The 143,078-nt window shown below is 36.0% G+C and overlaps 11 protein-coding genes, 2 long non-coding RNA genes, 1 other non-coding gene and 3 pseudogenes across 42 annotated transcripts; 9 read left to right on the top strand and 8 right to left on the bottom strand.

Moving 5' to 3' along the window:
- Positions 1-3,747: 3,747 nt before the first annotated feature.
- LOC147482495 (uncharacterized) lies at positions 3,748-5,380 on the top strand. The gene is made up of 3 exons (XR_015205566.1): positions 3,748-4,138; positions 4,234-4,286; positions 4,890-5,380. It is a non-coding gene; the product is annotated as an uncharacterized LOC147482495 (long non-coding RNA).
- A 16,227-nt stretch (positions 5,381-21,607) lies between these two features.
- On the top strand, positions 21,608-33,479 carry LOC147482494 (uncharacterized). The gene is made up of 19 exons (XM_086576459.1): positions 21,608-21,739; positions 21,838-23,584; positions 23,679-23,750; positions 23,841-24,042; positions 24,136-24,244; positions 25,418-25,507; positions 25,608-25,689; positions 25,775-25,834; positions 25,915-25,967; positions 26,049-26,215; positions 28,428-28,638; positions 28,838-28,895; positions 29,002-29,058; positions 29,144-29,377; positions 30,131-30,195; positions 30,321-30,377; positions 30,463-30,556; positions 32,810-32,950; positions 33,041-33,479. The coding sequence occupies exons 2-19, from the start codon at positions 21,854-21,856 to the stop codon at positions 33,149-33,151; spliced, it is 3,594 nt and encodes a 1,197-aa protein (XP_086432585.1). The 5' UTR covers positions 21,608-21,739; positions 21,838-21,853; the 3' UTR covers positions 33,152-33,479.
- Positions 33,480-44,002: 10,523 nt separating this feature from the next.
- Positions 44,003-46,332, top strand: LOC147482493 (putative pectinesterase 14). Its single transcript, XM_086581271.1, has 5 exons — positions 44,003-44,523; positions 44,731-44,902; positions 45,011-45,217; positions 45,699-45,949; positions 46,050-46,332. The coding sequence occupies exons 1-5, from the start codon at positions 44,075-44,077 to the stop codon at positions 46,222-46,224; spliced, it is 1,254 nt and encodes a 417-aa protein (XP_086437397.1). The 5' UTR covers positions 44,003-44,074; the 3' UTR covers positions 46,225-46,332.
- A 474-nt stretch (positions 46,333-46,806) lies between these two features.
- Positions 46,807-49,297, bottom strand: LOC147482492 (extra-large guanine nucleotide-binding protein 3-like; annotated as a pseudogene).
- A 291-nt stretch (positions 49,298-49,588) lies between these two features.
- On the bottom strand, positions 49,589-52,814 carry LOC147482491 (disease resistance protein SUMM2-like). Its single transcript, XM_086581269.1, has 2 exons — positions 51,313-52,814; positions 49,589-51,213 (listed from the first exon to the last, which is right to left on the bottom strand). The coding sequence occupies exons 1-2, from the start codon at positions 52,004-52,006 to the stop codon at positions 49,664-49,666; spliced, it is 2,244 nt and encodes a 747-aa protein (XP_086437395.1). The 5' UTR covers positions 52,007-52,814; the 3' UTR covers positions 49,589-49,663.
- ACD1 (Pheophorbide a oxygenase family protein with Rieske 2Fe-2S domain-containing protein) lies at positions 52,770-61,055 on the top strand. The gene is made up of 7 exons (XM_086581270.1): positions 52,770-53,203; positions 53,277-53,512; positions 53,582-53,708; positions 54,475-54,611; positions 55,219-55,378; positions 60,293-60,574; positions 60,644-61,055. The coding sequence occupies exons 1-7, from the start codon at positions 52,820-52,822 to the stop codon at positions 60,896-60,898; spliced, it is 1,581 nt and encodes a 526-aa protein (XP_086437396.1). The 5' UTR covers positions 52,770-52,819; the 3' UTR covers positions 60,899-61,055.
- Positions 61,056-61,375: 320 nt separating this feature from the next.
- Positions 61,376-65,999, top strand: LOC147482489 (putative protein phosphatase 2C 47). The gene is made up of 5 exons (XM_086581272.1): positions 61,376-61,594; positions 61,787-61,961; positions 62,087-62,278; positions 64,763-64,968; positions 65,218-65,999. Exons 2-5 carry the CDS (start codon positions 61,830-61,832, stop codon positions 65,771-65,773), a joined length of 1,086 nt encoding a protein of 361 aa, XP_086437398.1. The 5' UTR covers positions 61,376-61,594; positions 61,787-61,829; the 3' UTR covers positions 65,774-65,999.
- Positions 66,000-69,544: 3,545 nt separating this feature from the next.
- On the top strand, positions 69,545-73,991 carry LOC147482488 (pentatricopeptide repeat-containing protein At2g13600-like). 9 transcript variants are annotated; one of them, XM_086579899.1, is made up of 4 exons: positions 69,545-71,543; positions 71,637-71,755; positions 71,978-72,089; positions 73,367-73,991. In XM_086579899.1, exon 1 carries the CDS (start codon positions 69,574-69,576, stop codon positions 71,227-71,229), a length of 1,656 nt encoding a protein of 551 aa, XP_086436025.1. In that variant the 5' UTR covers positions 69,545-69,573; the 3' UTR covers positions 71,230-71,543; positions 71,637-71,755; positions 71,978-72,089; positions 73,367-73,991. The 9 variants fall into 9 exon arrangements, with proteins under 9 accessions (XP_086436025.1, XP_086436023.1, XP_086436018.1 ...); XM_086579897.1 differs by adding an exon at positions 72,584-72,676 and having other exon boundaries at positions 69,545-71,755; XM_086579892.1 differs by having other exon boundaries at positions 71,978-73,991.
- A 322-nt stretch (positions 73,992-74,313) lies between these two features.
- On the top strand, positions 74,314-75,230 carry LOC147482487 (uncharacterized). The gene has a single exon (XM_086579900.1). The coding sequence runs from the start codon at positions 74,434-74,436 to the stop codon at positions 74,992-74,994; it is 561 nt and encodes a 186-aa protein (XP_086436026.1). The 5' UTR covers positions 74,314-74,433; the 3' UTR covers positions 74,995-75,230.
- A 2,696-nt stretch (positions 75,231-77,926) lies between these two features.
- Positions 77,927-87,436, bottom strand: LOC147482485 (uncharacterized). 13 transcript variants are annotated; one of them, XR_015206328.1, is made up of 5 exons: positions 87,058-87,428; positions 80,990-81,797; positions 79,465-79,507; positions 78,622-78,767; positions 77,927-78,543 (listed from the first exon to the last, which is right to left on the bottom strand). XR_015206328.1 is itself a non-coding variant. In XM_086580859.1 (4 exons), the coding sequence occupies exons 1-4, from the start codon at positions 87,078-87,080 to the stop codon at positions 78,450-78,452; spliced, it is 306 nt and encodes a 101-aa protein (XP_086436985.1). In that variant the 5' UTR covers positions 87,081-87,420; the 3' UTR covers positions 77,927-78,449. The 13 variants fall into 13 exon arrangements, 1 of the variants encoding a protein (XP_086436985.1); XR_015206323.1 differs by having other exon boundaries at positions 78,622-78,847; positions 87,058-87,422; XR_015206321.1 differs by having other exon boundaries at positions 77,927-78,847; positions 79,661-81,797; positions 87,058-87,436.
- Positions 83,040-87,051, bottom strand: LOC147482486 (histone H2B.11-like). Its single transcript, XM_086580854.1, has one exon. It carries the CDS (start codon positions 83,784-83,786, stop codon positions 83,199-83,201), a length of 588 nt encoding a protein of 195 aa, XP_086436980.1. The 5' UTR covers positions 83,787-87,051; the 3' UTR covers positions 83,040-83,198.
- Positions 87,437-87,521: 85 nt separating the features above from the next.
- LOC147482484 (receptor-like protein EIX2) lies at positions 87,522-89,752 on the top strand (annotated as a pseudogene).
- A 501-nt stretch (positions 89,753-90,253) lies between these two features.
- On the bottom strand, positions 90,254-93,509 carry LOC147482483 (histone H2B.9-like). Of its 4 annotated transcripts, none has more exons than XM_086580856.1 (4): positions 93,286-93,509; positions 91,596-91,831; positions 91,395-91,497; positions 90,254-90,863 (listed from the first exon to the last, which is right to left on the bottom strand). In XM_086580856.1, the coding sequence occupies exons 3-4, from the start codon at positions 91,414-91,416 to the stop codon at positions 90,394-90,396; spliced, it is 492 nt and encodes a 163-aa protein (XP_086436982.1). In that variant the 5' UTR covers positions 91,417-91,497; positions 91,596-91,831; positions 93,286-93,509; the 3' UTR covers positions 90,254-90,393. The 4 variants fall into 4 exon arrangements, with proteins under 4 accessions (XP_086436982.1, XP_086436983.1, XP_086436984.1 ...); XM_086580857.1 differs by having other exon boundaries at positions 90,254-91,320; positions 93,286-93,500; XM_086580858.1 differs by having other exon boundaries at positions 90,254-91,265; positions 93,286-93,500.
- An 8,987-nt stretch (positions 93,510-102,496) lies between these two features.
- LOC147482481 (uncharacterized) lies at positions 102,497-109,995 on the bottom strand (annotated as a pseudogene). The gene is made up of 11 exons (XR_015205114.1): positions 109,822-109,995; positions 109,539-109,644; positions 108,812-108,873; positions 107,326-107,409; positions 106,557-106,808; positions 106,386-106,462; positions 105,399-105,489; positions 104,667-104,749; positions 103,630-103,701; positions 102,940-103,065; positions 102,497-102,732 (listed from the first exon to the last, which is right to left on the bottom strand). The product of XR_015205114.1 is annotated as an uncharacterized LOC147482481 (transcript).
- Positions 108,531-108,629, bottom strand: LOC147482482 (U6 spliceosomal RNA). Its single transcript, XR_015207110.1, has one exon. It is a non-coding gene; the product is annotated as a U6 spliceosomal RNA (small nuclear RNA).
- Positions 109,996-112,992: 2,997 nt separating the features above from the next.
- On the top strand, positions 112,993-124,927 carry LOC147482480 (protein BTR1-like). 2 transcript variants are annotated; one of them, XM_086576615.1, is made up of 8 exons: positions 112,993-113,247; positions 113,326-113,567; positions 113,664-113,770; positions 118,001-118,194; positions 123,564-123,664; positions 124,116-124,211; positions 124,365-124,426; positions 124,508-124,927. In XM_086576615.1, the coding sequence occupies exons 1-8, from the start codon at positions 113,109-113,111 to the stop codon at positions 124,605-124,607; spliced, it is 1,041 nt and encodes a 346-aa protein (XP_086432741.1). In that variant the 5' UTR covers positions 112,993-113,108; the 3' UTR covers positions 124,608-124,927. The 2 variants fall into 2 exon arrangements, with proteins under 2 accessions (XP_086432741.1, XP_086432742.1); XM_086576616.1 differs by having other exon boundaries at positions 113,032-113,247; positions 113,329-113,567.
- Positions 124,928-128,911: 3,984 nt separating this feature from the next.
- LOC147482479 (uncharacterized) lies at positions 128,912-136,345 on the bottom strand. 4 transcript variants are annotated; one of them, XR_015206639.1, is made up of 6 exons: positions 134,969-136,345; positions 134,537-134,703; positions 133,557-133,669; positions 132,572-133,481; positions 130,196-130,311; positions 128,912-129,835 (listed from the first exon to the last, which is right to left on the bottom strand). It is a non-coding gene; the product is annotated as an uncharacterized LOC147482479 (long non-coding RNA). The 4 variants fall into 4 exon arrangements; XR_015206638.1 differs by having other exon boundaries at positions 132,572-133,458; XR_015206636.1 differs by having other exon boundaries at positions 132,572-133,669.
- Between the last annotated feature and the right edge of the window lie 6,733 nt (positions 136,346-143,078).

Raw genomic sequence — 143,078 nt, 5'->3', positions numbered from 1 at the left:
CTCAAATTTAATCCATAGATTCTTGATATCCAGTTAAATGACATATACAAATTTTAGGCAGATCCAATGGTGGGTTGTCTGTCAAGGCACGGATTAACAAGGTTGTTAGAATTAGCTCAAGTTTAAAATAGATATAGTTGGGTGGTTACATGATGGCATTAGATGGTCGAGTGGTTATTATACTTTTCGATATATTCTTACTATCGTGAAAATATTGGTGTGGAATGAAAATATATCTATATGTTTTATTTTATCGTGATTATTAAAATATTTGGAGAATTGGTTAAGAGTTACGTAAAGGCTTGATTCTAATCTTAAAAGATTGGATAACGTAGGCAGCCTTATGTAGTGTCTGATCACTATATCTATAATATATATATTAGTTTGTGTGATAACTATGTGATTGTGTTAGAAATCTTGTTGTTTTGATACTACATAAATATATATGTGTGAGATAGAAGTTGTATATGAATATAGACTTTAGTATATGTAGATCTGTTTTGGACATTAGTGTGTGTGGACTTGAATTTGGGTTAATGAACTATTTGTTTACAATATGGTATATATGAGTGTGGTTATGTAAATTGTATTTGTTTGATTATAAGTCCGTTTATATTCAATGATGCTTAAGTGCTTGATTTGCCTTGACGAAAATGACTCTCTACATGTGTGGTCCTTTTTTGACATGAGTAATGCTAGTATAATTATAAGTGATAATAATGTTTTAATGTGTCGCCCACATCTTTAGAACTCTCCATGCCTCAGGATTTGGTAATGAGATATTATGACTTGTGATGTCATGTGATAGATGGGTATTCATTGAATGTGCCATGAATGACCCGGGTATTCATTGAATGTGTCATGAATGACCCAATAGTTTGGACGGCCCTAGAGAGGAACTAAGGTATTCGCCTTGCGGGTTGGTCGTATTCCTTGAATGTACGGGAATGTAGGTTTGGGTATTCCTTGAATGTGGCGGGAATGACTCAGGGCATTCATTGAATGTGCCATGAATGGCCCGTTAGTGTTATGATGGGTATTCCTTGAATGTGGCAGGAATGACCCAAGGTATTCATTGAATGTGTCATGAATGACCTGATATTTTGTTATGCCCAAAGGAGGCTTTGTGATTATGTGTATGGAAAGCCCAGAGATGGCTGTGACTCACAAGTTACGAGTTTACAAGATGAAAATATGTTTCCTGGAGGCGATATCCCGCTTGGGACATATGTCTTGTAGTGGTACTCGGTGTGAGTGAGGCACATGGATATGTGTGATTTGGCAAATGTGTGTAGTGCAAATCGTGGAGTAGGATCTAAAGGTTGGGCTGTGTCTTTGAAAAAAGTGAGTCAACAAGATAATTAATAAGCAAAGTAAAAATATTGATTTTTCGTGTGATGGAGTTATTGCATATGATGTATATGTTTTCTTATGAGAGATATATACGTGGTTTGTATGAGTTGATACCCACACGGGATGAATCATGAATGTACTCCTTGGGTGTGATATTTTCTCCGTTCTCATAAGTAGACGAGTGGTTTTTAAGTAAAAATATATGAAGTGTGTGATATTATGGATGTGAAGTGGTGACTGTGAATAATATTAGTAAATGATTGTGATTTCTATGTGACTGCAAAATGACTATAACGTGATATATTATTCCGAAAATATTAATGAATTGTGATAGTCTGAGATCTATGGTTATGCACGTAGAAGCTTTATGATGTAATGATGTCATATGAATGACTACCCTTGATATAGGTATTATGATAAGTGGTATTCCTCGAATATGCGGGACGAACTAGGTTATATCAATTAGACTTAAATGTCTTAAATGAGATTTGGTTATGAATGGAAATTTGACTGGTTGAGATAAAACATTTTATTGTGATGTCTAACTCTGTTTTGCAGGAGGGTAGGATCGATTAATCTTTTCTGTAGGGACGTAAATATCCTACCCTAAGACGACGTGTTGGCTTAAAGGTAAGGTATACCAAACTCATATTTAATTAGGTTATCATATGTGCATTTAATAAGTGGAATGTAAATGGTATTTATGTTGTGAGTTATTTTGGAAAGTGGGAATGATGAGTACTGTTATATGAGATTCTTGGAATTTGTATATTGGGGTGAAATCTTACTTGGGAAGAAACTACGCCGTTTTGGAAAACGGAACTATATTGTCTTCAAGTTGAAATGGTTGGTAATGTTATATTTATTAATTTAAAAGACTTTTATATATATTTTGTTGTTAGTCTACTCATACCAGCAAATTCAATTTGCTGACCCATGTTTGCTTTGTTTTGCAACGTGGGTGTGTTCTTGGGAACATAGATGGTGGAGTGCAGTGGATAAGGACACGTGGTTTGGAGTTGCTCTTGGAATCTTCTGGTTTAAGATTTTCTGAAGGGTACGGTTTTGTTTTGAGACAGATGTAATAGAGTTGGTTAGTTTCTTTGTAGTTTAATAATGTGATTTAAAGATTGTTCCTTTTAGGTTACTTTTTATTTCAGTTTTGTATATATCGTGTTTGATAACAGGGTTTTGGGTTTTGTTTCACCCCGGGTTTCCAGATAATTGAATATAATTGTTTTAAATATTGTCTGGAAATTTGGGGTGTGACAAAGGGGGTCCTTGATATATGCATGAAAATTATCAGGATGCCATTGCTATTTGTAGGTGGGCAGGTCCTCCGAGCCTATTCATTACTTTCACTTGCAACCGAAATTGACCTGAAATAAAAGAAGTGCTAGAAAAATCTGGTCAAAAGGCAGCAAATAGACTGGATACCATTCCTGGTTTTTCAAGATGAAACTTGATAAACTTATGAAAGATTTACGACATGGCAGACGATTTGGTCATGTAAATGCGGTAATCGTATTTATGTTTAAACAGATATTTTGTTTCACAAATGCTTAAAAAAATATTTGCACTTCATTAACATGTCTTTATTATATATTTTGTAGTGGCATACACAATAGAATTTCAAAAGAGGGACTTTCTGCTATTTTACTGTTCTTACATTCAGCTGATAAGTCAGCAATCATTTCAGATGTGGATAACATAATCTCAGAAGAACTGCCAGATAAGATGAATGATCCAATTGGATATGAGCGTGTAGTGCAGTTCCTAATTAATGGACCGTGTGGCCAATTAAGAAAAGATGCACACTGCACGAATACTGGGAAATGTTATAGGAAGTTGTGTTTAGGCCTTCAAGGGGTTCGATTGAGCTATGTAGGCTCTTATTAACCACACCCCAATTGTATGAGAGAAGTGGTTTAATCATTCATAAATCATAACTATAAAGATGTGCTAATGTCAAACCAGATTATATGCTCTCCAATAGATTTCGTTTCTCACCAACGTGCAGAGCATGTGTATTTGGCTAGTATATATAAAGGAAGGATCCGTTTACCATGGTTGTGGAGGTAATCTTCATGGTTTGTTGGATATATCCACAAAAATTAGGTTCTAGTTCGTCTTGTGGGTGAAGTTGTGGGTCATGGTATAAACCATGGTATATATATATGATTTAAAAATGATTTAAATTTTGATTTAAAAATGATTTAAAAATTGTCAAACGAGTTGTATTTTTGTAGAGATGTTTTTTATGGTTAGTAGATCATATGCACAAAAGATTAGGTTTTAAATCATTTTGTAGGTGAAGTTATGGTTGTTTTAGATTTGGTCATTATTTAAAGTCATTCTAGGAGCCGCGCTATATATATATATATATATATATATATATATATATATATATATATATATATACGGTTTGTCTAGAGTGTCACTCTAATATTGCCACTCTTATCTTACACTTCTCTTCAACCGTCCGATCTCACTTCAAGATCTCATGATCTAACACTCCAAATTTCAACCAACAAAGTGGGGGTAAAAATGTCTTTTCCTTCTCATCTTCTCAAAAACAAAAGAAAAAAAACCAGATCTACAAATATAAATCAGTTCCTTAAGCTTTCCACCCCGGAATTGTTATTAAGGTTTGGTCGTGGATTTGTTTAGTACCGGTTATTAATCTTTGGTGTTGTGGTGGTATTCAAGCAAGAATACATATCTTGCTTTGTCAGATTTGATTTCCATCTCGTGCGACTCTTCTTTTGCTGCATGCCTTCACTGGGTATGTGAACTTACTGGTCTAATTCACCACATCTAATTTAAGAAATGTTTTCCGTTTATGTTGTTAGGTTCTAAAAAGGTTATTTTTTGTTGCAGCGGTATATTTGGTGGCTCAGTATGCTCGCTATGAAATCAAAAGGATGGAAGCGGTACTGATACTTCCTTTTTCTGATAGCATTTCATATATCTTTAACTTATATTAAACTGAACCTTATTCGTAATAAAATTAAACCAGTAATATTCTTTTTTGTTTTAAGAATGAAAATTTGCTTATGAAGTGGATGTGATTGCTGTTTCGCCCTTTCTCTTTCTTTGCTTACTGTATTCTTTGGAAGATCCAAATGCAATATGACTAGAAGCAACAACTAACCTATCCAATATCCTTGAATACTCGACACCACCCCTATTTGTATTAGCTTTAGAGTCGTTTTAACTGCTTTAACTGTGCAGCTACTCTTATGCTTAGCAGTTCAAGGAGCTAAATGTGTTTAATTAGGTGTTGGTGCAAGTCCAGTGAATGAGTGGGCAGCAAACCTGTCTATCCATGGCAATAATTTGATTATTAAATGAGAGGGTTATGATATATGTCCACTGTTATGGTCTTATGAATTGTCCATGAGCTTCAGTATGTGTGATCTTTACCCATACAATTTTTTTTTTTTTTTTTAAATCCCTTCAAAATTTATTCCTCAAGAAATTTTCTAGTTCTTAACCTTTCATATTTTGACAAACTTCCTACTTTTACTTGACAGGAAGCAGGGGTTAAAAAAAAGCAAGCTGAAGAAGTAGAAAAGGCTTGTTTTGGAAGAAGAAAAGAGGAAGTATGATCCTGAGCTATTGGAGGTAAAGGTTAGACTAGACGCATTAGAGGAGGCTGTCAAAGGCATTGCTGTTTAACCTAAGAAACCGTCTGCTTCGGAGTTAACCAAAGACCAAGAAAATACAGAGAAAGAGAATCTTCAAACCGTCACGTCAAAGTTTGAAAGTAAATCACAAGACAGCACTACTGTGGCAAGTGATCGTTGCCGTGATCTGAATTCAGGATCATCAAAACCTGATCCAAGCCAGAAACGAGTGACTGGGCCAAATCCAGCTATCAATGATCAAATAGACCTGCAAAAGGGAAAGTCTTAAAGCTGACCCTAGAAGTTGGAGAAGTGCATGTGTATGTTTGCATTGATGATCCTCTTGGTTTTCTTATCTACCTGTGTGGACTACTCCTCGCCATGATACCAATAGGCTTCCCTGTTCTCAAGGCTTTAATTTATCTTTTGAATGTTTGGTTTATATATACAAAAACATTTAGTTCACATTGGATTGTGTAGTTAAGTGTAGTAACATTATTACCATTGCTTGATTTAACCTTGTATGCTGAGCTGTCTTCCAGGTTACAGTTGCTTCTGAAAATCACTGTTATAGCTCAAAGTCCAAATCGTCCCGAGTCTCAACTCAAGTAGATTGAGAGTGGTATAGGTTTTCTCTCAATCAAAGATTTTCTCAACTGTCATTAGACATTAGAGTGTAAAATTACCTTTTTATAATTGGACATAAAGACAGTCTCAGCCTGGAAGACTGGCCGAATTGATGATCCGGCTTTAAGGTTTCGTTGATAATTCATCATCAGTTATTAGATAATATAAATTACAAGGTACGAGAGAAGGACAGTCTTGATTTAAGATGAACAAGTATTAGAACGGTTCTAACAACATTTCTACATAGATAAATAGATTGGTGCACAACGCATAAGCAACTGACTGACTGCTATTTTGGATTTATTCTTGGTCTGGAACAAGTTCCTTTGCTCTATAGGTGAAAATGATCCTAGGAAGACCATTATGGTTTTATGGCCTAAAACCTTTTGAGTTATGGTCTTAGTCTTGATGTTTCGGGTAAAGGGGGGAGAAGAATCTCATTATTTGAATCTCATTATTTTCTAGACAAGAAATGGATTGAATAGACGAACTTCAAAACTTTTTTTCGCAAACTGTAAGTATCCATCCAAGGCAGTAACCAGGGCAAAATCTATTGTGGAGAAGTTGTATGCAGGAGTTGAATACCCTTTTCTCCCTGAGACAGTAGAAACTGCGTGTTTGGTTATCGTGGCTTAGATCAGTAGCAATCATGAGCAGAGGAACTCTTGGTGAACGATAGTGCAGGATATCAGTATACATAGTCCTCCATGACCAACAAACTGCACCAAACCATATAAAATCCTTCTGCAAACTCAGCTTCTCTGCAAATATAGATACAACATGATCTGGAAAATCTAACCAATCAACCTGGTGTCTATCAGAAGGATTAGGGATATAGGGGAAGATACTAATCTGTCTTCTATCCTTCTTTTTGTCTTCTAATAAAGTAACATCCTCAACATAAACACCAAAACCAAGTCCAACCAGAACTCAGAGTACTGGCGTTTTGCTTTTTTGCTGAATATCTGAATAATTCATTTTCCTTCTGAAAATTTTCTGAAAATTGAGAAGTTACATTTCTTGGAAGAGAGAAAGAAAGAAATTTATTCCATTACACATAAATAGAAACAGAAATATTCATATTTCCTTGGCTATGTTTTCTCATGAAAGTCATTGTGCTCTATCTAAAATATCCATAAACAACAAGAGTTTCTCCAGATATATCCGAGTGCAACCTGTCTAGTTGAAGTACTTTCTGTTCCAAATTCTCTAATGTTAATCTATCATTGCTTTCATCCCAAAATGGCAATACCTCTACTACTACTTTCTGCAACAAGCCATTCTCGAGACCCTCCTTGAGAAGCTCTTTTAAATCTCCTCGTCCACTATGCAAGTCCAACAAAACATTGCACAAACCCCTTTTCCCGCAATAATCCAATATCGTGTTCAAATGCATCTGATCCAAGACCACACAAAGCAAGATATGTATTCTTGCTTGAATACCACCACAACACCAAAGATTAATAACCGGTACTAAACAAATCCACGACCAAACCTTAATAACAATTCCGGGGTGGAAAGCTTAAGGAACTGATTTATATTTGTAGATTTGGTTTTTTTTTCTTTTGTTTTTGAGAAGATGAGAAGGAAAAGACATTTTTACCCCCACTTTGTTGGTTGAAATTTGGAGCGTTAGATCATGAGATCTTGAAGTGAGATCGGACGGTTGAAGAGAAGTGTAAGATAAGAGTGGCAATATTAGAGTGGTACTCTAGACAAACTTTCACCTATAAGAGCATTTGCAATGCAGGTGATAGTTTTCACCCCCTCTATCACCGCCACCTCCTCACTTTTCACCCCCTCTATCACCAACCCGGTGATAAACAAGGTGAAGCTGTGCAATGCAAAGGTGATAAAAAACATCTCGGGACGGGGGATGTTAGATTCCGGCCGTCTGAGTTTTTTTATACGAGAGGCGAATGTAACATCCCCGTCGATATTTTATAACGGAGGCGGGATGTAACATCCCGTCGATGGCTCAATACCAACAGCTTGAAGCAGGCTCCATTTTCACTTCATTTTCACCAAAATTCGATTTTGTAGCCTCCATTAACAACCTTTGAACACAAATTTCCATTCATAATGACTTCTCCACCCCCAACCCATCCCCACCAACCTCACCACATGAAGAGCATTCCGATGGTTTGGAAATGTCAAAATTTCAAAAAAAGGGGCAAAAGGATCGTCGTCGAGAACGCGTAATGTGGGCGAGGAGGACCTAAATTGAACTTGGGTTTAATTTTCCAATCAGCGTTATGAAATCGATGACCACCCACCATTAAGCGTCAACATCGGTCCGATTACGTAGCAAATCGAGTGGCGGAATCTCAAGTTTAAGTTTTTGATTTTTTTTATGTTAATTATTATTATTTATGTTAGTTTATATCAAGTTTGTTGTTGTTTGAATTTGTCGCATTATTATTTTAGTTTGAATTTGTATTAGTTTATATTAGTTTATTTTAGTTTGAAATTTGTCGTATTATTTTAGTTTGAATTTGTATTAGTTTATATTAGTTTATTTTAGTTTGAATTTGTCATATTATTTTAGTTTGAATTTGTATTAGTTTATATTAGTTTATTTTAGTTTGAATTTGTCGTATTATTTTAGTTTGAATTTGTATTAGTTTATATTAGTTTATTTTAGTTTGAATTTGTAATTATTATTTTAGTTTGAATTTGTATTAGTTTATATTAGTTTATTTTAGTTTGAATTTGTCGTATTATTTTAGTTTGAATTTGTATTAGTTTATATTAGTTTATTTTAGTTTGAATTATATCGTATTGCGTGTTTGTTGAATGTAGGAAGTACACTTATGGAAAGTGCGTTATGCACTTTCAAATGTTGTGTCGTGGTGGCGTTGTATGAAATCAAAAACGGATCCTAATTTTGTCACGGTTACCGATATTATATCCGCCACACCATTTGGGAGTTTTTTGAATTCTAATTTGGGACAAAATGATCAGGCGTTGTTGTTTGGGATAGTTGAGCGGTGGTGGCCAACTACCCACACATTTCATTTCCCATGGGGTGAGCTTGGGATTACCCCTCTTGATTTCACAATGCTCACGGGTATCCCAATTGGTTATGGAGATGCCGTTCCTTTTGATGAAACTTTAGAGGTTTTTACTACGGCGATGAGTTTCTTTGAAGGTTTTGATTTGGTTGAAGATGATGAGCAAGGCGAGTTTTGAGATTATCGGCCGAAAGCGGTTTAAGGGAGGAGCTATAAATATGAGTTGGTTTACTTGAGATATTTGAATAGACTCAAGGAGAAGCCGAAAAGACTATCATATTGGTGAGGAGTCGATCCACGAGTATGTACGCGTGCCTTCCTCTTCTACTTTGTTGGTGCGGTATTATTTGGATATCCGATAGTTATTTACGATCGGGTGGATGGCACTGTCTCGGGCGTAGAGAGGATGTGGGATTATGATAGGGTCAATCCATCTTGGCATACCTTTACTACCGGGCTAGACCTCATGATTGAGACGACCTAAAGCCTAAAGGCAATTTTGTGCGGCTTTGTTTAGATTATACCGGTAAGTCTTATTTATTAAGTTATTGTTTCATTTCATTTATTTATCTAATTATTAATGTTGACATGTTTATATATATATTGATATTGTATTTTATCTATTGATGACATGATATTGGTGGTAATGCGAGCATTTTCGGTGTGATGCATCCCGTGTTGAAGAGGTTGGAAGAGGATGAGACTCATGACCTAATTCCAATGATTCAAGCATGGGGGCTTCATCGTAGGCGAGGGGTATGGGGACCTATCACATAATATTCATAACACTCGTCCGCCAGATTGAGCTTTTAGGAGCTAGTCGAATTGAGTGGCAACCCCGGGCCGAGTCCTTCATCTTTCGGACCCTTTACGCGGATATTCCGGATGTTCCGAGAGCGGTGAGTACAAGTAGACTATCATATATGTGTCATAGAGCAAGGTTTCTTTTCACCGGCTTAATGATACTTATAGGGTCGACCTTTGATGGTACCTTGGGGACGGATGTTGGCGGCAAGTATCCGGAGAGATTGTTATACCTTACCCACCACCTATGGATATGATGACCTCGATATTCTTCTGGCCGTTCTTTCACACTATAGAGCAAACCCAAATGAGTGGCGGACGACATCGGCTTTCGGTTTTACGGCGACTATGACTTATATTGGAAGAGGGTTGGTCGAGGTCTCTTTGCTAGGTGCGTTATACCGGGGCACCAATTTTGAAGGGTTACCGGAGCATTGAGGCCCGACATTCATTTCCCGGGAGGAGTGGAGTTGCCACGATCCACGTGGGGTGTTTCATGATATTCGGATGTCGCAAAGAACTCCACAGATATTTGATGATGATGACCTTTGGCATTGGAGCATGATTACTTCGGGGGCAAGATATGAGAATACCTATTCCACGGTAGATGCCGCAGATGGTAGCAGATTTGTCGAAGATGATTCGGCGGTTAGCCGAGGTTAGTATGATTTGAATTTATTTATGATTTGTTATTATTAGTATTCACTATAACCCCTAACTTGCATTTGTTTTGTTAAACGGGGATGAAGTAAGGTCGAGCTCCTTAACTACTCTCTCCGGTTATGCCATGCGTGAGTCCTTCATGGAGTCCTCTCGTCGTAGTTTTGAGTGCTTACAAGAAGAACGTGAATCGAACTTTGCAGCCCGTGAGACGTGTGCAAGAGTTGGAGAATCTTTGGAAGTGGAGTACCTCAAGCTCAAGCTCAACCCAGAGAGGACAACGACGTGGGGAGAGCTCTTCGACCGAGCCTTCTCGTAGGGGGAGGAGGTCTCAGTAGATATTTTTTTGTAGTTTGTAATAACTGTGCGCCATTACTTGTCTTATGGCGTTTGGGATTGTTGTTTGTAATGAATTTTTGATTAGCAGGTTTTTCTTTGATGATTTTTGGATATGAATATGTCATTAAACAAAGGAGGTTATGTCCAATTTTTTTTAGAAATTATAAGTTAGTTTTTTTACCGAGTTTCTGTGTTAGACTTGGGTGTTGTTCATGATTGTTGTTTGTCTTATTTATTATTTTCAAAGTATATTAGCAGGTTTTTGATATGAATATGTCAATAAAACAAATGAGGTTATGGCCAAAAAAAATTAAAAATTTATAAGTTCGTATGTTTCCAAAAATGGAACATTCGTTTCGCTCGTTTCACATTCGTTTCACTCGTTTCATATTTGTTTCACTCATTTCCTGTTTTGTTGAAACGAAAATTTTAGTTTGGAATATCACTCATTTTTGCACAAGGTGAAGTTCGACTGTGTTCGGACAGAATAGTGTATGGGGATGCGAGAGACGGAATGTAACATCCCGTCGGGTTTTTTGACCGAGACGGAATGTAACATCCCGCCCACGGTTTTTAAGCCCTCCTCCCTGCACATTTTACTATTCCAAATAATGCAATTTTATGGAGGAATTATTGAGGGTACATTTGGATAGACATTTGGATACAATGTGTTGTCACTTGGAGAGTGAACAAAAATCTAATAAAATGTGTTGTCAATTGGTAAGTGGACCAAAATCAAGTATCACATGTGACCTTATCATATGTGACCTTACCTTTCATATTTCGTTTTACTCTTCTTTCTTTTAGATCAAACAAACAACACAGCCATCTTCTTCCCCACAACCAAGCTAAAAATAGGAAAAATGTCTAGAGAAGAAAGAATTGCATATAACCAAAGGTTATGGGGAGGATCTAGTAGTAATAGTTCGTCTTCTGGTTTCACCGGGTCGTCTTCTGGTACTTCTGCTGAAGATGACTACATGGAAAGAGTAAGAGATGAGCATAATGATATGATGAGGCGAAGGAGGAGGAGGAGGTTGCAGTTATTATCCACTGCTGGGGCATTAATGACTCAAGCAGCCATTGAAATTGAAGATGTGGATACGCATAAACGCGGTGGATCCGCGGAAGCGGCGGAGAGTACACGTTTAGAGATGGTGGTGATTTCAAGAAACAAAAGATAATGAGGGATTACTTCACAACACCTTGTAGGTGGCCTCCTCATAAGTTTAGACGAAGGTACGGGGATGACAAGAGAGCTTTTATGTATATGTTGCATCTTTGTTACATCATTCGACGATTACTTTAAAGACAAGGTGGATGGATTGATTGGCAAGCAATTTCACGGATTACAAAAGGGACTAGCTGCGGTTGCACAATTAGCAACCGGTAGTTCTTCCGATTCAACGGATGAGTATTTACAAATTGGAGATTCCACAAAGCAAATGTATCTATGAAGCGTTGGTGCAAGGCAATTATCACGGGCGTTTGAGGAAGAGTACTTGAGGCGACCAAGTGAGGCGCGCATTAATCGCTAGGATATTAGCTGAAAATGCGGCAAGGGGTTTTCCAGGAATGCTTGGATCAATCGATTGTATGCACTGGGTGTGGAAGAATTGCCCAAGTGGATGGGCTGGAACACATGTAGGGTACAAGAAGGAACCAACTTTGATACTTGAAGCCGTTGCAGACAAACATTGTTGGATCCGCATTGCTTCTTCGCCTACCGTGTTCGTGATAATGACATTAACGTGCTTCATCGTTCTCATGTTTTGAATCATTATAGCAAGGTGAGGCTCCTGGCTGTTGCATTTAATGTGAATGGTAATGACTATGATATGGGATATTATCTTGCTGATGGTATTTACCCAAAATGGGGCACATTTGTTCAAGCCATTCGTTATCCAAGAAATGAGCATGAAAAGATCTTTACTCAACGCCAAGAAGCCGCAAGAAAGGATGTTGAAAGGACGTTTGGAGTTTTGCGTGCACGATGGCATATTGTTAAGGCTTCCGCGCGTTGTCATAGTGTTGTTGTTCTTGGAGATATAATGAAGGCATGCATTATAATGCATAATATGATTGTTGAGAATGAGCGTGAAAGTGGAGTTTGGAATTGGAAAGGTCGAGGAAAGAAACAATACCTGCGCGCTCTTCGGGGAAGATGATGGTTTTCATTTTGTCTATCGATGATTGAAGCAAGAAATAAGATCGTAAATGAAGTTACACATACTAATCTTCAAAAGGACTTAGTTGAACATGTTTTTAATTGACCTGGCATTGAAGAAACAAGCAGATCCGGTACCAATTTATGATCCAAATTGGTCGGATCCGGATGAGGAGAGAAGGAGGCTTAAATTTAAAATGGAAATGAAAATGTATTTCCTATGTATTTCCTAACGTGAACTATTAAGTTCCAACGTATTTCCTATGTATTTCCTAATGTATTTCCTATGTATTTCCTATGTATTTCCTATGTAGTTCCTAATGTATTTCCTATGTAGTTCCTATGTATTTCCTAATGTATTTCCTATGTATTTCCTAATGTATTTCCTATGTAGTTCCAACGTATTTCCTATGTATTTCCTAATGTATTTCCTATGTAGTTCCAACGTATTTAATCAGTTGTATTTTAATGAACTATATTACAATGTATTTTAATTTTATTGGTAATTGTATTTCTATGAAAATAATTATATTGGATGAGAACATACATAGTGCATTAATTAAAAAAAAAAAAAAAACAGTTAGATAAAAATACATAGTTCATTAATTAAAAATACAATGAAATTAAAATACATAGTGCATTAATTAAAAAGACAGTGAAATTAAAATACATAGTGCATTAATTAAAATACATAGTGCTTTAATTAAAATAAAATACTAAATAATTAAAATACATAAGCTTAGTTAGAGCTAGAACCACCTCTAGCCCTTCCCCATTCAGCACGTATTTCAGCTTGTTGTTGCTCGATTATAAAAGCGGTATCGGGATGGAGGACACTTGTATCGGTCGCCAAAATCTTAGCTTCATATTGCATCTTTTTGAAGCCGATTTTTTTTCCAATTGAACCTGATTTTTTTTCTGCTTGAATCGATTTTTTTTCTTCTCTTGCCATCACAGTTCTTTGACCATATGCAAGTTCCCTTTCCCTAAGTTCTAAGCATTTCTGTGTTTCATTTGCATCCTGTGAAAATGTATCCTCTAAACGTGTAAAGTAACCCTCCAACATACCAATTGATTTTTCTTGGTTCCTTTTGGACTTGGCTTTCTTCGATCCAAGAGGACGCTCCATTTCTTTTTGGACGCTCTATTTCTTGAGAACCCTCCAATTCAACTCCACCAATACTTGGTGAATTAGAAGTTGAATCTTCACCATCATTTTTGCGACCTTTTCCCTTTGTGGGGCGGCTTGACCTTGCCTCAAAAACGCGTTACTCCACTTTGGATTATCCTTGAGTATAACGTAACAATGATCAAGTGAAAAAGCCGATTTTTCTTGTAGTTGGTGCGTCATCCTTGCCTCGGACAACTAAAAAAAAAATGATGGTAATTAGACTAAAATAATCACTAGGACTAAGATAATTAAACTGCAATAATAATTAGACTAAGATAATAATTAGACTAAGACTAAAATGGAAATAATAAATACACTAAGATAATTAGGCGAAGACGGAAATAATTAGACTAAGACTAAGATAATTAATAAATTCCAAATTGACAACGTTGTAATTACCGGCTTTGTATTGTTGTACCACTTGCATGTCGAGCCTCCACCGCATTCACAATTGCAACAAATTTGTTCATCATTTTTGAAATATATTTCCACCTTCCGCTAATTGAATGGAGACCTATCCGACCCACGTGCTTGATTGAACTCGTTTGTTACACGATTCCAAAATCCTTTTGCATTTTGGAAAGCACCAACAATAGAGTCTTCACTAATTTTATCCAAGCAAGACATAGAGCTTGATCATCGGACATGCTAAAGTGAGCTCTCGCTTTTGCTTGAGTGCTACCACTTGCTTGAGATGCTTGAGTTGATGCCATTTGATATTTGGTTTTTTAAGAACTGATTTTAAAGAAGAAGAAATATGAAGTTCGATTGTTGGAAGTGTGAGTTGAAATGAAACAAATGTTGTATATATACCAAAGTTTTTATTTTGACCGTTTTTGACCGTTCGACTTTTTGACCGTTGGTAAACTAGCCGTTAGGACTCGGACGGGATGTTGGATTCCGATCGGTGATTTTTGTAATCCGGGCGAATCCAACATCCCGTCCGGTTAACAAGTCAGTTGAAAAACTTCGGTGGAAGGTTTCACCTCGTTTTGAACTGGGGAAAGTTATCACCTTCATTATCACCCTGCATTGCACAGCAGTTTTGGACCCAAGTAGGTGATAGTTTTCACTACCCCCTCTCTATCACCTGCATTGCAAATGCTCTAAAGAAAACTCCCCAAGTAACAGTAGTGTTTCCACCGACTGGATTTTTTTCTTCCAATTTTGCCCTCACTCATATTTTCTATTTACAATGCTCTAATATGATTTTATTTGTAATTTGTTATATTGATCTTACTACAAGAGTCTTTCATGAAAAATGTGAGGAACTAAAGAAAGATTTGTTCAATAAGGGTGTCCTCGGAAAGGTTGTCGCCCACGTACACGTCATCGAGTTCCAAAAACGTAGTTTGCCACACGTTCATATGCTTTTGATTTTGGATGAGGATGACAAGCTTAACAACCCGGATGATTATGACAGAGTTGTTAGAGCAGAAATTCCTGATCCAAACAATGAACCTGATTTATACAACATTGTCATGAGACATATGATTCATAGTCCATGTGGAAAGATGAAACCCCCCAGATTCCATCTGCATGAAAAATGGAAGGTGCAAACGAAATTTTCCAAAGGAATTTGCCCCAATAACCGTCCAGGGCAATGACTCTTATGCTATTTACCAGAGGCGTGATAATGGTAAAAGAATTATGCTAAATGATAATATCCCCATTGATAATTAATGGGTTGTACCTTACAACCCATGGCTGTTGAGGAAATACGATTGTCATATCAACGTCGAAGTTTGCTCCTCCATCAAGTCGGTGAAGTATTTGTACAAATATGTATACAAAGGTCTGGACCGTGTATCAATGGAAGTCAGTTCAAAGGTGTGTAAATGTAATATTCAACTCTAATTGGATTGGTCAACAATTGTGGCTGGGCTTATGTTGAAATTCGATGGGTTTTTGCTACTGGGCTTCGGTTGCAATTTGGTTGGGCTTATTTTGAGTGGGCTTCGGTTGTAATTTTTTAAAAAATGAACCTCACCATATAGACTGGCCTTTTGTTGGGCTTGCTTTCGTGGCTTGATTAATTAGACAACTCTCAATTTAATTTAACGCTCTTAGAGTGTGCCCAAAATACTAGTATATCTTTAATCTTTAATATATAGTAAATTGTGGGGGTTGAGTAACAGTGTTTTGGTGTACGTCTCAGAGGCAATTTGGTAATTTTCATTTTAATTTTCTTTTTGAAGGGTAAAATAGTAATTTAACGTTTATAATTTTTAAAAAACTCAGTGGAGCCCACGTGAGTACCACGTTCACAGTGGCTAGTATATGAGGATTGCTAGCGTCCTACCTTTTAAAGGGGTAGGACCATCCTAACCCACATACAGACAACAGAAATGACCTATACACTTATTGAACAAGTTACACTCTCAAACCATATTAGAAACAATAAATCAGTGAGTTAACTCGTCTTCTTCTCCAAAGTTCAAACTGCCCCACTTGTGATGACCCTCCACCACCGGCATCAGCCAAATCGGTTTACATCCAATTACGCCGGAACATGGTCGGAATCTTAAACAATGAGACATCATAAACAATTTATAGATGAGAATTGAGAAGTTAATTGGTATAATGGGGTTAGTGCACTTTGGATTTATACTTGGGTTATTTTAGCCATTGCCAATAATGACCCAGATTATCTTTCTGTGAGAACATCAACCCCCACTGATTGATGGTTAATTCAGTTCAAACAAACTCTATTTCCATGAATAAATTTGTTAAACTTAATGAGTTTAAATTGGTAGTGTGTTGGTATTTTGTTCAATTTCGTTTATTTTCCAGTTTACCATTTTTGGGTGCTTGTTCAATTTCGTTTTGTTGTTCAAGTGACCATTCTCTTTTGCTAATTGTGCTGATTTGTTTTGACGGTGGATGAGAAGTGAGAAGGGAAAAGTTGGAAAGAGAGAACAAAGAAAGATGTTGACTTCTTTCTAATTTTTTATTAATTCCTTTGAAAACACTACACAAGGTCGAAACATTACCAAGTTACTATTTTTCGTCAGTTAGTGGGTTAGGATGGTCCTACCCCTTTAAGAGGTAGGATGCTAGCAATCCTCCTAGTCTTTAGATATATATTATAGTTGTACCTCTTGGCTCTATTTTTTGAGCATTCACAGAGTCTCTAATATTTGTAAAACTCTTTGGCTAATTACGAAAAAGTAGGAGACTAATATGGAAAAATCAAACAATTGAATCACTCACATAGACTCCAGTTTTTTCTAAACTCCATTACTAATTACAAAAAAATATAATATAAAGAAGGAAACAATCCCATCTAAAGTTTCACATATTCTCCAACTTTTCCAAAACATTATAGCTAATTACAAAAAAAAATAGGAGACAAAAAAACTAAATTGCTAAAAACAATAGTTTCCACCTGAAAACGATTTTCCTAAAACTCTTACACCACAAATAATAGTTTCCACACTAATCTTAGGTGAAGTTAACATAATATAGGGGGTTTTAGTCCCACATTGGTTACTAAACTTAATTCTCTTAAGTTTATATTGCTTATTTAGATATATATATTATAGTTGTACCTCTTGACTCTATTTTTTGAGCATTCACAAAGTCTCCAATATTTGTAAAACTCTTTGGTTAATTACGAAAAAGTAGGAGACTAATATGGAAAAATCAGACAATTGGAGCACTCACATAGACTCCAATTTTTTCTAAACTCTATTACTAATTACGAAAAAAATATGATATAAAGAAGGAAACAATCTCATCTAGAGTTTCACAGATTCTCCAACTTTTCCTAAATACTATAGCTAATTACGAAAAAAATAGGAGACAAAAAAACTAAATTGCTAAAAACAATAGTTTCTACCGAAAACGATTTTCCTAAAACTCTTACGCCACAAATAATAGTTTCCACACTAATCTTAGATGAAGTTAACATAACAATATTTCTTTCTAGAAAAATACAATGAAATAACGAAGGAAAAAATGAATTGAGTTGCCTGAACATTTACTTTCTACATTTGTTAACCTCACATGTGACTGGGACAAAAAAGGAAAAATAAAAGTCAACTAATCATAAGATAAGTAACAGTGTACACTCAAAACTAAGCGGATAACAAATAAAATTGTATTGTATGCACTATATGTCTATATGGGACTAAACAAATAAGGTTTGATAGATTTAATGCATCATCCACTTTGGGATTTAGACATTTAGTCGTCGTTAAGGATTTCAAAAAACACAATAATTACGATATATTCCAATTAAATTTATGAATTTATAATTTTTTTTTCAACACTATAATGTAATTTCCAATTTTATAATATACCAAACCAAAACAAATTACAGTAGAAAATTAAATTATATAAAAAATAACATCACAAAACATATAATAGAAAATTTTGCATTCATTCTAATGTAAGGTCACATGTATATAAAAAAAATAAAAAAATAAAAAAATAATGGCAAACCAATAATGACAAATATTTTAAAATATATATAATACTACATGAAAATAAGCTCAAAGAACAATTAATGGGTAACTGAAAACTGGATGCAAATGCATCGAACTAACCTCAAATAATATTTAACGGAAAATTGAAAACTTGATGCAAATGCAAACATTAAACTAATCTTAAAAAGTAATTAATGGAAAATCGGACTATATATACAATTGCATTAAACTAACCTCAAAGAATAATTAACGGAAAATCAAAACTTGGATGCAAATACATCAAATTAACATAAATAAATAATGGTTGGGAAATCGAAAATTGGTTGGAAATGTATTAAACTAACTCTCAATGATTAAATTAATGAGAAATCGGAAACTGGATGCAACTGCATTGAACTAACATTAAAGAAAAATTAACTATAAATTGGGAACATGATGCAAATGTGTAGAACTAATCTTAAATAATAATTAATGAGAAATCAAAAATCGGATGCAACTACATTGAACTAATCTAAAAAAAAATAAAATGAATGCAAATGCATTGAACTAACCTCAATAAATAATGAACAAAAAATTGAAAAATGGATACAAATTCATTTAACTAACCTCAAACAATAATTAACGAGAAATCGGAAACTAGATGCAAATGCAACATTATCGAATAATAAACAAGAAATAAAAAACTGGATGCAAATACATTAAAATAATCTCAAAGAATAATTGATGGGAAATCAAAAATTGGATGCAAATACATTGAACTGACTTCGAAAAACAATTAATATAAAATTATAAATTGGATATAAATGCATTGAACTAACCTCAAAAAATAAATAACGGAAATCAGAAACTAGATGCAACTACATTGAACTAACATCAAAAAATAAATAATGAAATTGAAAATCAAAAACTAGATGCAAATGCATTGAACTAACCTCAAAACATAATTGTGTTATATGTTGTGGGAATGTCTCAATAAGTATAGTTTTGCATTTAAAATAGTGTTTATCTTATATCTTTTCGTATGATTGAGAACGCTTTGTTATTCAAGTAACTTCAATGAACTTCGTCTTATTAGGCAATATCACAAAAGTTCAATCAAACTTCTATTATTAAACAACAAAATGAAGTTTAAGGGTTTTATCAATACCGAGTTATTTTTTTTAATGGATAGTGGGGTTTTCACGTTATAAGAAATTTAGATGAGTGATCAATATAATATTCATATATAATAGTTATGCATATATAGTTGCAAATATTTTTTAGAATAATTAATATAACATCACACATTCGTAGATAATATTTGAAGATCCCACATAGTGAGTCATGTATAATTTAAATAATAATTAACGGAAAATTGGGAACTGGATAATTTTTTATGATCCCACATAGTAAATGAAACATAATTTATTTTTATATCCTGTTTGAAGTTAGTATTACACACCACATTGGATAATTAAAAGAAAACCAGAAACTGGATTCAAATACATTGAACTAAGTTCAAAGAGTAATTAACAGAAAATCGAAAACTTTATGCAAATACAATAAACCAAACTCAAAAAACAATTAACTAAAAATCGGAAACTGGATGTAACTGCAATAAACTAATAACAGAGAATAACTAATGAGAAATTATAAATTAGATACAAATCCTTAAAAAATATTTAATGGGAAATTGGAAACGGTATGCAAATACATCAAACAAACTTCAAATAATAATTAACGGAAAATCAGAAATTGGATGCAAATGCATTGAACTAATCTCAAAAAATAATTAACAAAAAATTAAAAATCGAATGCAACTGCGTTGAAATAACCTCATAGAATAATTTGCGGGAAATCGAAAATCATATGCATATGCATTGAAATAACCTCAAAGAATAGTTAATAAAAAATTAGAAACCGGATGTAATTGCATCAAACTAACCTCAAAGCATAAATAATCAAAAACTAGATGCATATATATTGAACTAACCTCAAAAAGTTATTAACATGAAGTCAAAACTATATGCAAATGCAATGAACTAATCTCAAAGACTAATTAACGAAACATCGAAAAATAGATGCAACTGCACTAAACTAATCTCAATGAATAATTACGGGAAATCATAAATTTGATGCAACTACATTGAACTAACCTCAAAAAATAATTAACAATAAATCAAAAACTCGATACAAATGCATTGAACTAACCTCAAAGAACAATTAACTAGAAATTAAAAATTGGATGCAACTACGTTAAGCTAACCTCAATACCTCAAAGAATATTTAGCGGAAAATCAGAAACTGGATACAACTACATTAAACTAAAATCAGAGATTAACTAATGGTAAATTAGAAATTTGATGCAATATCTTGAGGAATATTTAACAGGAAATCATAAACTTGATACAAATGCATTGAAATAACTCCAAATAATAGTTAACAAGAAATCATAAATCGGAAGTAACTGGTCGAACTAACTTCAAAGCATAAATAACTATAAATTTGAAACTATAAGCAAATGCATTAAACATCGAACTAACTTCTAAAAATAATTAACTGGAAATTAGAAACTGGATGCAGATGTATTGAACTAATCTGAAAGAGTAATTAATGATAAATTGGAACCTGGATGAAAATGCAATGAACTAATATAAAAAACTAATTAACGAAATATAAAAAACTATATGCAACTGCAATATATTAATCTTAATGAATAACTAACGAGAATTCATAAACTTGATGCAACTGTATTGAATTAACCTCAAATAATAATTAACGAAAAATCGAAAACTTGATGCAACTGCATTGAACTAACCTCAAATAATAATTAATGGGAAATTGGAAACTAGATGCAATAACTACATTTAACTAACCTCAATGAATATTTAATAGAAAATCAGAAACTCAATGCAAATGCATTGAACTAACCTCGAAACATAGTTGTATTATTTGTAGGGGGAATATAATGTCTCAACAAGTATAGTTTTGCATTTTAAATTGTGTTTATCATAATTATTTTATTATGATTGAGAAATGTCTTACTATTCAAGTAGTTTTAATATCATATTCGCCACATTGAGCATTCTCATCAAACTTCAATTATTAAACATAATAACTAAAAGAAGTCAATAGGTTTTATCAAGGTTTAGTGTTTTCTTTTAATTGAGAGTGGTGCAAGAAATTTGAATGAGTGATTAATATAATTTTGTATATATATCTCATAATTTAAGATAATAATAATTTTTAATATTTTATAATAATTTAATACGGGTTCGAAAACAAATATATATAGATATATAGATGTCTAGATCTCAATATATAGATATAGATGTCTAGATCTCTTAAAGACGAAAACACCCCAGGCCTTAAGTCTCAATGAGTGACACCAAATCCCCCTTTCCAGCAAGGGTAGTTTCGTCATCATAAATAAACAAAAACAAAAGCAAAACCTTCTTCTGTTACACATCATTCACAGTTCTCTCCAATTTGTCGCCATAATAAAAAAAAAAAACACTCCCTCCTCCGTCAATTTCGGTTCCTGACCACGTTTATCAATTGCACTCGTAAGTTTTCAATAGTGGGTATCTTTTCGTTTCATTTAATTTCATTGAAATTTGATAAAGTTTGGTTTTTTCTTCTTCTTGATTTTGAAATTATGCAGAAATTGTGATGTGATAATGATGATGATTAATGAGTCAGGATCGAAATCTGGATTGAAACGTGAATTGCCATTTGCGTTACAGGTACAATCTGAATTACCTAGTTCACTTGGTAGGACTCAGTCGAATGGTAATGTGAATCCGAGTAATGGTATAATAGAGTATACTAGAAAGAGGTTTAAGAAATCTGGTGGCAAGATTGAATTAACCCAAATGAGTAATGTGATAAATGTTTCTAGTGAGATGGGGGTTAAGAATGATTTGATTGAATGTACGACTGAAGAAGAACCCAAGAGTAGTAAGGGGAAAGAATTGAGCAAGGAGGTGGTTTCCTTTAGGCGGTTTACTCGATCCATTTTGAAATCCGAAGCTGGGCATATGAAGGACAGTAAGGATGTTTTGAGTTGTCCCAGTGAGGAAGAATGTAGGAGCTTAATGAGTGTAGAGGAAACGCAGAATGATGTGAAAAATGTTTCTAGTGAGGGGGTTAACAATAATCTGAGTGGATATACAATTGGGAAAGATCCCCATAGCAGTATGGGAAAAGAATTGAGCAATGAGGTGGTGTTGCTTAGGCGTTTTACTCGATCCGCTTTGAAATCCGAAGGGGGGCATGTGAAGGAAAAGAAGGATGTTTTGAATTGTCCTAGTGAGGAAGAATGTGGGAACAATGTAAAGAGTCTAATGATTGTAGAAGAAATGGAGAATAGTGTGAAAAATGTTTCTAGTGAGGTGGGGGTTAAGAATAATGCGGATTTATCTCGAAATGGAGAAGAACTCAAGGATAATATTGGAAAAGAATTGAGCAATGAGGTGGTGTCATTTAGGCGGTTTACTCGTTCTTCTTTGAAATCCGAAGCGGTACAGAAACGAACTGAGAAGGCCAAGAACGATTTGATTGTATCTCCAGTTGTGGAAGAACCTAAGAGCAGTAATATGAGAAAAGAGTTGAGCAATGCGGTGTCATGTAGAAGGTTTACACGATCCGCCTTGAAATGTGAAGTAGGACCAATGAAGGACAATGATGGTGTTGAGAAAGCTCCAAGAGAAATAGTTATTTGTTTGAGAAGTTTGGTTTCTGTTGATGCCAGTACCAAAGCAATAGTACCGCGGGTAATGGATGTTGGAAGCAAGGTACAGGACGTGAGCAAGGAAGCCAAGTATGTTGACAAGAAATCTCCTAGGGAATTGGTTTTTTGTTTAAGAAGTCCAAATGCTGTTGATACCAATAATGGATTAGATAAGGCTTTAACTAGAAAATCTTTAAAGAGGTTGACCAAATCAGCATTGAAGCTCAAGTCAGAACAAACAGTGATGATAGTGGCACATGACACATCTTCAGTAGAACCCCCGAGACGATTTACTCGGTCAGCTTTAACTTGTAAGTCAGAAGCAGGGGTGATGGATGAAAATAGCAAGGAGGAAAGTGCACCACTAAAGAAACCCATGAGACAGCTCACTCGATCAGCTTTAAATTTGAAGGATGAGCCGATGGGGATGCTGTCGACAGCTACACCTTGTGGCACCATTGCTGTATTTGATGATGCTCACAATAATGAAGCTAATGCAAACATTTGTAAGAGAGCAACTGATGTTGCTAGTTCAATAAGAACACCTCTACATAAGAAGCTTGAAATGAAGATGTCCAAAAAGATTACTCTGACCAAGTTTCCTACCAAGATCAGTGAGCTTCTTGAGACTGGTATGCTCGAGGGTTTATCCGTTAGTTACATATTTCGAGGTCAGCAGGTAAAATATAAACCCATTCCCACTTTTTCTATAGTAAGTGTTGAATCTATGGATGTTGCTTCTGATGAGCTGTTTGCTTCTTTCTGTCTTTTAGAAGGCAGAACTCCGTGGAATAATAAAAAATCGTGGGATTATGTGTTCCTGTGCTTTGTGCAAAGGACGTAAAGTAAGTTTTTTCTTCCATTCTTCTTGTCGTTTATATTATGCGTTCTGACATGTTAATGTGACTTGATGTTTGATTCGTTCATTAATGCAGGTGGTCACACCTATTAAGTTTGAGCAACATGCAGGTAGTACAAATAAAAAACCTGCCTATTACTTGTACCTGGATAATGGAAACAGCCTTCATGATGTGCTCAATGCATGTAAAGATGCACCTTTGGACATGTTGGAAGCGAAAATTCAACTTGCAATAAACTCTTCACCTGTAAAAAAGACGATATGTCTGAATTGCAAACGTGAGTTTTGCAAAACTACTATCTATTAATAATTGAAATGCATGATGAGTTCTCTCTCCATTACAATTGTTTTGGCATTGTGATGATCCACAGGACCTATTCCTGTCTTGTGGATGCGGAAAAAAGTGGTGCTCTGCAGTTCGTGTTTGAAATCAAATAAGTCTCACACAAGTCCTGCTTGCAAACCTAGTCTGGTTTCTAGGTGTGTTCTGTTGTTATCTGCTTTTGCTTTTGCTTTGTGGATTATTTTATTTTATTTTATTTTGAAATTCTTCTTGTTTTGACTACTTATCATTATCAACTGAATAGGAAGAAATAGTTTCATTTGATTTCAATTTAGTAATGATCTACTATCGTCATGTGTTTCTGGTCTGGAGGATGAGTTTGGGGTATGTTGAATTTGATATGTGTGAATTGAAAGGGTTTTAGGGACTTATAAGTTTGACACGCAAAACATTTTTTTGATAGATATGATCTCCACACTATATAAAACATTTGCACAAATAAGTATTCACCTCTGAAGTTCCCAACCATGCCAAACATAGTCTCTAATTATCAATGAAAAAGAACGGTCTACTGTTTTTGAATTTGTTAACTACAATTATTGGGGTTAAAAGTGTATGGTCTGAATGGTTATTTGTAAAAATATTTTATATAGTTAAGATATTTTTGTAATCATAGATTAGCCTATTCTAAAATTTCTAAGTTTACTAACGATCATGATAAGTTTATATATGTCCCCAGAACCCTTCTATAGTATAAATTTATTATACTAAAAAACGTGACCCTTCTTTTGGTTGCAACAACTCCATTTACAGCTTAAGATTAAAGATCTCAGTTGGTGAAACTCATACCAAACTGCCAACGTCTCTTCTGTCATTTAATATAATCTCAATTTTTTTAATTGTCTTTGATATTCTGTTACTTCAGATCAAAACCAATGTTGATACCAATATCATTTGTGAATTTTAAGTGTCAAAAAAATAGTGGTCATCGAACACTAAAGAGAAAGTACGTATCCTTCTCTTGCTTAAATATATACAGTCACTGCCTCACTGGTATATTTCTTGGAATTTTAATGCAGATAAGTCTATTATCTCAATACAATTACCAAACATTATGTTTCAGCATTCGTAAGTACTTAGGTTTAGCACCTTCAGATTCCATCATTAAGGTCAATTATTGGCACATGAGTTTATCCAAAGCATCCTATCTATGAACTGAAGTGATTTGAGACTTTATTCGATTGTATAACTCATGTTCTACTGTTAAAGTCACCTCTGTCATTGATGTCTCAAAGTTATTCTTGTGAAAGTGACATATACTACTTTGCTCCTAAGCTTTTCAATATGCTTTTCTGTATGGGTTAGTACAGGTTAAAGCCAGATGTGACTCCAAAAGACTTGGATGATGCGTCAAAGTGTAGCTCACCGCAAAAAAATAGTAAAGCAAAGCTAACAAGAAAGTTGGTATTCTGTTAAATTTTTCATTGACATGCTTTTTGTAACTTTCTTTCTTAGACAAGTCCATTGACATTTTTTAGTCTCTGTCTGTCTTTTCTATAGGGATTTGCGTTTGCATAAGCTGGTCTTTGAGGAAGATGGCTTACCTGATGGAACTGAACTAGCGTACTATGTCCGTGGGAAGGTTGTGACATTAAATTTGACCCAGTGTCTTTCCTTTTATCATATCTTTTATATTAGATTGTTAAATGTTATGCTTTAATGGCCAGAAATTGCTTGAAGGTTATAAAAAGGGGTTTGGAATATATTGCTTTTGCTGCAATAGCGAGGTACCCTTAATATCTTCTGAAAATTTTAACATCCTGAATTACTGTATTGGGAATACTAATCTACTTCGTGTAATGAGCAGATCAGCCCTTCCCAGTTTGAAGCTCATGCTGGTTGGGCTACACGTCGCAAACCGTAAGTTATTTTTTGAATCACGCGACATGTACTGTTGATGTTGTTCATGTATTTTGATTTCTCCTTGTATTCCTTTACCAGTTACTTGAACATTTACACATCAAATGGGGTGTCACTTCATGAATTATCAATATCCCTATCTAAAGGAAGGAAGTTCTCTGCCAATGATAATGATGACCTGTGTGGCATCTGTGGTGACTTTGGGGACCTTTTGCTTTGTGATGCATGCCCTAGATCCTTTCACAAGGGTGAGTTTTCCTGGTTAAGGATTAACATTCATTATCACCTTTCCATCATTTGGTCACTTTGTTGATTTTCATTCATTTCTCAACACATGCAGTCACTGGCGCCAGGTGCACCCAAGCGCCATGGTTGAGCCAGGGGCTACATGCTAGCCTAGGTGCCTCCTAGGTGTTTTCTAGTCCAGGATAAAGGGGTGAGCCTAGAGCCTAGGCACGCTTTTAATATATTTGCTCCAATCATTTACTCTGATGTACTATATTATATTGTTTCACATTTTTTTTTTCTTTTTATAGCCTTGTAAGTTACTATTGTGTTAGAATTTGTAAATTTGTAAATTTTATAAGTCATTGTGATGCATGGAGTGCACCAGTTGACTGGCGGTCATTCGGTCGCGTCTAGAGCAAGTCTGATAGAGAATCTCCCATTTAAATGTCCATTGGGAGCTTACTACAAAAAGCAGTACTTTCACCAAAATTTAGAGTAGAAACTACCTTTGCCACCTTATTTGCTACAAGGTTAGTTTCTCTCATGCGTGATATAAGATGGATTGAGTTAGTTCAAACGTGTAGTTCACGTACTAAGTAGTGGAATGATCCTGGATCTGAAGGCAGACACTACAGAGCTGCATCAGATTCTATCCATAACTTCCTTGATCCCTTTTGTAAAGCAATATCAGCACGCTCCACAAGCTATACATTGAGCCCAGTATATACATTAGTGCATTCTAAGTGCTGGACTTGGCCATAAACACAATCCATGTAGCCCGAGTTACCTTTTTAAAAAATTACCAATCAGTTTTGAGTTGGATGCTTAAAATTATTATGGTATCAGAGCGGGATGTTTCTTTGGTCAAAAGGCCAATGTAGTCCGCGTCACCTATTTAAAAAATTGTCCACATCTTTGGTTCAGGATACGCCACACGTGGGTTGTGTTGAGATTTATAGTCCCATATCAGGTTTTCAGGCCTCACATAACGATATATATTTTCTGGGGCCGCTTCACTCATTGCCAATTGGTTTTGAGTTGGACAAATCAGCCTGAATTCGCTTCTGTAGACCATTGCGATGAACCTTAAATTCGTCTGTTTCAGTCATGTTTAAACAAGTACATAGCAGATTAAAAGCCTCAATATAATCCTTAGAACCAAAAATCTGATGTAAATTATCTGGCGGAAGCTTTAACTAATTCACTAGATTGAGAAAATTAAGGTTTCTAGATGTAGAAAATCCCCAAATTAACATGAACAAGAAGGAAATTGATTAACTATAAAATAAATCAACAACCTTTCTGAATAACAATCACTTCAATGAAATTAAACTCTCAAAACAATTCGCAATGTTCAGTAGAACAATCTAATAAGATAACTCTCCAAAAATAATCAACTGAATTATCCTAATGGCTATTATGATATTATCTATTTATAAGTTAGGTACTCCAGCATGCATCGTGAGACAGCATAAAAGATGCGCCCGCTTCAGGTTCAGCTTGTCTCCTGTTCTCATTTCTCACTAACCAGTGACATCTGACATTAACTTTTTCCAGTGCCATTTTCATATCAGGCCAATAGAAGAGGGTTTTAATTAGACATGGACGCCTTCTTGGTTAAGCACTTGCGTGTAATGAAACTCATCATTCCTTGTTTTAAATTTCAAGCTAGCTTCATGAGCATGGCCACGTTCAACTCCTTTAACTTCTTATGTCACCTAGATACTCTCTGCTTTCTTTTGGTCTTCTGTCCTATAGCATACCTTGCATTGACAACCTAATGAGGAGGGACAGGAAAAGTAATCAACTTATCTCTCATACATACGGAAACATTTCTAGGCTCAGATTATTATGATACCCCTTTCTATTCAAGCTCATTCACGGGTCCACATGGAGATTTAAGTGCTAAGTACCTCCTTATGTCATTTGATTCTTGAATAAACATTCTATTACTCTTTTTAAGGGATGGTCTTGAGTACAACATCCTGTTACAGTGATACTACCTTTATCTCGTGATTCTTTGTCCACACCTAGTCGTTCTTTCGTAGCTTCCTTGTCCTGTCTCAGTTTATCTATCAGGTGGTTTAGATGCATTATTTGGACCTGAATGACTTCTAGCTTTGTTTGATGGGATGACAGCAACAATCCATGATCATCATTTTGCAAATGTTGTTTGTTGATGTAATTATTTCTGTTTGGTATTAGATCTAATGTTAGATCCAACTATTGCAGAATGTGTCGGTCAATTAAGTGTTCCACGTGGTAAATGGTACTGTCCATCTTGCCAAAACATGTTTGTGAAAGACCAAGCTTCTGCTAACAATGCCAATGCGAAGGCCGCTGGGAGGGTTGCAGGAGTTGATCCAATAGAACAGATAACTAAGAGATGCATTCGTATTGTCAAAACACCAGAGACTGAAGTAGGTGGATGCACATTATGCAGGTAGGCTATGATATGCTTATTATCAAGCAATTTATGTGTTACCTTATTCCTTATCCAGAATTAGGAGAACTGGGTTTTGTTTTGTTTATTTGATGTTCTTTTTACATTAGCTATATTTTATGGAAGATATTGTTATGACTCAATTTACTAGTGTCCTTGTCTTTGTGCTTACACTTTCTTACTCTCATTGAATATGTAGGATTCCTGGTTTCAGTAAATCAAGCTTTGGTCCCCGCACTATTATACTTTGTGATCAGGTTCTCCTTCGTTCTAGCTTTCTTTGTTTTTGGTTTTTGCTGTCAGATACTATTCTCATCATTTCATATAGTTTGTGAACATGCCTAGTGGTCTTGTTTTTATCAGTGTGAGAAGGAATTTCACGTTGGCTGTTTGAGAGATCACAATGTGGTAGATCTAAAGGTGCAAACTATATCTTTGTTATTTCATTTATTCTTTTGGGAAGTTTCTTTATGTTTTTAAATTAAAGGGCTCTTATATGTAATAGGAATTGCCAGAAGGGAAGTGGTTTTGTAGCAGAGACTGCAAGAGGATTAATTGTGCACTGCAGAAGTGTGTTCTCCGTGGAGCAGAGAAGCCCCCTGATTATATCACAAAAATAATTAAAGTAAAGCGGGAGGAAACAAATAGCAACCTTGATATAAGATGGAGGCTTCTCAGTGGGAAAGTAGATTCTCTCGAGAGCCGGTCATTGCTATCTAAGGCTGTTGCAATCTTCCATGTAAGTTTTTGTGTGTGATGCATTTTGGTAGTTGTTTGGCCTGCCATACAGTTAGAAATATGATGTCTTTTGTGGTCACAAGGCTTTATGGTTGAACAAGCATCATATTTCCAATGTCACAGCAGAGACATAAGTCACCTCCCACCTAAAACTGTTCATTCACAAAATCACAAATAATTTTTGGTGCCCACCTGAGCTTCACAGGATCTTACTCCTGTACATATTATCTGTGTAATTGCATTGGGTCGTGCTCTTAAAGGTGGTTATTTCCTTACCCTTGTCTCCGTCCATTTTTAGTTAGCTGTATGCCTTTCTTGGAACTCTTGATATATTCTGTATATAGATTTAACACTTTTTAAGACTTGGGAGGTTGTAAGGTTGGGCCCAAGGCCTTGGCTCGATTCCCACCTTTACTGGGGGCCTGGGGCAAAGGCAATTGAATGGATAACGGAGTAAAGTTTGAACTATCAGAAAAGAAAAAGAAACAAAGAATTTAACACTTATCATATTTTTTAATGCAAACGTGTTCCACACCTGTCTCAAGAAGTTTATGAAAAACTTGCTAAACATTATTACTTAGATATCTACATGACTACATGTTTGTTTGTAGTCTCTGTGTCTCGTGAATAATGCTAATCTTTTTGCATGCTTTTTGGATGGTCTGTTTTCCTTGTGATGAATTCTTGGAGTTCTGCAGATAGAAATGTCTTTGTTGAATTGATTGATATGTCTTTGTATCATATTTGATCCCAGAATCGCTTTGACCCAATAGTTGATGCAGTGACAGGCCGAGATCTTATCCCCCGCATGGTTTATGGGTGAGCAAAAATCAATTTCTTTGTCACATGGCTCATTATTCTCTTCGCTGCTTTACTTTTAATCTAGTAGTAAGTTTCATTTTCTGCATTTGACTTTTTTTTATCTGCACCTAATTTTTTTGCAGGAGGAGTATTCGAGACCAAGACTTTGGAGGAATGTTTTGTGCCGTATTGACAGTGAAGTAAGGATTATGGTTTGAGTTTTTCAAGTGATCTAGATACTTTATGGCATGTTGTCTTATCATGGACTCTTTTGTCCTTATGCAGCTCTTCTGTTGTCTCAGCTGGTCTTCTTCGAATTTTGGGAAAGGAATTAGCAGAACTTCCTTTAGTTGCAACAAGTAGTGATTACCAAGGACAGGTGAGATTATTTGTGGTGTGTTAGTACTGATAAATAAATACTACACGTGTTATATCTTTTCTTGCGTGGGAAGACATTTTTAAAAGGCTAAGAGCTCAATTTATATTAATGTTTTTTCAAAGATTTTTTGGTGCTCATATAGAATTCCAAATGCCTTTGTAAAGGCGTCATGAGAAAGGTTTCCTAGTTAACTGTATTTTTGGATCTTAAGTTTATTATGTGGCATGGTCAAGTGTCCATCTATTTAAGGTGATGGGTGCCAATTTAGGAAGAGACGCCAGACCAGAAATAAGGTTAAAGTTGAAAGTGGCTGTGACTTGTCAGAGATTTTATTTTAAATTTTTGGTATATAGGTAGATATAGTTGTCTTGCCTTGTTGAAAGTAGTTTCAAGAGACAAGCGGTCAACCTTCTCTACTTTCCTTATACAAAGCAAAATAAGTGGTTTAGGGGGGGGGAGGGTTGTGTTAGTCAGTAAACAAAGAACTTAAAGTGTAGCTTTGAGCCTATTTACTATTGATGCGCTCCCTCCTTTCGAGTGTGCACGTTGGTTGGAAAAAAATAAGGGGTCCTCCAACTATGTGCTAAGTGTTTGAGATTTGGTGAACACCTTAAGTACCATCTGGTCAATCAGGAAATACTTTCTTAGTTTAAAAAGACAGGCTTTGGGGTGAAAATTGTCATCTTTAATGTTCTGGTCCTTGTGAAGTGGTTTTGAAATGAGTTGACGGAGAGATTCTGGAGAAGGGTTGTGGTCTCTTGTTTTGGCTTAACTACTTTGATTCTAAATTACATTGACATGGATACATGTGTCTGTATGCGACCCGGATATGAAGTGTCGGACACGGTAAAATATCAAAAGTTGAGGTATATTACATACAATATGTGTCCGTGTCGGACACGGACTCGTGGATACGTATCTGACACGGATTTTCTTTAAAATATGGTATGTCCATGTAACATAGCTTTTATTGGGAGATCGGGAGTTGTCTATGTGGCATATTGTTAGTGAGTTTCAAAAACGTTAGCCTTTCAGCACAGGGTTAAGTCGTTCTATGTTTGATGGGAAGATATGTTTTGCTTCTTTAGGGCCATACACGGTCAGGTTAGTGGTCTTTTGTGGCTCCCGTTAACGAATTCCTGACCATTGGTAAAGGTCACATCGCTTGGGATTTTGCTGAATGGAGTCTTAAAGACCTGTAAAGATTGAGGACCTTTGATCCTTTTATTGACTGGTGAGATTCCTCTGTATCAACTCCTCATCTCATACACAAGAAATGATGTAAATTGGCAGGTTTTGCTAAAAAGCAAATGTGGTAGATTATCAACTCACCCTTATAAATATTGTTTTGTTAGTGGGTTTCAAATTCTCAGAAGGACTCTCCCATGGTTTGTTAACCTAAAGCAAGGATGTATGGTTCTAGAATCCCATCTAAGGTGGCAATTTTCTCCTGGTACACGACCTTAATGCATATTTATACCATTGGCAAACTTGGACGGTGAAGTACAATTATCACGAATCCATCCACTCTATATGTTGGCTGGGAATGCCTAAATAAGTCATAATGTATACTTTGTCGGTATTCATATCATGTAGATATACTTCAAATTGAAGGTGGAAAAGGATATATGCGTAGTACGGCAGAGCATGTATCCTGCCATATATGAGAAACAGGAATTACTAAGTATCTCTCGATTGTATTATCCTAGATGTAATGCGACTGCAGAGCATGTTAATTTTGATAATGTATCAGTCCCCTGCCCTCTCTCTCTCTCTCTCTCTCTCTCTCTCTCTCTAATGTTTGTGTGCACACACACACGCATGCATGTATGTCTACACATAGTAGCAATAATGAACGTGATATGCACTCTAATTAAAAAATTCTAATCAGTGAGGGGAGTAATTTTGATATTGGTGTTAGTTGAGAGTGAAAAATTAGGAACATAAATATTGTGGGATGGGCTTCATGTATAATTATGTTCAAAGAGTAAATTAACCCCTAGTAGTATCTCAAGGAAATGAGGTAAGATATGAAACAAAGTGGCAAATTTTTTAGTTATGTAGATCTGCCTATGGCTAAAGTGGCCTAAAATTGACTACACACCCACTATTTATTAAAGAACTTAAGGAAAGCTCGAAACTTATTATGGGTAAAAAGGAAATTAAGTAAATTAGTGGCTCAAACCCCTAGGCCTCTTTATGAAATTTCCCTGTAAGATTTTGATCTCAATGTGCTTCTTTCTGTTTTCACAGGGATGCTTTCAATCATTGTTCTCTTGCATTGAGAGCTACCTGGCAGTTTTGAATGTAAAAAACATTGTACTTCCAGCTGCTGAAGAAGCTGAAGCCATATGGACAAATAAATTTGGTTTCCAAAAAATGAGTCTTGACCAGGTGAGAATATCAGTGTGCAGGCAAGCATAGCTTTTATGTAGTAACAATTAGACCTGAATCTTGAGTGTCAAGTTGTATAATATGTTGCAGGTGACAAATTATACAAAAGATTACCAGATGACAATCTTTAAAGGGACTCCAATGCTTCATAAGCCTGTCTGCAAGGTTCGAGCTACAAGGAGACCAACCAACGATAACTGATACTTTGAAAGCTTCTGGTCCAAATGTAAAGGTTGACGGGATGAGCCATTTTTTATTATTTTTACTGACTTTAATGTGTACAGGAAATGAATTGTTTTGGTGGTGTAAAGGAGAGAAACAACTTCAAGCTGTTAGTTTTTGTAGCTGAGAGTAGAGAAACAAAGAAACCAGCTGGTGGCTAATGAAATATGAGTATATTGGGATGAATGTTCACGGAAGAGAAATTTGCCATTCAAAATTTTTACTCAGAAGGAGAAAACAATGTATCATTCCTTTTTATTTTTGGATTTCTCTATTTAATTGAGGAGTTTAAAGTAGTTACATTCAATATAGAGTTTCCCCAAAGTAAGAAGTATTGGACTTAGAGAAACTGAGTTCCATATTAATTGTCTGCATTGGAGAAACAGAGGTTTTGCAGAAGTTCTTTAACGGTACGTGTTATGTTGGTTGGACTATTGTCAGTTGTTTGCCAGTCTTTGTTTATAGCGTCAAATTTCTATGACTACGAGACACTGCTTGGTTAATCCCTATATCCCGCCAGATCGAGGCAAGTCAGAGCTTTGTTGTTGTATACTTGGATGTGTTTCCACTTTCCAGGGATAGGGAATGAATGGGCTGGTCTTCAGACTAAATTCAAATTCACCGTAGAAATACATGCCATATCCCCGTATTGGGAATATATCTGGATGGGGTTTGCTTTGGAAGCAGATGGGCAGTCAGTATTTGGACAAGAGCAACTTATTTTAATTTCAATACCGGGCTACCAGCTTGTACCCAGTTTGTGCTACTACATATCTTTTCAGAATTGCAACCTGTGTACCGTATTTTTGCTTAAACTCTCCAGTTCCAGTTGTATGGTCATTCCGGATCCAGATCGTTGGTTTTTATTGATAGAACTGTCGCACAGGCCAGAACTACTAACCATGTCTCACAGCACAGGCCTTACCAATTCAATCCACTCAGTAGAAATAGTCGACTACTCGACTTGATAATATCTTATAGCTATCACCATCTTTTGAAGGAACTTGAAGTGGTTTCTGATCGTTGTTTTATAAACATAAAGCAACCTGATGTTCATAAATGTCACACTTACCTAAACTTCAAGTATCACACTTATGTATGCGTTAAAAAATTATACCTCGGGTTGTCGGTAGTAGATATCAAGAAATGGGAAAACATGTCCTGATGAGGAAAAATGTCAGTTATACATAGTAACTGTGCTTCCATAATATTATGCATTTGATGTTATGGATCATTATGCCTATTTATGGACCTTTGGAGCTCTGTTTGGGAGTTGTACATCCATCAACCTTTTTTAAATACAATAATACACTATTACCTACGGTTTAGCACCCCCATTGGAAAGTTTTTTTATATTTGGGGTGTAAAATTTCCACTCTATACGGTTTACACCCCCCATTGGAGATGCCCTTATGGATCATTATGCCTATTTATGGACCTTTGGAGCTCTGTTTGGGAGTTGTACATCCATCAACCATTTAATACAATTAAAAGGTATACCTCCATATTAATCCATATTAAAAAGAGTCCACGTTTAAAAGGAGGAACCTTCTTTCTTACCCTAATCTTGCAGTCTACCTTGCAAGCCTGACTCAATCGATCCCCAAAAGGGCTTGATATTAGTCTTTCTTCCAAATGTCAATAATATTAATCAATTTTTTATTTTTGTATTTTTTGTTATAATCTCACTACGTAATGGGTTCAATGGCATTGTGGACCCCAATAATTGAACAGAACAAAGATTTTATTGTTAGTATTGAATTTTAGTAGGTTTGTTCTACTTTGATGCTGGGATGTCGATTTAGACGACATAAAAGAACATGTAAAACAAATAAAAAAGAACTATTGATATCACTTTATTCCTTTATGTTTTTTCTCTGAGGATGGTGGATGTGTTGTTTTTCATTTGGTGCATCTCTGCTTAATTATATAATCGTATAACACCTGTATAATTTAGGATACATTGAAAACCGAACCTACATAATTTAGATGACTGTACTCGGTAGGTTGGGGAGGGTTAGGTTAATCTGGCTAAGACTTTCCCTGATCTACAATCACTACCGCTGAGTTGTTGATATAATCTGTTCAGGAAAAAATAAATTAAAAAAGTTAAACTAGCAGCACGTATAAATTACACCGTAAAACAAGAAGGCCTCACTAAAAACTTAGCATTTGCATTCAAACATTTTTTGTCATAGATGATTGTAAAAAAACAAGTATCTTTTAAAGTAAATCATCAAAATTTTGTTTAACTTGTAAATGTTAAGCTATGCATAAATGTGTGTTGCATGAATTCCATTTTTAGTTTAAGTACTGATCATCGATTCCACTTATATCAAAAGTAAAAATTATCATGTTTTGGTGATCAAAAAGTAGATTATAAAAAATTCCAAAATGTGTGTCATGATTTTATCATCTAAATATACCATTATAATCAATTCCAACATCTAAGTTTGCTTTATGATCTATTTTTTCTTATATGTGCAAGTCAAATAACAGATAACGGTGAATATTTTTAATGTACGTTCTTAAAGATTCTGATTCAAAATATTTCAGGTGAGCAGTCAATTGAATTTAGTGTTTCTTTGCAATTTAGTATCACTGCATGCTTGCAGCAACATTGTGAGAGATGTTGGTTATAACCTTTCTTTGTCATCTGCTTCCAAATATGATGGGGAACTCATATGGGAACAACTCAACATATCCCCCAACACCTAATGTTTTTGTGTATTTACTGGGACTTGACCTTTTCGCTATGGGATCTACCAATGCGCTTACTATGGCTTGTAGCAATTCTTTTGCCTTTTAAGATCCTCTACCCTATTTTTAGGGTCTAAAGACTCTTAGGTAAAGCCCCTATTTTTAAGCTCATCTCAAAGTGCATTGCCATCATTATATTCCTATTAGGAGAGAAACCAAGAAAACACCAAATTTTTTAACCAAACCAAACACCAAACCAAGAAAACACCAACCAACTTAAAGAGAAACATCAAATATTCAACATCAAATGATGCAGTTTTGGATAAACCGCGCCATATAGCCTACGCGGTTTTCTCAAAATCGCGCCACTGATGGTTTTCTCAAAACCTAAGCCCACGCGGTTTTTCAGAAACCGCGTGCTATAATCTTTTAACCCTTTAATCCTGCATGGTTCTCTTCATTTTTCATGTTCCCATTAATCTTAAACTCATCTCCTTAGCAAAAAAAAAAAAAAACTACCAAAACTCTTGACGATTTTTTCAATGGATCATTCATCTTCTTCTGATTCATTTTCTTCTAATTCATCTTCTTCTGATTCATTTTATTTTAATTCATCTTCTTCTTCTTCATCGAGCTCTTCAAATGATAACACTGCAATTAGGCGTTGTAAAAAATTAGTGGTTATTGCTCTACCTTTGGTCCGACATCGTTTGGGTTTATTGCGTCAGCAAGAAGCGGAGTCTTCTTATAAACCACATGGTGGTTCGAAGAAAGAAAGAAAATACAAGAATCGCCAATACGAGGCAATACTGGCTCGTGTAAATGTTAACTACTTCAGCGCAAATTCTATATTCACTGACCACGACTTTCGACGTCGATTTCATATGAGTGAGTCATTGTTTACTTGTATTTTCAATCATCTTAACCATAATGTACTATATTTTCAACAAAAAGTTAATAATGCGGGTAAGTTTGGGATTGACCCAAAAATCAAAGTAATTGCTGCTATACGAATGTTCACTTATGGGTCTCCAGCTGATCTAGTAGATGACATGTTACATGTTGCTGAGCTAACTGTTCATGAATGCATGCGCTATTTCTGTGATGGAATTATTAGAATTTTTGGAGGTGAATACTTGCGCAAACCAAATGCTGCAGATATTCAGCGTTTGCTTCAAAAGTCTGAGGAACGCGGATGACCTGGAATATTGCTAGGAAGCATTGATTGCATGCACTGGCAATTGAAGAATTGCCCATCCGCGTGGCAAGGGTCTCACACTGGCCATGTGCATAAACCAACAGTGATTCTGGAGGCGGTTGCTTCTCGTGACATGTGGATTTGACATGCTTTTTTGGAATGGCGGGTTCTCACAATGATCTTAATGTGCTTGACCGCTCACCAATATTTGATGATATAGTCAATAATGAAGCTATTCTTTGTAACTACACTGTGAATGGCCTACTACTTGGCTGACGGTATTTATCCTAATTATGTCACCTTGATTCAAACGATTGCTAAACCGACTGTTGCACAAGACAAATATTTTGCAAAAAAGCAAGAAGCTGCTAGAAAAGACATAGAGCGGGCGTTTGGTATATTGAAGTCGCGTTGGGCTATTTTAGCGAATCCGTGCAGGTTATGATATTTGGAGACCATGGCTACTGTTATGAGGGTTTGCATCATTTTACATAATATGATTGTAGAAGATGAATGCAAAACGGATATCCCACAGTATATTCCTGAGTATGAAATGCCAAGTAGAGAAGGTGCATCTGAAGATCAACGCCACTTTGTTCTATCTCGTTGGACATCTGGCGTCAAGAGGGTTCGTTCAAAAGTTATTCATGATAGATTGAAGAATGACTTGGTCGAGCATTTGTGGAGTAGGCATGGGCGGCGTGGTCAGCGTTAATTTCTATTTCTATTTGGACTTTGTATTTATTTATTGTTTCAATTTCTATGTATTTGTGTTCCAAGTTTATTTCTATGTATTTGTGGTTTTATGAAAGGATTTGTGTATATGAGAATTTTGAAAATACAAAGTAGACTCTGCCAAAATTTTTAGAATGATAAAAAGTATCAACTTTAAATTAAAGTAACTCAAATTAAAAGAAAATATTCAATTAAAATATATTCTAATTAAAATTAAAATACAAACTCAAATTAAAGTACGTCATAAATTAAAAGACTCAAATTAAAAGACTCACAAACTCAAATTTAAACTATGCACTACTTTGACTACTACCAGTGATATTACCAAGTTAATTCTTCATTTTTTGTAAAATTTATGCCTTTTTGAGTTTCCAAATTTTGCACTCATCTTCGGGTAATCCTTCTAATTTCATTCCTAGTATTTCACATCATTTTCATCTTCTCAAACTTGGAGCGCATCTTTCTTCAATTGAAGTTTTCTTTTTGGATTTGGAGCTTCCAATCCATTGCATTTTTCTTCAATTGAAGTTTTTCGGATTCCATCTCATCTTTCTTCAATTGTCTTTGAGCTTCCAATTCATAGCCTTCTTTGGTGGTTTTAGAAAGTTCCACTAGAAAATCATCAAATTTCTTAGCGGATTCCTCCACTTTAGAATCACCTTTTTCTTTTTCTTTTTTCCTTCTTTTCTTTTCCTCTTTCTTTCCAATAGGCCTATCCTCAAGCCCATCAACTTGGTGTGGATCATAATCCATTGGTTGAGTTGTCGAAGTTGATATTGGAATTGATGAACCTCTTTCCCCACTATTTGACTTCGACTTTTTGGTGGGTTGCAATTCATTTCTCAATTGTAGCCTCTTCCATTTGGGTGAGTCTTTCACCATATTATAGCATTGCATCTACTTCCAAACCCCATTATGCATCCTATATGCACTTATTGCTTCCTCAACCTACCAATTAAGAAAAAACTAAATTAGAATTGAAAAATATATTTGTGAATTAAAATAACAAATAAAAAGTAAATACTTATAATCATATTGTCATTATAGCTACTTGGAGGAGATGCTTGAATCTTAGAAAGAATAGCATGAAACTTGTTGATATTAGCTTGAATGAGAGTCAAACGGTATTTCATGCCCGTCAAGTTGCGTTCGGTCACTCTTCCTAGATTTGTATGAAATGCATTTAGAATCTTACTCCAAAATTCGTTTGACTTTTGCTCATTTCCTACTACAACATCTTGACTAACTTGTAGCCAACTATTGGTGAGAGCAACATCTTCTTCTTGTATCCATGAAGCCCCTCTAGATTTTTCTTTTGGTTATTCACTAGCCATTGTGGTTTTAAGAGTAGAGAGTAGAGAGTAGAGAAAAGAAGTGAGTGTAAAATCTATTGTGTGAGTGTTTTAATTTATAGTGAAAGAAAAATATAGCCGTTTTTTGCCCGTTTTTTCATTGAGAGCACGCGATGTTGGAAAAACCGCGCCATATAAGCCCACTTAGAATCCCAAGTCCATGCGGTGTTAGAAAAACCGTACGGTTTTTCCAAAACCGCAAGAGAGATTTGATACAGCACCAAAGCTGGAACCATATTTTGGCCGATTTGGTGTTTGGTTTGGTGTTTTCATCAACATGTGTCTCTTCTGCAGATGAAAAAATACCAAATTGTTGAAAATTTGGTGTTTGATGCTAGGAAAGTATCTCACCTAAAGATGCTCTTAGACCCATATGATTTTCATACTGGGCTTACATTAATAAAAGATTGTGTATTCAAGGACATTATTTTGCTAATTGCATGTTGGTGGAACTAGGAAAATAAGCTTCTTGAAGTCGTAATAAGAACTTGGGTATGCCTCTATAGCCAATCTCGGTGCTACCTAAACACGGGGTTGGAACAAATTCATATATTTACAGTAGGCTAAGCTTTATACATTTTAGGTTAGAGCCCAACTCTAAAATGGCTAGCATGTGGTTAAGTTCAGGTACACATAATTATATATGTTCTCCCAAATAAGTATGCCCAAGACCAATTATTGCTCATAAAATCAAGTCTACTCCTTTAGCCTACCGCAAGCTGGATTTTACATATATCATGCTAGGAAGGACTTTCATGACCATTCCTAAGTGAAATCCTTGATTATATCTTTCTCTAAGCTTCAAAATAATAAAGGGGTTGATTGTCTGATACTACTAATTATAGAGTTAATGTTTTGACATAATTCTTCTTTTGTAATCAGAACATTTATGCTCTTTCAATTCGTAGAATTATGCCTCGGCTCTTTGTATTTGAAATCTAATTGTTCTGTAGCTTTGTCTTTTCAGTCACATCGCTTTTGGTAATGATCTCGAACCAACACATCATTGGTCGAGGTGTTACTCAGTATAACTATCGTATTCAGTAGATTATTACTTTTCACTCTATTGATAAAAAAACATTCAGGTCAGATAGTACTCAAATTCGTTGAATCTATCGTTTCAAATCTTAATATATGCAAATGCACATGCAGTCACAGCAAATAAGAGGAAAATGCAACTGAGGTTGTGAGATATGGAATGGTGGATGAAACAAAGGCAATTTTCATCACACCTGAGACATAGAGTACGCCATTTTCAACGAGAAAAGTAGGAACCAATTGGTGAAGAAGATGAGATAGAGCTAACAAAGATTTTCATGTGCTTCGATTTAATCAAGAAGGTAACATGAATAACTATAGGCATTGATCATTCACTTAGGTTTCTTATACCCTAATATCATGTCAATAGTTGACTCCTCAAATTCAAGCACCGCCAATATGTTCTCTAAGAGGTGTTGTCTTCTACACGACCACATTTTATTCTATCTATCTACGTCTTCGTTTAGTTGTGCATCTTCTTCACGACTCCATAGAGCATCTTCTTTTTTCAAGGTACTATTCTAGCATATCGCTCTTGATGCGCTTTAATGGCTTCTTAGATTTTTGGGGCTCTCAATTGTTGTGTTTGATTGTGTTCTTTATGGTTAATCTTTGGTATTTGGATTAAAGTTTTAATAAATTGTTTAATTTCTTTCGCAACCTTAATATCCTTCAAATTGGTTTATGAAAAGTAGAAAAAATATATAATATAAAATGAGGAATTATTGTTGTAATATACAATGAGCTTCAGTTGTTGTGTCTAATGGTGCATTTAGATTGATTGTTTCTTTATGGTTTGAACTTTGCTAAGACCAAATTTGGTTTTTTATGAAAGATTTAGTGAATGTGTCGTAAGTGTGTGGTGTGACTAATTAGGCACTTTTTGATATGATGTGAGGGAAACTGATCAAATCTCTTTTTTGGGAGTGTACTCAACATATAGAATGAACTACTTATATACTGATATTCAAGCGGCTCGTTTTTTACTTTGTTTATTGTCGTTGGTTTGTTTGAAGTAGTGATTTTATTATGTTTGTATGAAATGATAACTTAGTGTACGTGTCCAAGGCTTAAGACTCCTAAGTCTGAAGTTCTGAATGTTTTTGTCTTAGTGTGTCGAAGCCAGGGCCCTAACTTAGTTAAACCCTGAATATATGCCAACAACATAACATAATATACGTTTATTTACTCGTGCATGTAATCCACTATTCTTTTTGTTGTTGTTTCTGTGCATACCAAGTGAGGATGAGATATTTTATTCTTTAACCAGGATTTTTTGGTCTATATTAGTCTTTCTGTTATTAAAGGATTTTGATTTTTCATGTGTGTATGTGTGACATTATTTTTTATGCAAGGACCTTGTATGCCCATATCCTTGAGCATTAACCATCAAGAAACAATATCAATAATAACGTAATCGTATCATCACTATATGGCGAATCATCCAAAAAATCTAGCTAAGCATGATTGTCTTGGTCAGCTTCACCCAGTAACTGCTTACAAATCTGGCTACATTCATGTTATTAATTTGTAAAAAAAAAACGTGATGCGCCTTGAGCATTTATCTTTTTTCTATTAAAATAGTAATTATGTTATCTTTCTGACAATTCTTTTACAAATTCTTTACTATTCTCTTAGAATGGGAAATTTATGAAGGAAAGCAAGACTAGCCGAAAATCATTACAATATCTTGGAGAATTGTATTGCCAAAACTCTAGCAATCCTTTATAATATAAACTCCTTCTCATGTTGATGTTGGGTGCTTCAATATCCTTTTGAAACATGTTTTCTTTTTGTGGAATTGTTATTAAAGTATGGGCACAAGTTTTAACTATTTATTTGATCAATTAAACTTAATTTTTATAAAGGTGTATTATGCTAATAGTACACTATGTACTCTTCTTCTGCAAGAATTTTGTTCAATTCCATTAACCTATGAAGTAGGTATTGAATTATGTGTATAGTTTCTTTTTATCATGTAGTTTGCTTACTTTCGATGTATTCTGTAGGTTGATTACATCAAAAGTGCATTGAAGACCAAGTTTGTTTTCTAATTCAGCTATGGAACGAGTTGAGCGACATTCTCATCTTTCATATGTTGATCAATGTAATTTATACACGAATAGTTCTGAACACTACTTTACTCTGTTCTGATGACAAGTGATTCCCTACTCCTGGAAAATGTGTGCATGGGCTGGCATAGCCGTGTTTGGCTACTACCCTCATCTTAATTCTCAACTAACACGTACAATCAAGGACTGGTTATCCGTGTATTTGGCTGAATGTTATCTACCTAACATTTAACATTTAGAGGATTTTGGTTTTACAATCATGTGTCTAGTGATTGGACATTTTTAGTATTAGTATTTTAGTCCATGAATAGTTTATATTAATCATTTCTTAATAAACAACCAACGATTTTTACAAATTCTTATGTATGTGTAATATATCTGTCGTTGCGACAATTTGTGAGATATTGTTTTGGATAAATAACATCAAAGAAATCTATTTGCGATATTTGATGCTACTGATATTGGGTTATTGTGTTTGTTAAATTATTAGTTAACTCAGAAAGTGTGGACTTGAGGGTTTAATACTTTGTCGCATGCATGATTTTACTTGCAAGTTCTTCTCAGATTGAAATATAATACAGATTTTAATACACCTTTGATTTGTTTTATTTTATTTTATTTTTTAAATACATAGTGAAAGAGGAACCCGTTTTGATGGAATTGAAAGACAACATGAAGCTCCATTTTTACAAAACATAACGTACCAAAACACAGGCTGGTTCGAAGGGAGTAGTAACTGAATGCATCCAAAACCAAAAAAACATTACTCATGCACCCATTAATGTGCTTTGTTAATTTGTTTATATTGAGTCTTTGCACAGGAAATTTCACGGACTTATGTCTATACCTTTCTCTCGCGCCACACATTCAAATCGGGAAAGTCATTGAACTCAAAATTCTATTGTTGAAACGATTTTATTCAAATATATTTTGACAAGTGTTCATTTTTTTCCTTCTAATTTACATTTTAATTCATAGTGGAACCTGTTCAGTTCACATTTTTTAGAAAAAAATTATTTACTAATTTTTTTGTTCCCTTACTTAAATTATGTAAAATGGCACCTGTTCAGTGAATGGGTATGAAATCTAGTTACTAAGTAATGGTATGTTGTGGAGAGAGAGAGGGTCACCAGCAGCATAGTACTGATACAGACAACCTCCTGAAACTCCAAACCACATTGGTTACACTATGCTGTTGATAATCTCATATACCAGCAGAGACTTGAGGTCTGAACCTGTAAGTATTTCTTTCCGGTGTTATCGAAGACCAATACCACAATACGCCTTAACCTCCACAAAGTCTTTCCGCACTGAACACCTTGTTCCTTTAAATGGACGTTCATACTTCAATACTTCATAGTGCTCGCCAGGTCTTGATGTCATTCTAGAATGAAAATTGTTTTGGAAGAAACGACATTCCTCTACCTTGATTGGACACATTGATACATCACTAGCTGGCCTATGATCCTTAGCAACGAAAATTCGAAGAGACAACACTGCCAAAACACACAGCTTCGCCATAATTTTTTCATCATTCCGTAATTTTCAGCTCCCATCACTCTTTTTAGTTGCTTCAGAATCCTTCAATCTCTACTATTGAGTATTGAGTATTGAATATTGACTCTCTCCACTACTCACCATTCGCTTTTACACATATTTGCAATCATCAGCACGACATAAACACATGGACACACAATTCTTACCTCTCACGCAAATCACCACACTAATTCCCTCTCCAAACTTCCCACACATAAAACAATCCCCACCCATACCAAAAGCAGAACGCAGCCCAACTCCTCAAAATAACATGGACAACAACTTGATCATCCCACCAAGAAGCAAAACTAACTTATGCTTTTGGTTTTTAGCCTTTACTGTTGCTCTAATTTCCATTTTCATTGCTCTCATTAGCATAACTTCTTCCTCGTCTACTTCTAGTAGTGTTCAAGTAGCCTTCTTGGATAGAGTTCTGATACAAAGTGGCATGGAGGAGTTCCTTATAGTTATGAAGCGCATTGTCCACAGAACATCAAGATACCACCGCCGCCACCACCACCACCACCACCATAAGCATAAGATAAAATGTGACAAAGCAAAATGGAAATCTAGGATTGTGACAGACTATAATGTGTCGCTTGTGTTGACAGTTGATTTGAAGGGTTGCGCAAACTTCAGCAGTGTGCAGAAAGCTGTGGATGCTGTTCCCGAATTTAGTCCAACAAGAACACTGATCTTAATCGATTCCGGTGTTTACACGTACTTAACTCTTTGCCTCTTAACTTATTTTCATCAGAGTAGTTTGCTTCATAATTTGTTTTTTTATCGAATGAACTAAAATACTACCGTGAGCTGAAGAATTTTCAACACACTTACAAGAGTTGAATTTTTTTTGCCAAGCTTGCGTACCGTTGGGATTGCTATCATGGGAAAATAAGTAAAGTGTAGTAATCGCTTTCATGGCAGGGAGAAGATACTTGTTCATGCTAACAAGCTCAACTTGATATTTCAAGGTCAGGGCTATCTGAGCACATCCATAGCTTGGAACGACACTGCAAATTCAACAGGAGGGACTGCTTACAGCTCTTCAGTTTCCATCTATGCTCCTAACTTCATTGCTTACAATATTAGTTTCAAGGTAAATATTGCTACTAGAGCAACAGTGTAATAGCCCAAGTAATGGTTGGTCGGACTTCCAATGTGTTTTTCAAACATTGAGTTGGTTTTATTGTGGATGTTGCACAAGAACACAGCTCCGCCTCCTTCTCCAGGCCAAGTCGGGGCTCAAGCAGTGGCACTTAGGATTGGAGGTGATCAAGCAGCATTTTATGGTTGCGGGTTTTATGGTGCACAAGATACGCTACATGATGATCGAGGAAAACATTACTACAAACAATGCTTTATTCAAGGATCCATTGATTTTATTTTTGGGAAGGCTAGATCTCTCTATGTGGTATGTATCTAAGATTTTGTTATCCAAAAACGCATGTCAAGTAGGCTTAATAAGAATGGAAAAATGATATTAAATCATATCATACAAAACACCCTTTGCTGTTAGACACTTCAGCAATTTGAAAGAAGTAATGAAGCCCATGCAAATAGTTATTATTACTTAATTTTCTGGATTGTTTTAAAAAGAATTAAATGGTAAAACCTAATATACATCATTTGAAATGTTTAGATTCTAGAAAGCTCCATATTGTTTATTCACAAATCTACCCAAGCGGAGAACAAAATATGTCCCATCAAAGAGACTGCCAGTTAATTTACTGGGAGTTCCCACAGATATTTTTTTAGCTGGCAGTGGAGTAGAATTTCGCTGTCTACTTTCAGGGCATAGGTGATTACCAATTACACAGTCAAAGTAGTCCACTTTTGGCGCACTCTGGCATGCATTCATGTTTTAAATGGTTGACTGTCACATGGGCACGCAGGACTGTAAGATCAATTCAATAGCTAAACAAGTTACAGAAGGTATTAGTGGAGTCATAGCAGCTCAAGGGAGGCGGTCAGTGGATGAGAATGAAGGATTTTCGTTTGTGGATTGTAGTATTGAAGGATCAGGAAGAGTGTGGCTTGGACGAGCTTGGGGTGCCTACTCTACCGTCATTTTTGCAAGAACATATATGTCCGATGTCATATCTCCGGATGGATGGAATGATTGGAGGGATCCCTCAAAAGACCGGTCTGTGGTTGATCCTGATTGCTGCATACGTTTCCCCACAATTTTTTATTTTCATTTTTCAAATTGAGGTATAATATCTTTTTTTGTTACATGTTTACAGGACAGTTTACTTCGGAGAATTCGAGTGTACGGGTCCAGGAGCAAACTACACATCTAGAATGACATACAGTAAACAGCTAAGTCTATCTGAAGTAACCCCTTTCTTGGATATTTCATACATAGATGGAAACAAGTGGCTTATACCCAGTGAAATCCATCTACTCGCATTGGCATAAAGTTGCAGTAATTGATTTAGGAATCTGTTCTTGTTATGACACATATTTACACATGTTCCGGATTTAGAGAAAACAATATAATGTTTATGGTAGGCTACGAAGTTGCTATGTGTTTGCTGAGCCACTGGTTATTTTAAGAGTGTTAGAGCTTATATGTCATTGATATAAAAGATAAGAAACTCAACTTTTTTCAAAAAAATCGTACACCTAACATGCAGCAGCAGTCATCTGATTTAATGTCAATTGCATAGGAAATCTGTTCCTACGTTCCTGCTGCTACCATTGGAGATCATCTTATTGGTTGAGGTACTAAGAATGGCACTAACACGGTTAAGTCACTCAACCGAGTACTTCGTAAAGATGTTAATGATCCCAGTGCCAATCTTGTTTTGTATACGAAAATTATGAATATGGAAAGTGAAATCAAACCTTTTTTTTTTTTGTATTGTTATTTGAATGTACTGTATTCAATATTTAAGCCTCAAGTGCCTCAAGTGTTACATTTAAGGAGATAAATTAACAGTAAGAAAAAAAACAGAGAATTTATACAAGGGTTAACTAGTATTATCCCCCCACTAGATGAGCCAATTAGGATTTCCCTTCTAGTTTTTTTGGTGTATTTGAGAGGGAGATCCTAACTGGCTCATCTAGTTTGGGGGGTGGAAAGGAAAGGCAACTCCTTCTCAGTGCCCATGCCAGATTTTACTAATTATACAGTTACTATTGTCTAGTAAATAGCGACGAGCTCACATCCGTACTAGAGAACGAGTCTTCTGCTCCTTCATAAACTTCCTTCTCATCGTCCCACTTCAGCACCTCTCTAATGTATTTGAAGACCTTATCTACAGTCGCACGTTCCCGAGCCGTGCTGGCCCAACGAAAAGTTCCTGATCTGTGAGGGAGGCATAAAGATCCTTGAATTTCATCACCACATAATAGTAAGCCTGGTGTGCCAAAGATTGGTTGTTGTGGTGAGGCCGCACAGAACTGAAATCATTGGACCATTCGCATACACTCAGGGGTACTCGGTTTATCTTCTCCCCAAAGACATCATACTTGTTCAGTATGAGCATGAACGGCGTGTTCCTAAAGCATGAATGCTTTACCATAGTCTCAAATAATTCCTTGCTCTGTAGCATTTTGTTCTTGAGGAGGTTCCCACTGCCACTGTTCTCTGGCGAGATTGACGACATTTGATCATAGTCGCTCAGGGCCACGCAGAAGACCACAACACGCACATCTTCAAACATTTCGACCCATTTGTAGCCATCATTCATCCCTTTTCCATTTAACCTGATAAGCTGGTACTTGGTAAGAGGCTGAGGTGGAACTTCTGGGTTGTCAGTGTACGATTCAGACATTGGGCTGCGATCATCAAGGGTGAATTCAATGAAAGCTAGACCATTCCCTTGGGTAACTCCTTCGGCATATCTTTGCTATACAGTATGTCCTTCTCAGAAGGTTCATATTCTTTGCTTGAGACCTCAACAGCCCGGCTTAAGAAGTACTCAACAACATCTGGAAATGAGTAAAGCTCTTCTTTTCTCTTGAGGGTTTCTTGTTTAGCAATATCTTTCCACACTTCCTCAACCAGTGGAGCATACTCACGTGTTGCGGCAGGGAAAAATGCATCCAAGTCTCCCATGGCTATGATGTCCATAAGCCAGTCAGAGAAATGCCTCAACCTCGGGTTGATTGAATAGACACATTGACCAGTAACATTAGATTCCCCTTCTTCACCTATTTCAGAGCATTGATCATGTAAACCTAGGGCTCTCAATCTTGGAAAAGATTCCTCCTCGAATCAACCCCGACCTTCCAGCAAAATGCTGAGATATTTGTAAATGTTGCTTTGGATCATTAGCTTGATCTCTTGTACCTCTTCTGGTGTGAACTTGTTCCCATACAAAAACTTGGCCTGCTTGAAATAGTGCTAGTCCCGGAACCTTGGAGCCCAAGTAGCAGAAGCTTCTGAATCCATTTGTGGTCTAAATAATCTGGAACATATCTGCTAGAGTAAGTGCTACCCTCATCTCTTGTCCCATGAGACTGACCATGGGGCACCGGCAACGAGAACAAAGAACAGATAAGATGTGTTGATGCCTTTCCCCAGATGTTTCCCCTCATAATAGTCTGACCTTCCTCCACATAAGAGCATTCCCAATGCAAGCGAGAGTTTTTCAACTCCACGTAGGCTCAATCTCCCTTGTTTCCTACCGTTTTGGTGAAAAGCAGGTAATGCTGTCCAATGCAAAGGTGAGTTTGAATCATAGACCCAGAAATGTGTCACGTGGACACTGCACCTTTGCTAACTTGAGCACTATCAATTCAATTTTTGTGATTTCTCGGCCATTAATGTAGACTTTTGTATTCCCGGCTAAGCTTTCCAGTGAAAGTGAAATTTGGAACTAATAAATCTTTCTAGTTTCTCCCCCTCCTTTCCCAAAGACCAGAATCCTTTTCATACCAATATCTACCAGGCTTCAATTTCCGATGAGGTAGTGGACACGCAAGCAATTTAGAAATTTCCCTGGACGTAAGTACATGCCGTTGACAAACACCTGTTCTGGTCGAAGCTGATTTGCTGAGCATTCTTTCTCAGATTTCATTATTTGCTTGGCTTCCAAGGGATCGAGTAATCGTGACAGAACTCTTGAACTCTTACCAATATATATTAAAACATAGCTCTAAGAACACAATTAAGACAATATCTAGCATCACACACCAAACAACCTTCCTTACTTTCCCATTTCCCTTTCCCACACCTGAAACATACCATTTTCTTCTTATCTTTCTTAGAAACCCCCAACATACTCCGGAACATCGATACTCGATAGTGGGAAGTTGATAAGGGACCTGTGGACCTGAATACTCGACGGAAAAAGAGTAATCGAGATCCTCTGCCGTCTCTGGGATAGCTGCGCATTTTTCTTACCAAATCTTGCTAGCTCTCTTCTTCACTCATTTTTTTTCTTCTTCTTATTGACATTTCCTCAAAATCAAGAATTCAAACACAAAAATTGTTGGAAGAAACTGCAAACTGATCCTGACTCCCAAGTCAAGAGTCAAGACAAAGCCGGCGGAGACTTCTGGGTCAAAGTAAATTTAATAGTTAAGACTTAAGACCGCTTTTGATTATAGATTGGTCGGTACCGAGATTTCATTATGTCAAAGTGTTTTTTTTAAAGAAATATGTTATTGTTTTAAATTTTGTCAATCTATGGCAAGAAGCCTAGAACGGTAGAACCTCCTATTGTCCGCTTAGATAAATTGGAATGGAGCACTAATATAAAAATTGGTGTCTATTCGAAAGGGAGAACTATGGAATAAAGATAATTCTATTATAATATAGTAAATACGCAAATTGTGCAAGTGAAAACAACTTATCTTACTTCGCTTCAAATTACATAAACTATGCAACATGCTTCTTCATATTTGATCAACTTATGCAACAGGCGTTTTGATTTTCTTCATCTAAATACATCTGAGGAACATATACTCGGAACATATAAGGGATGTATTTGGACAAATAGGGAGCAAATTCCCGTTCGATAGTTTCATTGTCCCACTCCAAGTTTTCCCACCACTCAGATCTTCCGGTAATCTTTTCCAACTTGTCCTTGGCACTATTTGAATCAAACGGTAGCCTCCTCAACTTGGGACAGTTGAGCACGACTATCAACTTCAACGATAGGAAAGGCAAGGGACTCCTACAAATGGACCACAGGCAAGGCAAATCATCCAGTACTAAGGTTGCGAGCTTTGAGAATAAGCTAGCACCAAATGCTCCAAATTCATCAGATATTATTTCTTCGATTCTCAGGCATCTTTTTACATGAAGAACTCTGATGTTGGGAGTCAAAAAGAGCCATGTCAAGTTCACCAGCATATCACATTGATCAAGAAACAAGGTGTGGAGGTTTTTGAAGCACGCAGCATGGGGGATATTAATGTCCCACGAGATATCCAACCGAGGGAGAGCAGAAAATACCATAATTTCCAAGCTTCGGAATAACTCAACCCCAGCAGTCTTTGTCGAGCAATCAATTATCAACTCTTTCAATTCAGAACAATCACCAATCACAAATTTTTGTAGCCTCTTCATGTATTCAAGAGATGATAGTGCGAGGGAGATCAAACCTTTGCAACTTTCAATTGATAAAGACCTTGTGCAAAGTACTAACCGGGGGTAGCTGAGAAACGATTCTAGAAATTTGACATTTGAGATTAGGATTTCCAAAGCATTCATTTGTTTCAAGCACGCCAACTCCTGAACACTAGCTTGCAGTGCCTCGTCACCATCCCCAAAGTTGTGGTCGCGCAGCTTCAACATTTGCAAGTTTGAAAGATGCGCTATGACTCCAGGCTGAATCTGATGAAGTTTTTCCGTCATTTTGAAAGACAGGTACTTTAAGTTTTCCAGCTTCATGATCTCAGAAGGCAATTCTTTAATTTTTGTGTCTGAAAGATCAAGAAACTCCAAACGAGCCAAATCACCAATACTTGGTGGAAGATACGAGATACTTGTCGATGACAAATCTAGAAACTTCAGGAGAGGCATGGACTGGAAAAAATTAGGATGGATCTTCTTAAGATGAGAATTATTGAAAAGCAGCAAGGTTGAGAGCCTAGGACAGTCGGGTACAACAATTAGTTGAGTGATACTAGTATGCATCATTGAAATCCATTGCGCCTTTATCCATTTATCAGCCTTGGGTGGCTCATCCGATGCCTTGTTTGCTTTCACCAAAACCCTATTCTTCTCGCTCCCACATTCACAAGCTATCCATAGTGCCATGTCTCGAATAACATCATGCATTTTCACTTGAGTATCTTCATCTACACCACTCTCTAGTAAGCAAGTAGCTTGTAAGAACCCAATGATACTATGTCCTCTATTAAAAGCATCAGCAAAGTCCTCAAATCCATCTATATATCCCTCCCAAATCCACTGTTCTATAAGTTTTTCCTTATGAATCGAATAGTCTTCTGGATATAGAGAGCAATACAAGAAACATGACCTAATACTATCATCTGGTAAATTGTCATAGCTGAGCTTCAAAAGACTAAGTACTTCATCATCCATACCTGATAACTCGGCAGCGGATTTCTGCAGTGTTGTGATTGCATCTTTCCACTCTTGAGGAGCTCTTTTGCTAGCCATTGACCGAGCAACGGTAACGAGTGCTAAAGGCAAACCAGCACACTCTTTCGCCACGTCTTTAGCTAGCTCCTGTATTTCTGGATGAGAATTAAGAATCTCTTGCCCCACTTTTTTCTGAAACAAGGTCCATGCCTGATCCCTATTCAAGCACTCTAGCCTGATCTTTCTGTCAGCATCCATACGCCCACACAGAGCTTTTGACCTTGTTGTAAATATCACCTTACACTTATTTTGAGATCCAGGTTGAGGAATTCCAATTTTCAACAGATCAATCGGTTGCCATATGTCATCGAGCAACAATACAAATCTTTTCTTCATTAAAAAATTAAATATTACTTGGGCACGCGAGCTCAGATCTGCGTCTTCTGGCCATGACAATTCCAATCTTCTACGGATAATGCTTTGGAGGTGTCCTATGTCAATTTCTTTAGATGTCTCTGCCCGTTTAGATATCTCTGCCCATACAACAAAATCAAATACACTACTTGTTTTGAGGAACTCATTGTTAATCTTTCTCAAGAGAGTCGTCTTTCCAACACCACCCATCCCATACAATCCCAAGATTCCAACTTCATCTTTGCCAAGCAAAGTCCAAACTCTTTCGAAAGTCGAGTCCATACCTACAATGGAGTTCTCTGCAGGGAGTGCTTTAACCACAGCAGGAAGTGCCTTCTGAGTCACAACATCGAATGCACCTTTGCTCTTTAGATCTTTCACAAGTGCTAACTTCTTTATCACTTTTTTGCCAAACTTGTAGCTAGTCCAACAATTCTTGGGACAACACCCACTAAGACACCTCTCAAGCTGTCGACCTGAGGTTCCATGGCTTCGACACTGTTGAGCCACCCGTCCACTACATGTGTGCGAATCATCATTTGTGCCGCCTCTTCTGCATCAACCCTTATCTTGATGTCATTCCTAGCATCCTTCAGTCTGTCCATTTCAGTTCTTAAGTTGTCCAGATTTTCTTCAAGTCCACGCAGGTAATTTCTATGCTTAGCAGTGCAATCCCATACCCGACCAACAACATCGACTATGGGACTAACTAAATCCATGAAACTGAGAAGTGAAGACAAGGAACAAAGAATAAATGTATAAACGAGATGTGGAAGAAGTGATTAATTAGTTACTCCTTGAAACTGAGAAAACTTTATATAGGCACAGATAGCTGAAGATGAACTGAGCTGTAAAGAAAAGGAATATCATTCCATATTTTTTCACCAACACTATCTACTGTTAGATTTTACCGCCGGTATATTTGTCCACCTACAAATATAGGACGATATATACAGATTGTTCCAGAACCAAAATTCCAAATGTTAGCGTACACGCAAGTAACACGTGCCATCTATTCACACTCATAAGCTTTAAAAGTAGAGGAACAAAGAACACAACAACATTAAACAAAGAAAACAGTCCAATAAAAAAAAAATGACCTTAATTCTCTCCACTGCAACTCCAATAATTAATAACAAACTTTTAATAACAAACCCTCTCTTCTTTCCCGCCAAATCCTTAAACCCCATCAACAAGTTATCAAAATTCTCCACTTCTTTACACGTGTCCACTCCTTTAACACCACCTTCATTCACAACAACACCCAAAGAAGAAGAAAATGAGGAGACCTCTTCTTCTTCTACTAAATTTTCATGGAGAGATAATTGGTATCCAGTTTCTTTAATTGAAGACCTTGATACAAAACTCCCAACACCATTTCAACTCCTTAATCGTGAGATTGTTCTTTGGAAAGATAGAGTTTCTGGTGATTGGGTTGCCTTCGATGATAAATGCCCACATCGTCTTGCACCACTTTCTGTAAGTTTTTTTTTTATTACCTTTTGATGAATTGGGCTTTTGTTAAAGTATGAATTGTGATGTGTTGTTTTAGGAAGGAAGGATTGATGAAGATGGGAATTTACAGTGTTCTTATCATGGATGGTCTTTTAGTAAAGGTGGTTCTTGTGTTAAGATTCCACAAGCTAATTCTGATGGGCCTGAAGCTCGGGCTGTTAATTCGCCTAGAGCTTGTGTTACCAAGTTTCCTACTCTTGTTTCTCAAGGTTTGCTATTTGTTTGGCCTGATGAGAATGGGTGGGAAAAAGCTTCTGCTACTAAACCTCCAATGTAAGTCAACTTAAATTGATTGGGTGATTGAGTAACTACGGGGTGTGATTGAATGTGGTTATTATATAGGCTGCCTGAGGATTTTGATAGCCCGGAATTCTCAACAGTGACAATTCAGAGGGATTTGTTTTATGGATATGATACACTCATGGAGAATGTGTCAGACCCTTCACATATTGACTTTGCGCATCATAAGGTACTTCTTTGAGTTACTAGCACGTAATTATATCCACATGTGATTTACAACTCTGTTTGATCTGTTGTTTAATGTAGCACACTGTTAGTTTAGCTTCTCGCATTTTGGAGCGGAGAAAAAAACTTCTCAGAATTAGGATTGAGAATCAATATTTGCTAAAATGAGACCGCCAACAGTTCTTTGATATGTTCAAACATGACAATTGTGATATAAAACAAATGCAAAAATCTAGTTAATGCAATTCTGATACATATTTTACCCATTGTAATGTACCCCAGCACTTTAAAAGGTAGGAAAAGATATTAATCGAAGCAAAATATAAGTAGGAAAGAAGCATAAAAACAGTTGGAAAGGAGGCTAAGCAATGTACTTTAGCATGCTTGCAAAGTCCTCATTTCAGTTAAAATAAGTTGGCACAAACTCTGCTTGTTACTATTTTTGTTCAACTAACTTGATTCTTTAGGCATTGCTCATTGGCAGCAATGTTTTTTATTATGTAGATCTGGTGTCTTTGGAGGAAACATTTTCTTCTTTATAAGCTATTATTATCCTGCTGCATTTAAGTGGGATATCTGTTGTTTCAAGGGACTTATTGCCTCTAAGATATATTCTTCAAATATTTTCATATACTCTTTTCCTGTGTTTTTTGTGTGATAAATGGTCATGCGTTTTCATTTATTCTTCGTCATTCTTTCAAAATGTCATCAATGGGCATATATATGTATTTGGATGTCTGGTTGACTTATCAAGTGTAATCATTCATCAGGTCACAGGAAGAAGAGATAGAGCAAAACCGCTTCCATTTAAGCTCGAATCCAGTGGAGCTTTGGGGTTTGCTGGATCAAATGATGGGAACCCACGAATAACTGCTGAATTTATTGCACCTTGTTATTACATAAACAAGTGAGTCCATCCATTTTGATTTAAGTAGGACTTCAATCTACTGTTCTTCTTGTGTAATTGATTTGCAATGCAAGTGATGGAAGGAAGAATTTTAATGTGTTTTTTTTTTTTTTTGGGGAGAAGGGTTCTAAGTGAGGCAGATTTGTTCGAATTACCATCCATTCAAATTTTCATTTTATTTTATTGTATTTTTTTTTTTAAATTACATTGACACGGATAGGTGTGTCCGTATCCGACACGGCGAAATATCAAAAATTGAGGTAATTTACATACAATATGCATCCGATATGTGTCCGCCACGGACACGTGGATTCGTATCCAACACGGATTATATTCAAAATATGGCGTGTCCATGTAACATAGAAAAAAATGCATCTTATGCTACCAAGAAAACTGTTTCTGAGTTGTGAATTATTCCATTGAAAGATGATGATGTTGGTGAAGAACTTCCATGGTATTGCACCTTGATTCCTGTGCACACTGCTATAAGAAAAATCCTTTTCCCAAGTGAACAACTCGTTGACATTGACTTTTGTAGGGTGTGCAGTGTTCCCAAGATTGTTAGTACTGTTACTGATAAGTTGTCACTATACTTTTATTTTGGCAGAATAGAAATTGATACAAAGCTCCCCATATTTGGGGAACAAAAGTGGGCGATATGGATTTGTTCCTTCAATATACCAATGGCTCCTGGAAAGACCCGTTCAATAGTTTGTAGTGCTCGGAACTTTTTCCAATTCACGATGCCAGGACCTGCCTGGTGGCAAGTAAGTGATTTATTTATTGATGGACTGTGTTTAGTTTTTTTTTTTTTTTTTTTTTTTTTTTTTTTTTTATTGGCAGGCGGGGTTTTTAAGGAGGTCCCCTACCCCTTTATTAATAATAATAAAGGTTTCAAATCAATTACATCTCATGTACTTCTTTCCACTAGCATCCTCATTTACAATATTCCTAACTTCTAATGAGAATGAGCTAGGGTCTAGATTGATAAAACTAACTGCAAGTACAGTTGAAGCTAATGCATCTGCAAGCCTATTAGATTCTCTAAATACATGGATTAAAGAAAAAAATTCAAATTCTTGTATCATCCCTCTAATCTCCTCCATAATCTGACTTGCTTGCCAAGGGTGGCTTCCTTCATTTCTGATAAACGATACCACATTGGATGAATCTGTTTGTGCTTGCAACCTGTTTATGTTCCTTCCTATCGCTATTTTCAGGCTTTGATACAGACCTTGTAATTCTATTAGCGCAATAGAATGGTAGCTTGACTTCCCTTTAGCTGCAACAATGACTTCTCCTGAGTCGCTTCGAATAACAGCTGCCCATCCACCTAATAAACCTTGTAAGGTACCATCTGAGTTTAGAATGAGTGTATCAGCTCCAGCTCTTGTCCATATGCAATATCGTACCTGATTGTGCCTTACTTCAGTGATAGTGATGCGAGGACGCAATAGATTATCATGTGCACAGCACATGCATAATGCTACAGCTAGAGTTTATCTTTTATTCTACTTCTATTTTAAATCCTTAGTTAATTAGAATTAGACTAGCTTCTATTTTAGTTTCCCAAGTTCTATTATGATTAGGATTTGTTAACTAGTTCTCTATATAAGCAGATGTAAACCTTAAGATTTTCAGACTTGATTATTATTATTGAATTAAGAGAATTCGTTTTTATTCATTAAACCCTAGTTTTGGGTATTTTTATACATTGTGTATCTATTGTTCTTGCTTCCGCGACAAAGATACATCAAATAGTGTTCCATGTTTCCATGAACTTCTGTCTCTCAGGTCCTTCCTTCATCTTGTACTTTGTTGCATGTATTTTGATCTTTGCGTCTCCAATGATTCCATGGATGATTTCATGTGATTGTCGATGTTGGTTCTTAAAGATTCTATTGTTTCTTTCTTTGCAAATCCAATAGAAGAACGTATTTACCAGCAGCTTTAGTGCATCTTGCTCTCCTCCCTTCTCATTACTTAGTTCACAGCACCCATTGGATTTCATCTTGCCAATTCAGTTCAGTTCGCCTTCTATAGCCTGCAAAGTATATTAACATTTGCCATATATACAGAGAGAAATTGCAGTGAAAGAATAAGTGTTGCTCTGTTTCATCCTCTTTCCAGCAGAGCACACATAACTTCGATTGAACCACCTTGAACTCAAATAACTTGCTCAAGGTTTTCATCGCCTGTTTCATGACCATCCACCCAATGATTGAGTGTTTGGGTATGCGATTTGTGAACCAAATGATCTTGTGCCAGTCATTAGGTTGTATCTTCCTTCTCAGTGATTGATAAGTATCCCTCAACTGAAATTCTCCTTGCAACGAATCAGTCCATACAACTTTATCGCATCCTCTTCCCAAAGTTACCTCTTCTCTCATCTTTGTTACTATGTCTCGGCATCGATTCTTCATGTTTGGTGGGATGAGCCATTCCCTCTCATTTACAAAATTAGACACAGGTGCATTGAAGTTACATAATGAATCCTATGTATAAGCTTGCGTTTAGTTACATTATGCGTTTAAGGTAACAACATAAATGAGTATCAGGTTAAATTGCTGTCTGTTTTCTGTCATTCTGATCTATTCTCGACCTATTTTGATTGTTTTTGTACGTTATTGGACATCAAAACTATTCCCTTTCCTTCTTCATCCACTTTATTTGTCATTGAGATTCAAGATTGTGTATGTTGATGAAAGGTTTAGATGATGGATGATTGTGATGTTTTTGTAGTGGGGAAATCATTCAGGTACTGTAATAACATAAAAACCTTAAAGAAAAAGCCCTTTGAAATACTTGAACAGCTGAGGATGCCCACCAGAGCATGAATTATGGTGGTGAGAGAAGTTAAGAAGTCGTTTGATTTGCCAAAAGTTTTGACTTGGGTTAAACTGAAGTGAGGAGGTTTTTGAATGCTTGGATATGGTAATGCTTGTTGCTGTTGCTGTTGCTGTTGTTTCCGTGTGTGTGCTTGAGAAGGTGGGGGATGATGTCATGCCTTTCAAGTGTTATCAAACTTTTTGTGGATAACTCATTTGAAGATGTTGTTTTGTGTTGGCTTTCAAGTGGATAACTCTAACTTTTCGTGTTGGCTTTCAAGTGTCATGGCCTTCCACGTTTTACCCACTCTTTCTGTGTCCGTCTGCGACGCATGTCAATCAGGTAGATGTCTTTTTTTATTGGGATCTTAAAAATATATCAGTCACATCTCACATGTAATGCATTTGGTGCATATTGCGAGTGAAAGGGTGTATATCACACAGGAGTTGAGGACTGGTGACCTGACAGTACAAGAATACAATAATAAATCAGAAATGTTAAAAACTTTGAAAGACAAAATAAAATAGGAATGGTGAATTGAAAACTTAGGGTGTTCTATATATATATATATATATATATATATATATATCCGACTCTCTGAAGGACGTACTTAAACGGATTTAACTGAAAAATTGAAATATCACGCGAAATATAATCGGCTCCTGAAAAGTGAAAACCCCAAACCTCTCTCCTATTTTCTCTCTCCCCAATATCTTCTTTTTCGTGAGAGCACTCGTCTCTCTCCCTCCTACGTACCACTCTTTCTCTTTCTCTCTTTCGCCTGTTTTCCTCAAATCGGTCCACAAAATTCTTGAGATTGAACTTCTGTCGCTATGGAGTCTGAGTTTGGTAGTTCTGAAACACTTCCGAATGTACATTTAATACATTACAAGAGGGGGGTTTGGCTGACCCCTACCAATTTATTCAAAAAAATGAAAATAGAGAGTACAAGAAGATTGGGGAAAAAACAGAAAAAATTCCCGAAGGGAATACAAATTTACCTAAATCGATAATTAGAGAGACCATTCATGTCATGAATAATCTCCCTTCCAATGAAATTCAGTGCTAAAGGCCACCATGAGAAAACTGACTTGGAGCGAAGTCCATTGTTGGCCAATATGTCTGCAACTCTATTACCTTCTCGATAAATATAAGAGTAACGAAACTCCATTCTTGAGACAATGAACAAACAATTCCGCCACCTAGTAAGAAGTCTCCATGGAATCGATTGAATATTCGAAATACAGTGCAGTGCCAATTTGAAGTCGCATTCCAACCAAAGTTTATTTCATCCTCTTCTATCAGCTTCTTCTGTAGCTAAAATAACTCCCATCAACTCAGCAAACATAGAATTCTGAATTCCTAGGTAGGTTGTAAAGCAACCCTTTGCAAACCCTCTTGAATTTCTGAAAAGTGCACCACATGATAAATGGCCAGGCGAACCGTGTGCAGCACCATCAGTATTCACTTTGACCCAAGAAGGAAGGGGTGGAGACCACTGAACTTCAATGATTCTAGGTGCACGAGACGGGCGTCCTGTGACTCTCAGTTGATGTAGAATATCCAGGACTTCAATAAGTTCAATATGGAGAGAATCTTGACTTTGTGATTATCAAATCTAACTCGATTATGAGTTGTCCATATGATCCAGAACCCATTAATTATGGAAGCATGCCATAAGTCCTTTATCTGATTGCTAGATTGCACCTTAGATGCCTGCTTAACAAAACATAATGCGTCTTCATCAAGAGATAGTCTTCTCTGAAATATAGAAAAAACCCAATTCCAAACACAGGAAGCAAAAGAGCATTGGAAGAATAAATGACTTACTGTTTCTGCACAAGAAGGAGTTTCACATAGTGAACAACACGAGACATTGACTACTCTTTTTCCTTCAAGATTATCATCTGTTGCCACCTTGTTGTGTAGAAGTTTCCACACTAACAGTGATCTGGAAGGTGGAATACTTTTTCCAGATAAATTTACTCCACCATACAACTGGTTGAAAAGGGCGAACTACTTGATACACGTCTTTGAAGCTGAGTTTTCCCGATGGAGACTTCGACCATATCATCTCATCTTTAGTAAGCTCCAAAGGAATAGGCACCTGTAGTACTCGGTCTCGATAGGGTGTTCTCTATCTCTTTCAACAGAAATGTAATTTGAGGAAAACATTTATGTCAAAGGGATTATGGGACACAAAGACCTGGGTGGAAACACGTCTAACAACAGTGGTGAATTGGTAGTAGATATAAGGAGTACTGAGTATTTCAGTAGTATTCCTTACCGTGAAAAGTACTGAGGAAAATATACATCCTTGTGCATACTTATGGAAAAATTATCTGAATCTAAGCAGCCCTCTAGTTGTCACCAAAACTTATTAATATGGTGCCGACTTCAACCATCTTTTTGCAAATATATTTGATGTGTAGTATGCTATAAGCTTTGGTGAGGGTCACCAAGGCTAGATGGGTACTATGCTAGATGCTTCCGTTAGATGTGTAATAACCTTTGAACCAGAAGGATAAGTACATCCTTTTGCTCTTGTTTTCTGCTTATTGCTAATTCTCAGAAGATTAAATTCTCTGTTTTGGAAGCTTTAGTCTGCTTTTATGCTTCAAACATAACAGTCGTCAATCCTTTGTGTCCTTCTGGGTACTATGCTAGATGCTTCTGTTAGATGTGTAATAACTAATAAGCTTTCAATCAGAAGGATGAGGACATCCTTTTGCTCTTGTTTTCTACTTATTGTTAATTCTCAGAATATTATATTCTCTGTTTTGGAAGCTTTACTCTGCATTTATGCATCAAACATAACAATCTTCAATCCTTTGTCCTTCTGGTTTTACCAGGTTTTTCCTAGATGGCAAGAGCACTGGACTTCAAATAAGGTCTACGATGGTGACATGATTGTTCTTCAGGGTCAGGAGAAGACTTTTCTCTCAAAATCATTGGAAACTTCTGCTGATGTTAACGAGCAGTATTCAAAGATCACATTTACACCTACGCAAGCAGATCGCTTTGTCTTGGCATTCCGAAATTGGCTAAGGCGACATGGAAACAACCAACCTGAATGGTTCGGAGTTGCTAATCAACAACAGCTGTTGCCATCCACAACATTTACAAAACGTCAGGTATGGAAGTGTATCCACAATTTATGGGTCCCGAGTGGAGTCTCAATTTAATATGATTACATCCTGCAGATGCTGGACAGATTTGAGCAACACACTCTTAAGTGTTCATCATGCAAAGGAGCTTACGGTGCTTTCCAGACATTACAGAAGGTGTTACTAGGTGCAACTGTCATATTTGCTGCTACAGCGGGTATTCCTTCAGACTTGAAGCTTCGCCTTGTCCTCAGTGGCCTTGCGCTAGCGAGTGCTGCCTTAGCATATGCTGTGCATGAACTGGAAAAGAATTTTGTATATGTGGATTATGTACATGCAGAAATCGACTAAACACAGGAGATAAAGAGGAAATCAAGAGAAATATCACCTAAGCATACATTATGCGTTTCAGTTTGTTGCAACTATATATACCAAAGATGAGCAAGCAGCTATACCTACATATTAATCAAAGTATATAATCAGGATTTGTATATAATAGTTTTTGTTATCTGGGGCACTTTTGTTTCTTAATATAGTTGTGACAATTGCAGCAATTATTTGGTCAAATTAAGGGAGCGATCATTTATAATCAATGACCCGTGGTAATAAAAACAAGAGTTTATCGTCAGTGTAGTGGCAAATGTACAAAATGCCGTGACATTTGGTACTATGATTAGTGCATTTAATGATGTGAACATGCAATCTGTCAACAAAGCGAAAACATGTGGCCATGAAGTGTGTTGTATCTAACTGCATGATGCGGGTGGTCCGCTTCAAAGTATTTCCCCCCCTTGTGTTCCTCTTCTTTCTCTCTTGAAAATTTCTCCTATCTCATTTCCTTCTTCTTTCCTACAAACCATTTTTTTTTTTATATTTTCCACTTTTATTATTTCTCTCTAAACATTCCCGTCAACTTTCTTCCCATCACACTTGTCTTTATATTCTATCAACGTAAACTTGGTTTGCAAGATATGAAGTTTTGAGGGGATCACTCTGTTCCTTTCTTTTTTTTTCTCTCTCACAGATCTGCACAGAATCATTTGTTTGGTAAGTTAAGATATGGGTAACTTTTATAAGTTTGACTTTAAATGCTTCTTCTTTTTATTCATGCTTGATCTATATTGTTTGAGTTGGAATTGTATATGGATCAAAACATTTGTTGTAGATGATTTGTTGTTTGAGTTTGGTAGTTGTTGTTCCTTGGGTGTGAATTAATGTTTTTAGTACGGGAAATGGCAGCATTGTACTAAAGATTGGGTTGGTTAAGGACGAGCGGTACGCCATGGAGGATGAGGGGGGTTCGGATGTTTTGGATAACAGCTTCAAGCAAATGACAATTGGGAAACCACCACGAGATCCTTTAGGCATGCGACATTGCGTTAGCTCTAATCGGTTGGTTGACGGATCCGAATCGGTTAGTTATTTGTTAATTATTATGTTGTTAAGCCAATTGTTAATGTGTGTTCCTTAATGTTATGTGCATTTTGCTCAATCTTATAAGTTAGTTGAAAATATGACTTATCTGGATTCTATTTGTAGGATTCAGAAATTGAGTTTAGGGGCCTGAAATCCCCGTCAGATGGAAAACATTTTTTACCTATATTTCGTTCTGGAAGCTGGTCGGAGATAGGGCCAAAATCATACATGGAGGATGAACACATCTGTGTGGATAATCTCCATAAACATCTTGGTGCATTTGCAGATTTTCCTTCTCCTGGAGCATTTTATGGGGTGAGTAACTTATGGATCATTTTCCTTGTTCATATTTGTTTCTTCTAGATGGGAATGGTCTCTTTCGGTATCACTTTGCTACATCCTACTATCATCTTTTATACCACATTCTGATGAATCAGTCAAAGTTGTCTACTGTATTTACCCAATCTCTGCAAATTCCTTAAACCTTTTTATGATGAATGATGTTATTGCTGTTTGAAAGTGGCATCATATGTGTTATCAATAATCATTATTATGATTTTGGTTGAACTGCAAATGCTTGTTGGAAGTGCAGATCCATTATAGTTATGTGCATGCAAGTCTTATGTTTCTACATTTGGTTAAGTGTCTTATCTAGAATGATTCGTTATTGTCGCTGACCATATATAAGGAACTTAGGAGTGATAAGGATAATGATCCGTATATAATATTAGATTTAGACTTGTAGATAGACAAAATATCAGATCTTCCAATAAAATTCTTTCAGGAAGTTTGTAATTCATCATCTATCTTAAATGCTAATCAATCATTACTTACCAGTAAAGAAACAACATGAAATGTGATACAGTTATCGGCCTGTTGTGCATTCAAACTCCAACTTGTATCTGCCATAGTCCATAGGTACCTTGATTCTTAAAAAAGAAGTTTATGCAACACTTGATGATCAATCAGTAAGTACCATTGGATTCTATTAGGCCTGTCCGCATTGGAATTCCAATTACTTGGACAATATCTTCTTTAATACGCAGCACAGACAACCAAGCAATACGTGTCATTTAAGTTATAGGCAAATAATAAAGAGTAGTTACATTTTTGACGAATGGTGTTCGCGTAATGAATAACCGAGAGTTTCTTATGGTGGTGGTTTAAAGAAGGCCTAGTTCTGATCAAGGGCTGATTTGAGAATATAATTAAATAAAATTCACCTGCATGATTCTGAAGGGGTAATGGACACTTCAAAAAAGGGATGGACGGAGATCTGTATAATAGTAGATCTGGGTTAGACACAGTGGCGGAGCCAGGGGGGGCCCAGGGTACACCCTGGCTCACCCTCAACTTCTTAAAAAAAAAGTTTTTTTTTTTTTTTGTTTTTTGGATAAAAAAAAAGTAACTACCATATATATGAATACAGTTTTGTTACTAAAACCTCACCAGAATGAATGACCAAAATAAAAATCTATTTCCCCTAATGGTCATGATCTCTAATTTTATGTATTTTGAGAAACAACACTTTGGCAAGTGTTTTTCTTTGTTTGGAAAAACAAAAGAGATGAAAGAAAAAAAAAGAGTAATAACACTCTCAACTCTCCGTCCCAATAACTCATATGTATATTTATTGGTATGTTTTCTAAACCTTAATTCCCCAATCTCTTATTCTTTTAGTTTTTGTTAATGAATTTTATTAATTATAATTCAATTTTGTATGTAATGAATTTCTATGGTTACTTCGAGTCCATTACAATTTTAATTTGTTGCATAAATTTTTTGATTGTCAATTGTAGTGAATTTATTACTTTTGAATCTACTTAAGGCAGTGATTGGAATTTGAATTGAATGAAAATGAAAACAATTAAAATGCCAGCGGTGTCTAAACATATCTGAGTTTTAAACAATGGTGGGATCATAAACCATGTTGGCAACAAACTAGCTTGAAAATCCAATTTTTGCTTAACTATAGATTTTTGACAAAGCGGAAACATGGGGATTATATTCCCAATCTAGGCCATGAACACTATTTTTGCTATTAATATTAATTACTTTTTAGCCAAAAAAAATGTCTAAACATTGTACAATATTCTTTATTGTGCCCTAAGTGCTTATGTTTTTCCTAATGCCTTTTGGACTATTTTCCTTACAATTCCAAAGAATTCATTGCTTTTTTTCATTTGTGGAATTTTAAAGTGGTTTCCATAAGCATATATATTTGTAAGAAGCATATATTTGTAGGCACTTTTTTTTTCCCAAGTTCTTAATTTTCCAAAGCTAAATGTCCGTGTATTTATTTATTTTCTCCTAAATCATTTCATTAAGCAATCTAGTCTTTTGTAATTCCAAAATTTACATATCTTTTGTGATGGGATTCGAATTGTGTGTTTTTTTTTTATTTTTAAAAAATATGCAAGGGAAAACAAAAATTCTACAAATTGGGTGTTATTTTATTTTAGTTTTTTTTTATAGTGACTAGTTGTGGCTCACCCTCACCCAATTTTCTGGCTCCGCCACTGGTTAGACTACTTAGACAGGGTCTAACTGTGATGCCAATCATGGTCCTCAACAAGTTGTTGTGTCATATATGCCTACCTCATTACATTTTAGTTATTTGAAGTATAGGCAGGATGCCACTCATATCATAATCTAGAAAGTTTTACAGCTCAGGCCATGCTTTCATTGGTGTAGGATGTATGTATATAGTTCCCTTAATATTATCAAGCATTATTAAGATCTGCTGTGGAATCAGCAGGGCTACATTACTGAGTCTGAGGTTCAGCAGTTTCTGTACAGGTATTTGATGGCCATAATGGTTCAGATGCAGCATTGTTCACCCAAAAGCACATTCTTAAATTTATAGTCGAGGACTCCCATTTCTCCACTAATGTGAAGAAAGCAATAAAGAGTGGCTTCATAAAGGCCGATCATGCATTTGCGGATGCCTGTTCTCTGGACAACTCCTCTGGCACTACAGTTCTAACTGCCCTAATATTTGGAAGGTTAATATGGAAGCTACTTTTTAGATTCTGTTTTACAACCTTTCATTTGCTTCATTTGAAAAACCTTTTACTCTGATTGAATATTTCTTCTGAATTGGTATCTCATGATTATTGTTATTTCATTGAGGGGTAAATCCTTTTTGCAGCTGTATATATCACTTGATGCCATCAGAGAAGAAATTTCATTATTACTTTTTTATTATGAGTGGATGGTATTTCTGTTATTTACAAGATTGTTTTCCCATGCAGGAATATGGTAGTTGCCAATGCAGGGGATTGTCGAGCTGTTTTAGGCAAACGGGGTAGAGCTGTTGAACTTTCCAAGGACCACAAGCCTAACTGCACCTCCGAAAAGTTAAGAATTGAGAGACTTGGGGGTATTATCTATGATGGTTATCTTAATGGGCAACTATCAGTGGCAAGGGCCCTTGGCGATTGGCACATCAAAGGTTCTAAAGCTTCTATATGCCCCTTAAGTGCAGAGCCTGAACTAAAAGAAACATATCTAACAGAGGAAGACGAATTTTTGATATTGGCTTGTGATGGATTGTGGGATGTCATGAGCAGCCAGTGTGCAGTGACAATTGTGAGAAAAGAACTAATGCTGCACAATGACCCCCAAAGGTGCTCAAAAGAGTTGGTTAGGGAAGCGCTCAAGCGAAATTCATGTGATAACCTGACAGCTGTTGTGATCTGTTTTTCTCCAGACCCACCTCCTAAGATAGAGATCCCTAAAACACGATGGCGGAGAAGCGTGTCAGCTGATGGGATAAATTATCTCAAGGGATTTCTGGATAATGCATGATGGGGGGGATTCTATTCTGCGGCCTGTACAAAACAAATTGGAGGACACTAGTTTCTTTTCCCTTTTATTTATTTCGAGATGCTGCTACACCTTGCCACGGCTGGCATTAAGCTGCACATGTGGAATAAAAAATTAGATTTTGTAGAAATTAATGTAATTTGAAGCCTTGTATATTTGGAGTCAAACTATTCTTATCAATGAGAAATTTTGTTGTTGTTCTGTTCCATTCTTTTCTTTGATTCATTAGACTCTTGCACTTACCTTCTGGCTACCACTTTTTGGGTTCCACAGTTAACTGGAAATTCAGGGTTTTCTTTTTTAAAAACAAGTGTTGGAATTTGGTAAGGTACTAAGGTAGGTAGTTTGACTACTTTGAAGTCTGAACACAAATTGAGTAACTGTTAAGTTGATGGCTTCATCGTTCCTCTCCAGAAGATTTGTGCAGTGTGACAGGAACTTCCCTGCCAAGCCATTGTCCTTCTGGGTTTACAAGGTTGCGAGATTATGTGTACATCACCCCCACAAAAAAAAATGTCAGAAAGTCTAAACAATAAAAATCAACAAAATTATGTATTTATTTCAATTCACAAAACTAGAGTGTGTTGACTACTAAGAATTTAATATGAACTGGCGAAGTTAACTACTTAAGCACTTAAGCCATTAAGTAATACTACTATGTCTATATATATCTACATAATCTAGTCTACAAGTCTACAACAATTCAACAAATTGTTAACTTCCTGTAATATTATAAGTTTTATATAACCCTAATATTATGTGAAAAAAACTATAAAAGATTAACATTGAAAGTAAAAAATTATCTGGTTTTTTTTAAGTGGAAATTTTATTGATAATGATAACGAGTTTTACAAATAATTATGACAAGCGTGCAACAAGCTGCGCCGCAAGTCCTTTCTGAATTTGTTTTGTTTTTGTTTTTGTTTTTGTTTTTTTTTGTTGGTCTGATGCTTGTTTAAGAATTGAGAGTGGAAGAAAAGTAGGAAGATCTTACGTGTTTGTAATGGGTGATTAGAATTATACAAACTGACGGATTGGGTCTTTGGCTATTTGTTTTAGTCTCATTAACCCATCAAACATTCAAATACACATTTGTCCCTTTTAATCGTTTTGGACTCAAAATAAATGATAAATGATAATTTTGTAAGGGCAAAAATAAAAGTAAAAAAAAAACGTTAGTTTATTGGAATGTTTTTTATTTGTTTTTTTTTTATAATATTTTTTTTTTTTTTTTTGTTAATTATATTCTCACTATAGTTATGAAAATTTTGGAAGTGCGGTAGTGGAAGTTTGCTAAAAAAAATTAGGGGGTGCGAGTCCTTATAGTTTGAAATTTTTTCTAAACAATTAGTTATGTGGTAGTAGAGTTTTTCTAATCTCAGGGGGTCCCCGTGCGACTGCCCCACATGCACCCCTTATATCCATCTATGAGCACATTTAACAACTTGAAACTTCACGCAAAAAATAAATGACTAAGATCTCCTTTGACTACATAATAGGCAAAAAATCTTTTTGCCTAAAATAACCACTGAAAATGGATCGCCAAACTCAGCTAAAATTTCCAAACTCTTTACCTTATACCACAAAAAGGTGCTCAAGTCATATGTCAACGCTTCCCTTCATCAAACATGTACCATACATTGTCAACAACAAAAGCTTTTCCATAGTTGTTTGACAAATTTGACATATTATTTTTCACAAAATACCACATATTCATTCCCAATTTATAGGCAACTACCATACGATAATGTGCACCCAAAACTAAGACCAAGACAACATATTCCACATTCTTAACAAATGAACCAGAAGAAACAATAAAGTTGTCAAGACAAGAAGGAAGTCGTGGAAGCAGTCTCAATCTTTTATTTTGAGAATGATAGATCATTGATGAATGCTCATTGCGAGAATAAACAAAAATATAATCATGGTTAGGAGAAGACAGTGCAAAGGAGTCTGACATATGTTGAACTAGTCTCCGTTCGGCACACCATTCACGATATGGGTCATTGATGTATTTAGAAAACACATAGGTGGTTAGATGTTTTTTTTTTGTTGTTTTGAGGTGTACTCAGAAACAGAATACGTATCACCACTTATAGAATAAATTTTGGATCCCATAGAAGCCCAAGAGACTCCCCAAGGAGATACGGTAAGCTCTTTCCAAGGCCAATGAAATACAACACAAGGATATAGTTATCATCATTGTTCTCATCCTGATCTTCTAATCCGATTACGTACCATAAATACCCAACATCAGATAGAGAGGTATCACCAACACCACACGCAAAACAGAAAGCGAGGTTATACTCATTTGGTACATCATTATCATAGTCACTCTCACCATTAACCAATAGATCACTACCTGGTAAAGTTGGCAAAGAACTTGTATCAATAGAGAAGGTCGACGCCTACATAAGCAAACACATGACTCGTATCTATAGTCAAACATTACATAATCCTCAGCAGCGGCGCCATTTGATAATTGATAAAAACAATGTTTTGCTACTATTAATGCTAAAGAATACTAATAATATGCAAGACTAATTATTCTTATGTTATCAATCAATATTTCCTACTCTCAACATATATATTCATTTAATATAGTAGAGCACGGAATCGTTCCACTCTCAATTCTTAAGCAACTAAATGATAAAAAAAAAACATGTGAATTCAACAGTTTAATAGGTGAGAATAATTAATTATGTGCTTGAAAATAGTATTTAAATTGCTAAACTATGTGAAACAATGATTAAACGATGAATAAAATCGTTTTTACATTGGAAATTTTGAAACTAGACAATCACATTAAACGCCTTCGTTTCCCTCGCATTTTCGCCTTCTCCAAAAAAATACATTCATATCTCTATAATTTATTAAAATTCTTCATCACTCTATAACAAGTAATCAAATATGGGGCATTGAAGGCAACACTTCAATCTTACCTCTATTCTTTTTTGTCTTTTTGGTTTTTTTCCTATAATCCATCAGTATATATATTGTTTTATTTGGTGTAGAATTCTTTTTCTCTCTTGTGCATTTATTTGTTAAATAAATATATTGAAGTTTCAAATTTATGAGATGATTATTCAATAAAGGAAAAAAAAAAGTTGGGATCAATTTTTATGATAATTGTTATATTCTAAATTCTTTGTTAAATAAATTGAGGTTTGCATTCATATGAAATAACGTAAACAAATCCATAAGATGTAACAATTTTATTGGTATATATTAATACTATAAGGCCCCATATTCAAACTTTGCTTAGGGACCCTGATTGACTTGAGAAGCCCCTGATCAACCTTAAGGTTTTAAGATTTTTCATTATCACTGTGATTTAAACCTAGTGAGTTTAAACTCATTTTATATGGTAATCGCTATGCCACCTTCCATTTTGTGTTGGGCGGATTCAAAAAAAAAAAATATTACAAAATTACCATTGACTTAAAAAATAAACATATTTTCCCGTCATCACTCATTGAAGGAGAAGAAGATGGGTTTTTTTTCCAATTTAACTTGTTTTTCAGTTTTGTTAAGAAATCGGTTTTGGGAGTGGGGCTCTATTGGACTCTTGGTAGTGCCAACACAATTTCAAACTCCAAATTGAATCCGGATTTGCCCAACACAAAATGGGTCCGTGACCCTTTTATTTACTTTTTATTTTTTCTGTATTTCCTAAACTGCCCCTCGCTCTTATCACATTTATTGAGGACAAAAAAGTAAATATAAAATCATTAAGTTCCTGTGATTAGTGCATTTAAACTGTAAAAATTAATTGAAGCATCATGCATTTTAAAAGGCCATTTGGCATGAGGAGGTGGGCACGAACCATAATAACCACCAACATACACAACACCACCCAACATGATTTGGTCCATAAAAATATCATCACTTGTACTAAAAAGCTCATGCGGTTTTGGAGAGCAGGAGAACTAAATAATGCCATGAAACTATTTGAACAAATGCCTGCCAGAAACCGAATTACTTGGAACACAATGCTCACCATTCTAGTCCAGTCCAATAACTTAAACGAATCTCGTCGCTTGTTTTTAGCAATGCCCAAGTACAATTCAACCTCTTATACGCTAATGATCACTGCATTTTCGAGGGGTGGTTTTGTCGAAGAAGCGCGCGAGGTTTTTGAGGCTGTTCCTGTTTATTATAAGAATGTTATATTGTGGACTGCTATGGTATCTTGTTATGCTCATAATAACCAGCCTATGCTTGCTTTGGAGTTTTTTAAGAGTAGTTATGAAGATTTTTTCAAGTTAAAAGTAGTACCGAATTCGTATACTTTTAGTATTGTGTTAAAAGCGTGTATGGATATGCGTTCGCTTGTATTTGCAATGCAGGCTCATGGTTTGGTCGTGAAGGTTTTAAATGGGGATTTGAAGGATATAGTTTTTGTTCAGAACTCTTTGATTGATGTACATAGCAAGTTAGGTAATCTAGCTGATGCAGAGAAAATATTCAATGGACTAATGTTTAAGGATTTGAGTTCATGGAATATTATAATGGATGCTTATGCTCGTCGTAGGTTTATTGATAAAGCTCTAAGGGTGTTCAACTCCATGAGCGAAAAAGATACCCTTTCATACAACATTATGATATCAGGGCTTGCAGAAAGTGGTTATGGGATTGAAGCACTGGAGTTGTTTCTTCAACTGCTACACTCACAGAGTCCTCAAATCAAGCCAAACATGTCAACTTACACAACTGTTTTAACTGTTTGTGCTACCTTCACAATGCTTGAGTTTGGGGTGCAGATACATGGGCTACTTCGTAAGTGTGGGATTGTTCATAGTAATATTTACACAGATAACTCGCTGATAAACATGTATGCAAAATGCGGTTCTATTGAAGAAATGCAGAGATTGTTTACCGACATGCCCAAGCGAGACATTGTTTCATGGAATTCAGTCATACTAGGACTTGGTCAAAATGGGTATACCAGGAAAGCTTTAGATGTTGCAGAACAGGTGCTGAAATTGGGTGTTCATAATGGCAGCACCTTTGTTGCCTTGCTAACTAGTTGCAGCCACGGAGGTTTTGTTGATGAGGGGATGGAGTATTTTAATTCTATGGTTATGAAATATGGTGTTCATCCGAGCATAGATCACCACAATTGTGTTATCGATATGCTTGGAAGAGCAGGTCAAATTGCTGAGGCGTATGATTTCTTGCACAAGATGCCCTTCACACCAAATGTGGTCACATGGGCAGCTCTTCTCAGTGCAGCACTAGCTCACAATAACGAGGAGATTGGGGAAATAGCAGCTCACGAGCTCCAGGTTCTCGAACCAAGTAATGCTGCAAATTATGTGATGCTGGCGAAATTATATGGCTGTACAGATCAAGTGGAGAGATCTGGGAAGATTTTTAGTTTGATGAGCAAGATAGGTTTAACCAGGGGACAAGGTTGTAGTTGGATTCTTAAATGAAAAGTGTAGGTCATACCTTGTCTTCTTCTCTACTAGTTCTACTAAGGTCGAAGTAGCTTTTTCTGATAGAATTACAGATAAAGTGAAATGAAGGAGTTACCAAACGCAGCGTCAGTGGAATATTGGGACACCACTATTGTAGGAAGCAAACGACAAAAGTAAAATGCAGATCTAAGATTGTGGCAATCCACATTGTGTTGCTTGTATTGACAGTTAATCAAAGGAACGTGCAAGCTTCAAAAGTGTGAAGAAAGCTGTGGTTTCTTCTTATAGTCCAATAACAGCATTGACCCCAATCGACTTAGGTTTTACAAGTACTTGATTCTGAGGCCATTGACTTGTTTTTAACTTTATAATTTGATGGTTTTTGAATGAGTTTATAACTCATTTCATCTCATTTATAACAGCTTGATTTTCCAAGGCCAAGACTATCACATCCGTAGCTTGGAACTACACCTAAAACGCCGCAGCAGGGACTACTTACAGCTCTATTGTTGCCGTATAGGCTCATAATGTTAGTTATAAGGTACTATTGTTAATGGTGTAGTAGTTAAGCGATGGTTGTTTGATACTGACATGATTTTGTAGCAAATAAAGTTTGTGAATGGCAATGGATTTTTGAATAATTATAGTTGACTTTATTTTCCATTTTGCAAAAGAACACAGCTCCTCCATTTCCTGGTGAAGTTGGGGCTCAAGCTGTGGCATTTTGGATTGCTGGTGATCAACTAACATTTTACACTTGCAGGTTTTGTGATGCATAACATACACCACATGGTTGAAGGAAGCATTGCTTTTATGAATGTTATATTTCAGGTTCCATTCATTTCATTTTGAGAAGGTCTTGATCTCTCTATGAGGTATTTGTAGTTTCCCTATCTCAAAAATCAATGACTTATATGCTTAATAAGTTAATAACTACGACAAAACTCAATAAGCATCCTATCAAGTATCTGTTTCTAGAAAAGAAAACTAAGCAATTTATGAGAAATTATCGCACAATTACGAATACTTGTGTTTGCTCTATCTTACATAGGTATTGGATTTCAAATCCAAGTTATATGTCATTTGAGCTATAATGATGGAAGATCGAATTCGTCTAATTAAAATCTAAGGTGAAACAGAATGCATCTCACTAACTGAAAGACTACAGTTAAATCCATTTGGGGGGAGGGGGATGTCTTACATATGGACTATGGTTAATTTCAGCTAGACTGGATTGTCACCTCTATTATAGGTTGGACTAATCGAGTAGCAAAAGAAGTTATATATGGGTTGATGTTGCTGCCCTTAGCAGCTCCTTGGAGGCGGTCAATGAATGAGAAAAGAGGTTTTTTCTTTTTGAAAATTGCAGTATTGGAGGACTGGGAAGGGTGTCATTTACAGGACTGTCTTCTTCAAAGAATTGTGTATTCAGACACAAGAGCAACACATCTAGAATGACACAGTAAGCTAGCTCTATCTGAAGCAAACACATTGTTGGATAATTCGTACATAGTGATATTGCACAGTAATTTGCAGATGACTTGTTTGACCAAGTTTTCGCATTGGTAAATTGTCAAAGTTCCACGTGTGAACGTCTTACATAATTTTCCTGTTAGTTCTTATACAGTTATATGTCAAGTTTGCCCAGAATTGAAAGGGGAGGGGCATACATAAACAGGATGGCTAATTTGACTGTAAACAGTAACAAATATCAAAATTTACTAAATTGAAAATGCAACAGTACTAACAAGATTTTGATGTGCGACCTGGTAACATTTCATTTAAGCTTGTCAAGTTCCATAATGAAAGTTACGCAGATGAGAAAGAAAATAACATTACACCAAGGGGACCCTTTTTGAGTCACAAATTGTGGAGATTTGACAGTAAATTGTAGCTTTACCCCCAGGAAAATATAGGAAGTAAATTTCTTTACAGCCGAAAGTATCTGGAGTAGAGTTATTATCTGTTTGGAATTTTTACTTGCATTTGTTTTTTAAAGAAATAGATAGTCCTAAAGACAAAAAGCTCTGTTGCTGCTAAGCCATGACTAATATATGAACCCCCCTGTCCTGGTTTTAGCAAGGTGTTTCCTAGATGGCAAGAGCTCCGCACTTCAAATATGTTGTGTGATGTTGTCATGATTGTTCTTCAGGGGTCAGGAAGAGTACCACACGTCAAATATGAACTCCCCTGTCCTGGTTTTAGCAAGGTGTTTCCCAAATGGCAAGAGCACCGCACTTCAAATATGTTGTCTTCTTCAGGGCCAGGAAGAGTATGGAGTCTTCTGCGGACGTCACCAAGTACTCAAAAACCAGTCACCGGCCTAGCATTTCACAACTAGCAGAGCCGACATGCATACAACCAACCTGTTGGTTCAGAGTCTAAAATGAACGACCACTTTTGCCATCCTCAACATTTACCAAACGTCAGATATGAAAGTGTATGCTCAATCTGTCGGTCCTAACTACTGAGTGTTAATCTCAGTTTAATACACCTCAGACATCCTGCTTATGTTGGACAGATCTGAGGAACATACTCTTCATTGCCAATCATGCAAAGTAGCGTACCCTGCAAAGTAACTACTGCCATGTTCTCTGCAGAAGTGAAGCTTTTCATTGCTCTCAATTGGCTTGTACTAACAAGTGTTAGGCATTTCATATGCTTTGCACGAGCTACAAATAAAAACTTTGTATTTGTCAGTTCGTGGTGTAAAAAGATAGACACAATGTAAACAACTTTTTTGTGGGAATTTTGACATCTTTTGGTTTATCATATAATTTGGTCATGTATTAAATGCTAAATATATACACAATGGGCATTAAATACTATACATAACGAGTCTTTAACCGAAAATATAAAAAGAGAGTACATAACGAGTGAACTTCAGGTTTCAATTATATAAACATTTAACTACGAGTAAGAGTTATATCATGACATTTGCGTGAAGCCCCACGAAGTTTGTGTGAAGGAACAATATAGATAGTCAGTGAGGTTGAAGCCCAAAGCCCAAAGACCTTGGATGGGCTGGTCCGGGCCGGGCAGACACGAATACTAAACTATCTAGAAGTAGATAGTATCACTTTTTGAAGTACAATTTTTATCGCCCTTCCACGTGGCAAGTCCCCATGCTATAATCAATCCAAAAAAAATTAAAACCCTAAAAACTTGTCTATCTCAAACACAATTTGGGAATCAACTCCTCAGTAAACAATTAAAGTGATGGAAAGTGAAAAGAAGTTGAAAATAGATGAGCTGGTATTTCCAACACCTGAAAGAAATAAAGATGAAGCTGTTATTATCAATAGTTCAACACCTATTGATCAAGATATTATTAGTCCTAGAACACCAAAAGGTTGTTTTCTTTTTGATCCATTTGCTCCTCATAACTTAATTTTGCCTCCTAGAGTTGACAAGTTTTTAACTGACTCAAACTTGAGAGTTGCAAGGAGATTAAACTTTGCTGCTTCTAGTAATGATATTGTTAAGGGTGTAGTAATGCTAGAAGAAGAACAAGTGCTGTTGGATAAGATGTATAAGTCATTGTTCGACTTTATCGTCGCCAAACAAGTTGAAGGTCTTGTTGTTGTTGTTGTCGAGAAAGATGGTTTTGAGACGCCTCCTAAATGTGGTCTGTTGAGTGGAGTTGCAGATACATGCCCTGCTGCTCCAAGGAAAGCTAGACTGGATGGTATGGAGAGAGTTGAGGGGGTTGGATTGGATTTTAAGAGAATTGATATGGGCCTCTGCAGAAAGTTGAATTTTTATGATGAGGAAGAGTAATGTTATTCTAACTCTTAAGTTAACAGGTAAGTTACACAAGCTGGTTTTTCAGTAGTGTTATTTGTATAGTGGTTATTTATTAACTATTCTTTCAAACAGAGCTGTTTTCTGTTATTGTTTGTTTGTTGTGTTTTCTATGTAACACTAGTTATCAGAATTCAGGATTGACAATGTACATTGATTGTTGTTGTTTTAACTGGATTGGAATTGAAATGTTGAATGAGTTAGCATATGAATTCTTAGCTTTTTTGTTTGGTACGTTTCTGTTGATTTCTATTTCTTTGTGTTTTTTTTCATAACCTATTGTTTATGGTAAACCTTAAACTGAACCACTGGGGCATAAGAAAATAAAAGAATTTTCACTACACCTTGAGAATAATGTAAATCATTAATTAGCTTAGAGAGCATCAGCGGAGTAGTTCTAGACTTCTAGTAGTCTTCGAGTAGCCACTTTCCTGATAGAGTTGCAGAACAATGTGTCATTAACTCATGATGCTTGTTGTGCTTGTTTACCATTAAAAGTTTCGATGTAAAACAAAACTTGGACAGGAACTGTTTCAAGTAGTTGGTAAGTGGGTTCACCACTAAAGTTCTGATAAAATGATGCAAACGCATTGAAATCCTTACTGCCATTCTTAAACTGTCAACCCCTCCTTTACCCATATTTGCATTGTTTTGGGACGGATTTTGAAGTAGAGATACATATCACCTATAAACAACATCTCTACTCTAGGTCAATTCTCAAGTTTACCTGGAAAAGGTGATGGGTAAGTAGGCACACATGATTGTTGTGAAGCACATTGTTTTTTGTCATGGTGCTTATTGTTGTGAAGCACATAGTTTGTGTAATACCAAGACCTTAACATCATAATGGGAAGCATAAGATAAGTGGAGATCATGGAGTTGTGGCAGACTACATGCGTCTCTTTTGTTCACAGTTCGAACTTCAAATGGATATGTGAACTTAAGTAGTATGAAAAAGGTGTCTATGCAGCTGCTGCTTAGTCAGACAAGAACACTGAATGCCTGAACCGAAGTAGTATCCAACTTTACAAGTACTCAAATGTTGACCCCATTAACTTGTTTCTGTTTGAATAATCACCCCTTTTTTTTTGTTATTGAACGATTGCATTTCATCTCATTATTGAATTCCTTTGCCACAAGTATGTATGTTTATGTATTAAAAGGGATGCTTTGTTTAACTTTCAAATTGAGTAACTTTTCTGGACAAGTTTCAAACTGAAACAGGTGGTTGTTTCAAGGACTTGGGAGGTGGAGGTGGTTCCACCTCCAAAAAATTTAAGTAGAAGATGCAAATTATGTGAAAAATTATCTGAAATTATGAACCGCAAAGATTTCTCAGAATTTTCATCTTCTTTGAAGGATTTTGGTTAGCTGAACCACCTCACAAGATTTTTTGAATTTTCCCTTTGTTTCGTTGAAATTTGTCCAGGAAAATTTTCCAAAATCACACATTAAGCAAGTTGTCAACGAACACTCAAAATCAGGGCATTGGGATGATGTATAATCTGAAATGCCTCTGACTATCTATTAGGAAACCATTCCTGTGAGGAATCATCTGATTTTTTCATAGTCAGAATCGAAATTAGGATCCCTGTGCCGTTATTCATGGTGAGTATAGGTGCAAAGTTGTTTAGGAGCTGCAGTAAGAAGGTATGGAATTTGAAGTCCATTTTGATGTGTTTCAAGCAAGCAAATGGGTTTTCTAGGATAAGTCACCGAGATTTGGCACCCTCAGTTTCAGTTTCTTGCAGTTAGGGCTGGAAATGGCACGGATGCGACCTGAATCTGACCATATCCGAATCCATTTTAACAGATATGATTTCTATGTTTGTGATTAGAATCCGACCCGAATATCCGAAAACCCGAATCATTTTAACAAAATTTATATTTTGATGCCTAACAATTAATTAATATCTTACATTTATATATGAAAATCATTAAAATAGTGTATTTTTTGGTGTTTTTTAATGGATATGGATATCCGAAATCCAATCCAAATCCGGATAGATCCAAATATGGTAAAGAGTTTTGAGTGAAAATCCGACCCAAACCCGCTCCATTCCAGCCCTACTTGCAGTGCAATAAATACACCATTACACATCTAAAATATAATTACGGAACAAAAAACACAGAAGGCTATAATAAGACCAACTCTGGCTACAAGGAGAGCTCCCTACTTATCATGGATAAAAATGTACAAAAGTCGTACACGCTTACATGTTATCATTGCCAGGCTTTCAATCATAACTCTGACAAAATCTTCGTTTGCCTCAGCTGATTCCCGAGCTGCACTAACTTCCAACATACCTTGTTATTTAGGAGGGCTCTCAGTGCACCACATGAATCAGTACCAATCCAGATGGACCTACAACCATGTCTCACTGCACCATTCCTTATTCCACCTTGCAGTGCAAGCATCAAGTCACCATTTAATCTCATGAATCATGACGGAACCATGGGGAATTCAAGAAAACGTATCTTGACAGACTTTGGTAGAACTAGCTATAATCTATATCCTAACATGTGCCATCGATTAATTAGTTAATTTGTGCTTGGTACGACACGAAAGACTAAATCGTTTCATGTGTCGGACCCCTAATGTTCTGATATACATCATCAGCAAATCCTAAAATCAGAACTCACAGTAAAAGAAAGTATCAAGATGATAAAATCATATTATGTCATCATCAGTTTTTCTCCTCAGCTGTTCAGAACTACCTCACCAACAGTGTAGTTGCTGAAGATTGTCTTAAGTGCAACAAAACCAAGCTTTGATTCAGTGGATTCTTTCCACAAGATTGTCCCGCAATGATATGATAGTTAACATTATGTTTGAACATTTTGTTTTAGATCAGTTTCGTATGCGTCTTGGCATTCGCAAACCATTGAGATATAACTCAGAATCACCTGAAGCAATCAGACACAATGAATAAAATTCCAGATCATAGGATGTTCAATTTGTACACATACCTGGTAAGCTAGCTAATATTAAACTTTTGCCAACACATTTTTCCCCAATCCCTCGAGTTACACAGGTTCAACTTACCATGTCTTCAATGTAGCAACTTAGTGGCAAAATTGATGCTCTTTTAGCTACTATATCTGCAACAAGATTCAATTCCCTCCATATGTCCTCCTTTCAAACACCTCTCCCATCTTGCTTGGAACCTCCAAGGCATTGAGCCATTTGTAATAGTAGTAACAGTTGCTTAAGGAATCTGATTCGATCCACAAATTGCCCCAGGCAAGTTCAGTTCATTCCATAATTGCACAACATTCTGTCCATTAGTTGTCTGCCACCCCTAACGTTTTGCCAACAATTAAAATGTAGTTACCATCAGAGTCTCTTGAAGGAGCACCGAGCACCAGAACAATGCATGGTTCCCTTTGAATGTTGAGCTGTGACAGCAACCTGCTTCTTGATCAGTTACCTACAAAGATGAGCTGATGTTCCCAGTGTCATCAAAATAGATCTTGTTGCCATGAGTCAATAAAGCAATCATACCACCAAGACACCAACCACAGCTGCAATCCACAAACGTTTTATGATTGAGCTTTGCCCCACTGTGTTTCATTGACTCTTTCAAGGATCCAAAATCATACCTAAATTTGAACAGACCTGCAAGCCAGTTCCACGTCTCCTTCGCAGAATCGCATTCCCATAGTATGTGCTTTAGGTCTTCATTTTTCTTTTTCTCCTTACAAACATAACTTCTAGAAGCCAGCTTCTCCCTTCTAAACTGAGTCATCTGTTGTTGCAGGATGTCAGAAATCAATCTACACATATTCAACATGGCATTAAAGAGCTACTCATAGTCCATGTCACTGCCTGCCAGCAAGATAAGAAAACCATATATTTTCTCAGTGCATTAGGCCAATTAAAGTAATTTAGCAGGAAAAACTGGACGAGATAGCACAATCAGATGCTTAGCAGACTTTGGTTAATGATGCAATAATAACTGAAATTTGAATATGTCTTGCCAAATCGGAAGGAAGTTATTCAACAGAAAGCATGCAGATCAGTTTAGTTGATGGCCTTAAAATTTGAAAGTTTCAGTCAAGGACCATTAGGTAGAAATTCTGAAAGGTCCTTTCATTGCAATCCATAAGTTTCAATGTCCTCTGGCGCACTAATTATGGATAGAAGAACCCAGACTCGGGAATATTACTGAATAGGCGAATACAATATGGCATGATATGTTTTGATAACAATGAAGGATCAGACTGTTGAGAGGAGAAAATTTCTATTCCCAGACAGGATGCTGAGAAGAAAACATCTTAGAAGGAAATGTCATAATAACGTTTGGTTATGCTCACAGTTCTCATTCTATTTTAGATTTTGTTTATTTGAATATTAAAAAAAAAATTATTTAGACAAACAGTGTGTACAAAAAATATACTAAAATAGAGAATGAAGTAACGTCAAATGTGAATTAAGAAAATTACCCTCGAGAACTTTATCTGCAGCAACCTATACCTGCTTAGCTCCCTTCAACATAAAAGCCCATACCAAATCAGTAATAATGAAATTTTTAAAAAGGATAACGAGGTGAAAGCAAAATTTCTTAGATTGCAATATTAGAAACACTCGCATGCAATACAGATACAATCTATAGCCTACGCTGCTCAAATCTAATGCAACCTGCAATACTAGAGAATCCGTCGATGAATCTTTAGTAGTAGCCTGCCAACCCAAGAAATCATCTGATATCAGAAACATTAGCCGGCTGTTCCCAGTTTGGTACTGTTTCAACCTTTAAAGGATCCACTGACATACCATCTCCAGAAGTAACAATCCCTAGGAACTTCACTTCCTTTTCCCAATATTCATATTTACTAGCATAAAGCTTATGACTTGTTAGTATTTGCATAGTAACTCGCATATGTATTTCAAGATCGCCTTGAGTTTCCAAGTATACTAGAACTTTATCAACAAATACAACAGCACACTGATATAATTGGGGGTAGACGATCCGATTCATTAAATCCCTACACTCCACTGGTGCAGTTGTCAAACCCAAATGACATTACAAAAATTTCATAGTGCCCATAATGTGTACAAAAAGCAGTTTTAGAGACATCTCCAACTTTGACCTGAAGCTGATAATCCTCAAATCGAACTTCGAAAAGAATTTCACTCCTTACGATTGATTCAACAAATGATTGATTCTAGGCAAAAGATATTTATTCTTCAGAGTCACCTTATTGAGCTGCCTATCGTCAGCAAACATCCTTAAAGTACATCCTTCTTATTCACAGAGAATAGGAGCTCCCAAGGAGAATTTCTAGGTCTAATAAAACCTTTGGCATGTAATTCACACAGCTGCTCTCTCAACTCTCAGTTCTGCTGGTTCCATTCTGTAAGGTGCTCTTGAATGGGCGATGTTCCTGGCATGAGCTCTATCGAGACTTCTCTTTAGGTGGTAACCCAGGTAACTCCTCTGGAAAGACATACTTGAAGTCTCTAACAACTAAAATTTGACCTAGCAAATATTCTTCACTCCTATCTTCTTCTAGACAAGCAAGATATTTGGATCTCTATCTCTGACTAGTTAATTAGTTTGACTAATAGGAAGAAGTGAACAAAGGGTTCTGCCCTAACTCCAATGAACCGAAAAGGAGTTGTTTCCAGAAAGCCAAATGTTACTCTCTTATTGAAGCAGTCCATCTTTGCATGGTAAGACGGAAGCCAATCCATTCCAAGGATAACATCAAAATCTTTAATCTCAAGAAGGATTAGATCAGCTGACGTGCCATGGTCTCCAATTGTGATCACACACATCTTGCACAACCTCTTATCAATAAAAAGAATTCCCGAGGGTTGTAGTTATCGACAAACTAAAGTCTAATAGTTCAGGTTGCAATTTCAGCATGCAAAAGAATTTTCCAACTATAAAGGAATTCTAGAACCAAAATCAATAAATACTCCAACTGTTGAATGAAAAACAAACATTACAACCAATTAAAGTACCTTCCACAACTGTATTAGAAGCATTGACATCCTGACGATTCAAGGCAAAGACACTACCAATTAAATTACTAGTCAGTGTATCATTCATCTGTCTGTTAGAAGTTGGAACCACAAGGGGACAAAATTCCGTGACCAATCTCACCACAATTGAAACATTTCCTGTATGGTCTATCTCCATGAATCCTTCCGCAGCGTTCACAGCCCTTAGCAAATTGTTTCACTGGCAAAGGATATGGTGCTACATTTGCATGCCGCTTGATTTTTTCCTGCCTTTTAGGATCAATTACAGCTGGAGATTTACCCTTGTTCTTTAGGTCACGTGCCTTATTATTGTAATTGATATCTCTTTCAATCACTAGTGCTCTCTCCACAACATCTGCCTAGACATTAAACATAAACTCTACAACCTTTATTCTGATGGCAGGCTTTAAACCAACCTCCTTTCTTGCTTTCAGTTCATCAGTAGCAACAATGTGAGGTGCATGTCCTGAGAACTTCCCAAATTATTCTCAGTATTTGCAAAGTCATATCCCCTTGTTCAAAGTAAATAACTCTGCCACCTAATTCCGGACACCTCATTGCAGCAAAAAGCCTCTCAATATCGTTCAGCCACTTCCTTCAAGAAGTTATTCCGATTGGCATCATATTCATGCTCAATCCTTTTAGCATCCCTTTTCTCTTCCCTAACAAAAAAAAGCTTGAAACATCTCTCTCGTCTGCGAGTCGGAGGTAGAACTAGACCCCTCCTCAACTCTACTGATCCCTTCAAACTCGTGGAGTACAAGGACAGATCAAAATATACACACAACTGCAACACCATTAAAACATGAATATAATCATTTCATTTATGACATATATATTGCAAAATGTAACTAGAAAAACACATATTATGCATTCTTATCTACTTATGTAATCCTCCAAGGAATGGTAACCTTGTGCTCAAAATCGAATAGTCACAACCTCAAATTCAATAGAGGATTATCTTAATCCATGGCAAATCTTGAGGGGTGAAATCAATATAAGCCACAATAAGATATAGACAAAGGCAGCAAAAAAATACAGACATTTATCAAGCATTTGTAGAAAAACACTTTCCCATTCAATATTTACACCAAAGTACACAAGCCATTCATTACTACAGACACCTAGTTGTTTATAATTTTACATAAACAAAATATTAAGTATGACGACTCAAGGGTCTATTGTGGAAGAACGTGTGTTCATGATACTTCAGATATTTGGCGCCCACTGGCACACTGATACTTTGTTCTCGTATAGGAGGCAAGGCACCAACTAGATAAAAGAGAAAATGTAACAATGAGATCTTCTGATGACTTCATAATGGAAGTAAACAAAGCATTATGAATTCGAAGGATTATTTCTCCCAACAAAAGAACACATCAAAATGGCAACTAATCCTTCCTATCAAAAAATATCCCGCAATAAGGCAGTGGTTTAACTGAAATCAAAAGTAACAATAAAAATTCAATCATTTCAAAAAGAAGCATCTGAGGAAGTTGCTTAACCAAGACCAGTGAAAAAAGAGACTAAAGACTGTGCAGCACTTGACAAATTCTTACAAGTAATGCGAGGAGCAAATTGTATAAAGATACACCTTCAATGATTTAAGTACTTAAAGGGAAGGGAGTAGGCCCCAAGGTCCTCGCTAAAACAGGTAACCCCAGGTTAAAACCAATTTTAGTTCCAAGGGGATTGAAAAACACCGCAATAGGCAGGTTCAACTAATTAGGGCAACATGATTATGAAAGCACTTTCGAGGACTGTACACCAATTGATGTATGCAACCAACACAATCATCACCATTCACCAATACTAATAACCAAAACTTATACAACACACCCATTCATTAAACAGTTTAATATCAAAAGAATCCCCTCAAATCAACAACCATTAAGTATAAAGAAATCTTATCTGTCTATGCAAGTATCCAGTATAGTCATCAAAGAAATAACTTGATAAACAAGAACAAACCATTCAAATCAAAGTACTCCAAGGCCCCAACAGATATGCATGTTTGTGCAAAAAACTCTTGAAGTAAACAATCAAATCAGCATAAAACAAGATCGATTATTTGTTATTTAGGGATTCAATTACAATGACGAAAATTAACCAAAAACACCACATATTGACCCCAACACTAGATAGGACCAGAAACCCTAACCAACCCAAACAAATCCCAGAAAGCCTTTTAGACACTGCAAAACTTAAGTACAGCCTTGCTGCCTTCGGAAACTGCATGTTTAGCAAGTTCACCAGGTAGATGAAGACGAACAGCAGCTTGAATCTCCCTCGAAGTAATAGTACACCTTTTACTAGACCTAAGAAGTCTCGAAGTTTCTTGAGCAAGCCTTTCAAAGAGCTCATTCATGAAATTGTTCATGATTGTCATGGCCTTACTTGAAATTCCAATATCAGGGTGAACTGTTTTCAGAACTTTGAAGATGTAGATCTTGTAGCTTTCGAAGCTCTTCTTCTTCTTCTTCTTTTTCCTTTCTGAAACTGCTTCTCCCTGAGGTTTCTTTTGGGATTTTGGTTTTCTGTTGGCAGCGTTTTCAGCTACTTTCTCCTCTGTAGCTGTTGGTGATGCTGGTTTTTTTCCTGCTAGCTTTTTCACTCCATTGGGCGCCATCAGGCAGACGCTTGCTGAGGGGAAGAAGATAGAGGGAGATAGAGAGAGTTGGTGGAATAAGATAGGAGAAATGTGGGTGTATTTATAGAGCTCCGGGGTGGATGTGATTGGTTGGTTTGGATAGTCGTGGATTGGAGCAATGACCATTCACATTAGGAAGGAACCATTTCTGGACAGGGCATTAATGGAAGAGATTTCATAAGATTCTGAATTTTTTTGGTACACAACTTAAAACATTGAATCTTGTACTCTTTCTTTTTTATTATTGCTGGGGCATTTTTCGTATTCACAATTCACCTGACCGTTCGAAAAGTCACAATCTCAACCACAACCATTGCACAACTGCTTCAGATGGGGTGAAAGAGCTTAATCACAGGGAAATCGGAGAAGGCGCCAAGGAGAGTCAACGGGAACACAATTAATGAGAACGAAAGGAAACTCAGAACTAAGATGGTTTTGGGTCTAAGATGTGACATAATGTAACAGAAATAAAACGTACAGTGGAAAATAAGAATTACTAGAATTGAGAATAAATAACCCCGCAATATAAACTGGTAGGCCCTTGCTCAAACAACGATACTGCAGCATACTGCACCTACTTAGGTCCTTTCTCACTAGCCTCTTTTTCTTCAACAGTGAACATTAAAGCCCACGTACAATCAGTACTACACTCATACGAAGCATTAAAAGATGAAGGACGGGATATATAAGACAACTAACAAACTTTCTGTTGCAGTAGAACCTCAATAAGATAATAACCCTTGGGACAGGGCAAAATCCATTAATTAAGCAGGATTTTAGTAAATCAGTAAATTGATAATATATTCAGTAATCGATAAAGTTATAGTTATTAACTTTTTCAAGTATTTTTTGGCTTGTTAAAACTTACAATATGTACATTTTTTTATTTTTTTGATAAATTATGTGCAAATATTATGGTGTGAAGGATCATATAAAATCATAAGGAAGTATGATCAGGCCGAAAGGCGTAATCGTTAACATATATTTCCTTATACATTTGAATTAAAACAAGTTATATTATGTATAAGCTAGGAAATATGTATAGACCAGAGTGATATTATATATAACCTTTATCATATGGTAATGAAGAATTTAATCAACCTTTACTAATCCAACACAGCCTATTCTAGTATTCTACAACCTACAACACTATAGCGTACTTGGTATCATTGATACTTCTTATTATTTATGTAATTAGTGGGACATATAGAACTCTACAGAGAAACTTTTGAAATCTATTATCTTACAAATTTAGGAAAATCATTAATTTAGTACATTGGCCCAAATCAGAGTTAGTAAAATTTATTATCTAAGCGCAATAATTAATTTATCACATATCAATTTAATGAGGTTCTACTGTATATATCTGTTAGAGTTCAAGCCGAGACATTAGATAGGTAGGACACAATATTCCTATATATTGTAAATAAAATATTTTCCTACATGAGATGTGTGAGAGATGGCCGAAACTAATTAAGTCGCTCTCTCTTTTCTCTCCAAATTTCCTTCTTCATTAGCAATAATATATTTTTACTATCTTACCACATTTTTTTTATCAAATTTCACTAGATAGTACTTTGTCAGCTGCAGAAAATCAGGATAATAAAATTTTATAGGTAACTTCACCATGACAGTCACGTCAGTGGTTTCTGAAGGAGGTACAGGGAAACCAATGCAAGTTATTACAAACGGTCACACTCCACAGCACCAAAATATGGAGAAAATGTGTGCTCATATAAAATATGACTACATGCATGTACACATGCAAAACCTATCACCATATAATTACTAAACACGGATCATACGATTCAAGAATGCGCTTAGAGCCTTAGAGAAGACATCATTTGAAATATTCTTCACTTAGACACTACAGCATGCAGCCTTAAGCGTGTCATAATTAATGGGGACGTAGACGAAAGAAATGAGGAAGAAAAAGGGCCAAAGGGGTATCAAGAAACATTCCAAGGAGAAAGCATACACTAATAAGTGAGCACATTCAGAAGTTTCCCAGACCTTTCTTTTGACGTCACAAAAATTACATAAAGAAAACATTGTGTGATGATTTAAGAAAGTAGTACCATTGAATGATAAAACAAAGAAAAGGTCACTCATCGTCCAGAGTGTTAATGACTCTCACTTGATTACAACACAAAGACAAGCCAACTCAACTCTTACAATGAGATTTTAACTTATTTAAGGGATACAAATTTCTGGACATATAGCATGCAGATTTTCATTAGTGAATAGTGCATTTACGGATGTCTCTTTTGGCAAGAACAATTATTTTGAGGCTTAATGAGATTTAATAAGCTGACATTTTTGTTCCAGTTGGCTCAGAGAAAATAACAAACTGTATTCAACTGGCGAAACAAAAGAAAGAAGTCCATCAACATGGGAAATCACCATAATTATAATTCATCGCGTTTCTTATACTAGTATATTGCATAGCAGTGGGGGCGTGAGCAGAGCCCCTCGTATGCTATGGTTATTTGACAAAGTTACTTGTTGAACAATGGTTCAACCATTGGATTGGATGCTATGACAAACTCCCCTCAATATCCAAAAGCAATAACTCTATTACCTACCCATCAATTCCAATCTAGTTCATCGATTTGTTTAAACATTCAATTCGACAAGTTGCATACCAAAAGCAAAGATAAAAAGTGTAGTCAATTAACCGACAAATAACTATAACACACTTATTTATCAAGAATCAAAGTAAACTGCTACACCATGGTTATTTGATCTTATACCCCCTCGCAATTATTTTCTTAATTCAAGTTGTACTAAATTTTTTGGCTATTAATATTGCAAAAAAGAGTTAAGCTTTAAGGTTGATCCTTAACAGGAGCAGCCCCTGAACACACTCCAAGAACCAATTCTCTAGAAAGCAATATGCCACTGTCAACTAAAAAATTAACATAAACCTAGAACATGCATTTTTTAAGTAGAACATCAAAGTGACAAACAATATAATTGTAGTAAATAGAATACAAGTTTTGAACAACCTAGATATAAGTTTATTATGCAATTATTAACACATTCTACAGAGTCCCCAAATTGTTGGAAAGAGATGAACCAAACAATAATGGAATGCAAGCAAACAACGAATTACTTCAGAAATCTGACTGAAAACGGAATTCGATAACCACAATAATAGAATCATTTCTTCTGCTTAAAAATCATTCAATAGAATTAACACTTGTCAATCAGCAGAAAAAATTAACGACACAAAGGAAAAGATAACAATATAAGTTGGTCATAATCTTATACTATTCCAAGCGACTGTTGTGTTGTGCAGTGCAGTAGTATTACCTATTTCTTCCCAAATGCACCAATTCAACAATTAATTATTCAAAATAAACAAATGCTTTAAAAATAAGATGAAGAAAAATACCCGAAAAGTAGCTTTACTATCATCAACAAAAAAGCTGAGGGGAGTTATTGAGACGAAGAGAAGAAAGAGTGAAAATGATATTCATCAAGACAAATGAATGGTTAAAAATTGATATAAAACTAGGTGATGATGTGGCATTAACTCTTGTTTTAATCCCACTTCCCAACTCATATATTGTCTTGTTAATCCCAATATATTTACAATGCTGACGTACACTTTGAGATTTTAAGGTTTTAAAATTGCCCTTGTCCATTAATTTAGTCTCTCCATCATGTCTCATCAAAAGATACCATATATCTCATAAGTTGACACAAGTTAGAGAGTTGAAAAATGGGAAAGTTTGGTGTTATTGGTCTACTAGTTTTAACTGTCTCGAATCTGAGTAGTCTTAGTATATTTACATGGAGACATTCCTTATGGTATCTCTGAGCTTCCAAATATGCGACATTTGTATCTGGCTGGAAATGAGAATCTTACTGCCGACTGTTCAGAACTATTACAAGGAACGAAGCTGGCCAAAGATTGAGGTACTCAACTTAGCTGCAAATAGTATATATGGGATGTTTCCTAGTTCAGTTGGAAATATGACCTCACTTGTTAATCTCGATTTGTTTTTTAACGACATTGAAGGTGGAATTCCTAGCCCCATTGGTTACCTCTGCAACCTAAAAAGTTTGAACATGTTTGGTAATAGCTTGACAGGGAGTTGCCAAAGTTTCTTCTGAAGACCAAGAGCTGAATCTCTGCAAGTCCTTTGCCTAGTATGATGTACTTGAGATTGAGTAACAATAGATTAGTTGGGTGAACTTGATGTTAGTTACAACTTGTTGCATGGTAATATTCCTTCTTCCTTTGGGAGGTTGTCGTTTCTAACAGATTTGAGCCTTGCGGGAAATGAACTAAATGGCAGTCTTCCTGATAGTTTAGGAGAACTTTCCAATTTGAATACGTTCGATGTTTCTTCCAATTACTTGGCTGGGACTACTATTTCCGAATCACATTTTTCGAGGAAGATCTTACGCATATCAACTAACTCTTTGGTTTTGAATGTGAGCTTCAATTGGCTTCCTCCATTTCATGTCAGGAATCTCGACATGGCTTCATGCAAATTGGGTCCTTCGTTTCCAGCGTGGCGAGGGAAGTGGAGTACTTGGACTTCTCAAATGCAACTATATCAGGTACCATCCCAAGCTGGTTTTGGGATCTATCTTCTAATCTTTCTCTCTTAAATGTTTCTTTCAATCGGTTAGAAGGTCAACTACCAAATCCACTCAAGGTTATGTTGATTTAAGTTCCAACCTCTTTGGAGAAGCGATACCCCTTCCAGTTGTCGAGATTGAATTATTGGAGCTATCTAACAACCAATTCTCTGGAACCATCCCAACAAACATAGGCCAAGTGCTTCCAGATTTAATCTTTTTTTCCCTTTCACATAACCATATCACAGGCGAAATCCCAGCCTCCATTGGAGATATGCTACTTTTACAAGTACTTGATCTTTCAAGCAATAATCTAACAGGTGAAATACCCCCAAACTTACAATATTGTTCTTACATGAAGGTTCTTGATCTAGATAGCAATAATTTCTATGGGACTATTCCTTCTTCATTTGGTCAGTTAAGTCAGCTTCAGTCATTGCACCTTAGCAACAATAGGCTATCAGGGGAACTCCCACCTTCTCTGCAGAGTTTAACCACTTTGAAGACATTAGATCTCGGCAACAACCATTTCTTTGGAAATATTCCACTTTGGATTGGAGAAAAGCTCTCTTCTCTAAAAATTCTTCGCTTGAGGTCGAATGCATTTTCAGGAATTCTTCCTAATCAACTTACAAATCTCACTTTACTACAAGTCTTGGATCTTGCTGAAAACATTGGTTGGAAGCCTTCCTCCCAATATAACTGGTTTTAAGGCCATGTTGCGCGTGCAAAATGCAATTGAGTACAGGTTCTTTGGGAAGTACAGAGGTGTCTACTACGAAGAGAGTTTAATTGTGACCACAAAAGGCCAAACTCAAAGATACACGGAAGCTCTTTCCCTTGTAACCAGCATAGACCTATCTGGAAATCATTTCCATGGCGACTTTCCTGAAGCAATTACTAAACTGAGGGGCTTAGTGGTTCTCAACACGTCAAGGAATCATTTCAGTGGCCACATCCCTAGTGCAATTGCAGAGTTACATGAACTATCGTCTTTCGACATCTCATCAAATGAGATTTCTGGCGTCATTCCATCTAGCATGTCTTCCATGTCATATTTAAGTTACCTCAACCTGTCTAACAATAACTTTTCGGGCAAGATACCTTTTGAGGGCCAGATGACAACCTTCGACGCATCTGCGTTTTCTGGAAATTTACGACTTTGTGGACCTCCACTTTCTACAAAATGTGATGGAACTGCCTCAGATAAAGGAGGTACCACGGAAGTTGACTTCACAGATAATTGGTTTTACTTGAGTATGGGTTTGGGATTCGTTCTAGGCCTTTTAGTTCCTCTTGCTATTTTTGCAATCAAAAGGCCTTGGAGTGATGCTTACTTCGGTTTCATGGATAAAATTCTTGAGAAACCGCTGCATTGAGGTTCCTAGTCTGAAAGTTCTTGTTATTAGTCAGAATGTTCACTGACCTAGCCGCTAAAATAAAGTTTGTTATTCTACTGTGAGCCTTATTTCTAAATACAAATTACAGATTGTATCCTATAATCATAATCATAATCATAATCATTAGGGCAGTTGTTTATACCATACGGGACGGATACCCAAACCCATTACCAAAACAAGCAAAAAAGACACCTTCAGATTGAAACCAATTTTAGTGAATTAAATCAAACGCAATCTCCAAGGGATTCGATAAACACCAACAGGCAGTTCAAGTAATTAGGGCAACACGATTACTATAGCACTTTCATGGAAAATGTTGACCAATTGCCTCACCCAGCTAACACAATACTCACAAGAATTAAATACTAAATCTTGTATAGGCATACCCATTCATTAGATGGTTTATAATATCAAAAGAAACCACTCAAATCAACAAGCTGTGAAGCATGCAAACATCTATTTGTCTATGCAAGCATCCAGCATAGTCTACCAACAATTAAACTTTAAAAATAAGAACAGCCCATTCAAATAAAAATACTTCCAAGACCCAACAGATATGCATGTTTATGCAAACAATAGTTGAGGTAAACAAATAAATCAGCACAGAATAAAATCTATTACTTATTATTTTGGGTTTCAATTACAGCAACAACAACCAACCCACAGCTCCTCATAATGACATCAACACTAGACAAGCACAGAAACCCTCACCGACCAACCAAACCCCAGGCACCCTTCTAAGCACTGTTAAACTTAGCGACAGCTTTCATCCCTTCCGAAACTGCATGTTGAGCAAGTTCACCAGGCAGAAGAAGACGAACAGCAGTTTGAATCTCCCTCGACGTAATCGTATGCTTCTTATCAAACCTCACAAGCTTTGAGGCTTCCTGAGCAAGCTTTTCGAAGAAATCATTGACAAAATTGTTCATGATAACCATGGCTTTGCTTGAAATTCCAATATCAGGGTGAACTTGTTTCAGAACTTTGAAGATGTAGATCTTGTAGGTTTCTGCACTTCTAATTTTGGCCCTTTTGGCCTTTTTCTTCTTTTCTGAAACTGCTTCTCTGTGAGGTTTCTTTTCGGCTTTTCGTTTCTTCTTGGCAACTGGTGCTTTTTCAGCTTCTTTCTCCTCTGTGGCTGTTGGTGATGCTGGTATTTTGGTAGTTGGCTTCTTCTCTGCCTTGGACGCCATAAGGGAGACGATTGCTGAAGGGAGTAAGATAGAGAGTGATAGAGAGAGTTGGCAGATTGGGATAGGAGAAATGGAGGTGCATTTATAGAGGGTAGGGGTGGATGCAATTGGTTACTTTAGGTAGACGCAGACTGGGAGTAATGGTCATTCTATATTAGATAGGAACTATTTTTGGATAGAGTATTAATGGCATAAATTTCATAAGATTTTGGAGACTGTAACTTTGGTACAAAATTTATAATATGCTGAATCTTGTACTCTTTCTTTTTCAGTCTTGCCAGGATGTTTCCGTATTTTCAAATCATCTGACCACTCGAAAGGATACTATCACAACTATTGCACAACAGCTTTGGAAGGGCAAAAAGAGTGTTCCAAAAAGATCCCATAACCACGGTGAAGTCAGTGAAGGCTCGGTCCTAACAACGAGAGTCGACGGATGCCCATTCAACCAGATCAAAAACGAATGCAGAACTAATATGGTTTAATGTCTAAGTTGTTGCATAATATAACAAAAGTAAAATGTACAGGTGGAAAATAAGACTTACTAGAATATCCAACCTGCAACATAAACTGGCAGGTCCTTGCCCAAACAACAACATCTGCGGCTCTCTAGATAGTACTTAGCTCCTTGCTCGCTAGCACCTTTTTCTTTAACAGTCAACATTAAAGCCCACAACAATCAGTACTAAGAAACTTGTACCAATAAAACTAAACGAAGGACAGAATATATAAGATAACTAACAAACCTTTTGTCATATCAATCCAACTCTAATCCAGTTTCACTGGATAACACTTCGTCAACTGCAGAAAATCAGTACAGTAGAACTTGATATATAACTGCACCATGACAGTCAAGTCAGTGATATCTGAACAAGAAACTGGGAAGCCACTGCAAGTTGTCGCAAACAGTCCACAGCACCAAAAGATGGAGAAATGTTTGCTCATATAATATGTGACTACATGCGAATACACGTGGCAAAACCTGTCACCAAATAAAAAATTGAACACAGGTCATACCATTCAGGAATGCACTTAAAGAAGACACCATCTTAAATTTTCTCTTTACTTAGACACCAGGGCAAGTATGCTTAAACCTGTCATAGGTAATACTTTAAACTGGAATGTCAATAACAACAAGGCGACAAGCAACATGTCGACATTAAGGAGCACGGTATCCATAAATGAAAAGAAGCAGAAATAGTGCCAAAGGGGTTCAACGCTAAGTTACATTGACACGGACAGGTGTGTCCATATCCAACACGGATACAAAGTGTCAGACATGGCAAAATATAAAAATTTGAGGTATATCACATGCAATATGTGCCCCACATAAACACGTGGATACGTGTCTGACATGGATTACCAATGATAAAACACACAATTCTGTGATACCTACTAAGTGACCAGAAGTCAGGAGTTTCCTAGACCTTTCTTTTAGTGTCACCGAATTTGCAATTCATAGTTTCAAAGAAAATTTTGTCTGATGGTTTAAGAAAGTAGTATCTCTGAATGATAAAATAGAGCAAAGGTCATAGTCAATTCAACTCCTAGCACAAAATCTCAACTGACCTAAGGAATATTTTTTTCTCAACATTTAGCATGCAGATTTTCATGAAATGTTTTTTAGTATTGATTGAGTTAATAGTGCATCTACAGATGTGTCTTTTGGCAAGAGAAATTATCGCTTAGGAGGCTTATAACAGAATATAGTTGAAATCCCAGGCATCCACTTTCAATAAGATAGCTCACAACAACAAACATAAGCATTGAAATCTGAGAAATATCGTATTCCAGATGATAAGAATAAATCTAACTCGGTATTCATAAGCGGAACATTCTTTAAGAAGTTAAAAACACGGATACTTTCGTTCCAGCTGGCTCGGAGAAAATAACAAATTGTATAAACGGTAACCTAAGATATTTTTTTTCTCGGTAAAGTAGGTGTATATATATAACCATAATATCAAAGTAGTAGGATCAGGTATCCCACAGAATTACAACAAGAGGAACTACGAAAATAAAGAAAACACTTCATTAATGGAATCACAATCAACATAATAAACTTTCAACGACAACTCAACAGGGGAAATCACCATAACTGTATCCAAAGTGAGCTACATACACATGCACCAGGTTTCTTATAAAATGATATATGACAAGGAATTTCATGGATATATAATGCTGAAATGCATCAAATAGAAGTACAAATAAGTCGTGAATTTCGGTTCTACAATGGAAACACAAATGAGTCTCAAAAGAATTGAAGAGAGGCGAAAAGAAAAGAAACAAATGTGAACCGGTGCCTAACAATCCGTTACAAACCAAAATCAAGAAGGGAACATTTATCATATAACATAGCTAAATCATTATGAAGAAATATTGAAAGAGTAATCAGACAAGTCAAACAATATAAAGGATCAAGAACTGTCACTTAACTCGACACTGTTTGCACCATATTCAGTAACATTCTCTTCAACCCATTTGGCTCAGCACATGTTTATAAGCAGCATTATTCACTACGTACGATGAATATAAAAAATTTGGAAAGTTTTAAAATTTGAGAGAAAGAACAAAATTACAAATTCTTCATGGCTAAAACAGTTGGTTGCCAATGTTAGGGCATCACCAATGGGGCCTGGATACGGGCCTCTGTCTCCAAATTTAACGGCCGCCTAGTCGGTCTCTAGGCGCTATGCGGTGCCCAACCGACTCGCCTTAAGAAATTGGTGAACCGACTAGGCGGTCCAGTCAATTATTATTATTATTATTATTTTAAATGATTAAATGTCGAAAATTAAAAGCCCGTGTAGACTTAAGATTTGAATTAGTTTAAAAGACTAAAGTTTAATGTAAATTATATGTCACTATAACAATGATTATGTTTTTATATAAAGTCGATATTCTTCGACTATTACACATTTTTGTAATAAGTTTCTTTGTATGTGTTTATTTTTTGAATTATGGTAAATGATTTTCTTTATTTCTTATAATATATGTGTGTATTACTATATATATTAGATAAAAAAACCGCCTAGCTGTCTAGGCACTGCCTATAAGACCTAGGCGCTAGGCGCTCCTACCGCCCAACTACCGCCTAGTATTTTTTAGAACACTGGACCTTAGTGAAAAATTGTTTCCAATGCAGCCTCTAAATGGGCCTCCAATTTAACCATCCTAGATATGTGTCTTTATTTCTATAGATATTTATAAAGGACCTGAAGCCCAAAGTGTAATTGAAACTTTGCACATGACTTCACTTAAGTCAACACGTGACTTCACTTTTTGATTTTTTGGTCTTGCTTCACATGTTATAAAGGAGCAGTCATCTTCTCCATTGGAACACCCATCGATATAGAGTTTTAGCTCCTCCTTATTGCCCTCTAAAACGCTGACGTGGCCCTCCAAAATGCTGACGTGACCCTGGGTTTTAAAGGCCTGCATTGGTGATGCCCTTAACGTGCTAAATCTTCAAATATGCATACAATTCTAAGAAAAAACTTTAAAAAACGTGTTTACCTAAAAACAAACACAACTCGGACTACCTTAGTCAATGTCTACATATAAAAGTTTAGTTTCATAAGAATCACTAATGGTTTCACGCATGTAATAAGGTGCCAATTTTCCCTTTACCAACAACTAACTTAAAACAAACATTTAAAACTAAAAAACTACACAAGTTTCTCTTCAAACCTATTTTAGATATTTAATTACTCTGTCATCGAATACGAATCTGAAATTGAAAGTACGGTACTCAAAATGCAGACCTATATTCAGGAATGATCATCGAAACAAAGACATAAAAAGTTGCAAAATGTGATTTTCCCTTTTCTTAAATTTGTCTTTAAGTTGAAGTGTATATGGAGAGTTGGGGATGGTGAGTAGACAAAACAGTTAAATGAGGAGTCACAGGAACAACATAAAGATAATAGTTGATACTCTAGGTGAATCCCACGTGCACTCACCTTCATTTGATGACCAACTCTATCTTATCTTGTTTGTTTAGAGCCTGCTCACCAATGCCAAAAAGTGGCTTAATTTCGATTACTTGATGGAGTAACACCTCATTTCACCCTGTACCTTTAGCCCGATTAGTTTTCCTATATTAGTGACAGAATAAAAGAACCAAAAAAGGAGATTACTTATAGGTTGATACACAAATATTACCCGAGCGATATTCGAACATTCCCACAAAATAATATACCAAAGTTGCAGGCAATAGATAAGATTAATTTGGGAATGGGAGAGCGGGGTATTGGTCAGGAACGGATAAGACAAACGGTTCTCTTTTTTTATTTTCTTTTTTCTACTTTGTTCAACTTTATAGTCATGTGGGAATACTTTAAATTATTAGCAAAGAAGAGCAAAATGAAAGTGGTCGTCTATTTTTTTTTATTTGGGGGGTGGTTTGGTCTTGGGTGGACTGGTCGCTGGTACACTGAAAGCTCAAATGAAGAATTATCATATATGGTTTCATTCACATATTCAGTTGCTTGCTCTACACCGCCATGAATCTATGTGGCAACACTGCCGGATTAATGTAATTACCTAAATCTAATTTATTGTTGCACAAGAGAGAAAAAAAAATGATCTAATAACAAACTTGAAAATCTTGGAACTTGTAGTATACTTATCACAATTAAAACTTTATTATTATATCATATATGTAAACAACAAAGTCATATACTAGATGCATGGTGCTCGTAGAGTTTGTTTTTTCAGTTCTAATCAAATGGCCGCTAAGCCTTGAAGCCTAACTTATTTCACATTTGAATCCGATATGTCACATACACATTTTCTTTGTGAGGATCCAAAATATCATTCAATATAGATAGTTGTTTATTTATTGGAAAAAAAAAAAACAATCCATTGTGGTATACATAGTTTGGAGGATAGATAGAGAAGAAAGAGAAAGAGAAACAGAGAATTGAGTGTTTCCAGTCCATCATTTAATTTATCTTTTTCATTTTGTTTTTTAGTTTTTTTAATTTATTTAATTATTTATGATATAAGCAATGGCTTTGCCCCTTGTGTTTTTAGTCAAATTTTCTTCACCTCCTTGGACAAATTTATCGACTAAAAAACCATTTTACACAAGTCTATTCCTGGTTTATGAAAAAATGTTTTTGATTTACTCCTTTTCCATATAGATTCCGATTCAATTATAGGTCACATATTTCTCACTTCATGTCTCTTATTCTCAACTGTAAAAAAAAATCTCAAATCTTAAACTTTCTAATACAATTACCTTTAGCAATAATAAATGCGAGAGTTATGGTCCTTGTAGGCCACAAGTATTCCTTATTTAATTAACAATATTTATTTAAAAAAAAATACTTGTTGTGGCCCGAGGACATTTTTTAGACTAAAATGTAGTTTTAAATCGAAGCCTTAAAAAGTTAATAGTTAGGGCCTGCTTGATAACCTATTTTCCCGCTGGCAAATCAACATTTTCCCACTTAAAAGGGTATTTGCCGCTGCTTGTTGTTATATTTCCAACCGGCAAAAAGAAAAGAGATTTGCCGGCAAAACAGTCGCGTGACCGAATTTCGATTTCAAAGCAGGAAAAATATATCCATATGGGAGCTGGATAAATTTTGAAAGGAAAATCGATCTAAATTTTGCCAGAGGAAAATGCTTGCGTCAATCAATCCTAGTCTGTGACAAACCCATTTGCTTCTCTCCCTTAATTTCAATTTAGTTGACTGTGATTTCTAGTCCAGATTTGAGGATTTCCTCATCTCTTTCTTCGTTCTTCGTCACTCTCCTTTTCCTCGCATTCGAAGAGGTAAGGTTTGTTCGAATTTTTGCGACTTTCATTTTCTTTATTTATTTTAATGAATTGAGTTGATTTAGTTGATAATTATTGTGTTTTGAGGCTTGGGTGTCTTTGATTTGGTTGGTTTATGTAGTTAATTGAAATGGGCGTTTGATTGTTTCGCTAGTTAGAAGATTGTTCGAGTGATAATGATCATTTTGTTAATTTGGGGCTCGAATAGATTTGATTATAGATTGTTGTGTTTGAGAAAAAAATGTTGATTTTATTCCTTTCTTCAATGAAAGCTAGATTCACTATGGAAGAACTAGTTCGTGTTTGTGTGCTTGGTAAGTCGGTATAAGTTTTGAGAAAAATAAATCCTCTCTCCAGAAAGCTTGGCTGGTGTGTCATATTCCACTATATATTCTTCCTGCAAATTGATAAATGAATATAAATATCAATTTCTTTGTCATATTTATTTGTTTTATTAGTTTGATTACTTGTTAAATTTGAAGTTTGATTAGTTTCACATATGTTAAAAACTTAGTAGTTGATCGATCTTCTGTTCTTTCTTATTACCTGATCACTTTCACCTACTTTGGTATTACTACTGGTGCTGGTGTAGTTAAGAAAATAGTAGTAGTATTACTGACCTGCAGATTGAAACCTAGCTTAGAGTAGTAGTAGTAGTGCTAGTATTATTGTTTTGGTGTGTGTCAGCGTTTAAAACTAATTGATTACGGTCTAGCTAAGATTAATGTAAATGTTGCTATGTATTTTTGAGTGTTCTGATTGTACATGATACTGGATGCAGGTCCTTTGTTCTAAAAGAGTTGGTATCATTTTTTCTACCAATACAACCCAAATGCAGCAGTATGGGGCAACATAATGGGGTCACTTTCGTTTCGAAAAGACCTGATCAAGTGGTGGTGATGTGATAGTGTGTGTAGTTTGGTGTGGTAGTATGGACTGGTGTGCATTGAGTGGATGGGTGTTGGTTCTGTCGTTGGTTCCAGGTGCTGCTGATGCTGCCAAGTGTTGTTACTGGCATGTGGGGTTATAGATGATACTGATGTGGTCACTTTTGTTATTGTTTTTGTGTTTGGTTGCATTTGCTACAAGCCTTCAGCCATTTAAAAAAGGATTGGTGAAAAAGGTGAAGGAAAAAGAGGTTTAGAATGTCATTGTATTTTGTCTTCTGATGTGTTGCAAGTCGCAAGTATAATCGGGTCATGTTATCGCATGGGATAGAGCATGAGATGAAATTAACACAACCTAGACTAGCTTTGATGGAGGTGGTAAGACTCAAAATGATCATCAAGTTTTTTTCTTCATCGTCGCAATTAAAGGATTTGATCGGTAGAATATTGAACATGCACATAGCAGAAAACATGAGAGAAGAAAAGGCTCAATCAGTCAGTTGTTCAAGCAGCTTCTGAATTCTTTGGTAGCCTTTGAAATTTGATCAGTGTGTCATTAGCCTATCTGATTTCATTCCCTAAGACAAGCTAAGTTAAAAGTTCAAGTGATCTTTTGTCACTGAGGTTAATTACGAGGAAAGCACATTCTGAACTTCTGATTCACTTGCGTCTTTTAGTTTCGCTACTGCATTTTAGTAATTCATACCCGAATTTTTCTATCAGAATTCACACAGGCCAGGTGATAGGAACACTCATAGGAGGTCTCGGGATTACAACCAACTATGTGGCTGAAACAGTTGATGGCGAATGAGACGCTTTCTCTGAATGGGCAATGATGTGGGTTTTAAAGCGGGCAAAAATACATCACACTCTATTACTTCCAGGTGAATCACATTACTTTGTGACTTTGGGGGATATCCGTCCAAGGAGTGTGCCTCCAAATTGATCCAGGTGCTTCTCCATTACACGGATCACAATGGTGGGTGTCTTTCGATACTGGATCCCGTGGACAGCAATTCATCGAAAAAGAATATGACATTGTGAAATCTGCAATGCAAGCACACTTTCGGCTTTTCATTTGGAGCAAGTACCTGGAATGTTTGATTTATGTTACCTAAACCGAAATCAGCAAAGACTTCCATATCCGTGTATGACATTCCATTTTCATGGGGCAGATTTAGAACTTGGTCCTACCCAATTATTCCTGCGAACTCTAGACGGATTCTGCTTCATATATATAGTTGGTTTCCATGATCATGAATTTTTTTTTCTGTTCTCATTGGAAGTTATATGCAAACCCGCATGTGGGGGTTATGTTACTGCTGCAAGGTGTTGTAGGTGGTATTTTGTGTTTTAGGCGATAGTGTGTTGTGTGGTGCAGGTGGTGTGTGCTAGTGTCTGTTGCAGGTGGTGCGGTGTGTGTGTGACTATGTGGGCTGCTGATGTGCATGAGTACACATTTCCAGTCAACAGTTCATATGTGAGAATCATAAATATTGAATCGTCGTGTCTCAGATCTGACATTCATTCAAGGATCCACATCAATGTGCATTTTGGAATTTATTGTTCTTGACAAGGGAGATGGAGTTAGTTTACCAATCAGAAATAATTGTAATGTGAAAATAGTTTACTAATCTAGCGTTAGGTGGAACAAAGTGAGGAAAATTGTCATTATTTCTATGAAAAAAAAAATATCATTCAGTGGATACTTAAGTTGGGAGGAAATGTTAGCAACAGGACTCGCAACAGAAATCTTGCAATTCTTTTCTTTTGCAAATTAATAGTCCGTTTATCTTTATCATTTTGCTTTTCTGCAAACAGACCAATTTAATTAGTTCAACTAGTCTTTAGGAAAGGCAGAGTCATCGTGTTTTTAGTCAAACAGTATGATCTTCAAGCAAAAAAAAAAGTATGATCTAAAATTATCGACAATCTGAACCAATGGTTAAATGAAAATTGTTGAAGATTAACCTTTCCATATGGATTCTGAGAAATGAATGAGTTCAACTAGAGTTGAATTGATCAAAGTAAAATTATTTGCTGATGGCAAATTTTGTGTTACAAGCATCGGCAAACTTGGCAAAACATTTGCCAACATTTTAAAATTGATACAAAATGTATAAACAAGCAATGGCAAAAATTGGTTTTCCTACTAGGTATATTCTTATTTAATTAAAATTTTTTTTTAAAAAAAAATTATTTGCCCACTATATTTTTAGACTAAAATGGAGTTTTAAATCAAGCATGCCCTTAATAGTTAGTTGTTGAGGAACGGTTTTCATAAAGACAACACCTCTAAATTTGATATGGACACCAACTATGACAACTATGGGTTTTTTACCCAAAAAAACAAAACAAAAAATTACAACCGCCGCCTCCACCAATCACTCCACATTTTTCTTTCTCATTAATTTATTTTCAATTGAATGCAAACAAGAAAATATGTTTTATTTGCATGTAGAGAAAGAAAAAAAAAAAATAATGAATTAAAGGGTTGTTGATGATGTCTCTCAACTAAAACAATAATGTTTTGTCATATATAGAACGTGTTCAAACACAAATTGATACCAATCAGATTGTCATTTACAACAATTTGTTATTTAGAGTTGATGCGATTATCCCAAAAAATTGGTTGAGTTAAAAAAGAGATGAGGAATGATAGTATTGTTGGTACAACAAAGATAATGGTAACAATGACAATGATGATTGATTGGAAATTGGTGTCTTTATACCTACTAAAGGGCCTATTTGTGGATAATTTAAGCCCGACTAGTGATTGGGCTTGGGCTCGTTCGCTTAGGCCTCAACCCTTTAAAAAGAATCTGCCAAGAATGTTCGTGGGCTTCTCAAATGGTCCATTTTGTTAAACGGACCGTCACAAAACCCGACCCAAATATAACTAAAATATGGCGGGAAAGAAAGAAATTGTACAAGCTTGTTTATAGTAGTAGTCTTGTAGTTTACACTGTTGTAGATGTCAAAATGTGAATCAAGAAATCCCTTTGTTTTGTTTTCGTGATTGCACACCAATTGTTTGTTCAATTTGTGAAAATGAAGATTAAGTTACCATTTCGTCTCTTTATTTGATTTTAACAAGTAATTGTTACTTGATGATGTTAAATATATAGCACATTTTATGGTTAGAATACAGTGGGGGCAAAGAGGAGTCTCCCCAAGTCACCAAAAGAGCAACTACATCTTCTGCTCCTTCCAAAATCAAAAGAAAGTTAACCCTCTGAGAAAATGGCAAAGGAAGAAGAGAAATACAAGGGTTTTGGGGGATGGGGAAGCTCATGAAGACTTAGATATTCACCTTCTTATTTCTGCATTCCTTGCTTTGATGCAGCACTGTTTGATTCAGCCGGAGGTGGTGATAATAGAAAGCGTAGGAGGAAGTATGTCTGCTCTCTCTCTCTTTATTTTTATTTTTTATTTATTTATAAAGGGAACAATTGGGTTAGAGTTGGTTCATCTGATATTTCTATTGAGCTGTTATACTAACCTGTATGTTTTTCTGCTTAGGACAAGTGAAACATCCACACAGCAGAAGGAAAATGCGGAGCAAGAATTGCTTATGAAAGGACCTGGAGGACCTGGAACTTTTCCACTTGAGAGGTTGTTGGCCATATTTCTGTGTATTACTTCAGTGACAGAAGATTATGCCGAGGAAGAGCCGCAAGAGGTTGACGCAATCGAAAGTGGGGATACTGGGCTAATGTCTGATGTTCTACTGCAAATATCGACTCTCTGCAATGCTAATAATATTATCATCAAAGGAGGAAACTGCCCTTTGGAAACTTCATCTAGGTACCAATCCACTGTGAGCGAGGAAATGGCTTTGAAGGTGATCATCATATCTCGTTATGTTTTAAGTTTCACCAAACATCTCTTCAACTTTACAATAAAATGATTTGTAGGTGGCAAGGAGTGTCAATTTCCCTTTGCCCAAGTATCTGTATCGAAGATGAATGTTGTGATGGGCTCTTGTCCAGAATTTAATAATATACTCCAAGGATGTGAGCAATTTAAAAGAGATTCGACTGCCTAACTGCTAAATAGTTGAAAGGAATGTTCTCATCTGCCATGCCATACTCCATCCTTCTTTAAGAAACTGGTCAGATTGGTTGAATGGCGTTCCAAGTTGACTGATTCTTTTGGCTTCCATGAGTGGTCGGCTCCTCTGAATGGTTCGTTGATTACAGCTTAGCTCGTGTTTCTTCATCCTTTCAAGTGCTTGCGGACGGATCTGCAAACGGATTAAAACTCATTCCAAGCAATCAATAAAAATGCGTGATCACTCTGGATTTGTTCATTGAACGTTCTATGTAATCAGAATAGCAAGAGTATTAGTTTCTCGTCACAGTTGTTCTTTGCGGCATATAGTCTGTTGTTTCCTAATATTCGCTATACTTATGATTTATGATTGCACTCTCATTCCGTTCTAGCTAGACTTTTCAAAATTTTCTCATACTTTAACTAGAAATCGTACCCCTCTTAGGTTGCATCGGGCTTGCTGAAATATTATGAACTTTATAACCAGAAGTCCAAAGCCAAATCCAGTTAGTCAGTTCAGACTTCAGAATGAGTTACAGTCAAAGGGTAGAAGACGCACGCATAATTTGCCATCTACATTTCCAAACTTACAGACTTTTTTCATTTTAACAAGCTAAGAGCCGTATTTGAAGCAGTATGTCCCGAAATGGCAAAATTCAGACTTTCTTCCCTTTGTAAAGTCGGGTACGTGCGTGTGGAGAAAAATGTCTTTATCTTAAGGTGACAGTGACAGTGACAGTCAAAACAGAACCAATTATATGGTGTGATGGTTGTCATTCACACTCCCACAAGAAGATTTGTCCCGAGTAGAGTTGTGCAAAAAAAATCATCTCCGTAACCGTGTCTTCTGAAGAGAAGATCACCATCTGTTCACTATATGTCTATATGTGTATTCTAACCACTTTTTCTCTATTTCACAGGGTGGAATTCAGCCGGTACATAATAATACAAGAAGCCAAAACCAAATTCCGTACACACCCACAACAAGTTCAATGCAGTGCCGCATGATCAAAACTAAACACTAACTATTGGTTTCATGTTTACTGGGTCAAACTAGTCTACACAAGATTCAGCCATATGAAAGCATCTACCAGATGTCTAGCTAAGTACAACTTTGCTCAATCAATCATCTTCCTCGGGTGCCTCTTTTAGCCACTGCAGCCAAATTCAACAGATACTGAGTCAATATAGGTACTACCAAAATAAGAAGGAAAAGATTGAAGGAAATAGCCACTTACTGATAAAAACATTATTGAAATCTGTTAAAATTTAAGTATTCTAAAGGCTATAGAACATTGCCATTGGAACAGCGGTATTATAGGATGGATAATAACTAAATATACAAAACAAAATAACGCCAACCAGAATAAATGTTTCGGACTGCTTTAGAAAAACTTTATCTGATTCATCTGCCCCTTCTTTCTCCGAGGCCCACGAGATAATGGCATCTTCTGATAAAATGTCTTTATCATAGAGGAGATGCAAAATCTAGAAATGAAATTTATAAAACATCATTCAGTAAGAAAGCAATATTTTGAAAATTTCAACGTTCTTCATGCAAGATATCAAGGAACTACCGAAGTAGGATTACTTATTAAGAACATTTTATAACAAAAAAGAAAAGAATTTGCACTCAGGTTATTGAGTTAGTCAGAACCATAATTTGTCCACCTCAAGGGAAAAAAAAACATAAAACGGAACAAGCAAAGAAAAACTTTAAAAGGACAGAAATTTATCAACCAGTGGAAGGCAGAACTTTTTATGTGCATACCTCATATTCTCTTGAACAGTAAATTTAGCCACAAAACATTTCTCAAACCTCTACATGCCTCATATTCTTCTAAACAAGAAATTCAACAATAAAACGTTTTCCTCAAAACTCTACAAAATTGGTAATGATACAAACTAGGAACCTAACACATGGACTAGTGCTCTGCAAACAGTTACAAAATCTTACTTATGAATTCTTCCGATATGCTACGAGACAATTTTTGGTTCTAGACAGGAACAAGGCAGTCACATAGATATTCATCTTTAAGTTATGATGCTTACTTGTGCAAATAATGGTGCAAATTCTTTGGTAGACTCCACGCACATTTCTTCAAACTTGATTACCACTTCGATCTGCAACAAAACCAAACAGACAAGTTATCCTAAAATAAATATTTTGAACTATATTATCATCCACATGGGAATAGATATCCTCAGAATTCAGACTTGGAGAAAACAAATGTATGTTGAAGACATGAACAACAAAGTTTATATACTACTAGAATATGCCCCATGCCTTAAAGGCACTCATCGGCGCGCCTTCTGCACGCTTTAGATTGAAAGAAAATGTTGTCACCCAGTTTTCATAATAGGATATTTTAAAAAGTCTCCAAACTTAATCAGTTTTCATCCAAGTACGGTGAAGACCCAGGTTCGACTTCTACAGGCCAAACAATATTTTTTAGTTGAATTCTTAATGAGAATAAAATGGAAAACTGGTCTGTTAACGAAATCCAAAGCCAAGATTACATGTTCATGGAACGGCTGATATAACTGGTCTGAACTACTTTAGCGAAGAAATACACTCTGAACAAATGTTAATTAAAACCGCCGAAAACACGAATCCCAAGGAATATGAACACACAGCAGCCATTCATTGGTGATCAAAATCAATCTGGACCGTCCTTTGTCTTTGCCTAAATGTTATTTTGTCTTTTAGTGCCAGAAAAAAGCGTATATTGTTACATATATTTCTTCTTATAGTTTTGGAATTTGAGAGTAAATCATTCCCTACTTTTTGAAAATATGATTCTTCAATGGAAATTGTACATTCCAAATATGGAAATCCCAGTATATGACACCGATATTTCAAGTGTTGTGTTGGCATTTTACATTTTTCTATATAGCAAATTGGATGCCATGAATTTTGTTAGGGAAGAATCTGAAATACGATATTCTATGTCGAATCCTGAAATCTTGGCACATTTCGGGAATTCGCTAAGAATCGCGGTATTTATGTCTGTGACAGAAACTATACTTTGTAGTTTATTCACTGATAGAAACTAATCCAGTTTACTGAATATTCAGATGCTACAAACCTCCTCATCTTCTGTTTGTAGGTAATGCTTCAAAAGACCTCCCTATTTTGTTATGACACGGACAGCATTTCCATACAGTTCACCTGAAAGGGAAATAAGAGACAAGTTGGCAGATACTAACAGTTGCTATCAACATAAAGTGGTTGAGAACATGGCCAGAAAAGCTAAAGAATGTTATGACAATAAGACACTTCTCTTACGTCCTATTAGCATGTTATTTCGATTCCACTCAAATATAAAAGTCTTTTTTCCTTATATTGTATAGTTATAATGATTTTCACATCAAACATGTAAGAGGTTCACAATATGTTATGCCACTAAGCCTCCATTTGAAGATGGAAAATATTTGGACTCCTCGATTCCGGGTTGGTGCAAAATCTGATATCATGTGGTTTTTTCTCTGGGATCCTTCACAAGCAAAGAAGAGGCCATGGATTTATGATATCTAGTGATCCTATGTGGTATCTACTTGGTGCAGGCAGTGGTCTGATCTGCAACTAACAAGAAATCTTGTGCAAGTAACAGCTTTTTATATTTATATATATCATGCAAATTGATTCTAAATAGATTCTAAACTGACATGGTTTTCATTATGAAGCTATTCAACAATTTTTTTCTTTTTCTCCTTCATTTCTTTTTACAAACATAGTAACATGTATGTCAGCTAGCAGAATGTAGATACATGGAAACCTACGCCAAAAAGAAAGAAATCTAATCAAACAGAAGACTTACTATTGGCCACATGTGGGGTTTCTATTGCCGATCTCATAACTGAATAAAATATAGCTCCAGCACAACCAAGGTTGACATGTTGTATGATAACCTAAAGTAGAGAAGCCATGTCAGTGCATCACTCTCAACCAAAAGTAAATAGAAGAACAGTTCGTACGACTGTACATAAATAAATCACGACTTAACGTCCAGCACCACTTAACAAGTAATTGAGTAAAGAAACATACTATAACCTGTAATCTGAACCTAATCAACTGTTAGAACATACACAGTAAATAAAAAGTGTGAATTACTTCAATTAGCACTTTTGTAAGAGTATACATGCTCCAACATATTATGTTCATGTCAACTCAAAAATGGAAGGATAAAGATAACTGGCCATTGAGGCGTGTTAAGACCAAGTACCGAAGAGGAATCCAATAAATAGCAACTACCAATATAGAATATCAGGAGTCGTGTATATATATACTCTAGGACAGGGTAAACATTGTGAAAGGAATGACAAAGCAAATCTCTCAATTTATAGGAACATTTTTTTGCATGCCATTGATATTGATCGCTATCTGAATTCATACTTCTTAGAACATGTATATATGGATATAGGCTCAACTTATACGAAGCTATGGCTTTACAACAAATTGAATTGTTCAACCAAACTTTAGATCTGCAATAAGGTTTGTTTTTACGTTGTTCACAGATTCAAGCTCAAGTCTGGTGGTTAGTTAAGGATAGCAGCTGAGCACAAATATCTGTTGATCCCCAGTAACAGTAATGTATAAAGTGTGTCAGTAAAAGCTAGCACTTTAAGCTACATGTCCAAGCTTGTTACTCAAAAAACTCCCATGTCAGAAATTATTCCTTGTCTTCACAACTTTCTAATCGTTCATCATATCCAGCAAAGTGTAATATAAAAGCAGTGGTGTTACCCAACTGGAAGATAAACTACAATGATAAAGCTTGCAAAACACAGGAATATATGGAACATACCTAAGTGAATTAACGTCAATGATCACATGGTCTTGCTCAATATTTTCATGAACAGCCCTTAGAAAAGTTGCTTCAACCTAAACATTATAAACATTAAAGAGATAAAGAGATAAAGACGAGATTTTTAGTATTTAATTCAAGGTATTAGCTCTGCACTAGTGCGATAATCACCTCTTTCTCAAAATCAACAGAATCCTCTTTGCAATCGTCAGTATCTGAGTTAACAATATCAGAATCAGGTATCAACTCTCCAGATGTTGGAAGAACACTTCCATCTTGAGTCAGTAAATCCAAGTCAGCTTGAGCAGCATCCATGAGGTCTATAAGTTTATCTGCAGGAATGGGTGCAATTGAATGTCTCCATTCTTCTTCATGGCCTCCTTCACAAACCGACCAAATGTAACCAAGTCCTGAATTGCCAACCTCAAAATTGATAGTTCAAAGTAAATAAGCTCAGGTGTACAAGATTAACGGTGGATGATGGTTTACACAAATAAAACAGAGCATAGCCTTTGGTGGAACTGGGAGCCAAATTTGAAAAGCATATACAAGCGAAACTGAAATGTAAAGGAGTTATTGTTTGAAGCTCAACTCTCTTATTCATGCCATCTACAATAGACATGTTTGGACATAGAAAGATAGTTGCAATTCTAACACATTTCTTTTTACCTATAATCACAAACCTGTAACACCCCAGTCCCCAGATCTTAAAATAGATCATTTAAGACCCAAGATGCACTATCCCTAAAATAAAGAGACATGACATTTCACAAATAATATTCTCCAAGTCTAATAATTTATTCCAAATCTCATAATTCAAATAATGACGGTTCAACATAACTTAAATTCCCAAAACATTGATATTATTACCCAAATAAACTCCAAATAAATAATGCTTACTCTTACAACCAACTATGAATGAATCAATAGAAAAACCTACTACTATTCCTACTAAGTCCAACTCTGAATTCCCGCTATCCACGAATTCCACAATCCCATGAGCGTAACGTGAAAGCGTACTAATCTGAAAAACATAATAAAAAGGGAGAAGAAAAAAAAGAGTGAGCTTCCAAGAAACCCAATGAATCACTGCTAAAGAAAACATGGATTGAAAGGATAACAATACATTGAAATTGCCAATTTTCCTTAAAACATATAACATGCAGAAACCATACAATTATTATATGAGATCTTTATTCTAAAAATGTGAACACCATGTCGACTTAACCGCCCGACAATGACGTTACTATTGGGTCGACTTTCGCATCTGCTCAACCAAACATTCCTTGACGTGTGCACTGACGTCAATACCACGTGGATCCAGTGTTCCTTTTGGGTCTTTCACCCTAGGGATATCAACACCCTTCTTAAGTTCCGAGTATAAACTCAATTCCGGTCACATATCAAGAAATAATAAAACATTTACCCATGAATTTCCAAAGGAAATTTAAAGCCACATTCACACATTTTGTTAAACAACATACAACTGTGTATAAATTCCATGCATCCTTGTGAATGTATTAAAATCCGGAAAATTAATCATAGTTATAAAAATACTCTTTTAGCAGTCGAAAATCATATTTCCGATATGACAATGAAATTGTATTATAAAGCCAGCAGTACTACAATTTCAAATAATTCTTTGAACCTATATAGAATGATAGAAGTAACGTTCTTTCTAAGTAACTGAAAGTAAGAAAGGTGTAGAACTCACCTTGGCAATACTAGCAATATGATTTCAAGAGTGCTTATACGTAGTGCTGACAACATGAGCAAAAGAACTAAGCCTTTCTTGTGAAAACTTCCACAAACAGTCCTTGTGTATTGTGCGTCCACACTAGAGATATGTTTCTAGTATATATATCTTTTTGAGTGAGCTCCTTATCGACCAAAACCCTTACTCACCATTACTTGATTATCTCCTATATTTTCTCTAACTAACACCCTGTATGTACGACCCCATATTCTTTTTCAGTTAAGTTTTGAAGTCTCCCAAGTTATTAAGACTATTAGTCTTGAGACTAGTTCAACTCTTTAGCAACACTTCACTCACGTGTAACCCACTAAGGTTCTCCTCATATTCTTAAAACTTATAATACCCTGACACCATCAGTTATAACTATATGCTAATAAAAACAATAAGAACAAAGTTAGTCCAGGATATTACAAAACCAATTTCTACTGTGGTGGGCATGCTAATCTTCTTTGTATCGTTCCAATTTTAACGGATGTCCCCGAAGGGACAAAGGAGATAAATGGTTCGCACAAACAAATTCTTCCACTGAAAGTTGAACTCAGGACCTCCCGCTTACTAAGCGGACGCTCTAACCAACTTAGAAAAAAAAAGGCATGTCTTTTAAAACATAATTCATTTTTAAATAATGCTTGGATTTTGGAATGGTTGTGTAGATAGTAAAGGTTGCTACCTGAGAAGAGTCGGATGGCTTGGATGTTGATTGTCCATTTGGCATATCGAGCACAGTAGTCACTGCTGCATTTAAAGATTTCAGTAAGTAAAATCCTACGACAGTTAAAGATTTCATTTAAAAACTCTGCCCAGATAAACTAATAGTAAGACTAACAAGCAATTCATGCAAGAGAAAAAGGTAAAACGAAACATAACGTTGGAATATATGAATAAACATAAGACATCATGAAGACCTGTCTTTGCTTAAGAATAGAAGAAAAGAAAATATAAAATTTTAAAAGCTGACAGGTTTTCAACTTTCGAATGGATATCATATATTTTCTGCATTCTCAACCCCCATTGCAAAAACAAGCTGATGTGGTCTAAAATGAAACATGTTGATCCAAGGGCACACTCCATCTCAGACAACCTCCGAAATAAATAAATAAACAAACTGAATAACTATTCGACATAATGACTTTTGTACCGCAACTGAACAAAAAACCATATTGGGAACCACCTAATATTGTGCATAAATACTTGTTTATCCTTGATCATGGCTACTCACAGTTGTTTCGATAGGTGCAATAACAGGACCATCTTATGCATGGACATTGCTTTTACGTGTGTGTGTGTGTGCGTGTGTGTTTGATAAAAGAAGCAACCACTACGGTAATGTTAAAACATATGCTTGCCAAGACCGGCGAACTGTTTCAGCTATTAGACACGGAGCATTAGGATCTTACATTCATTTTCAACAATAGCATTATCTGCGTACTCAAGCTGGATAGGCTGGTGGAGTAATGATGCCTTTGAATAAGCAGGAACAACAAATTGTTGTCCAATTATAACCTAAAAAGACAACATCTGTTAGACGAGAATCACATAGAAATTTGATAATGGGTTCTTAAACCAAGTCCATGATGAATGAAATCCAGCATGGGTTGGAAAAAGAATAATAAGAAACAATTCTTTGATCATAAGTAAATAGTGCAGTACTAGAATAAGAAAGAGGAGGTGATGCCTTACTTTACAATCGTCTTGAATGGTGACATTATTCCAAATATACGAACCTTCAGTTATAGATGTCCCTTTCCCAACTACTGTGCTCGATATCTGATGAAGTCAATTTTTCCAGAACATGACCAAAGGAAAAAACCAAACATCTCAATTACTTATTTCCATCTCACTTGGTGTCACTATAGATCATAGTTTCTAACTACTGTAGTACCAATAACGCCATTTACTGGATAAACTCTTCTTGGGTACAATTTTATTTAAAATGAAACACCTTTTTTCTTTATGCAAGTTCCATACGTTTAATGGGAAGGCCCGTGACTTCGCTCAATGGGCTATAGCCATGGTCAAGGAGGGGAACCTCTTCCAAATAATATTGTACCTGTCCAGGTTTAATATTATGATAAGTATGCAGATTAGCGAAAAAAAAAATAGGATGGTGCTAGTAGAGTTTGTTTTTTCAGTTCTAATCAAATGGCTGCTAAGCCTTGATGTCTAACTTCTTTTACATTTGAATCCTATATATCACATACACATTTTCTTTGTGAGGATCCAAACTATCATTCAATACAGGTAGTTGTTTATTTATTGGGAATATATATATATGTCGTGAGTGATATAGATAGTTTGGACTTTGGAGGATAGATTTAATAGAGGAGACAGAGAGATAATTTAGTGTTTCATGACCATCATTTAATTTACCTTTTCATTTTGTTTTTTTGTTTTTTGTTTTTTGTTTTTTGTTTTTTTATTATTTAGGATATAAGCTATGGTTTTGCCCTTGTACTTTTAGTCAAATTTTCTTCACCTCCTTGTACAAATTTATTGGCTAAAAAAACATTTTAAGTAAGTCTACTCCTGATTTATGAAAAAATGTTTTTGATTTACTCCTTTTTTCATATTGATTCCGATTCAATATAGGTCATCTTTCTCACTCCATGTCTCTTATTCTCAATATAAAAAAACAAATCTTAAATCTTAAATTTTCTAATTTCTCTAGTTCCTCTACTACAATTTGTGATTCCATCAATCACCCACAATCTCGTCATAACACCAAACAAGCAAGTTTTCTCAATTCAATTTCACCAAAAAAATAAAAACAGTTCAATTTCATTTATAGTATCGTGGAATGGAATTGTGAAATGTTGAAAAGATGATTGGATGAGGGTAGCCGACCACTACTGAATGTAATCTTTTACATATTTGCCGAATGCAATAGAGCTCATTAATAACATAAGCTCTTCAATCAAGCAGTACGTACACTTGTAGATATACTTAGATTTGAAGAAAAAAAAACATTTCTAAATATCCAATTATAAAACAAAAGGCAGATAAATTTGACGTGTTATTAACTTATCAAAACACACCCAGACTCACAACTAAAGTGCAAAAGTATATAATTTATTGTTTAATTTCTCCGGCAATCCAAGATTTGCAATGCAAGTCAAGTGTCTAAAAATGTTACACAAGACTTTCAATCGTCTATAGACTTGGACTTCATGGTTTAGCATCGCCTGAATAATTCTGGTAAACGCACGAATCTCATTTTTAATACCAGCCAGAAAGCTTGCAAGTTTAACTTATTATTAATAAACAACAAATAAAAATCATTAAATTCAAATTCTATAAATACTAACCTCCCTGGTTGTTGTTGTTTTATACATCTCTCAACTTCAAATACCCCGAGTCATCCATGATTATTATATCTTCAGGCCTCAAAGACCCATGAAACTTTTGAACTTTTAGAAAGTAACAAAGAGCGTCTTGTACATAGTTATTTGTGTTGACACCAAAACTGGCAACGAGGATGTAGGGGGTGATCTAATGAGGTGTGATTGTGGTATATATTGGCACATCCATAACGGTTTTGGTGATCTTGATATGTCATGCTCGTAGTTCTCATCGATCTATAGTCGGATAACCTAATAAACCTCTCATCATATTCAAAAGTCGATGACTACATTTCAATAGAGAATTAGAGAGATAGAAAATATAATATAAACAGAGACAGATTGAGATGGAAGAAAAAATAGAATATATAAAGTTTTGGGTTGAATAGGTTTCGATTAGTGATTAATGTTTCGAGCATCAAAAATAAAAAAGAGTATTTTATGATTTTTTTGTGATATTTTCGAAATATTTTAGGCGTTTAAATATAATATTTTAGGGCATTTGTTAAACATAATTTAAATAATTGGAGACTTGGAGCTTATTTGTTTAGTGAGATGGAAAAGAGTGGTAGAGATCCACAATGACATATGTTTGTGGGATATACTTGTTTGGTGACGTACAAATGTTTTTGATATGATTGATAAGTGAGAAAGGGAATTGCTATTTTTTGGTGTGCATACTGAAAATCGTTTTTAACATCTGACAAACTTGCAGTAATTAAATAATGAAACCCAACCCATCAATTTTAATTCGAGCAGGCAGCTTTCTCACTAGAGTCTTAACTTGTATCGTTGATCCTCCTTCCACTGACTTTCATTGGATTATTATTATTTTTTATTATTATTTTTTTTACTTTTGAGCTTTTGATCCCGAACCATCATAAAATTTAGCACTCAACTTACACTTTCCTCCATTCGCTTTTGAACCCGAACCATCAGAAAATTCAGCATTCACCTTACGCTTTCCTCCCTCTGCTTTTGAATAAAAACACGGTCACTCTCTCTCTCTACAAAAACAATCGTATGTCTCTTTATCTGAAAAATATAGTTGATTTGAATTTAAAAATTTATTGATAACAACGTGAACATTTCAAGCCCATCATTAAGCCACGAATCTATGTGGCAACACTACATTGTTGAATTAATGTAAACTATTAATTGTCTTACCTAAATCTAATTTATTGTTGCACAAGAGAAAAAATTTATGTAATCACAAATTTCTTGGAAGTTATATACTTATCACAACGAGAACTTTATCATATCATATACCTAAACAAATGGCCGCTAAGCTTTAATGCCTAATTTATTTCACATTTGAATCCGAAATATCACATACACATTTACGACGTAATTTAGATGGTTTGGAACACGTCAACAAACAAATGCCATCATCATCTTGTTTGATTAAATATTTCATTTGAGAGAGAGAGAATTTATCTTTTAATTGTTTTTTAATCTTATTATTACTACAAAAAGTCAAAATTGAACTCAGTGGTCGTTGGTCCAAAATATCAAAGCCTTAAAAAATATCTAAAATCCAAATTCTATCTCTTCTCTCTTTCTACCTCTTTCACAAAACCCTTATTATTTTAAAACCCCATACACACACTGAGAGAAAAAAAAAAAAAAATGGAATCACCTCATTCATCTCTCTCTTCAGATTCAGCCCTTCCTCCTCCTCCTCCTCCTCCTCCCCCTCCTCCCCCTCCAGCAAGAGAAGAAGAATCTCTTCCACCCATCGAATCCCTCAGTTTAGCTGATGACTATGGTATTCCTTTTTTAATTTTTTTGTCCAACTTAATAAAATTATGCCACGTGTTATTAATATATGTCTTATTTTTCTCAGAAGACGAGAACGAGGGACCCACCCAGATTAGATTCCTTGTATCAAATGGAGCAGCTGGTTCAGTCATAGGAAAAGGAGGGTCAACAATTACTGAGTTTCAATCACTGTCTGGAGCACGGATTGTATTGTCACGTAATAACGAGTTTTTTCCTGGGACAACTGATAGAATTGTCTTGGTGTCTGGACCGTTTAATGATATATTACACGCGGTTGAACTTATTCTTGGTAAATTGGTTGCTGAGGTACATACATTTATTTATTTCATACTTGCTTTTACTGTTTTACTTTTATATACAATTCTATTTTTACCAATGTATGTAATTTTGTAATTTTGCCAGGGTAATGCTGAAGAGAGTAATGAGTATGACTCTAGAGCCAAAGTTAGACTCATTGTTCCAAACAGCTCGTGTGGTGCAATTATTGGCAAGGGTGGAGCTATGATAAAGTAAGCATTTGTTTCTTGTTTCTGATAGCTTAGACGCACACACACACACACACTATGGTACATGCCCAAAATGACACTAGCTGACACACGTTAAGGGCTGATGAACTCTCCTCTATGGAGATCATCTTCACCGTCTGTTTGTATGATATATAATTGGATATTTAGGACACCGACTTCCGTAGGAAGGTCTTTCTGTAGAAGATATTGCATCAGAGTTATAATTTGACGGGGAGGTGTGTATAAGATGAGGCTTACCAATGAAATCTTGCGTCTTCTCATATAAAAACTTTAGTGACACCACTACTAGGATTTTTTTCGTTGAAACTTTTTATCCATTGTTTTCATGAAAAACAGGCAATGCCTCACTAAAAGAACCAAGTCTAAAAGGCATTGGTTATGTTTAGTTCCACAAATGTAAGTTTTGTTTATTGTTTTCCTGTTCCATGTACCTTATAAGTGTTTAATTTACGTGCTCACACACACATACTAAGATACATGCAAAAAATGACACTAACTGATACTTGTTCTTGGCCCCACGTAAAGAACAGTTAAGGGAATCTCTTATTGGGAAATGTGGAGCTATGGTAAAGCAATAATTACATTTACCGAGCAAAAAAAAAAAGTAAAGCAATAATTACATTTACCTCATGTTTGGCCTTTAAATCCAGTTATTTCTGGTCCGGATTTGCATCTCTATGGGATGTCTACCAGATGTTTGACTGATATATAAGCAGATAGTTAGGACATCGACTAACATAGGAAGGTTTTCTTTTTGGTATATTGTAGAAGATGTTATATCAGAGATACAGTTGGGGTGGGGCAGGGGCGGGGGCGGGGGCGGAGGTGCACTTCGTTAATCTAATAGTTTGTTAAGTGGTAGAAGTTGAGGCTTACCAATAAAAATTAACATCTTCTCATGTAGGACTTATGTGACACCACTAGTCCACTGTTAGAACTTGTTTTGTAGAAGACGGGGATGGTTATATGAACTCCACTTAAAGTGACTCTAAAGTTACTCCACTACTAAATATAATGAATTAGAAGTTGATTTTTGGTGGAGATGTTCTCCACACGATAGAGATCATCTTCACAAAATATCAGTTCGTTTGAAGATGTACAACCTTGTCAAATATCGTTTAGAAAGTTACGAATTATCCAACGGTCTAGATTTTTTTAATTTCAAAACAACTTTTGACAAGGTTAAACATATTCAATTGAGCTGATTTTTTATGGGGGTGTTCTCTATCATGTGATGTATATCTCCGCAAAAAATTATCCCTCAAATCATCTTGTAAGTCCAGTTTTAGGAGTGGAGTAACTTTGGAGTCACTATAACGTGGAGTTCATATAACCATCCCCGTAGAAGAAACAAGCAATATCTCACTAAAAAAGTTGGTTCTAAATGCATTGGATACTTGGTTTTGTTTAGTTCCGTGAATGTTAAACAAATATAAAACAAATGTATACTTTTCCTGTTTAATGTAGCTTATTTAAGGGTTTAGTTCACATACACACATGACATGCTAGTATACTATGATCTATGTTGTCTAAGGTGCCGCTTGGGCGGGTTTCCAATACTAGTGCCTCACCTGCTTCAGCAGTGGCGCTGCTTCAGCGGCTCGGTTAATTATGCAGGAAACGCGTTTAAACTAAAAGTGAACTTAGAAAAAGAAAGCCCAGCAAGAAAACTTGAAAAGAAGCCTAAAACCCTTAAGCTCAAGAAGAAACCCACACTTATTATAATTTCTTAGTAGTCCCTTCTCTCCCTTCACTATGTAATTTGCATGCACTCCTACTTTTACTGTTCAAAGTTTAAGTATGAGTTATTATTATGAGAATGTATTCATAAGACGATAAGAGTAAACAAACAGCAACAGATGTATGTTTTGAGATGTAGACATGTAGTAAATCAGTATATGTTACTTCAAAAAGCATAGGAATTTTATTTTAGGTCAAACCGTATGCTGAGTGATCAAATGCACCGCCCAGGCGGTGCTTAGGTGTCCAAGGTGGGTTGATACTGGTCTACCGCTCCGCCTATGACAGCATAGACTATGATACTTGCACACAATGGCACTAATTGACACAGATGCACACATACTAATATATTATGATTCATGGGCCCATAAGGAAAAGAGTTAGGGATGTTCTTTGGAGATAATTTGACCTCTCCGCCATGGAGATCATCATTTCCAATTTTCAGCTCATTCAAAAGTTTCTAACCTTGTCAAAATTGGATTCAAGTTTTAGATTTATCTAACAGCCAAAGTTTCTGAAATCCGCACCCTCTTTTGACAAGGTTTAAAAAGTTTAGATGAGCTGATTTTTAGTGAGGATCACATTCATGGTGTGGACAACTTCTCCACCAAAAATCAGCCGTTAACTCTTCATGTATAGGCCTCATTTAGGTTCTGTTGCATTCATGTGTCAATTGCCATATTAAGCCAACCCAGTTATATAATAGAGTTTGCATTTAGACTTGCAAACTTTTCATGATATGAAAGTTTGAGTTGTGGCATATGTAGTAACCCTTAATTGTTTATGATGCAAGCCCTATGACTAGAAATTTTGACATAGTAAGGCCATCATCTTTACCATTGACACTGTGATTGTATTCCAACCCATGTTGTCAGACACAAGAAGTGAGGTGAGGCATTCTCTATGACAGCCCACTCCTTGGTACCAATACAGAAACACCAATTTTGCCTTAGCTCATAGCCACACACTCAGGCATACACCAGAAAAATGCAACTTTTGGAGAGAGGATTGCATGTTGGAAGAAGAGAGCTGAGCTTCTACATGGTTGCAATCTGTAGGAAGAAAAGAAAGTGAAGTACACTTCCTGAAGCTTTGTTTGTGACAGAAGAGGGTATTAGAATTTTCAAATAAATATTTTAGGAATGTGCCTCATTTGAGAAGAGAATATATTAAGTTGGAAAAGTTGTGTAGGATTGTAGTTTGTCACACACACAACACACGCACACACACACACACGCACACACACACACACAGAGTACTCCAATAAGATCTCTAAAGAGGAAAAATACTTTTTTCTTCAATGATTTTAGTTTTTATACATTATGTTTCTTTTTCATGTTATGTTTTGTTTCATTTTTTTTGTTTATTGTTATATTTACTCAATGCAGATTCTATGTCTTGTCTTATTTTATTGTATTGCATTTTGTGTTGTAAAATAAAAATAATGATACTGTGCCCAGTGTTGCCAAAATCGTACGACTTACGAGTTGAATCGTGCGATTCAAGTCGAGTCAAAGTTCAATAGATCTAAATCGTAGGTTTGAATTGGTGGGTGGTAAAATTGTTGGAAAATCACGATTCGAACCAGCAAAATCGTTAAAAATCGCACGATTCAACGATCCCATTCAGTGAAAAAGGGAAAAAAGAAAGAAAGAAAGAAGAGAAGTTGTGTTTTTAAACTTTACTTCCTGTCTTCTTCAGTTCTTCTTCTTCTACCAGAATCAGTTCTTACCTTTGAGAGAGAGAGAGACAGTTGTGGCGCCTTTTGTTTTGGTTTGGAGATTAGGTTTAGTTAAAGAAGGCACGTGACTACTTTATAAAAATGGGTGGTTTAAGAACTGGGCCAGTTGTAATAAGTTACCTGATTTGGGCTTCATTCATTTTGGCCCTGTTTTAAATTTTCAGTATGACAATTGCAAATGGCTCATTTAAACTTGGGCCACCTCTATTCATGGACCTCAAAATATTCATTAACTGTTCATATTAATGTAAAATATACAAGAAAATAAATAAATATATAAAATGATTTATATGTTTATGAATCTTACGATTTGTGACTCGATCCGATTCTCGATTCACCCAAAAATAAAAGAGATTCACGATGCGATTCAAGAGTTGACAACTATGACTGTGCCAGACCTGTCGGCTCTGGTTCTGTAAGTACAGTATGTATCATGTTCTATACGATCTTAATAATAATGCCCACTAACACTAATAGCCCTAATAGAACATAATGAGGATTGAGGAGAATGCTTTATGATTCTTAGTTCTTCTGACGAGAAAGTGAAATTGATAACTGATCAAAGTTTCCTATTTCACTGAGAATTGAGATCAAGTACTTTATTTCAAGAGGAAAGCTCTTAGTTTCTGATTTCTTAGGGAATGCTTTACTTGCATATTTTGTTTTGCTGGAATCTATAAGAATAAAATTATTGATTACAACTACATGTGTCAACTTCTGATTTTGAGCAGGTCATTTATGAAAGATTCTCAGGCCAGTATCAAGATATCACCTCAGGATAATAATTACAATGGCTTGACTGACAGACTAGTGACGGTGACTGGGTCTTTGGAGGAACAATTGCGTGCAATCTTTTTGATTTTGGCAAAGCTAGCAGAAGATTCCTATTACCCTCATTCCATGAATGCTCCATTCTCGTATGCAGGTGCGGCTCCATAGATTTAGTTAATTTATTGCACAAGTATAAATAGCATGACGATTTTGTTGGATTCTAAATTTGTCCCCAAAGGCATATTATGAAATGTGAGTACCATGCTTAATAAATATTACATGTTGGAGGTCAACATTATTCTCTTGATTGATATAGTATTGCAATTTGTTTATCAAAGCATTTGATGTTGCAAGTTAAGGGAAGATGAGACAGACTAAAGTAAATGGCACAAGTAGGAATGATCCACATAATATGATAGCCCTTATACATTGGTTCTCAAATCTTTGTGTCTAAATTCCGGAGCAAGATACATATCCTTAGTATGACAGCCCTGTTGATAAGATTAACTAAAACAAGACACGGCTAATTTTTTAAAAGATTAAACTGCAAAAGAGCATATATCATGGAGATATTCATTTCTGTATGTTCTAACCTTATCCTCAAAACTGGGGTAGTACATTATATCCTTAAGGTGGCCTCAAAGGCTTCGAGGCTGTGTTGCATGGGTACGGGACGGAGTGTCTGGTTTGGACACGGGTATGATGATTTGGACACGGCGAGATCTGAGAATTAGGGTACTGTTTTGCTTGTGTCCGGGTGTCCGTATCCGTGTCCGTGTCCGTACCCGTGTTCGCAGGACACGGGTACGCGATACAGAGGAAATTAGGGCGTTCCCATGCAACAGAGCTTCGAGGCGTAACGGTGTAAGCCTCAGTGTCCAGAAAACAGACTTTTAAATCCATAAAATAATATAAGAGATGCAACATGTCTTATGATTAAAAGAATTAAAATAAATGTGAAAGCAATTGAGCTCTAGGTTTTCCCTTTTGGGTACAATATCGAGCTACACAGAGAGTGATTGGAGACCATAAATTAGACCTTTAAGGGTGTTGTCTTTGCATTTAGAGGGGGCGTGGAGGGCTAATGTGCAAAAAAAAACGAGTTAAGTTGCTTTTGGGACCCAGGTTTTTGCTGACAGTGAGGATATAGCCTCAATATCGTAGCCTCAAGATGTGCTTTTCATAACATAGTGGAGTAAGCCTCTTGCAGTACCTATTAGCCTATGAGGCTATAGCTTCACTGTGATACTGGGTGTGAGGCTTTAATATGTAACAATGCATTTTTTAATCATTGTGCGTGAGTTGATATACCTTTAACAGGCTTGGCGCCTCAAGTTGCTTATGTGTTTTTTAAACATTGCACATGCACACAATTTCTCCCATTCGCTTCTTTCAAAGAAGGTATGGAATTGCATGGCATCTCTTTATTTATCCAAGCCAATCTCAGATATGTTGACATATTTGAACTTCCTGTAGTTCATGTTAGTGTTACTGGTATGGAAAGAGTATAAATTTCATGAATGTTTATCAGAAATGCTTTATGTCTGTGGTTGACTGAATGATTCCTCTTCCACAAGTTTGTTATGTTTACAGAAGCTGGTATAATTGTGATCCTTTACATCATACAAAGTTTTGTTGGAATTGGGGGATAGTTTAAACACATTTAGATTTCTTTAGAAAAAGTGCTAGGAAACAAATTCACCTGACCTGTGGAATGTGAAGCATGTCCGATTACCCGATAGTGAAGGACACTGGAAAAATCTTGATAGTAAGGGTAGATTGAAGAGAAGTACTAGTGTTGGTGAGGAAAAAGATCATTTGTAGTAGAGGGTGGTGGTGGAGAAGTATGACAAAGGGAGAGTTAGTGGCTCGTGAAGAAACCCAAACATCCTTATAGGATTATTCTCTGAAGAATGATTTTGTAAAAAGAGTTGCATTCTCACCATGCACCAATGAGTCTATTTCCTTTTGGAGGATATATGGGTGGGGAAAGCACCATTGAGAGAGCAATTTTTTATATGTATTTGTTGGCAACTAAAAAAAGAGCAAGAATATTGGATTACATGGAGAGAATGGAACAGAAGGTAGAGCGTAAATGATTGGGAAGCGTACATGTCTTTCTTGGCCGCCATCTATGAAGAGGGAGAAATTTGGGGAGGTGGATAGGAAGAATGGGTGTGGGACAACAAAGAGTTTCCGTTACGGTCATCTATTTGACTGCCCCCGACTAATCCTTTTGGAGTGACATTCTTTTGTTGGCTTACCTTCTTGGGAAGATTCAAAATTATTGATATCTTGAATTGAATAGGCATGGATCTTCACGATATTTGTTCACTATGCAAGGAGAGTGTGGATCATCTTCTTGTAACATATAGCGTATTTAGGAGCTCTTCATTTCCTCATTCCATAAACCTTGGATGCTACTTATTAACTTAAAGGATGCACTAACTAGTAAACTAATTCTAGTACCGATTTTTAGGGCATCTCCAATGGGGGGTGTAAAATTACACCTCCACACAGGCTACACCAAGGTACCATTAGGATTTTACAACTCCTATTACATACTATTGTATAGCCTATAAATATCTACAATCTATAGTCCCTAATGGAGAAGTGTAAAAAAAGTTAGATTTTAAATTGGGACTAAAATGACGTCCCTCTTTAATTTAAGCTGGGACGCCATCCAAATTTGTTTTTGTTCGGACGTTGGTTGAAGTCTCGCCCGAGTGTTTTAGCAACTAATATCCAGATGAGGAATTCCCTACTCTCTCTATTAACTGTTAGACTATTACCTACCTACGGTTTACAACCACTGTTGGAAAGAGTTTTTTGACAATGGGGGTGTAAAGTTTACACTTTATACAGTTTACCCCACCCATTGGAGATGCCCTTAGCAAGGCATTGTGGATGGTGGAGCATCTTCCAAGAGCTATTTTATGGAAGGAGAGGAATACAAGAGTGTTTGAGCAAGTAGAGAAGGATATTTGATGTATGACAAGATACCTATACTATATTTGGTTCTAGAAGAGTATAATTACCTAAGTTACATTGACACAGATATGTGTGTCCGTATCCGACATGGAAAGGAAGTGTTTGACACTGCGAAATATGAAAAACTGGGGTATATTACATACAATATGTATCCAATATATGTCCGACACAAACACTTGGATACCTATCCGACACAGATTATTCTCAAAATGTGGCATGTCCATGTAATATAAATAATTAGGAGTCAAGTTGTTTCTAAATTTGTGTCACGTTGGAATTAGTATTAGTTTTTATTGGCATACACTTGGGGTCCTAGGAACTATATCTATAACTATGAATTCTCTATGTTTTGTAGAATGAACCATTATGATTATTATGATTTGATTTATATTCAAGAAGTCTTAGTTGAGTTATCCTTCGGATTTTCTCTATTCTAATCTAAATCTTAATCTTCTTCTTAATCTACTGTTCAATTATTCGTCTAATTTCATTTCTCACGTAGTATTTTGTGAATGATTTAATAGGAAAACTCTTGGCATAGCATTTCCAAATAAACATGTATACGTTTATTTTCCGTTATTTTTACATGTTCCACCTAAATCAATGGTTGCAAGCAATGAGTTTTTGAAGCCAGAAAGAAAAAAAAAGTTATATATGGGCTGGCTACCTTGATTGCCTCTTTTGACAGACGATCTTAATAGCTTGCTCTAACTGTTCAATTTTGTCTAATCCAATAGCCATATCTTGCTTAAAGTAGCAAAGGGATTAGTCGGGGGAAGTCAAATAATTTCCCAAATTAAACACTTTTCTCTACCATTTTCCTCTCCCTTCAAACCCATTACTGCCTGCTGCTCTACTCCATTTGTGCTCATCTCTCTCCCTCTCAAATCCCAGTCCAATTTCTATTTTCTTTCATCTTAATTCCATCTCATTTCTTCGATTGACATTTCGAAAACGATTTTTAAGATAAAAAATACATAATTTTATCTCTTGTACTGAGTTTTCTCTTCAAATCTTTTTATAAGGAATTGGGTGGATATCGGATGTTTAACACATATGGATGGGCTGGATATTGAATTCTGCTGAAAATATATGGAATTGGGTACAAAATATAATGTATGTGTTGTGTTCTTCCTTTATGGACTTTGTTTGCTGCAGCAAAATTCAAGTTATAATACTGTTTTGAGGCTTTTGCTTGTGTGTAATTTTGTCTCCTACCACTATTTAAGAGATGCAATATTCTTTCATGATGTCCACCTACAATACTACAAATAAGATACGTAACACATGTAAATGAATCTCTAGCATATATGGTACTCCATTTTTCATGTACTGTGTGGAACACTAAGATGGGTCTTTGATTCAAACAGTAGGAGTGATTTTGAACTCATGAAATCACAGATTTGAATTTTTTTTAATGTCGGATGAGATTGAATTATGCGATATGATGAGGAAGAAAGACTTAATTAGAAAGTGAGGTGAGAAAGATTCACTGATTTCAAGGGGATAGATTGGCAGCGAAAATTGGTGAAAATGAAGAAATGGGGTAGTTTTAATTTTAAAATGTTGACCTTCATTTCCTTTTACCAGTTTCAAACTTTAGTTATTCGTTTTTTTTTTCTTTGTTAACTATTTTTTCGTTCGGCAACTTTCAATCTTGGTTCGACAGCTTCACCTATGTAACTGAGAGAGGAGAGAGAGTTGCAGAGATGGGTTTTGTTGAGAAGAAGGAGAACAGTCGGGTTCATTTTTTAACTTTTAATCCAACGGTCCAAATTTTTTGTGAGCATGTTCAAAGGTTAAACTTTTTTGAATGAGCTGAATTTTTGTGAGCATGTTCTCCATGGTGGGGAGATCATATCTACAAAAATTCAGCCTTTAATTCAACTTTTAAGTCCACTATTTTGCTTGGATTCGTTTACAATGTGGCTCTATCCCTCCTATATATATATATATATTATGAAACTTTTCTTTAAGCTTTGACCATGATACATGTTGTATACATAGTTTCATAAATCATACACCCAACTCGATGAGTTATTAATCAAATCGAGGTTTCATTTATTCACACAACAGGGGAAAATAAGTGAATTCTCCATTTCGAGTGTTTCATTTATTTTAGAGAAAGGGGTGTTTGTGAATATCTTGCTGTTCCTTTGATGGTTAGAACTTTTTATTCCATAACCCCTCTAAATCCCTTTTCTGAGATGAAAGTGGGAATCGCAAGATCTTTGGCCCATCCTCCCAGGGCTTGACCAGCCGGCCAGTGGTTCTTGCTGTGAAACATTGTTTCTAATCTCTTGTTTGTGCTGATTTTGACGTTTCTAATTTGTTATGCATACAATCATTGACAATTTCCTGGGAATGCTAAAGAAAATAACTCGCAATTGCAGTTCTCTTTCCTCTTTTTACTGTTGATAAACGTTAGAGGAGAAAACACTCATGCATTGTATGTTTTGAAATATTGTTACAGTTATTGTAATATCTTGGCAAGTATCAAGCAGCCTGATGCTACCATATTTGGATTTTCAGGTGTTAATTTTTCCAGTTTACCATATGGATATATGGCTCCTTCTGTTGGAATATTAGCACGTAATGGACGAAACGGATCAGGAGGATTTCAAAATAACAAGGTTTGGTCCATCTCTGTCTCTTGTTAGCTTTATGTACTTGTTTTTCCGTATTGAATGATGGAGAGCTCTGTCAAATTTCGGTTAAAACCTGTTTCTTTTCGTAAACCTTTGACTTGAAATGAAATCTGATGCGTCCTCATTTTGGTTGTCTCCGAAGAAAAATCCATTATGGACTGTGAAGAGGTTCCTTTTGGATGCCTGTTATATCGTGAAGGCCAAATTAGCTCAGATGGTTTCCTTTTCATACTAGAACTGGAAGTCCAGGACCCACATCTGAACTTCTTGGATTTAATGTTGTCCGAGTAATTATGTTATATTAGCTCTGTTCAGTTTTTGAGATAGCTTCACTCAGTTTACAGTTTCCAGATCATGGTGATGTGGTCATATCACGAGTTTTCTGTTCAGATCTGATATTGAGGTGGTTAACAGTATCTAATTTGGTGTACCTCAGGAGGATAGAAGCAACTCAGTGACAATTGGGGTTGCAGATGAGCATGTTGGACTAGTCGTTGGTCGTGGTGGACGTAATCTAATGGATATTAATCAGGTATGCCGAAGAGAATCTTTTAAATTGGGGTGAAAATAGAAATTGTTTTTTCCTCTTTGGGACCAATAATCCGCTTGGAATATGTGTAGTATCTTCTGTTGGTATAGTGCATGTTATTTCAGTTTAATCAGTACTATTAACTCCATTCAACAGACTAGTGGGGCCAGGATAAAGATATCAGACCGAGGGGATTTCATCTCTGGTACATCTGAAAGGTATAGAAGACACGTTAAATGGCGTTTTATTTGTGGGTTTGGATATCTAATTCATTTTTTTCTTACTTGGTAAATCGGCAGAAAAGTGATAATCACAGGGTCACAAGCTGCTATCCGTACAGCCGAGAACATGATCATGCAGAAAGTGGCTTATGCTACCGAGAGTGCCACAGAGAGTTGATTCATGTTAATTGATTCTAGCTTTAAAAAATTTCTTCATTCATATATTTTTTTTCTATGCTAAGATTTTGCTTAGCTGGATAAAGTAATGTGGCTTAAAGCTAATCTCCGAAGGAAAACAAATCTCTAGAGAATGGTATTGTGTTACTCTAGTAGGAACTAGGAAGCATTAATATTGTAATGGATTGAAAGTTGGAGGGATGTATTGGTCCAAAACGTCTACAGAGAATGGATAGGTGGATCTCCTGAGATTGTTGATCTTGCAGCATTATCGGGATAACCTTTCTAATATAATTTTGCAGTAGTATGCGTCTTTTGTTATATGATTGTTATCAAAATTATTTTTTCTCTCCAATAACTTATTCTGAGAATAAACAAATCATAGCATCAAATACTCAAAACTGAACATGGAACTAATATCAAAAATCAAATTGTTTGTCAATTTGCTCGAAACCAAAATACAAGAACAACGCCCGAGCTATCATGTGTAGAAATCTTTTCTTGCGTTCAATTCAGTTTCTTTTCTTCTTTGCATCAATTCCACTCACTTGACTGTAGTAGAACAAAAATTGGCATCCCTGTAGTAGAACAAAAATTGAATGATGAGAAAATATACCATTCTCTACTACTACTACTTGTTTTGCTGCTTTTTAGTTGAAATGTACCGAGTTGCCATCTTGAATCTGATTTCCTTAAAAAATTGTTGACCGGCCGAATAAGCAGCAAATTGGATTTGAAAGGGTCCTATTACTCACGGACCCATATTGTGTTGGCATACAAAAAAAAAACCAATTATTATAAGTGTCATTGGTCTCAAAAAAGCTAAAAAAAAAAAATTATTACAAGTGTGACATTGGTCTCAAAAAGTTGATTTCAAAAACCCAAGCTTAAACGAATTTGCCAGTCGTTTTGTTAAAACTAAAGCGATTGTGGCCGTATCGTTTTGACTTAGTCAGTCCAGGCGGTGTAGACACTAACTTGTTCAAGAGGCCAAAAAAATAGACAAGTCATTTTTATCCAAGTTCAAATCTCAAACGACATGGGCATTGGGTTCCAAAACGCGGTGCCATGGCGCCGTTGGATTAAGTCCAAAACGGTGTGGACACACCGTTCAAAGAGACCAAAAACGCAGACAAGTCATTTTTATCCAAGTTCAAATCCCAAATGACATGGCTACACCGTCCCAAACGATGTGGCCATGTCTTTTGGGACTAAGTCCAAACGATTTGGCCATACCGGCAAGTTTTTTTAGTCCATATACCAAACGATATGACCACATCGTTTTGGACTAAGTCCAGACGGTGTGACCAGACTGTTTGGTATGCAATACAAACGACCTAGCCGGGTCGTTTAAGCTTGGGGTTTTCGAATTTTCTCATTCAGCCACTGTACACATGCATATTCAACAGTCTAGCCATGCATATTCAGCCCTAGTGTTTAATGTTAGTGTTAGGATATAGTTTTCATGGTTTAAGATTTATGATGGTGGAAGAGAAGAGAAGAGAATAGAAGAGAAGGGCTGAAAAGAAGAAATTCACGTTGGTTTGGGAGGTGCCAACACAAAACAATTTTTTGGGACCAATAACACACTTGTAATAATTATTTTTTTTTTTAATTTTTTGGGACCAATAGCACACTTCTAATAATTGTTTTTTTTTTAGAGTCTACCCAATACAATATGGAGTCCCTCAGTAACAAATACCATTTGAAATTATGGATGACCTACTGACCCGGATAATGCCATTTAATCTCTACTTTGAGAACTGTCTTCTTGCGCCGCCTCCGGGTTTACAACTTGCACACAATGTGTCTAACTGACAATGATTCATGGGCCCACATGGAAAAGAGTTAGGGATGTTCTTTGGAGATAATTTGACCTCTCCTCAATGGAGATCATCACCACCAACTTTCAGCTCATTTAAAACTTTCGTGGTGTGGGTTAACTCTTCATGTATAGGCCTCATATAGTCTCCGTTGCATTCATGTATCAATTGCCATGTTAAGCCGACCCAGTTATATAATGGAGTTTGCATTTTGACTTGCAAGCTTTTCATGATAGGAAAGTTCGAGTTGTGGCATATGTAGTAACCTTAATTATTTATGATATAAGTCCTATGACTAGAAATTTCGACATAGTAAGGCCATCGTGTTTACCATTGACACTGTGATTGTATTTCCACCTATGTTGTCAGACACAAGAAGCGAGGTGAGGCATTCTCTATGACAGCCCACTCCTTGGTACCAATACAGAGACACCAATTTTGCCTTAGCTCATAGCCACCCAGTCAGGCATACACCAGAAAAATGCAGCCTTTGGAGAGAGAATTACATGTTGGAAGACGAGAACAGAGCTTCTACATGGTTGCGATCTGTAATAAGAATAGAAAATGAAGTACACTTCCGGAAGCTTTTGTTTTTGACAGAAGAGGGTATTATAATTTTCTAATAAATGTGTTAGACTTTTAGGAGTGTGCCTCATTTAAGAGGAGAATATATTAAGTTGGGAAAGTTGTATAGGAATGTAGAATTGTAGTTTGTTTCACTTTAGGGGGGCGAAAATATACTGACTCCAACATTTTGTGTTTGTAGAGTAATTTTTTTTAAAACGCTGTCAAGGCTTTTTTTGCTTTTATGATCAAGAATTTTCTCAAAACCCCGATTGTAATAGTTAAGAAATTTTCTCACTAGTTTGTATAAGGTCTAATACTCCGATAGGATCTCAAAAGAGGAAAAGTAAATTTTTCTTTAATGATTTTAATTTATATACATTATGTTTCTCTTTATATTTTGTTTATTGATAATGTGATTTAAAATTTCGTATGCCATTGACTATTTTCCTAATTGTAAGGGGAGAATTTTTTTGATAAGTAGGCCAACTCGATGAAGAAGTCTAATTAATGTGCGCAAAAAAAAAAAAAAAAAAAAATGATTCAATGATATAGATTAGGTAACTCTAATCATTTTTGTGCCAAATTAATTGAAAACATTTTGAAGTAGGATAGTAATGTGTAACATTTTGAAGAGGGAAATGTACAATACAAAATGATTTGAAAGCGTAATAATAACTAAATTATTCATGTAGGAATTGTGGTAAACAACTACCGGGGTGATGTTAGCTCTGTGATGTACAATAACTTAATCTATATCGTCCACACAGTTCGAATATAATTTAGTATCCGTTTTTTTTTTAGGGTTTTCTCCAATGGCGAGTTTTGGTTTTAGGTGTGACTTGTAGATGTAGTCATAAAGATATAGAAAAACTTTATGTTTTGAGGTGTTTTGAGTAGTATAAATTGGAAATCTATCTTCAAAAGATGTTGTGGTTGTTTTCTTTGTAACTCTAGAGGTGTTTGACAGACTATCCATTTATGCAAAAAGAATAAATGAATAAATAAAATAAATAAATAAATAAATAATATTAACTATAGTGGAAGCAACATAGTTACATAGGGAAATGATGTATACAATATACAAAGGAAGGATTTATCAGGTTGAGGTCGAACAAAAAAAGTAAGTAAATATTGTACAAACCTGAACATTGTTATTAAGTATGGTATGAATTATTTGAATAAAAAAAATAAATATTGTGTAATGTTCTTTAAATTGATATGATATCTATAATTGTGCACAATATGTATGATAAGAAGAAAAAAAAGACATAAGAAAATGGAAAACCATTGGCTTTGTTAGGATGAAGGAAGTTATTGAATTGATTATGTTGGAATTGTGATGAAATGCATCTAAATTCTGCACAACAGTACATAATAAAAGTTCGATTGAAGGGAAGATGCTTTACACAGTAGTAGAAAATAATAATAATAGAGAACCATACCTTTCAGACCAATTCACTTGATTTTTGTGGACCATGCAATTTATAGAGGTGGACAAAGCGTAACGTTATAATGAAAAGTGTAATCCCATGTCAAATGAGTTACTATTACCATAAGTACAAATGAGTTTCATTATACTGAAGAATAATAACAACTTGAAGTGTTGGTTTTGGAAGGTGGAGTATTGTTTGTTGCAGGTACGCCAATAAGCTTGGAAATGAAAAAACCCCTATGTATTTAACTTTATGGGTCAATTTGGTAACCGTGACTATTTGCTTTATTTTTGGTAAAAGATAGTTCAATAAATTTAAGGATACTACCAAAAAAATCCTCTCTTTGGAGGATGCATATTGGAAAAGAAATCGACAGTCCTAAAGGGCTAAAACCATAATTGGAACAAAGTCCTCCAAGATCGTCGATTAACGATGAGAATGACGGTAAAAAAAATTCAACTACTTAACATAGAATCTCAACCTAAAGAACTGCAGTTTCTTCTCTTCATTACACACCAAATTGGCTTAAGGTTTATAATACAACACTACTTAAAATATGAGACAAAAAGAGAGATAGATCGTGGCTTAAAGTTTATAATACAACACATGAAGTAATTATTGAATGACTAATGTACAGACAAACCTCATGATCAGGTCCGACCTTGTAGAAGCTTGCCTTGTCTTGAGGCAAGAGCGACTGCCTTTGCTTCAGTACTGCTCATCACCAATTCTCTATCCGCTCGACGACGATGTTGCCTCACATTTTTTGCTCTTTTTGGTGCCAACCTCTCATCTCTCTCTACAAATGCAAGCCTGAATATCTCAGCCTTTGGCAATTCAGTAGGACTTGAAACAGGTAAAGGTACAACCCTCGGGACAAACCCCGAAACCGCCCATGTCTTTGGGGTCAATGTCCTTGACAAAAGGGTCATCCAATGTTGTATCAGCTATTGCTTCAGTAGGAACTTGGACTTGTTCCCCTCTGAAGCTGAATGGTGATGGATTTGGATTCAGTACTATGCGGGGAATATCAGCTGCCAAGGCTCACGAAGGCAGGCTCACAGAGGCAGTTCCTATATACCCTCAAATACTTGAAACAATTGCAATTGCAAGACTCAGAAATCGGCCATACGGATCCCTTTACCGTATTGCACAAACTCACAAATTGGTGATTATAACTTTTAGGGTAATATACCAAGTCTAAGGATCCGAGAACCCTTGAAAAGGAAAACTCAAAGTACTCGAATACAATGGAATCCCATTACAACATATTCTATTAGTAATAAACCGTTAGATGAGAGCAAGAGATAGATGAGTAGGGAGGTTCAATTCGTGACGTCTAGTGTTTGAGCAATGACACCGAAGTATTAGCCAAGAACTCATTTGACTGAAACCGAGTTGTTAATCTGCATATGAAGACCATCCATGACATGACTATTAACCAATTGCGCAAGATTTGGGTTCTGGGGTGTATTGACGGAAAATTAACTGAAAATTTTGGTACCTAGTATGTTTTGACTACATTTAAGCTTGGTCGCAACATGTAAAAAGCTAAAGGTTAGTAAATACTCCTAGATAGCTAAACAAAAAAGATCATGGATATGGTGGTTTATCATGCACAAAGTTTAAAGCTACAAAGGGTATCTGCATATCAACCTGTGACACTCTAGGATGCATATCATGGAAATTAGAGATTGAAAATGTAGCAAGAAATCTGCATATGATTACCAAACTTCCGGGAACAAAAGAAAACCAACTTTGCATACCTGAGGCTTCAATCACAATCTGAGTTCCAACTTGTTTCGTACTTTACCGCGATCATTTTCTACATCCGTTTGTTGTTCCATGATGGCTATCATAGCTTTTTAATTGAAAGGCCAAGCTAGGAAAAGTTGAATTGTGTTAGATAAACAAAGAGTCAAACAACCAGCTGTACCAAATCATTAATTACCCACTCCTCTTCAAAAAATCAGCAAAGAGTTAAACAAAGAAATAGAATAAAATAAGACGCAGACCAATGGATGGAAAAGGAGAAGAAACCATTCCTCTATTACAAAAATCATGATCCCGTAGAATCAAAGAAAGTAACGGTAATCAAGATTTAATACCAAGGGTCTGGATTAAATCAAATAAACTATGACACATGTACATTTACAGCAAGGTGCAAAAAACATTCGTCCATTCAGCATCATCAGATAGTGAATCTAATAGCCATCAAACCAAATGAAAACATTTAAGAGAAGTGAAGTGCGGTGTAAGTAAAAAAGATGACATAGACTGATAGACTCGTTAATAAGATTAGGAACATCTAAAATATGACTGTATCTACTACTTAACAATTAAATTCAAACAGGAAACAAAAAACCACGTCAAGTATGCTAATGGCTTGATTGAGAAGATATGCAGAATTTACTTTCAAAACATGGTACACATATAAACTTAGAAACGACTAAGGCCCGCAGCCTACAAAAGCTCATCCATGAGAGACGGCAGCCAAAGTTTATAAAGCAATGCGAACATGCACGATAGAATATGCTTGTGGTTTTCATTGCTTCTTGCTCATCACAATAGACAACAAACATGCATAGTAGATTATAACTTGTAAAGAAATGAATATGTGCCAAAGTCTACAAAGCTATATGAACATGCATATTTATACTAATCCTGATGCTTAGACCCATGTCCAAGACAAACCAATTTGGTAGTTCCACAGTAGCATTTGAATGTAAAGGTGGAATAAATAACAAAAGAAATTACAAAATGTATGGATACCATGTATCAATGAATGATCATATCAGCACACGATGCTTCATTTACAACTCTAGCTAATTCTCTATATAAGTCAAGTTTGTTATCTCAGTATGATTTACTTTGGGTTGTAGTTTAGAATATAAGGTACTACACATGCTAGAAGATTTGTTGACCTAACCCTATTCCTTGTTCTCGCATCTTCTTTTTCTCATGTCACAACATCCATATATACATAAAAAGAAACATAGTTTAAATGGATTTGGGCTTATATGAGGATATGTACAGATGATTAACAACTTAAATATCACCACTCACAAACCCTAACTTATTCCTTCCACTACATAGAGAGTAGAGGTCCCAATACCCAACTAACAAATGAAGAGTTGCAATTAAAGAAACATGTGTATCTATTTTTTTCAAGTAATTTAGGCATGTTCTATTATACCTTTTTGGTTCAATGTATGGAGCATCTTACACCTTTGGCAAAACTTAACTACATCTCAATCAATAGCAATTTTTTTTTTATTATCAGAAAGCAGGGTTTTTGAGAGGTCCCTTACCCCTATATTATTAAAATGAAATCATAAGCTTAGTTTCCATTACATTCTCTCAATTCAATGCTACTTTATGCAAAAGTTTGGTTAGTTTAGTTGATCAATCTACACAAAGTTTTATCCAAAACTCATGGGGACATTTTGGTTTATAATTAGTAGTTGTATAGTTCTATTTCAAGTGTTATTCCCATCAAACAAAAAGTCACGTCAACTCACATGACAACGACTTTGAACGTTCCTTACAAAGTAAATAACATGGTGTATATATTTAGGTGCTTGATGTAAGTCAAATCAATTTTGCTAAGGATAAATTTCAGTTCAAAAGACTGAAGACATTGTCAGGGGATAGAACCATAGAGGTTGATCTATATTAAGAGACCCAAGAAAGAACCAAAAAGATTGGATAATCAAATCACCTCCCAATCCACCCTTGATATCAACCGGTAGTGTAAATTAGGAAAACTATTAAACTCTGCTTATTTAATGGCTAATTAATCATGCTTATTTAATTATTTAATCGAGAACTTGAGCGGACGGAGCGAAGGGGTTATGTAAGTTAAAGGGTTTTTTGCAAAATTAATAATCTAATTAATTTCTAATCCAACTCACGGTTGTCATCGTGGCATTTGGAAAAAAGGAAATACTTTAAGTAACTTCTTTTGCCAAATTTTAAAAAGAGCATAGAAAAATCGGAATCCCCTAAGGAAAGTAAACAAATTACCAATTACAACAACGCCAGCACAAATTTAAAAACACACCTATTTCTATTTTAAATCATAAACGAATACAAAATCAAAAGAAATAAAGCTACATCTGGTATAGAAAAGTAACACTAACCTATAAATTGGGTGTAATAAACCATATAAGTAGAGGCCATGATTCTGCAACAACAAAACATAAACATTCTTCTATTTCGTTCAGCACAATTATAGTAGAGAGTAGAAGAGCATGAACAAAATTAGATGCCTCAACAAAAGCCATATATATGTATGTAAGCAAAGAGGAAGAAAACATCATGTTAAGTAGTATGATGCAAAGAGCGTTAGTAATGAAGATGTAGGTTATAAGGCGTTCATGCACGCAGAAAAATGTGTAGGGTTTGTGTGCATAAAAAAAATGAGATGAACAATCTCAGAGTGAAAAGAACATGAAAGACAAAGTAAGAGGAGATGCATAGCGTCCTAATAATAATATAAAAAAGTAACTATTTAGCACAGATTGCATTTTGACTGGTCTTGACCAAAGGGGGTTTCCCGGTTCTGATCCTCATTACGGTCTCAACCAATACAAAAAAAAAGGGGGCCAAAGGTCTTGTAAATTATTGAGCAAAAAATAGGCAACTCCTCGTGACGAAGGTTTCTTCAACCCTAGAAATCCACCACAAAGGCGGAATCACAAACTTTTGGAGCTTGGTCATCTCCCTTTCCACCCGACTTTCTACACTAATTCAACACATGTTTTTGAATGGAGGGGTTTGGTATTTTGACAGTGCAAGGATTCAAGCTACCGGAATAACAATAGAACATAGTAATGCAGATACAAAGATACGCCTTGAAAATTAACAAAAAAAAAAAAGCAATACTGTAATGTGCGGAAAAGAAAGTGTTAAGGATGGGAAAACAGGTAGGAATTGAAGAGTCATACTGGGGAGAAACTTATAAGAAAACACAGAGGGTGAAAAAAGTCTTTCTCTAGAATTGACTGTACCATGAAAAAGTTCAAGGCTGCGCAATCAACAAAAATGGAACTGCATTCCCATGTTTGGAAACTAAATAAATAGAAAAAAAACAAATAGGAAAAAAACAAATATAACATAACTTACATGAGATTCATTGATCACAGGTGGTGCAAGAGATAGAAACATGCATACCAAGTATTGGGCTTATTTTCTGAAATAAAGATCCCCAAGATATGATTTGAGCAGGCAATGCTAAGCTAACATAAAAAAATAAATGAAATAAGGGAAAGTCAGACACAAAAAAACACAAAAGAAAATCTAATTTCTAACAGAAGTATCAAGAAATATAATAAACAATTTGGAAAGAACAAATAAGGGAAATACATACCCCCTGTTATGCAAAGCTTCCACTCCAAAATGGATAATAACATGAATGAATTAAAAAGCAATCAATCAGAAATGGCCATGAATCCAATACATCTATGATTCACTTGAGAAGAGTATGATTTCGGGGGTTGGGAATAGAGAGCCAAACCCAATATAGTCGGGAATAGAGAGCGTGAGAAAAGAAAATTTTATGGGAGAGGAAGTTCTCGGGGTGTGGGGAATGGGGATATGGAGCGAAGACGTTTCTTTCATAATTCTCACAATTAATTACTATTTTCTCTCAGTGGCGAGGGAATGGCTAGACCCTTGATTTATCCGAAAGGTTTATTGGAAAAGAGAAAGGTTATTGGAACCGAATTAATTGCTTAATTATGTCATTAAGTATTTTTTTTCTTTCCCACACTTGTCTTGAATCTTGACCCTCGATTTATACCCCCTGAAATTGAATCCCAGCCGCGAGTCAGGAAATTGTTGGTATGAAAGAAACATATGATGCCATGAAATCAGTGTGATATAAAATTATACATATCCTAGAGATCATTATACCACAACACCTTCTTTTACATATGAATTAATTATGGAGGTTTTATATCTGGTATAGTGTATGAACACCAAATTTCTGGAATGTCTCGTTTAACTACATATTTCTAGATTAAATATGTAGTTGGTTATATTTCTGGAATCCATAATCCGTATGAACACCATGTGAATACGTGCAATAAAGTCGTAGTGGTTACCTTAGAATCCAGAAACAAAAATTCCACGCCAAGAAGCTGCTTTGAATTTCTCAAATTGTTTGATTTCCACAGCCTTGTCAAAGGACCCCTTGCCTTCTAGTTGTTGGAGCCTCTGCATAGCTTATCAAGGTCTTGGTAAGGTTGCATTGCCATTGCAGGAGTAGCTGCTGGGCGACAGATGAAGTACTAAAGTGAGGACGACCGGCACAAACAAAAACGTGCTATTAACAACTGGATTGTTGCATCTCAATGATATTATCTATTCGGCCTAAACTATAATTCATTGTACTAATTCGGCAGAAACAGAAATTTGACTATTAACAGCTATTCGGCCTAAACTATAATTTTTTGGTTCTATGTAACAAACTAAATTTGCTTCCATAAGTGAATTATAGGCTGTAGAAATGAACAAATAGTTAAACTGAAAATTACCTTGAAGAAGTGAGCTCTAAGACAAAGAGGAAGATGGAGGGAGATAGATTGGAGAGAAAGTGCACCAGAAATGGCAGCCATAAATGATGCACATTAAGAGAGAAGTTATGAGAGATGAATCAACCACTGATTTATCAAATATATTTGTATAATTTCTGGGAGGTTACCACAACAATTCATAAAACCAAAAAAAACATATTAATTAGATGACTAAATAGTAAAAAAGAGGACAATGAGAAGTTTGAATACCTGGTGACGAAGAAGAGGTTGACTTTCCTCGAAAATCAGACCAAGAAAACCCACTTTGAACAATTCTCCAAACCAAAGAAAATCATAGAAATATCATAAAAAAAAATTAATCATGAATTACAGTTATCATATATCATTACAAAAACTCGAATTAAGGCTATCAATAATAATAAAAAAAAAAAAATTGAACAAATTCATTTTCTTTATTTTTCCTTGACCGTGATTGAATGGATGGAATTTGTTTGTTCTAATGAGAGAACTCAATTTGGAGAGAGAGAGAGAGAGAGAACGATGGCTGGTTTTATTTTATTTTTTCTGTTTGCAAAAGAGGGGGAGACCTCAAGTGGAGAATTGAGAGGGTGAAGGAAGTTTGGGGAAACGAAGGGTTTTTTCGTTTAATTTCATAATTAATAATCTTATTAATTCCTAATCCACATGGCGGGACGGTGGCCCTCATATCATAATTGTGATATGGTTGACACCATTAAACACAAACCACCATACGTCTTCCACGACAATATATGTTTTTGAGCGTCTTACAATTATTCCCCATACAAATTTATTGAAGCTTTTGCATAGCCTCTACAAAACCTATCTTAAAAGATTTCTTGAAGTCCGAACGTTTTTAGACCAAAATCTTCGTTGTTTTATTTCCCTAATAGGTCCTCTCCCTTTTTCCTTTTAGGAAATAAATGGTATCATCTACTGATTTCAAGAGATCACTCAATTCTCATCTTTTTTCCTATTATTATTGATAAAACTAAATTTCCATTAATGAAGTGTAGAGTGACAAAGATAGTCACAGTACAATGCCCAGACCAAATTACAAAGACACAATCAAGAGAAACACAATACTGTCCCGTCTCACCATGAGATCGTAAAAAACATAAGCCCCTTAAACTATTAACATGAGATACCCACGTCCACATTAAAGCCTTCACATTACAAATTACACTTTCAACAGTAGACACTGTCTTCAAAAAAGTGCACACAAAGTAATGATTACTCTCCAGATGAATTCTTTTTTGCTAGACATTTACTACCCCCCTCTTCCATGATTCCATCAGACTTGACGATATAAATCAGGGGGATAATACAAATCTCTAAGTACACACAACCCATTTTTTTTTTGTTCGACTCTTTCTATCCCTCTTCCATATGACTTGTTCCGTAGATCAATCATACCCAAAGAGTTTACACTAAGGAAATAGAATTTGATTTCACCTAACATAGAATTAAGTTGCTTTTTTTCCGTCAGGTAAATTCCTCTTGTTGTTCAAATGCTCACGATCTTTAAAAAATTGATTATAGGATCACTTTAAATCATCCCCCCCAGATGAAGCCACTTAACCTAGTAGGAAGCTAATATTTCCATTCATGTGATTTCTCCCAAAGTTTGACCTCAGCAATGCCAATAACGCCATTTGGAAATCACTCCACTGAAGTTCATAATTAAGAAAGAGTACACCAACCTTTCTTGACTAAGCCAACAGACTCTACCAAACATTGGTAGACAATGGCTCCTCTAATCTAAGTTTTCATTTAGACAAAAATACTTGGTAGACAATGCCAGAAACAGTCCCAACCAACTATAATTTCAAAACCGTCACATACTATTAAGATTTAACTAATTCAATGGTATGTTTGATACACGGAATACTACAAAAAAAATTAGAGTTAATCTAAGAGGCGATGGGAGAAGAGGAGTCCAATCATAGAGAAACTTTCCCTATAGATCTGTCCAGATCAACCCCCTCCCCATCTTACAAATTGACCTGAGAAAGAAGAAAATCCGTCATAAAACTTCCACCATTTTTTTTTCTAAAATTCTCCATTAATTTTGATTACTTTGAAGAGCAATCAAACACACACCTAAAGGAAAGTAAACAACTCAAGAGACTTACCTCGAGAGAAGAAGCATATTTGTTTTTCTTCTGCTTGACAGAATTATGAATATCCTTGGTGATTGAATCCACTTCATCCGCAGAGTAAGCTAAGAATGCAAACAATGTGATAAGTCAAAAATAAAAAAACAATGGAAGTTTGATAATTCAATAAATAAGAAGAAGAATACAAATTTACGTGTTAGAGTTTAAGTAGCCATATTTTAAGACGACAAAAATCATATATTTTCCAAGACCTAATAGTGAATAACATATCAGTCCTCAGTGGAACAATTGACAAAAAGAACTTTAGACCAATAGCATTAGTAAACAACTGGCTGATTCCACTCCCAATGTAGCAGCCTCGTAAGATCATCTCAATCCGGGCAAGCGATAGTTCTGAAAAAGGACTCCGCTGATGCGATATCAGCAGGTTCAATTCCGGACTTGGATGTGCTCACTCATCGTGCTGCGATCCTTAAATCAGTGTAGATCTTTGTGCGTCTCACTTCTGAAAGATAGGTGGTGCAACAAGGGGCAATTGATATGATATACCCATGTAAAATCGGTTAAAGGTGGTGAATGAAGAAAGAGATGGAGGTGCCATATCTACGAAAGTGTTTTGGAATGAAAGTTATCCAGTTTATAGATAATGCCTCTTTTCCAAGGTTTTTGAAACCGTGTTTTGAGTTTATAATAAAAGCTGGACATTAAATACATAAGCTTATAATGAAAGACTGGCGTATAAGTTTTTCAAAGACGTTAAATACATAAGCTATATTATAAGCTTTTGTTCATTCATCCAATCATATACTTTGTATGGAGAAGCAAGACTTTCATTTAAGCAACATCAATAAATGCTCCACGAAAGCTTTGTTAGATCTATCGAAGGGAGAAAAGCCTCATCTGTCAACTCTTTTAAACCTTTTTTTCTGGCCAGATAATTCTCAAATCCTTAAAAATGTGAATATGGAATAATAATAGTAATTTGCTAAATAATATGATTGAATTTGCAAACACACGCAAACACACAAAAGAACAATAAAATAAAAATAAACAGAATAAGATGATTAAGCAAGACGATTTCGAAGAGATATGGAGAAGGTACCTGGTTTGGAATGAAGAGTTGAGAATTGATAACACCCATAGATAAGGGGTGGAGGAAGAGAGAATGAAGGAAAACCAAAATGTTTTCGCTGTTTTGAAAAACCGTTGGGTTTCTTTTATGAAGTGAGAACCAAGGGACGAAGGGTTTTCACAATTAAGCCATTTAATTTATTCCTAATCCACGTGGCTGAATGGTGGCCCTCGATTTATACTCTCTCAAATGGAATCCCAGCCACGAGTCAGGAAAGCGAGTTGTTTTGTTAAGTTGATGTTATGTACTTCATTTCAAGAGAAAAGCTTTTAGTTTCTGATTTCTCTGGGAATGCTTTATTTGCCTATTTGTATTTTGTTGGAATCTATAAGAACAAAATTACTGATTACAATACACGTGTCAACTTATGATTTTGAGCAGGTCATTCATGAAAGATTCTCAAGCTGGTATCATGATATCACCTCGGGATAATAATTACAATGGCTCGAATGACAGACTAGTGACAGTGACTGGGTCTTTGGAGGAACTAACGACCGAACAAGTGTTGAGAGATTTCACTAGAAAGTCACACCTCAACCTAGTTATTTTCAATCCCAAATGACTTCAATTTGGAGATCACACCAAGAAAATCACCCACCTAAGACTTAGGTAGTTATCACAACAAACTCAATAAAGCAAAACCACTAATTTATCATCACAATTCATAGCAAACAATAAATTAAGGAAGTAAATGCAAAGAGACACAAATATTTAAGGTGGTTCGGTAAATGTTACCTACATCCACACAAAAGCCGAGTTTCCTCTATAGTAAAGATTGGAGAGTTTACAAGAGGTAACTAGAATCAAGAACAAGAGGCCTCACTCAAACCCTAACTCAATAGAGCTCCCACAATTCCCATGAAATGAATCTCTCAAAGTTGTCTTAAAACCCTATTCTATTTTTTTTTATATAGGTACACATAGAAAAAGGTGAGAAAATGGGCTTTGGGCATAAATATTGAAACACTGTCAAAATTTCCGTAGGCATGAGCGCAGGGTGCGCCCTGACTAAGGCATGGGCGAGCGTGGGGGCGCCTCCTTCTCTAAACAGAAAGTCGAGAACGCGGCATCGGACACCGGAGCAAAGCTCGACAGTTCCACAACCCAACATTCTCCCACTTGGAACCTTCGAGATTCTACATGCACATCACATCTCAATTGTAACAACTTAATCCAAATCCAATTTACTAATGAAACACTCGGCTCATCCATCATGGTCTTCAAGCAAGAAGACCCACCGAAGTTGAACACAACTTCAACTTCTCAGTAGGCACGATCTTGGTCAACATATCCGCCGAATTCTCACACCCTTGGATCTTCTCAAGTGCCAAAACCTCATCCTCCAACAGAGATCGGATAAAATGATACCGGAGACCAATGTGCTTGGTCTTAGAATGAAAGACAGAATTCTTAGCAAGATGTATAACACTCTGACTGTCACTGTGTAATACACTCCTCTCTTGCTTCATCCCAAGCTCTTCCATCAATCCCTGTAACCAAATCATCTCTTTGCTTGCCTCTGTAATGGCCACATACTCTGCTTCTGTGGTAGACAAAACAACAATCTTCTGTAACTGAGAAATCCAACTCACTGCAGTAGCACCTTCTATAAAGACATAACCAGTAGTGCTTTTTTTGCGATCTACCTCACCTGCAAAATCGGCATCCACATACCCTTGCAGGTTCACAACACCCCTTCCATAACATAAGCATTTCTCTGTAGTACCTCTCAGATATCTCAATATCCACTTCACGGCTTCCTAATGTTGCTTGCCAGGATTAGACATAAATCTACTGACAGCTCCCACTGCTTGGGCTATATCCGGATGCGTGCAAACCAAGGCCCAAAATATCGATATCGATGAATATATCGGTGTACCCAAAAACCGATATATATCGGATATATCGGATATTTCGGATATATCCATTTTTTTGGTAACCAGTCCAAACTATTTAAAATATCGGAAATATCGGATATATCGGAAATATAATATCGAAAATATCGGATATATATCGGAAATATATTGGAAATATCGGATTTATATTTTAAAATGGTCAAAAAGTCAACCGATATATATCGATTATATCGGAAATATCGATTATATCGGCGATATAAAGTTTCATATCGGAAATTCCGATATATATCGGAAAAAAAAGAATTCTATATTCGGTGGATATATATCGGAAATATCGATGTCGGTGTACCAAAATACCGATATATATCGGCGATATATCAGATATATCGGCGATATTTTGGTCCATGGTGCAAACCATGTCATACATAAGACTTCTAATGGCAAAGGCGTATGATACCTTAGTCATGAAGTTGCTTTCCTCAACAGTCTTGGGAGAGTGTTCCTTGGACAACTTTAAGTGAACTGCCAAAGGTGTGCAAACTAGTTTCGCACCACCCATGTTGAACTTCTTCAATACCTTCTCAACATACTCAGCTTGAGACAACTCCAGAATACCTTTCTGCCTATCTCTTCTGATCCTCATCCCTAGAATCTGTTTCGTTGCACCCAAGTCCTTCATAGAGAACTTACTTGCCAACTTCTCTTTCAATCTCCCAATTTCTGACATGTCAGAACTCGCTACTAACATATCATCAACATATAGCAATAGGATGACGTAGCTGGAGTCGAACCTCTTGAAGTAGCAATAATGGTTAGCATTGCACTTATAGTAGCCATTTCCTTGCATGAGGTTATCAAACTTCCTGTACCACTGCATAGTGGCTTGTTTCAAACCATACAAGCTCTTTCTGAGCCTACATACCATATTCTCTTTACCCTTCTTGATGAAACCCTCCGGTTGTTGCATGTAAATTTCCTCAACTAGGTCATCATGGAGGAAGGCAGTTTTAACATCCAACTGCTAAAGATACAAATTTTTTGCTGTAATAATACTCAACACTGACCGAATAATATTCAGTTTCACCACTGGGGATAATATCTCTGTGAAGTCAACGCATGCTTTCTGCTGAAAACCCTTGACTACTAACCTCGCTTTGTATCTCTGAGAACCATCATGTTCCTCTTTGACTCTAAACACCCATTTGTTTTGTAGAGCCTTCTTGCCCATGGGTAGTTTGGCTAACTCCCACGTGCCATTAGAGATGAGGGACTTCATCTTATCTTGCATAGCAAGCTCCCACTTGCTTGCATCACTCACCTCCAATACTTCATCATAGCATTGAGGCTCGCCACCATCAGTAAGTAGCAAGTAATTTACATAGGTGGAGGGCGGATATCTCGTACTTGGTACATGTGGCCTGGATGTCTTCCTTGGGGCACGAGGTGGAGATGGACTATGTGGTGTAGTATCCTCATTGTTATCTGAGTCACTACTACTGTCATTCTCTGACTGTGGGGCTCCCACTATACCACGATTTACATCGAAGTCTTCCAACTCAACATACTCTATGCCACTCTCTGTAACCGATTCTTTGGTTTGTGCTTCATCTCTATCCTTGTACATCACCTTCTCATTAAACACACCATCTCTACTCGAATGATTTTCCGATTTTGATAATCCCAAAAGCGATACCAAAAATCATCACTGCCATAGCCGATGAAGGTACACTTTAGTGACTTATCATCAAGCTTGCTTCTAGCTTGGTCACTAATGTGGACATAGGACACACAACCAAACACCTTCAAATGGGAAAGGTTTGCATCCTTCCCGCTCCACACTTCCTCTGGAATCTTAAAATCCAAAGGTACTGACGGTCCGCTATTGATCAGGTAAACTACTGTGCTAACACTTTCTGCCCAAAACTGCTTGGGCAAGCCTGCTAGTGTACACATACACCTAGCTCTCTCTGTCAATGTTCTATTCATCTGCTCTGCAACCCCATTCTGTTGAGGTGTCCCTGGCAAAGTCTTTTCCATCTTGATGCCATTGTCAGCACATCACTTCTTAAAACCTGAATCCTCATACTTTCCACCATTGTTGGATCTCAGCTTCTTTACTTTCAAGCTTGTCTCATTTTCAACCATGGCCTTCCAAGTCTTGAACACTTCAAATGCTTTTGACTTATGCCTCAAGAAATAGACCCATACCTTCCTAGTATGGTCATCAATGAAAGTCACAAAATATAACTTTTCGCCAAGTGAAGAGACATTAGCTGGCCCCCATACATCTGTATGAATCAATTTAAGCCTGCTAGCTTTCGGAGTCTGACCCATTCTCTGAAAACTCACCCCCGCTACGCTTTCCAAATACCAGTTCTCCACGAGGAAGTCAATTTTAGTCAACTGTAACTTTGGGAGTTTACCAGAAGAGTGAAGGATTTTCATTCCTTTCTTACTCATGTGACCAAGTCTGCAGAACATTCGGATCCTCTTTGCCATGTGCCATGGCAATCGACTCACAACCATGTGTAGTTATGTAGAGAGTACCATCTTTCTTACCATTTGCAACAATCATTGAACCCTTCGAGACCTTCTAAGTGTTACTAGTGAAGACTATAACAAATCCTTCACTTGCCAATTGCCCCACAGAAATCTTCCTCAAATCCAGAACGTGTCTGACGTCCCTCAATAACCATGACGAGTCATTCATCTTGACATGCACGTCACCCTTGCCGACAATGTCACAAGGTTGGTCATCACCGAGAAAAATCGTTCCAAGGTCACCTTCGGTGTAGTTCTCAAAGAACTCTCGATGTGAGGTAGCATGGAAAGATGCGCCGGAATCAAGTACCCAAGACTCCTTCTTTTGCTCCATCGAACATATTAAGGTATCATCTACCATCTCAACAATATTAGCTTCTTGATTCTTTTTTTTGTTCTTATTAATGTTGTTGTTGTTTCTTGGTGCCGGGCAATTGGGACTA

Source organism: Coptis chinensis, chromosome 8 (genome assembly GCF_015680905.1).
Source record: "Coptis chinensis isolate HL-2020 chromosome 8, ASM1568090v1, whole genome shotgun sequence".
NCBI lineage: Eukaryota > Viridiplantae > Streptophyta > Magnoliopsida > Ranunculales > Ranunculaceae > Coptis > Coptis chinensis.
The sequence above is the reverse complement of the archived record's forward strand: the minus strand, read 5'-3'. Positions and strand labels throughout refer to the sequence as shown.

What these genes read in the sequence shown, in the direction of transcription:
- LOC147482487 (XM_086579900.1), top strand. Translation starts at nt 74,434, where the DNA reads ATGGAAAGTGAAAAGAAGTTGAAAATAGATGAGCTGGTATTTCCAACA.
- LOC147482485 (XM_086580859.1), bottom strand. Translation starts at nt 87,080, where the DNA reads ATGATAGTAAAGCTACTTTTCGG. An exon ending in ATAGTAAAGCTACTTTTCGG is followed by an intron (nt 79,508 to 87,057) that starts GTATTTTTCTTC and finishes TTTATGTTGAAG; the next exon opens with GGAGCTAAGCAGGTATAGGT. An exon ending in TGCAGATAAAGTTCTCGAGG is followed by an intron (nt 78,768 to 79,464) that starts GTAATTTTCTTA and finishes CTGCAACAACAG; the next exon opens with ATGACTCAGTTTAGAAGGGA.
- LOC147482489 (XM_086581272.1), top strand. Translation starts at nt 61,830, where the DNA reads ATGGAGGATGAGGGGGGTTCGGATGTTTTGGATAACAGCTTCAAGCAA. An exon ending in CTCCTGGAGCATTTTATGGG is followed by an intron (nt 62,279 to 64,762) that starts GTGAGTAACTTA and finishes GTTTCTGTACAG; the next exon opens with GTATTTGATGGCCATAATGG. An exon ending in ACTGCCCTAATATTTGGAAG is followed by an intron (nt 64,969 to 65,217) that starts GTTAATATGGAA and finishes TTTCCCATGCAG; the next exon opens with GAATATGGTAGTTGCCAATG.
- LOC147482494 (XM_086576459.1), top strand. Translation starts at nt 21,854, where the DNA reads ATGATGATGATTAATGAGTCAGGATCGAAATCTGGATTGAAACGTGAA. An exon ending in ACATATTTCGAGGTCAGCAG is followed by an intron (nt 23,585 to 23,678) that starts GTAAAATATAAA and finishes TCTGTCTTTTAG; the next exon opens with AAGGCAGAACTCCGTGGAAT. An exon ending in GATATGTCTGAATTGCAAAC is followed by an intron (nt 24,043 to 24,135) that starts GTGAGTTTTGCA and finishes GATGATCCACAG; the next exon opens with GACCTATTCCTGTCTTGTGG.
- LOC147482488 (XM_086579899.1), top strand. Translation starts at nt 69,574, where the DNA reads ATGCATTTTAAAAGGCCATTTGGCATGAGGAGGTGGGCACGAACCATA.
- LOC147482493 (XM_086581271.1), top strand. Translation starts at nt 44,075, where the DNA reads ATGGACAACAACTTGATCATCCCACCAAGAAGCAAAACTAACTTATGC. An exon ending in CTTACAATATTAGTTTCAAG is followed by an intron (nt 44,903 to 45,010) that starts GTAAATATTGCT and finishes ATGTTGCACAAG; the next exon opens with AACACAGCTCCGCCTCCTTC. An exon ending in AGGGATCCCTCAAAAGACCG is followed by an intron (nt 45,950 to 46,049) that starts GTCTGTGGTTGA and finishes ACATGTTTACAG; the next exon opens with GACAGTTTACTTCGGAGAAT.
- LOC147482480 (XM_086576615.1), top strand. Translation starts at nt 113,109, where the DNA reads ATGGAATCACCTCATTCATCTCTCTCTTCAGATTCAGCCCTTCCTCCT. An exon ending in TGCTCCATTCTCGTATGCAG is followed by an intron (nt 118,195 to 123,563) that starts GTGCGGCTCCAT and finishes TTGGATTTTCAG; the next exon opens with GTGTTAATTTTTCCAGTTTA. An exon ending in ATCTCTGGTACATCTGAAAG is followed by an intron (nt 124,427 to 124,507) that starts GTATAGAAGACA and finishes GTAAATCGGCAG; the next exon opens with AAAAGTGATAATCACAGGGT.
- ACD1 (XM_086581270.1), top strand. Translation starts at nt 52,820, where the DNA reads ATGACCTTAATTCTCTCCACTGCAACTCCAATAATTAATAACAAACTT. An exon ending in ATCGTCTTGCACCACTTTCT is followed by an intron (nt 53,204 to 53,276) that starts GTAAGTTTTTTT and finishes GTGTTGTTTTAG; the next exon opens with GAAGGAAGGATTGATGAAGA. An exon ending in CAACATTTACAAAACGTCAG is followed by an intron (nt 60,575 to 60,643) that starts GTATGGAAGTGT and finishes TACATCCTGCAG; the next exon opens with ATGCTGGACAGATTTGAGCA.
- LOC147482483 (XM_086580855.1), bottom strand. Translation starts at nt 91,416, where the DNA reads ATGTTGCAGGTTGGATATTCTA. An exon ending in GTTGCAGGTTGGATATTCTA is followed by an intron (nt 90,864 to 91,394) that starts GTAAGTCTTATT and finishes TACTCCCTTCAG; the next exon opens with CAATCGTCTCCCTTATGGCG.
- LOC147482491 (XM_086581269.1), bottom strand. Translation starts at nt 52,006, where the DNA reads ATGGACTCGACTTTCGAAAGAGTTTGGACTTTGCTTGGCAAAGATGAA. An exon ending in ATCCGCTGCCGAGTTATCAG is followed by an intron (nt 51,214 to 51,312) that starts GTATGGATGATG and finishes CTCTATATCCAG; the next exon opens with AAGACTATTCGATTCATAAG.
- LOC147482486 (XM_086580854.1), bottom strand. Translation starts at nt 83,786, where the DNA reads ATGGTCATTGCTCCAATCCACGACTATCCAAACCAACCAATCACATCC.